This window comes from Lepidochelys kempii, chromosome 17, assembly GCF_965140285.1.
Source record: "Lepidochelys kempii isolate rLepKem1 chromosome 17, rLepKem1.hap1, whole genome shotgun sequence".
In the NCBI taxonomy this organism is placed as follows: domain Eukaryota; kingdom Metazoa; phylum Chordata; order Testudines; family Cheloniidae; genus Lepidochelys; species Lepidochelys kempii.
The window spans coordinates 22,968,246-23,086,597 of record NC_136396.1 but is presented as its reverse complement, the minus strand read 5'-3'; the positions used below and the strand labels follow the sequence as shown (position 1 = coordinate 23,086,597).

Here is a 118,352-nt window from a genome sequence, read left to right as displayed (position 1 = left end):
GAAGTTGCTACATGCAGCATGCAGCATGGACGGGGCATGGCATGAAGGGGGGCGGAGTTTGTTCTTTAGTTTTCTTTGCTAATGGCTGTCTGAGCTGTCTGAGTTCATGTCGGTGTCACAGCAGAAATGGGTCTCGAGAGACATGAATGAGGAGGGGATGGAATCTTGTGGTTCAGCTGTGGGACAGGCGTTCCACGCATAGGGTCAGTGTGAAGAAAGCATGAAGATGTTTGTGTGAACACAGGTGACTGGGGGACCTGAGGTTGGCATCATGGATTGGAGGGTGGGGTGTGAAGTGACAAGAAACAAGGGCCCAATATGCGGCAATTTTGCAGGGGTGGGGGTGTTATGTGCAAAGCTTAAACTCAGTGCTGGGGAGGAAGGGAGGCGAATTCTGAAAAGGGGGAGACAGGGTCAGGGCAAGAGGCAAGAACGGTGATGTCAGCATCAGCACTTGGGATGGAACTGGAGCGGGGCAGTGTGGATGTTAGGGAACTTCCAGTGGTCAGGATGATGAATGAGGGACCTGAGCAAGATTTGTAGTGGAACTAGGGTGACCAGATAGCAAGTGTGAAAAATCGGGACGGGGTGGGGGGTAATAGGAGCCTATATAAGAAAAAGATCAAAAAATCTGGACTGTCCCTATAAAATCGAGACATCTGGTCACCCTAAGTGGAACGGACAGAAAGGAACAGTGGTTCTTTCTCTTAAAAGGTCTGTGGAAGAAGCATGAGGACCTGGACCCTTTTTGGCTATGAGGGGCATGGGCAAATAGCCGATGGAATCTGAAAACACACCTTGGACATCCTCACTCAGAGCCAGTGCCATTGGGGTGCATTTCTACTGGCTCACTCAGGAATGAGCTAGATGCCTTGAGCCTGCACTGGATCCAGCGACTTGTAAATGGATGCAGGAGGTGTCCAGTGATCCCTCTAATTTTTTTCATCCATGTGCACAATGAGTTTTTTTATGTGCACCATATTGATGTAATGTGTGGATCTGCACCACCAGTAGAAACAAAAAACCTAGATACAATATATATTTTTAAAAAGTTACCATAAGGATAGGTTTCAGAGTAACAGCCGTGTTAGTCTGTATTCGCAAAAAGAAAAGGAGGACTTGTGGCACCTTAGAGACTAACCAATTTTTTTGAGCATAAGCTTTCGTGAGCTACAGCTCACTTCATCGGATGCATACTGTGTCTTCTGCAGTTTCCACAGTATGCATCCGATGAAGTGAGCTGTAGCTCACGAAAGCTTATGCTCAAATAAATTGGTTAGTCTCTAAGGTGCCACAAGTACTCCTTTTCTTTTTACCATAAGGATAATTACTCCAGCCAGGACAGGTTAGGCATTTTAGAACTCAGTACTCAAAGTATTAAATGTAAGCGTACAAGAGAAATAAAAATTATGAAATGCATAGACCAATCAAAAAACTAAAACCACACACTTTGAAAGAAATAGCAAGTAATAATAACAACAACAATAATAATATGTTCCACCCACCGCTCCCAAGAGAAGGAGGTGGGTGGTGGTGGTCGGGGACTCTCTCCTCAGGGGGACTGAGTCATCTATCTGCCGCCCTGACCGGGAAAACCGAGAAGTCTGCTGCTTGCCAGGAGCTAGGATTCATGATGTGACAGAGAGACTGTCGAGACTCATCAAGCCCTCGGATCGCTACCCCTTCCTGCTTCTCCACCCTTGGGCACCAAGGATACTGCCAAGAATGACCTTGAGTGGATCACTGCAGACTACGTGGCTCTGGGAAGAAGGATAAAGGAATTTGAGGCGCAAGTGGTGTTCTCGTCCATCCTCCCCGTGGAAGGAAAAGGCCTGGGTAGAGACCGTCAAATCATGGAAGTCAACAAATGGCTACGCAGGTGGTGTCGGAGAGAAGGCTTTGGATTCTTTGACCGTGGGATGGTGTTCCAAGAAGGAGGAGTGCTAGGCAGAGATGGGCTCCACCTAATGAAGAGAGGGAAGAGCATCTTCACAAGCAGGCTGGCTAATCTAGTGAGGAGGGCTTTAAACTAGGTTCACCGGGGGAAGGAGACCAAAGCCCTGAGGTAAGTGGGGAAGTGGGATACTGGAAGGAAGCATGAGCAGGAGAGCGCGAGAGGGGAGGGCTCCTGGCTCATACTGAGAAGGAGGGACGATCAGCAAGTTATCTCAAATGCCTATACACAAATGCAAGAAGCCTGGGAAACAAGCAGGGAGAACTGGAAGTCCTGGCACAGTCAAGGAATTATGATGTGATTGGAATAACAGAGACTTGGTGGGATAACTCACATGACTGGAGTACTGTCATGGATGGATATAAACTTCAGGAAGGACAGGCAGGGCAGAAAAGGTGGGGGAGTTGCATTGTATGTAAGAAAGCAATATGACTGCTCAGAGCTCTAGTATGAAACTGCAGAAAAACCTGAGAGTCTCTGGATTAAGTTTAGAAGTGTGAGCAACAAGGGTGATGTCGTGATGGGAGTCTGCTATAGACCACTGGACCAGGGGGATGAGGTGGACGAGGCTTTCTTCCGGCAACTCACAGAAGTTACTAGATCGCATGCCCTCGTTCTTATGGGAGACTTCAATCACCCTGATATCTGCTGGGAGAGCAATACAGCGGTGCATAGACAATCCAGGAAGTTTTTGGAAAGTGTAGGGGACAATTTCCTGGTGCAAGTGCTGGAGGAACCAACTAGGGGCAGAGCTCTTCTTGACCTCCTGCTCACAAACCGGGAAGAATTAGTAGGGGAAGCAAAAGTGGATGGGAAACTGGGAGGCAGTGACCATGAGATGGTTGAGTTCAGGATCCTGACACAAGGAAGAAAGGAAAGCAGCAGAATACAGACCCGGGACTTCAGAAAAGCAGACTTTGACTCCCTCAGGGAACTGATGGGCAGGATCCCCTGGGAGAATAACATGAGGGGGAAAGGAGTCCAGGAGAGCTGGCTGTATTTTAAAGAATCCTTATTGAGGTTACAGGTACAAACCATCCCGATGTGTAGAAAGAATAGTAAATATGGCAGGTGACCAGCTTGGCTTAACAGTGAAATCCTTGCTGATCTTAAATACAAAAAAGAAGCTTACAAGAAGTGGAAGATTGGACAAATGACCAGGGAAGAGTATAAAAATATTGCTCAGGGATGCAGGAGTGAAATCAGGAAGGCCAAATCACACCTGGAGTTGCAGCTAGCAAGAGATGTTAAGAGTAACAAGAAGGGTTTCTTCAGGTATGTTAGCAACAAGAAGAAAGTCAAGGAAAGTGTGGGCCCCTTACTGAATGAGGGAGGCAACCTAGTGACAGAGGATGTGGAAAAAGCTAATGTACTCAATGCTTTTTTTGCCTCTGTCTTCACGGGAAGGTCAGCTCCCAGACTGCTGCACTGGGCAGCACAGCATGGGGAGGAGGTGACCAGCCCTCTGTGGAGAAAGAAGTGGTTCGGGACTATTTAGAAAAGCTGGACATGCACAAGTCCATGGGGCCGGATGCGTTGCATCCGAGAGTGCTAAAGGAGTTGGTGGATGTGATTGCAGAGCCATTGGCCATTATCTTTGAAAACTCATGGCGATCGGGGGAAGTCCCGGATGACTGGAAAAAGGCTCATGTAGTGCCCATCTTTAAAAAAGGGAAGAAGGAGGATCCTGGGAACTACAGGCCAGTCAGCCTCACCTCAGTCCCTGGAAAAATCATGGAGCAGGTCCTCAAGGAATCAATTTGGAAGCACTTAGAGGAGAGGAAAGTGATCTGGAACAGTCAGCATGGATTCACCAAGGGCAAGTCATGTCTGACTAATCTAATTGCCTTCTATGACGAGATAACTGGCTCTGTGGATGAAGGGAAAGCAGTGGATGTGTTGTTCCTTGACTTTAGCAAAGCTTTTGACACGGTCTCCCACAGTATTCTTGCCAGCAAGTTAAAGAAGTATGGGCTGGATGAATGACTATAAGGTGGATAGAAAGCTGGCTAGATTGTCGGGCTCAATGGGTAGTGATCAATGGCTCCGTGTCTAGTTGGCAGCCGGTATCTAGCGGAGTGTTCCAAGGGTCGGTCCTGGGGCCCGTTTTGTTCAATATCTTCATAAATGATCTGGAGGATGGTGTGGATTGCACCCTCAGCAAGTTTGCAGATGACACTAAACTGAGAGGAGAGGTAGATACGCTGGAGGGTAGGGATAGGATACAGAGGGCCCTAGACAAATTGGAGGATTGGGCCAAAAGAAATCTGATGAGGTTCAACAAGGACAAGTGCAGAGTCCTGCACTTAGGACGGAAGAATCCCATGCACTGCTACAGACTAGGGACCGAATGGCTCGGCAGCAGTTCTTCAGAAAAGGACCTAGGGGTTACAGTGGACGAGAAGCTGGGTATGAGTCAACAATGTGCCCTTGTTGCCAAGAAGGCCAATGGCATTTTGGGATGTATAAGTAGTGGCAGATCCCCAGCAGATCGAGAGACGTGATTGTTCCCCTCTATTCGACACTGGTGAGGTCTCATCTGGAGTACTGTGTCCAGTTTTGGGCCCCACACTACAAGAAGGATATGGAAAAATGGAAAATGTCCAGCGGAGGGCAACAAAAATGATTAGGGGACTGGAACACATGACTTATGAGGAGAGACTGAGGGAACTGGGGATGTTTAGTCTACGGAAGAGAAGAATGAGGGGGGATTTGATAGCTGCTTCAACTACCTGAAAGGGGGTTCCAAAGAGGATGGCTCTCGACTGTTCTCAGTGGTAGCAGATGACAGAACAAGGAGTAATGGTCTCAAGTTGCAGTGGGGGAGATTTAGGTTGGGTATTAGGAAAAACTTTTTCACTAGGAGGGTGGTGAAACACTGGAATGCGTTACCTAGGGAGGTGGTGGAATCTCCTTCCTTAGAAGTCAGGCTTGACAAAGCCCTGGCTGGGATGATTTAATTGCGGATCGGTCCTGCTTTGAGCAGGGGGTTGGACTAGATGACCTCCTGAGGTCCCTTCCAATCCTGATATTCTATGATTCTATGGTTCCTCATCCCTGCCAGCCAGGTCATTTGCATTTACACTGACTGCTTCAGTCTCAGCTGATTGGTTCCCTGGATTCAAATTCAAATCCTCGGCCGTTACAGGAGCGGGTCCTGGATCCTGTCCCATAGAGACACAGTCACCCCGCAACAGGACTTCACAGCCAATATCCTGGAGAACCCCAACGACCCCTACTGGGTCTGCACAGGGATCTGGGCATAGGCAGGGCAAAGGGCTTCATCCCTGGGACCCTCACCCAAGTCACACAGCCCCTCAGCATCTGCTGAGGCTCCACCACCCAGGGCCTGACAACAGTTCTCTCCGTCCCAGGATCTCGCCACCCTAGGAATGTCTCCCTATTGACCATCGCCTTCTGCTCCCACTGGGTGTCCAAGGGGCCTGACAGACATTTTGCTGGGGTTAGGAGTGAGATCCAGTCTGCCACACCACCCATCTGGCTAAACAGCTCTGGCCTTGGGACCCAGGAAGGGAGCTAGACACCAGATCCTTTCCACAGGGCCAGCCTGGTTCCAATAGCCAGCCTTTCCAAAGGCCATGAGACAGGCATCTATATCTCCCCCCTCCTTAACCTGGGGCAGCAATTTAGTGTCGAGGTTCCCTGGGGAATTGGCACCCCTGGGTCCATCCATACTCACTCCTGGATGGGTCCTTCTGCCTCTCAGCTCAGCCATCACCACCTCCTGCAGCCTCTGTCTCTCCTGCTATTCTCCCTCATGCCTTCCCTGTCTCTCCTGGTCCTCTGACTCTTTCGATTGGAGCTCCAATTCCATCCGTCTCAGATCCATCCATGGGGCACCTGGTGGAGACCTCCGGCTGGTCAGGGATACGGATCTCGGGAACGCCCGGCTGCTCCCAGCCTCTCTCACGGCCCCATCTGGGTCAGGTACTGGTGGGGTCCCTTGAGCTGTCTGGCTGCTCCCAGCCTCTCTCGCTGCCCCACCTGGGTCAGGAACCAGCTCCTTAGAGCAATCATTCTCCTCCAACTGAGCAATTAGCTGTGCTTTGGTGAACTTTCCAATGAGCAGCCGTATCCCTCTGCACAGCTCTACAATGTCCTTTTTAAGGACTTATAACCATCTCCACGCTGTTCACAAGTTGTCAGGGACTCACAGGCCTATGTTCTCTCAGCTCCTCATGGTCCCTGGGAGGAATCCCTTCAGTGTGACAGCCCTTCTCAGGGGTCCACTCTCAGGGTTAAGCCGTAGGCTCCTCTGCCTCCTGGAACCGCACCTCTCTAAGCTTTCAGCACACCTGTCTCTCGCTAATCCCCCTTCGTTCTACTGCTCCCCAGTCACTTACTGCAGGATGCTTTGTCCACAGGGTGCAGTTTATCCCACCGTTACCACCAGTTGTCTTGGAGTTACCGGGGTGATGCTCTAGAACTACTCCATATGAGGCCAGTCAGGACTCTGGGGAAGCCTCTTCTCTCTGAGAAGACTGTCACCAGGGCAAGAAGCTTACACAGCTTTGACCTTCCTGGGTTTGACCTCAGAGCATTCAGCATCTCCTTCCACACCGTGTGCTTCCCACAGCGAGTCCGCACAGGCAGGGCTCCTCGGGAAGCCAGAGGGGCCTGCACCCCAACTCTGCAGTCAGCAGTGACTCTCAGCAAGCATAAAATGGAAGGTTTATTAGTTGACAGGAACACAGCATAAAACAGAACTTGTTAGCACAGAAATCTGTGACTTTCAGCCAAGTCTATCTTGGGGGAACCCTGGGCCAGATGCCCTGGACACTCCGCACTTCCAGTCCCCCACAGCAGACTGCCCAGCTTCCAGTGACCCAATCTCAGACACCCCTGTTGCTTCTCCTCCTGGCCTTTGTCTCAGTTTGCGGGCTGGTCGCATCCCCCTCCTGGGTCTCAGATTACGAAAGACACCATCATAGCATATGTGCAGGCAGCTGGAGCAGCCTCACCTGCCCCAGAGTGTCTCAGCAAAAGTCACACACCCTTATTCCCACCAGCTAGGCATTGGTGTAATACACAGGGAAACTTCGCAAAAAGAAAAGGAGTACTTGTGGCACCTTAGAGACTAACCAATTTATTTGAGCATGAGCTTTCGTGAACTACAGCTAACGAAAGCTCATGCTCAAATAAATTGGTTAGTCTCTAAGGTGCCTCAAGTCCTCCTTTTCTTTTTGCGAATACAGACTAACACGGCTGCTACTCTGAAACAGGGAAACTTAGGCACATACAGCATTCATGCAAAACAGTATGACTCACACAGGCTCACATACAACGTAAGATGAATAAAACCCCACTTTATCACAGTGTGTGACAGAGAGACACACCTTTAAGTATGCTGCCCTTCTAAGTAGATTGGCACTCAGTAGTCTGAAGCCTGTTCCTTGCTTGTTCAGACACATCAACAGCTGCCAGCAAGCTCCCTCCATCCTGAGCTCTGTCGTGTTCCCCCTCCCCCCCACACTTTGTGGAGATGGGGTACAGGAGCTGGGTGAGGGGGACATCCTGACATCAGCGTGCCCCTTCCCCCCTGGATCAGAACAGCAAGCAGGAGGCTCCCGGGAGCAGCTGGCCAGGGATCCAGGGCAGAGGCAGGAGCAACGTGGCAGTTGGGGGAGGGGCACCTGAAGTGCGTGGCACTTGTTAGCCTGCTGGGCAGCTGCCTAGCCACACAGCTTAGAGGGAACTTAGGAGGTGTCCCCATCTCTGCTGGTATGGGAGGGTTGGAGAGACACACAGTGCCATCACCAATCCAGAAACAAGCCCCCTGACGCCTCACTCCCCCGACAGCCCAGTCCGGTGCCTTCCCACCACAAGGGAGCCTCTCCCCCTCCAGCACCTCACTCCCTCATGTGCCATCTTATCCATAGAGGTTAAGGCTAGTAGGTACCATTAGATCATCTACGTTGACATCCTGTATAGCATACTTTCTCCCTTTTAACCTCAAAATTGAGCACAATAGCTTTGTTTGACTAAAATGTCTTCCAGAAAGGTGGCCAGTCGAGATTTGAAGACACTCAGAGATGAAGAATCCACCACTTCCCTTGGCAATTTGTTCCAATGATTAATCACCCTCACTGTTAAAATTTGGGCCTAATTTCTAATTTGAATTTGTCTTGTTTCAGCCATTGGTTCTTGTTCTGCCTTTCTCCACTGGATTAAAGAGCCCTTTCACGCCAGGGATTTTCTCCCTGTGAAGGAACTGTAATCAAGTCTTTTTGCTATACAAATGAAGTTCTTTATGTTTCTCACTGTAAGGCATTTTCTCCAGCTCTCACATCATATCTGTAGTTCTTTACTGTACCCTCTCCAATTTTTCGACAACCTTTTAAAAAAGTGGACACCAGAACTAGGCACGGTATTCCAGTGTCAGTCTCTGTGATGCTGTATACAAAGGTAAAATCACCTCTCTGCTCCTACTCACTATTCCCCTCTTTATGTATCCAAGGATCACATTAGCCCTTTCTGCCACAGAATTGCATTGGGTGTTCATGTTGAGTTCTCCACTATAACCCCTAAAACCTTTTTGGAGTCACTGCTTTCCAGGATACACTCACAAGACTGGCCCTACTCGGTCAGACTAATGGTCCATCTAGCTCAGTATCCTGTCTCTGATAGTGGCCAGTGCCACATGGTTCAGAGGGAATGAACAGAACAGGGCAATTTTGAGTGATCACCCCTTGTCGTCCACTCCCAATTTCTGGCATTTAGAGGTTTAGGGACCCCAGACCATTGTGTAGGTCTGGCCTGCACTCCTTGTTCCTAGATGCATGGCCTTGCATTTTTCCATATTAAAAAGCACATTGTTGGAATGGGTCCAGATTACCAAGTATTCCAGGTCCCTCTGTATGACTGCCCTGTCTTCATTGTTATTTGTCACTTTTACAATCTTTGTGTCATTCGCAAATTTTATCAGCAGTGATTTTACATTTCATAGAATCATAGAATATCAGGATTGGAAGGGACCTCAGGAGGTCATCTAGTCCAACCCCCTGCTCAAAGCAGGACCAATCCCCAATTAAATCATCCCATCCAGGGCTTTGTCAAGCCTGACCTTAAAAACTTCTAAGGAAGGAGATTCTACCACCTCCCTAGGTAACGCATTCCAGTGTTTCACCACCCCCTAGTGAAAAAGTTTTTCCTAATATCCAACCTAAACCTCTCCCACTGCAACTTGAGACCATTGCTCCTTGTCTTGTCCTCTTCTACCACTGAGAATAGACTAGAACCATCCTCTCTGGAACCACCTCTCAGGTAGTTGAAAGCAGCTATCAAATCTCCCCTCATTCTTCTCTTCTACAGACTAAACAATCCCAGTTCCCTCAGCCTCTCCTCATAAGTCATGTGTTCCAGACCCCTAATCATTTTTGTTGCCCTTCGCTGGACTCTCTCCAATTTATCCACATCCTTCTTGAAGTGTGGGGCCCAAAACTGGACACAGTACTCCAGATGAGGCCTCACCAATGCTGAATAGAGGGGGATGATCACGTCCCTTGATCTGCTGGCAATGCCCCTACTTATACATCCCAAAATGCCATTGGCTTTCTTGGCAACAAGAGCACACTGCTGACTCATATCCAGCTTCTTGTCCACTGTCACCCCTAGGTCCTTTTCCGCAGAACTGCTGCCCAGCCATTCGGTCCCTAGTCTGTAGCTGTGCATTGGGTTCTTCCGTCCTAAGTGCAGGACCCTGCCCTTATCCTTATTGAACCTCATCAGATTTCTTTTGGCCCAATCCTCCAATTTGTCTAGGTCCCTCTGTATCCTATCCCTGCCCTCCAGCGTATCTACCCCACCTCCCAGTTTAATATCATCCGCAAATTTGCTGAGAGTGCAATCCACACCATCCTCCAGATCATTTATGAAGATATTGAACAAAACCGGCCCCAGGACCGACCCCTGGGGCACTCGACTTGACACCGGCTGCCAACTAGACACGGAGCCATTGATCACTACCCGTTGAGCCCGACAATCTAGCCAACTTTCTACCCACCTTATAGTGCATTCATCCAGCCCATACTTCTTTAACTTGCTGACAAGAATACTATGGGAGACCGTGTCAAAAGCTTTGCTAAAGTCAAGAAACAATACATCCACTGCTTTCCCTTCATCCACAGAACCAGTAATCTCATCATAGAAGGCGATTAGATTAGTTAGGCATGACCTTCCCTTGGTGAATCCATGCTGACTGTTCCTGATCACTTTCCTCTCATGTAAGTGCTTCAGGATTCATTCTTTGAGAACCTGCTCCATGATTTTTCTGGGGACTGAGGTGAGGCTGACTGGCCTGTAGTTCCCAGGATCCTCCTTCTTCCCTTTTTTAAAGATGGGCACTACATTAGCCTTTTTCCAGTCATCCGGGACTTCCCCCGTTCGCCACGAGTTTTCAAAGATAATGGCCAAAGGCTCTGCAATCACATCCACCAACTCCTTTAGCACTCTCGGATGCAACTCATCCGGCCCCATGGACTTGTGCACGTCCAGCTTTTCTAAATAGTCCCTAACCACCTCTTTCTCCACAGAGGGCTGGTCACCTCCTCCCCATGCTGTGCTGACCAGCACAGCAGTCTGGGAGCTGACCTTGTTCGTGAAGACAGAGGCAAAAAGAGCATTGAGTACATTAGCTTTTTCCACATCCTCTGTCACTAGGTTGCCTCCCTCATTCATTAAGGGGCCCGCACTTTCCTTGGCTTTCTTCTTGTTGCCAACATACCCGAAGAAACCCTTCTTGTTACTCTTGACATCTCTTAATAGCTGCAGCTCCAGGTGCGATTTGGCCTTCCTGATTTCATTCCTACATGCCCGAGCAATATTTTATACTCTTCCCTGGTCATATGTCCAACCTTCCACTTCTTGTAAGCTTCTTTTTTATGTTTAAGATCCGCTAAGATTTCACCGTTAAGCCAAGCTGGTCGCCTGCCATATTTACTATTCTTTCGACACATTGGGATGGTTTGTCCCTGTAACCTCAACAGGGATTCCTTGAAATACAGCCAGCTCTCCTGGACTCCTTTCCCCTTCATGTTAGTCCCCCAGGGGATCCTACCCATCAGTTCCCTGAGGGAGTCGAAGTCTGCTTTCCTGAAGTCCAGGATCCGTATCCTGCTGCTTACCTTTCTTCCCTGTGTCAGGATCCTGAACTCAACCAACTCATGGTCACTGCCTCCCAGGTTCCCATCCACTTTTGCTTCCCCTACTAATTCTTCCCGGTTTGTGAGCAGCAGGTCAAGAAAAGCTCCCCCCCTAGTTGGCTACTCCAGCACTTGCACCAGGAAATTGTCCCCTACGTTTTTCAAAAACTTCCTGGATTGTCTGTGCACCGCTGTATTGCTCTCCCAGCAGATATCAGGAAAATTAAAGTCACCCATGAGAACCAGGGCGTGCGATTTAGTAGCTTCTGCGAGTTGCCGGAAGAAAGCCTCGTCCACCTCATCCCCCTGGTCCGGTGGTCTATAGCAGACTCCCACCACTACATCACTCTTGTTGCTCACGCTTCTAAACTTAATCCAGAGACTCTCAGGTTTTTCTGCAGTTTCGTACCAGAGCTCTGAGCAGTCATACTGCTCCTTTACATACAGTGCTACTCCCCCACCTTTTCTGCCCTGCCTGTCCTTCCTGAACAGTTTATAACCATCCATGACAGTACTCCAGTCATGTGAGTTATCCCACCAAGTCTCTGTTATTCCAATTTACTTCTAAATCATTGATGACACAAATTCTCCACCCTGTCAGGGGGTTAGACTAGATCACTCTTACAGGTCCCTCTAAGGCCTTGTCTACACAGTTTTTGTTGACAAAACAGTGCAGATGTACACACTGCAAAGTTCCTCCTGCTGATTTAACTCACCTGCTACGCCACCATAATAAAACCATCTCATTGCGTGGCACAGAGCCTTTTGCACAGAAGTTAGTGATGCAGTGTCAGTGTAGACTCTACGTTTGTTTATGTTGCCCTAAGTGGCCTCCAAGAGGTATCCCACAGTGCCCATCATGACTGCTCTGGTCAGCAGTTTCTACTCCGCTGCCTTGCAGCCTGGTACAGTGGCATGCACCTCTCTCCCTTTAAAGCCCTTGAAATTCCACTTCCTGTTTGCTAGGCATGGACAACGCACATTGCATCTTCCCAGCTGACCATGCCAGCTTTCCGCAGCGAATGGGCTCCCACGTGGAGTACATGAGTTGCTGGACCTGTTGCATTTGTGGGGAGAGGAGGCTGGGGAGTGATAGCTTCAATCCAGCTGTAGGAACTTTGACACCTATAACCAGATTGCTCATGGCATGGATGAGAAGGGGCAAGAAAGGGACATGCAGCAATGCCATGCTAAGATAAGGGAGCTGAGACAGGCATACCAGAAGGCAAGGGAGGCCAACCGTTACTCTGATATGGTGCCGAAAACATGCCCCTTCTACAAGGAGCTGCACACCATCCTCTGTGGCAATCCCACCTCCACTGTCAAGAGCCCTGTGGATATTTCGGGGGAACTGGAGGCATCAGCCAGTGGAGTCAGCTCTGAGGATAAAGTGATGGACAAGGAGGTTGATTTGGAGGAGGATGTGGGACAGGTGACAGGTTCATCTGGTGGTGTGGCGAGCCAGGACCTCTTTTTGACTCTGAAGGGGTCCAGCCAGTCCCAGCAATCCAGGTCTGGCATGCCTGAAGCAGGAGAGGGGAGCTCCGGTAAGTACTCATTTTTCTTTTATAATGCCTGGTTACATGAGATAGAGGTGTCCTTTATTTTGTTACATGGTGCACATGGGAGAAGGGATCAAAATTAATGACACTAGGTACTATTTGCATCTGCTTCATATTCTCCCATGTAGCTACACAGTGGAGGCCCTGTGGAAAAGTTTGTTAATGCACACCAAGATCTCGCAGGAATCCTCCATAGAGATGTCCAGGAAACTTTCCTGCAGATACTCTGCAATCCTCTGCCAAAGGTTCCTCGGCAGAGCTGCTTTGTTTCTTCCCCCATTGTAGGAAACTTTGCCATGCCAATCAGCAATTGTGTCTGCAGGAACCAAATCAGCACACAGGCGAGCAGCATAGGGACCTGCTCTGAAGCCACACACATGCAGGAGATGCATCCTTGCATCTTCGGTGACCCTCTGCAGTGTACTTTCAGCTTCAATCGCCCCCACCTGTGGAAAATGGTGCCAGTGTTCAGAATATGTCTCCAGGCATTTGTCCTGGTCCTCTTCTGAAACCTCCCAGACCCTGTCTCATCTTGCACCACCCCCTCCCCAGGCACATTCTACGGTCATTCTGCACCTGATGAGCCTGTTGTTCAAGCACTCCTTGCTGCTGTCCAGGTTTCCACTGTATGGCTTCATGGCGGAGAGGGGGGAAGGGGAAGGTAAGGGGTAGGCTGGGTCTCCCAGGATCACTGTGGACATTTCCATATCCCCCACTGGAAGATTTTGGTCTGGAAAGAAAGTCCCTGCATAGCTTTCTATACAGGCCAGTGTTCCTGAAGATGTATGCATCTTCCATGACCACCCTGCGTTGACGTCAGTGAAATGACCCTGGTGAGCCATCAACTACCATAGAGAAGTAAACCTTTCTCTTGATGTACTCTGTTGCAAGATGGTCTGGGGACAAAATTGGAATATATGTGCTAGCTATCACCCCACTGCAGTCAGGGAATCACATAGCCACAAAGCCAGCCACTATTTTCCACACATTGCCAGAGTCACAGTCATTTGTAGCAGGAGGCAATTAATGACCCTGCACACTTGCATCACTGCAACCCCCACAGTGAACTTCCCAACTCCAAACTGATTTGAACTGACTGGTATCAGTCTGGAGTTGCCAGCTTCTACACAGCGATTGCCCCTCACTTTCCCACCGTTCGGGCAGCTCTCATTTTGTGCTGCAGGTCAGGGGCAAACTCCGCACACAGTTCAAGGAAGGTTGCTTTGGGAGACAGGCCAGTCCTTGCTTACAGACAGCTCCCTAACCTGAAGCAAATACTCACCAGCAACCACACACCACACAAGAGAACCACTAACCCAGGAACCTATCCTTGCAACAAAGCCCGTTGCCAACTCTGTCCACATATCTATTCAAGGGACACCATCATAGGACCTACCCACACCAGCCACACCATCAGGGGCTCGTTCACTTCCACATCTACCAATGTGATCTATGCCATCATGTGCCAGCAATGCCCCTCTGCCATGTACATTGGTCAAACGGGACAGTCTCTACGTAAAAGAATAAATGGACACAAATCAGACGTCAAGAACTGTAACATTCAAAACCCAGTAGGAGAGCACTTCAATCTCCCTGGACATTCAATAAAGACATGCAGGGCTGGTCACAAAGCCTGTTTGCATGTTACAACAGCTGGGTGTGTCCCTACCTGTGTGTATGCTGATTGAAAGAGCAAGCTGGAGAGCTTAGCAACTTGTCACAGCAGCACAGTGTGAGAAGGGGCCCAAGCTGGTGGGTCAGAGGGCTCAGTGGTACCCCAGTTCCAGGTGGCACCCTGAAGGGAACCCGTCACACCACTGTCATGACAGGGGTGAGGAAGGAGGAGGGGCAGTGAACGGAGTGGGAGCTGGAAGGAGGGCTGGGAGTGGGAGGAGGACGTGGCTGCACTCACAGGTGTGTAGTATGAGCTCAGGAAGACATTTGCTCCACACACAGGCCAGGAAGATGTAGGGAATGTTGTCACCTCTGCCCCATTCCTGCTCCTGTGACACCTCCCTGATGGGGACTCATCTGTGATGTTACTGTTGCCACCCCCATCTTAGCTGTGTTGGGGCAGCGGGCTGGGGCCCTCCCCACACACATACAGAGACGTCGCCCAGCACTTACCATTTCAAAGGCTTTATACAGGCGAAGGGAAGGGCAATAAGGGGAATTGTTACAATGAGACTTTCACTTTCATCTGCACATTTCAAAGTCTTTAATTGTCTTTTCTTTTTATGATTGGCTCGGTCACTGGGAGCCACTGTCGCCTCAAACAACAACCCTGGACCACACTTACCTGCCTACTCTTATGGTAGTAAAGCAAGGGTTTAACCCGTGAATGCTTTGGGGTGGAGACATCCAACCCTGTGTCAATACAGCCCTTGCAGTCCGTGGCAGCTCTCCAGTCCCAGCTAACTGGACAGATCTCCTGGGGCAGACTGGCTCTAGGCACAGCTCCCACTGGTACAGTTTGTCAGACTAAGGAGTGGGTGGTGAATACAAAAGTGCTTCAAGGTCCTAAGACCGAAGCCAGGCTACTCGCTGCACTAACTGGCTTCACCGCCACCTGCTAAACAGCTCCGAAGTCTCTTGATTTTACAGTCACCTCCTTCCTACTCCAGGAGCTGAACTAGTAAATTGTGGTCACCAAGAACCGTCCAGTTAATGCCTGGGCAGCATTGTAACAGCTTCACGGTGTTTCTTCTACAAATGCCCCACTGTGCATTTTCAAACATGAGAACGTTATTCTAACACGGCCTTCAGGGTTGCTCTGCGGCCTACTGGGCTGTACAGCACCCTGTGGGCCACTCTGCTGCCCAGAATAGGCTGGACTGAGGAGCACCTCCCACTCCTTCCCCCAGAGATCCCCTACTCTGAGGGCTGTGCAGGAGGGCAGCATAGGGCTTTTGGCCCCTCCTGCCCTGGGGACATTGCAGGCACTCCATGGTCCTCACACATCACGAGAACAGTGGGGGCCAAAATCCAGCCTGGTTCTTTCAACTGAACACAAGTCCATTTTGTCTCCAAAAGCTTCATCCTGACCCATTGATGTCAGCATGAGTTTTTGCCATTTACTTCAATGGGGGCAGGATTGGGCCATAAGTTTGAACTTTTGCTATTTTGTTGTTACCCCTTTACACACACACACACAGTTGGCAGTTCCTGTTGTACAGGGGTAGGGAAATGCATTTCTTTTACTCTCCTATATGTCAGAAGTGGCTACAGGGATTTTTCTACAGCTTACCAGAAATATTCACCTACAGGCAGAGACTGGGCCTCAAAAGTGTCACCCCCCCCAAAGGGAAATGTTTAGGGAAGTTCTGAACATTATAATGCAAACATTCTGCCTCCTTTAAGTAAATGATCATGAGTGGCACAGTTCATGTGGTAAACAGTTTTCAAAAATAAAGCTGGTTTCATAGAATCATAGACTTTAAGGTCAGAAGGGACCATTATGATCGTCTAGTCTGACCTCCTGCACAACACAGGCCACAGAATCTCATCCACCCACTCCTGTAACAACCCCCTGTTTATTCCAGAATGCTGAGAAGAACCAATTCTCAAAGCTCTTCAAGTTAATCTGAGTACGAAGTGATCAATGGAACAACAATGGTCTCAGGAATGGGTGGATTTACGCTCTGTGAAGCACAAGGGAACTTGCAAGTGAGGCTGGATTTTTTTCTAAAGCTAAACCTCTAGTATGAGTATCAGTGGCTGGGAAAGACACAGTTCCAGTTTTGGCAATCCTCCAGAAACTCTCCCTCCCCACAGTGCACGCATTCTCAATAGTTGCCTGCCCCCTCGGAGGAAGTCGGTTAGCAGTTATAACTGAATATACTGACTGTGGTTTCTCAAGCAGGTTGTTTAAGGTCTTTTGAAAAAAACGGAACAGTGTCGCAATTGTTTTTAACCTTTCCCTAGCAAGGACACTTACTGGAGCTGACCATTCTGCTTTGTTACACTGGAACATCAGGGAATAGGTCTACACCGCAAAAAAACCCCAACAACCCCAAAACCCCACCCTTGCAGTGAGTCTCAAAGACCAAGTCTACAGACTCATGGAACTCACACCATAGTGGACACGTTCCCACTCGGGCCGGAGCTTAGGCTCTGAAACCCAGAGAGAGGTGCTGGGGGGCTCAGAGCCCATGCTCCAGCTTGAATGGGAACAGCCACATTGCTATTTTTAGTGCTGTTGTGTGAGCCTAACCCTAACCCTAGCCTAAGTCTGTAGACCCAGGCTCTGAGACTTGCTGCCACAGAGGGTTTTTTTGCAGTGTAGACGTACCCAAGGTGTCTCAAAAGACCCCTTTAACATAGTGATGTGCATGGTGCGAAGAGCTCTAGACTCTTTCTTTTCACTTAGGTGCTGTTAATAATTCTGTGCCTTGCAGAACTAGCCCTGAACAAAGAATTGATGTTTCAGTTCAGTGGTCGAACAGAAAATCCCCCCAAAGTTGACTGAAATGGAATTGTTTCTGTTTTTCTTGGCAAAATGAAAACATTTAATTCGGGTTGAACAATGACGTTTCAAAACAAATTGCCTCAAATTGCGATGACATTTCTGACATGTTGTTTTAAGGATTTTTTTCCGGCCAAGCCTCTTTGATGAATTTGCGGAAACCTTTCAGTTTGAAATGTCGTTGTTCAGCCAGAATGACCTTTTTTTCATCTTTTTCATTTTGTCAAGAAAAACTAAGAAAAACGAAACCCGTTTAGGTTCAAAACGCCCTGAGTTTTGGGGGGATTTTCTGTCCAATCACTGTACTGAAACATTAATGATTTGTTCAACTCTTGTTGTGCAAAGCATAGAATTATTAACAGCACGCAAGTGAAGAAGAGTCTAGAGCTCCTCGTACCATGCACGTCACTTTGCTAAAGGGATCTTTGGGCTGGCGTAGTGGGTGGCAGTCGCTGTTGCAATCATTGGGCTTATACATTTACCTAACAGTGAGGTCAAGTGCAACAAGTGAGTGAAAATTCATGAAATGTCACAATAACCTATAACAACAAATGCTGATGTAAAAAGGTGCAAAAGGGAGGCAAATTGACTGAATTAGTACAAACAAAAAGGCTTCCTGATATAATTCAAGGTCTGTTTTAAGATTATGCCTGATAAATGAGAACAGCATAAGGTTTTTGGAATAAGGGATTTGAAATCAGTGACCCAAAATTGGTGTGCTGGAAATTATATCTAAATTGGTGACTAGAAGAATGGTCTGTTCCCCCCATCTCTCCCTTTTGGGGTTCTTAAAAAGAACAGCCTTTGGGGCAAAAAGTAGCAGAAAAGAAGCAGTCTGCTAACAACCGCTGCCGTGAGCTTTACTATCCTGTTTGCCACCTCACCACCTCCTGGGGAGATGACATTGCTGGGCTTTTGTGGTCTTCGTCCTGAGAGATGTCATGACCAGACTGGGCCAGAGATAGGGATCCAACTGACATCATCACCTCCACTGGATCTGGCTAAATCCCAGCCACCACATGGAATGTGAGAGAGACTTTGTTACCTTCCCTCCCCACCCGCCTCATGTCCTTTTCCTTCCCTAACTTATTTCTTCTCTTTCATACCCCTCTTTTTTTCCCTTCTGTCTAATAAGAGTCTGGCTTAGCCAGCCAGGACTGTAACAGCACTGCAAGAGTGCTGTCAGACTTTGGCCATAAAGAAGCAGCTAAAAGCAATGTCCTAAAGAGCCTGATGGTCGTACAAGTTTGCCAGGTCTTGGAGTGGCTGACAAGACCTTATGCTGTGCCTCTATTTCTCCAGCAGTGAGGGTGCAAGTGAGTCAGTGCTAGAGACAGAAGATGCATTTTCTTTCTGCTGTTCTTTTCTCGCCCCTCTTGTGCATGTTTCTTGTTCTGTCTTCTAGGAAATGGGATCGGACTCCTCTTGACCTGCTGTTTACAAACAGGGAAAATTGGTGGGGGAAGTAGAAGTGGGTGGCGACCTAGGCAACAGTGACCATGAGATGGTTGAGTTCAGGAGCCTGAAAAAAGGAAGAAAGGAGAAAAGCAAAATACGGACCCTGGACCTTAGAAAAGCAGACTTGGACTCCCTCAGAGAACTGATGGGCAGGATCCCCTGGGAGAATAACATGAGGGGGAAAGGAGTCCAGGAGAGCTGGCTTTATTTTAAAGATGCCTTATTGAGGGTGCAGAAACAAACCATCCCGAAGTGCAGAAAGAATAGCAAATATGGCAGGCGACCAGCTTGGCTTAACAGTGAAATCCTTGCTGATCTTAAACACAAAAAAGAACCTTACAAAAAGTGGAAGATTGGACAAATGACCAGGGAAGAGTATAAAAATATAGCTCGGGCATGCAGGAGTGAAATCAGGAAGGCCAAATCGCACTTGGAGTTGCAGCTAGCAAGAGATGTTAAGAGATACAAGAAGGGTTTCTTCAGGTATGTTAGCAACAAGAAGAAAGTCAAGGAAAGTGTGGGCCCCTTACTGAATGTGGGAGGCAACCTAGTGACAGAGGATATGGAAAAAGCTGAAGTACTCAATGCTTTTTTTGCCTCGGTCTTCACAGACAAGGACAGCTCCCAGACTACAGCACTGGGCAAAACCGTATGGGGAGTAGGTGAGCAGCCCTCAGTGGTGAAAGAACAGGTTAAGGACTATTTAGAAAAGCTGGACATGCACAAGTCCATGGGTCCAGATCTAATGCATCCAAGGGTGCTGAGGGAGTTGGCTGATGTGATTGCAGGGCCATTGGCCATTATCTTTGAAAATTCGTTGTAATCGGAGGAGGTCCCAGACGATTGGAAAAAGGCAAATATGGTCCCCATATTTTAAAAAGGGAAAAAAGAGAACCTGGGGAAGTAAAGACAAAATCATGTCCTCGGCAAAATCATGGAGCAGGTCCTCAAGGAATCCATTTTGAAGCACTTGTAGGAGAGGAAGGTGATCAGGAACAGTCAGCATGGATTCACCAAGGGCAAGTCATGCCTGACCAACCTGATTGCCTTCTATGATGAGATAACTAGCTCTGTGGATATGGGGAAAGCGGTGGACATGACATACCTTGATTTTAGCAAAGCTTTTGATACTGTCTCCCACAGTATTCTTGCCAGCAAGTTAAAGAAATATGGATTGGATGAATGGACTATAAGGTGGATAGAAAGGTGGCTAGGTTGTTGGGCTGAATGGGTAGTGATCAGTAGCTCGATGTCTAGTTGACAGCCAGTATCAAGCGGAGTGCCCCAAGGGTCGGTCCTGGGGCGGGTTTTGTTCAACATCTTTATCAATGATCTGGATGATGATTAATTGCACCCTCAGCAAGTTCGCAGACGACACTGAGCTTTGGGGAGAGGTAGATATGCTGGAGGGTAGGGATAGGGTCCAGAGTGACCTAAACAAATTGGAGGATTGGGCCAAAAGAAATTTGATGAGGTTCAACAAGGACAAGTGCAAAGTTCTGCACTTAGGATGCACTGCTACAGGCTGGGGATCGACTGGCTAAGCAGCCGTTTTGCAGAAAAGGACCTGGGGATTACAGTGGATGAGAAGCTGGATATGAGTCAGCAGTGTGCCCTTGTTGCCAAGAAGGCCAACGGCATATTGGGCTGCATTAGTAGGAGCATTGCCAGCAGATCGAGGGAAGTGATTATTCCCCTCTATTCGGTACTGGTGGGGCCACACCTGGAGTATTGTGTCCAGTTTTGGTCCCCCCACTACAGAAGAGATGTGGACAAATTGGAGAGAGTCCAACAGAGGGCAATGATTAGGGGGCTGGAGCACATGACTTATGAGGAGAGGCTGAGGGAACTGGCCTTGTTTAGTCTGCAGAAGAGAAGAATGAGGGGAGATTTGATAGCTGCTTTCAACTACCTGAAGGGGGGTCCAAAGGGGATGGAGCTCGGCTGTTCTCAGTGGTGGCAGATGACAGAACAAGGAGCAATGGTCTCAAGTTGCAGTGTGGGAGGTCTAGGTTGGATATTAGGAAACAATATTTCACTAGGATGGTGGTGAAGCACTGGAATGCGTTACCTAGGGAGGTGGTGGAATCTCCATCCTTAGAGATTTTTAAGGTCAGGCTTGACAAAGCCCTGGCTGGGATGATTTAGTTGAGGTTGATCCTGCTTTGAGCAGGGGGTTGGACTAGATGACCTCCTGAAGTCCCTTCCAACCCTGATATTCTATGATTTAACAACAGCAGCAGCAACAACAGCTCCATATGTTTCAACTGACTCTTCTCTATCCTGCAAAGAACAGTTACTGCCAGTTTTAATACCATCTAAGAGTTGCAGGGGAAGGGGGGGAGCTTCTAAAAACTCCCGCCAGATAAAGGGATGGTGTGAAAATGAAAATCTTGCTTAATATTTTACATTGCACATACTTTAACTGTTTTTTCTTCTTTTCTGTCTCTTTAATTAAATGTGTGTTTGCAGTGGGATGGAGCAGGCCGAGTTCTCTGTATAGCAAACACCAAATTATGTTTAATGTTGGACAGTTAACACTTTTGACATTTTTGGCACATATATTCCATCTAAATTAATACACCACTCCCATTTGTTTTACCCATGCCACTTCCAGAGACTCCACACTGCCAGATGCTGGGAATGGCTGACAGAGGATGGATCACTCGATAACTGCCCTCTTCTGGTCCTTCCCTCTGAAATGTCTGGCACCAGCCGCTCTCTGAGGACAGGATACTGGGGTAGATGGACCACTGGTCTGACCCAGTGTGACACTGGCAGGCCAAATACCAGCCCTTACCCAGGCTGCAGGCAGTAGCTAAGAACTGACAACCTCATAGCTGGAGACCAGACCAGGTCACCTGGATGTTAGTTTTGCTCAAAATAGGTATTAATCTTATAAGAATGTATTTAGTGTTTAGACTTATGGAACGCTTGCATGTGTTGCTGACTGCATTAATCTCACTTGTAATGTCTATATCCCATGTTATTAGGTAATATTTAAGTGTTTGCTTTGTAACTGTAAACCCCCACAGTCAGGAGAGAAACATAACCAAGTGTGAAATACTAGTTTGCCACAGGAGGCGTTATATCCTGCCCAGCAAAAGAAGGCCCCTAGACACCAAACTAACCATGGTGGAACATCAGAGGACATTGCTCCCCCTCCACCCATGAAGAGGAGATGTGCACATGAACTCATCCCACCATCTTGAACTCTGGAGGAAGGGATAAAAATCCCCGACAAGAAGAGAAACTGCATCTTTTTGGCTGTTTGAACTCTGAAGGGCCAGAGACTCTAAATTGAAGCCAGACATCCCCAGCCTCCTGGGTCTGCCCTGAAAGACACTTGGAATACACTACAACTCTCTCACTCTTAGGGTTTAGATGGTATCTTATTGGTGTGTATACATTTGCTTGCTTGAACCAGTAAATAACTCCCATATTCCTTTTCCCTAGGTAATAAACCTTTAGATAGTTTATTACAAGATTGGCTCCAGGCATTATCTTTGGTGTAGGATCTAGAGTGACCTGGGGTAGATGATTGGTCTTATGGGACTGGAAGCAACCTGAATGTGGTGTAATTTTTGGTGTAAGTTATCATTTTTCACTAAATCCAGTTTGTTTGGGTGGCAAGATAGACTAGGGAGTCTAAAGGGACAGTGTGTGACTCCATCATAAGACTGTTGTAGTGATCCAGGAATTCACATTTATTACTGGTTTTGGTGAAATCTAATTATAAAACATGCCACCAACTTGGGGTGTCTGTCCTGCCCTGAGTTAGCACTCACAGTTGTGAGCCACGCCAGACAGTTTGATACCCAGTATGGCTGTTCTTATGTTCTTATGTTTGGGTTACTGACCTGAGGCCCCCAAGGCAGTGCATGGGCTGGGCTAATAGGCCACTGGGGGTATGTCTATACAACAAAGAAAAACCCATGGTTGGCCCGTGCCGGCCAACTTGGGCTCGGGGCTAATTCCTTGCTGTGTAAAACACACAAACTCATTGCCCACTGGACCATGTCTAGCAGCCTCGGCTGAGAGGCCAAAAAACCTGTGGGACCTCCTAGAAGAATTAAGATGAAGCAGGCTGACATGTCAGTGCGTGTGGGAACCATATTCTGCTGCTGTCCTGTAAGTAAAGAGTAGACTTGATTCATCAGGACTGTTTCACCAGCACTAACCCGTGTTGTTTTAAAGTGAAGTTTATTGTTTTATGCAAATTATTTGGAAATATACAAATTAGATTGAAAAAATTGCATCAAATGTCTGGCATGGTACTGCACAAAACTTGGTGGCTCTGTGTCTGCCTGGAGCTTGTGTAGACTGTAAGCTCCTTGAGGCGGGGAGCATGTCTAAAATGTCCCTTGCATACGATGGGTGCTTAAGAAGCAATAATAAATAATTATGCTTAGGAGAAATCTGTCAGAGCCGAGCGTTATCTGTCTATGGACCAGCACACACTGGCCAGTGGGTTACAGATGGTTGTTGTGCAGTGTTTGTTAGTAAAGAGCAGTTGCAGGACCCTTGCCAGGCTGGACATGATCTGTAGTTTAGTGCCATATTCAAAGTATTGCTCATCTAAATGGTCTGGCAGCCAAACCATGATGGTGAAGAGGCGCAGGCCAGTCCAGCAGCGCTCTCCTCCTCCTCCCAGGCTGGGGATATCTCAGCATGGGTAACCACCTTCACTAAGGGACACACATAGACCCCAAATAGAAACACCATTCTGTTTTTTTCCAGCTGCACTGAGGGTCTGTCTGTATCATTGGGGTGTCTAGAATGTTTAAAGCCTGACGTTCCCATGAGCATCCCTTCAGCTCGTGAGACCAGGGAATCCCCTCGGGGCTAGGCAAGAAGTCTCTGCTCTGGGAGTGTTGCCACGTTTCCTGGTGTCACCTCAGCCTAGGTCAGTAATGATTCCGTTTTGGTGGAAATGGCAACAGCGAGGGCTCTGGGGCTCAAGGTGATGTTTGGCAGACAGGTGCCCCAAAACACAAAGGGAATCTCAGATGCATGCTCCTGCAGAGTGTTGTTCTGTGGGCAGCTCCTGGGAGAAGTCCACAATGAGCATGGACAGGAGCTTTCAAGAGACAAACTCTCCCCCAGAAGATCCAGTTATCGTGAGACCAGGCACTGGTTTTTAGTGGGGTTTAATAAGTTCTTCGACTGCCACATTCACGCTTGGCACAAGGGGGAATCCACCTGGCCACTCCTGCAGCATTAAATTGGCTTTCGAATCTCAAGATGCAGTTACAGCTCCAGGCCATTGCTTTTCAAATGCCATATGAAAGCAGGAGTTCTTCATTGCGTAACACATATATCAGCATAGGCCTGCCAGAACACTTTTCAGTGGCATCTTCTACAGATCGATCATCTTACAAAGGGCAAGTAGTATGAGACCGCAGAGCAAATGCACAGATAACAGCTTGAAGCATCTGCCAGCTCTGCAGGTTTGCATAAGAACGGCCACGGTTGTGTAAGCCAGCTGTGGTAACATATACAGGGAAATTCAGGCTCTATCTTGCCATGAGTTGATTTTACTGTGGATTTTGCTAAGGCACCTGGTCTAACACCGCCTGTGAGAAGACGAAGAATGTTTTAGGCTAGTGCAGGAATAATACACTGTATTAGCAGGAAGACAAGAACCGAAAGCATGGAGCTGAGGAAGGACAGGGCTAGGTCCAGCACAGGAGGAAAGGCACTTAGAACTAGTGGCACAGACTCCCCAGGGACCGGGGCAAGGCAGCTTCAGCACAGAGTCAGGAACAGTAGTGAGGGATTAACAGAACTAATGGGGAAGCAAATGCCAGACAGCCCCTGGGGTCGTCCCAGCCCCTCCACTCTGCCACTAAAACCTCCCTAACATTCAGTCCAGGCTCTCCCTGAGAAAACCGACAGAATCACTGCTTTAGCGCTAGGCTCCCTCCAGCCAGGCATAGGGGTGAGGGGCGGAGCTGCACCTTCAGACTCACTGGTATGCTCTGGTTGTTTTGCCTTCTCTGGTTGCACACAGCAGCCAGGGCGCACCAGTGACATGGCCCCTAAGCCTTGGTCCTTTCAGGATCACGAGTTGGGAGGTGGCAAGAAGTGGGCGGAGCTTTTTCTTGGCCCTGCCCAATTCATGCCAACTGGGCATTTCCCGCAGCCTGGCAGGTCCCGCCCAGCAGGAGCTGCCCCTGCCTTGAGATAAAAGTGCAGGGGTCCAGGCTGCAATGCGCAGAGGAACAGAAGATGGCAGGTGAGATGCTGCAGGTTTAATGCTTGTATGTGCTTGAGCAGAACCGCTGCTAAAATGGCATGGTTGTTAGGAGGGTGTGCAGGGAGCTGCTTGTGGAAAGCTCGGTTAAGTCCCTGCTAGTGCTTTGCACGGTGTGGCAGCCGCCGCGGCATGTGACCTGTGCCAGCGTTGGGCACTGTCTCTGCTGTGTGGCCAGCAGGCTCTGTCTGGTAGTAACGCTTGCCTGCCTAGGGCTGCAGAGTGTTCAGCTGAGCCAGGCACTGTACCAGGGATCTGCTGGGGGGTGATCTTCATTGTGGGGGTCGGGGCAAAGGAAAGCAGCCAGAGATCTGAGTTGTTTGATTATGTTTTCCTTTCATCCACTGTTGTGCTTGTGAGGCTGCCCAGCCCTGTCCCCCCAACCCAGGGCCTGTCCTCTAGGTGTGTTGGAATAGTCTCACCAGTCTGGTGACTATCAGAGGCTCGTTCACCTGCACATCCACCAATGTGATATATGCCATCATGTGCCAGCAATGCCCCTCTGCCATGTACATTGGTCAAACTGGACAGTCTCTACGTAAAAGAATAAATGGACACAAATCAGATGTCAAGAATTATAACATTCATAAACCAGTCGGAGAACACTTCAATCTCTCTGGTCACGCGATCACAGACATGAAGGTCGCTATCTTAAAACAAAAAAACTTCAAATCCAGACTCCAGCGAGAAACTGCTGAATTGGAATTCATTTGCAAATTGGATACTATTAATTTAGGCTTAAATAGAGACTTGGAGTGGCTAAGTCATTATGCAAGGTAGCCTGTTTCCTCTTGTTTTTTCCTACCCCCCCCCCCCCAGATGTTCTGGTTTAACTTGGATTTTAACTTGAAGAGTGGTCAGTTTGGATGAGCTATTACCAGCAGGAGAGTGAGTTTGTGTGTGTATGGGGGTGGGGGGGATGTGAGAACCTGGATTTATGCAGGAAATAGCCCAGCTTGATTGTCATGCACATTGTGTAAAGAGTTGTCACTTTGGATGGGCTATCACCAGCAGGAGAGTGAATTTGTGTGGGGGGGTGGAGGGTGAGAAAACCTGGATTTGTGCTGGAAATCACTTTAGATAAGCTATTACCAGCAGGACAGTGGGGTGGGAATAGGTATTGTTTCATATTCTCTGTGTATATATAAAGCCTGCTGCAGTTTCCACGATATGCATCTGAGGAAGTGAGCTGTAGCTCACGAAAGCTTATGCTCTAATAAATCGGTTAGTCTCTAAGGTGCCACAAGTCCTCCTTTTCTTTTTGCGAATACAGACTAACACGGCTGCTACTCTGAAACCTGTCACCAGTCTGGAGTAGCCACTGCGGGAGAATTAAACACCGTGATGCGGGCTGGGTGGAAAAGGAGCATTTTCAACATTTTGAAATTTTTTCCTGGCCTGATCTGTGACAAAAATCAAAAGCTTGAAAATTTTCCAAAACCAAAAAATAAGAAAAAAAATTGGGTTTGGGTCAACAGAAACATTTTATTTTTATAATTCTGAAACATTTTGTCTTGATTTGGACTCTTTCCTTTATTAAAAAGACCTCTTTTAGTGTAAGTTTATTTAAATTTTAAAATGAAATGTCATTTTGACTCAAAAATCTGAAACTTTCCATTCTGACAATTTCAAGACTTTTTTTAATCTCTTTTTTAAATTTTTTTATTTTTTATTTTTTTAAGCCAGGTGTTTTGTCAGACTTGAAACTGTTTTGCAAACAGTTTCAGTTTCAACAAATCAACATTTCTGAGTGAAAAAAAAATGTTTAATCAAAAAATTCCAGACCCTCTCCAGTTATCACCAATGCTGCCAACCCAGAAGATTCAGGATTCATGTGTCAGGCTTCAGAAATCATGAGATTGGCTTAAAATAATAATATGCCTTTGGCTTCTGATTCTGGAGCTTTATCCTGCACTCTGGTCATGTTTTCAAGCTTTTCTCTACAAGAATTAGTGTAGAAATTTACACTTTTTCTACCTCATATGATAGCTGAGAGTCTCAGATAATCACATGACTCGGGAGCTGGGGGCTAGGAAAAGCAACAAATATCATGAAAGTTGGTAACCCCGTGCCACACACAGTGTTCATCCATAGCTGCGAACATTGCTTGTGTCTGGAACCATCACTGACCTGACTGGGCCGCCGCGGAGAGCCCTGTACACTGGCTCTGCAGGCCTACAGGAAATGCAAAGCCAGGGTATAGCTTGGTGCAAGGAGGGCAGCATGGCCCTGCACCTCTCTTGGCTCAGCCCCAGGCCCAGGGGCCTGCTGGGGGGTGATCTGAGGGAAGGTGGAGGTATGGCCAGAGCACACTGCTCCAGATAGTCTCTGCTGCTGGATGGCTCCATAGGGAGCAGTTGCAGCATAGCATAAATTAGAGCAACCACTGGGGATCTCTCTGGCCCCCAGCCATCTGGGAGGCAAAGTGGTGCTTAGTGACCTTTGATCTCCAGAATCAGGGTCGTCTGGCACTAGCTGGTAGCCAGCAGCTCCTCTGAGGTGGGGTGAACACCACTGCGTGCTCCTGACTAGAACTGGCTCCTGTAACTTTGAGCTGGGGTAAGAACACTAGTCCCCAGCGAGTGGTACCCAGAACAGCAGCTCTGGGAACTCCTGTGGGTTCTGTGAATTCCAGCTTCTATGTTATATTGCTGTAGCAAAACTTGTGAATTAGTCCCACTGTTAAAATCCTGCTCTCCCCATCTCAGCAGTTTTGCACACTCTAAAGTGCTTAATGCCGTTAATAGCACTGGCTGGGAATTATGCATCAGAATGCTTTTCTGACAGAAAATACAGATTCTACAAAAATTGAAATTTTCCTTGCGAAATTTTCAATTTTGCCAAAAAATTCTAATTTTCTATTGGGAAAATCAAATTGTAATATTTCATTGTGGGTCAGTTTAACACAAATCAGAATATCAGAATATCAAGTTGCAGTGGGGGAGGTTTAGATTGGATATTAGGAAAAACTTTTTCACTAGGAGGGTGGTGAAACACTGGAATGCGTTACCTAGGGAGGTGGTAGAATCTCCTTCCTTAGAGGTTTTTAAGGTCAGGCTTGACAAAGCCCTGGCTGGGATGATTTAACTGGGAATTGGTCCTGCTTTGAGCAGGGGGTTGGACTAGATGACCTTCTGGGGTCCCTTCCAACCCTGATATTCTATGATTCTATGATTCTATGATATGTCATTTTATTAACTTGACCTGAAACATTTTGTTTCAGATCAGTTAAAAAAACCCACTAAATTTCATTTTGCTAGTGCATTGCCTTATGGGAGTTGTAGTTTGGGCCCTCATTGTATTCTCTGAGTTGGGGTCCCTGGAGGACGACATCACTCACAAATGTTGGTCAGATGAGTCAACATGGAGACAACGGAGGATAATCAGCTGAGCATGAGCTCCCAGTGCAACATGGTCAAAAGGGCTAATGTAGTGTGGTTCCCCAAACTTTTGATGGTGGTGTCTCTCCTTCCCCTTGTCCATGCCCCACCCCCCGGAGTCAGGGCCAGGAGTGGGGCCATGTCTTGGGGTGGGGGGGCCCACAGTCAGGGGTGAGGGGGAGGAGTCTGGGTCTGCTGCCTAGAGTTTCCAACTTTCTACTCACGCAAAACTGAACACCCTTGCCCTGCCCCCTGTCCTGCCCCTCCTCGGAGGCCCCGCCCCTTCTCTGAGCCCCCCCCCCCGTTGCTCCCTCTCCCCACTCGCTCATTTTCACCGGCTGGAGCAAGGCATTGGGGTTCAGGGGGGGTGAGGGCTCTGGCTGGGGGCATGGGCTGTGGCTGGGGATGAGGGATTTAGGGTGCAGGAGGGTGCTTCGGGCTGGGACTAAAGGGTTTGGAAGGCGGGAGCAGGGATCAGGGGTTGGGTTGTGGGGAGAGGCTCAGGGGTACAGGCTCCAGTTGGCTCTTACCTCAAGCAGCTCCTGGAAGCAGCAGCATGTCCCCCTGTAATGATGCTGGTTCTGGCGGGACCCAACTGAGAGTGCCAATTCAGGATGAATTGCTGAAAGCAGGGCAGTTACAGCCCAAGGCTGGGATTTCTATGCACACCAAGGCAAACCCAACCAGACAGACAGAGAAGACTTTGGTTTTACCCACTGGCTAACCACAAGTCACACAAGCAATTCCCTCAGACACTCCAGTTTCCCAGTATCCCCACCAGTGCCATTCGTTATGGGGACAAACGGTTATGAAAACCAATGTCCCAGTAAAAGAAAAAAGGTTCTCTCAATCCCAAAGGACCAAGCCCCAGATCCAGGTCAATATACAAATCAGATCTTACCCACAAATCACGCTGTTGCAAATCCTTTTGAATCTAAAATCGAAAGGTTTATTCATAAAAGGAAAGAAATAGAGATGAGAGCTAGAATTGGTTCAATGGAATCAATGACATACAGTAACGGCCAAGTTCTTGGTTCAGGCTTGCAGCAGTGATAGAGTAAACTGCAGGTTCAAATCAAGTCTCTGGAGAACATCCACAGCTGGGATGGGTCTTTCAGTCCTTGGTTCAAAGCTTCAGTGCAGCGAAGTCCCTCCAGAGGTAAGAAGCAGGATTGAAGACAAGATGGATGAGCTGCAGCAGCTTTTTATAGTCTCCTACCATGTGGTCTCTTTCTTTGTCCCAAGGACGAGCTGCCCAGCACATGGCCTGGAAAACCCTCAGAGTTCTGTCCTTAGGCAGGTCCCTGCACACCTGGCTGAGTCCCAAGGCATGTCTGCCTTCTCTCAATGGGTCAGTTGTGTCGCTGATGGCATGAGCACTGACACCATGGGTGCTCCGGGGCTGGAGCACCCATGGAGAAAAATTGGTGGGTGCTGTGAACCCACCGACAGCTCCCCGCCCCACCCTAGCTCACCCCCGACTCTGCTCCACCTCCTCCCCCGAGCGCGCTTCTGGGTCCTGCTTCTCCCCCACTCCCTCCCAGCTCTTGCACTGCAAAACAGCTGTTTTGTGTGGCAAGCCAGGGAGGGAGCGGGGAGGAGGGGGAACGTGGTGCGCTCGGGGGAGGAGGCATGGCCAGGGTGGGGATTTGGGGAGGGATCCAATAGGGGCGGGGAGGGGCAGGGGGGCGTGAGCATCCACGGGCGCTGACAAAAGTTGGTGCCTGTGTCTGATGGTCCTTAATGGGCCACCAAGCAGGCTAGGCAGAGCTGACACCAACTTGTCTGGAGTGTTCCCCAGAAGCATAGCACAGGTTTGAAATACAGACAGTACAGAGCCAATATTCATAATTTTAACTACAAAATGATACACATATACAGATATACACATATACAGCATAATCATAACCAGCAAACCATGACCTTGTCTTAGACACCTTGTATGACCCCCTTTATGTAAGATTTGGGCCACTACAGGCCTTTACTTGCAAAAATGATCTATAGGGTCCCAGTTCATGTCACTAACGTCACACCCCACTCCGGCTCCTATGTGGAGACATGGCCAGGAGGCTCTGCACACTGCTCTGTCTTCAGGCGCTGCCTCCGCAGCTCCTATTGGCTGCAGTTCCCGGCCAATGGGAGCTGCTGAACCGGCGCCCCCAGGCTGCCTTTCTGTGTAGGAGCCAGGGGGGGGGGGGCATGCCGCTGCTTCTGGGAGCCACGCAGAGCTACGGGAGGTAGGGAGCCTGCCTTAGCCCTGCTGCACTGCCGACTGGACTTTTAACAGCCCAGTCAGCAGCACTGACTGGAGCCACCAGGGTCCCTTTTTGACCAGGCATTCTGGTAGAAAACCGGACACCTGGCAACCCTACTGCTGCCGGGGGTGGGTCTGGGGCTGTGGCCAGAGCTGCGGCCAGGGACCGAGCCTGGAGGCAGTGGTGAGGCCAGGAACAGAGCTGCAGCCGGGCCACGTTGGGGGCTGGCGGCTGGGCCCCTGGCCAGGTGTGGAGTCACGAAGCTGGGGACGGGTCAGTCGCAGGTCTGGGAGCTGGGGCCATGGCTGGGGGTGGGGCCAGAGCAGAGCTGGTGGCAGGGCAGGGTTGGATAGCGCTCTCTCCCCACTCCTTGTGGGGGCTGGGCTGGCCCCCCGCCCCCTGCGAAGGTTCCTCCATGCCCCCCTAGGGGGCTCACCCCACAGTTCGGGGACCTTTGGGCTAGTGCAATCCTTTGCTGTATAAACAGGGAATCTTGGATAGACTAGAGAAGTTATTCTACTCCTGTATCGGGCACTGGTGCGACTGCTGCTGGACTCCTGTGTTCAGAATGGTGTCCACAATTCAAGAAGGATGTTGAGAAACTGGAGAAAGTTCAAAGAGCCACAAGAATAATTAAAGTCTTGTAAATTATGCCCTGTAGCACAGGTGGGCAAACTATGACCCGCGAGCCATATATGGCCCGCGGGACCTTCCTGCCCGGCCCCTGAGCTCCTGGCCCGGGAGGCTAGTCCCCGGCCCCTCCCCTGCTGTTCCCCCTCCCCCACAGCCTCAGCGCTCTGCACTGCTGGCACAATGCTCTGGGTGGCCAGGCAGCGCAGTTGCAGAGCCGCGGCCTGAGACGGTGCTCTGGGCGGCATGGCTGTAACGCCGCCAGCCACCGGTGCTCCAGGCAGTGTGGTAAGGGGGTAGCGGGGGCTGGGTAGAGGGCAGGGGCGTTCGGGGGTGTGGTCAGGGGTCGGGGTGTGGATGGGGTCGGGGTGGTCAGAGGGCAGGGAACAGGGGGATTGGATGGGGCAGGGGTCCTGGGGGGGCAGTCAGGAATGGGGGGGATTGGATGGGGCGGCAGGGGGTAGTCAGGGGACAGGGAGCAGGGGGTGGTGGATGGGGCAGAAGTCCCGGGGGAGCCATCAGGGGGGCGAGAAGCGGGGGGGTCAGATAGGAGGCGGGGGCTGGGCCACACCTGGCTGTTTGCCCGCCCCTGCCCTATGGTGATAGACTCAAGGAGTTCAATCTATTTAGTTTAACAAAGAGAAGGTTAAGGGGTGACTTGATCACTGACTGTAGGTAACTACATGGGGAAGAAAAATTTGATAAAAGAGTGCTCTTCAGTCTAGCAGAGACAGGTGTAACATGATCCAATGGCTGGAAAGTGAAGCTGGACAAATTCAGACTGGAAATAAGGAATATTTTTAACAGCCGTTGGAACAGTTTACCAGGAGTTGTGGCGGATTCTCCATCACTGACTATTTTTAATCAAGATTGGGGGTTTTTTCTAAAAGATCAGCCCTAGTTCAAACAGGAATTGGTTCTTGGAAGTCCAATGGCCTGTGCTTTAGATGAGATGATCACAATGGCCCCTTAGATTGTATGACTCCATGAGACTCAGCTCCCTGCTGAAGAGAAGGCTAGGTGGAGAAGAAGGGCGGTTTTGTACCGACTAAGACTCAGGGTTCATTTGCTGGAACTGCTCTAGACTCCTGGGGACCTTGGCTGCAACGCCTGATCTCTCTGTGCCCTCTTGTCTGGTTGGTTGTAAAGTCTGTGGACCAAGGCCTGTCTCTCGCTATAGAGAGAGAGAGCCTGGCACGATGGGGCTGATCCCAGCTGAGGCCTGTAGGCCTTGCTGTACTGCTGCTCATTTAGCACCATTCATCTGCTCCTGACAGTCCAAGCTGTAGAGGGCATCCCCATACCAGCGGCATTCCTGGCATAGTTCCTGGATTTAGATGTTACTTGTGCTCCCCACACTAATCCTGACACTTGAGCTCTTTTAAAGGTCTCAGGCATAGATGACTCCTGCCTGCTGATACTGGGGGGGCACAATGTGTTGCCCCTGGGAGGAACTTCCAGCCCCACCTCCCTGGGCCAGGGCAGCCAATCCCGCTGGCTCCTGGGAGGCTGGGACCACAGGAGCAGGGAGAATGTGCCTCTGGGCTTGGGCATCCAGCTCCAGCCTGACTCACAGCACCAGTGTCTCCCTGGAGTGCCCGTGCCCCCGTGGACATCTCAGCAGAGGGAGGGGCATGTGCAATATCCCTACCTCTGGCTGTGCAGAGAGACTCTGCCCCCAGAGCCTTCCCCAGCGACCCCCTACCTTGTGCCCAACTGGGTCCACTGCCCTGTCCGCGCCCCACCAAAGTTACCTTTGGAGCAGGGAGGAGGGTGGCTCAGTCTTTCTCCTGCTACACCTCTCTTGGCCAGTTCTTATTCTAGTTTCTACATTTTCAGAACTGAGCCTTTTACAAGTCCCTCCTGCTCCACAGAAGGGAACTACTGTCCTCACAGCTCCTCAGGGAGCGATGCACGCAGGAGGGGACCACTGCCCTCACAGCTCCTCAGGGAGGGATGCACGCAGGAGGGGACCACTGCCCTCACAGCTCCTCAGGGAGCGATGCACGCAGGAGGGGACCACTGCCCTCACAGCTCCTCAGGGAGGGATGCACGCAGGAGGGGACCACTGCCCTCACAGCTCCTCAGGGAGCGATGCACGCAGGAGGTGCTCCTATGGGACACACCATTGAACACAGTGGAAGTGACTTCACACATCAAAAGGGTGTGATGCAATGAGCTTTTCTGCTGTTGTCACCAGATAATAGCAAGAGGATGTGCCACCTGAGCAGAGGGGCTGAGGTGCAGGTACTCACCTACGGGGCTTCCAGCTCCTTGCCCAGTGGTTTTGTACCAAGGTAAAGCCATTGACTTCGGTGGAGTTATGCCTGACTTGCAGTGGTATGAATGAGCCAAGGATTCGGCTGCCGTGTACCGTGGCAGCGGCTCTCTTCTGGATTGAAAATAACCCCTCACTTCTTGGGAGCTGACTCCATCTGTACCCAAAGGCAGGAGATTTTGGCCTGGAGTTGAACCTTACCGAGGAGAGGGGCAGTCAGAGCTCTGGGCATTGAGCTGTTTTGATGGGTGGGTGAAATCTGTGAATCCTGGACACCCTTCATTGCCACTAACCCAGGTGTATTTGTGTATCTTTCCAGGGATGAAGCCAGCAATCACCCTCTTCGGATTCCTGGTAACGCTGAGCCTGTGCCAGGGATCTGAACCTTCCTTGAAAGGTATTGCCCCTTTCTCCTGCCCCTCCTGCTCTCTATAATAAGTTTGAAAAAGATTTTTTTTAAAAAAGTGGCTTATATTTTTGAGAAGGAAAAAGTGCAAAATTACAATGGCATCAGGAATTAAACATGTCACCTGCACAGAAATCTTCCCTAGAGAAAAGCTGAACCACAAAAGAAATAAACAGCTTGCTCAGGAAAACAAACCAGCAGTTGATAATTTGCCTTTTCAGAATCGCTTAGACCCAAGTGCCCTTTCCCTCTCCTGCACTGGTCATTCTACAGGATGGCGAGTTTCTGACAGCTAGTGTCCTGTTCCTGTTCAGCCATGTCGAACAGAGATGTTATTGGTTTTATTTATATTCGTTCAGTACTCAGAGAGCAAATGCTATAATGTTAGGGAGGATGTGCTGCATGCTGCATGCCCAACAGAGACTGAATCTCCCTCAAAACTCAACCTTAGCTACAGATTTCTCTGCATTTAATTATGGAGGCACCAGTTGTGGCTGCACAGTTCAGATTAATCTGAGTTTTGCTCTTAAAGCAGGGATTCGGACACTTGGTTTAAGTGCAGAACTCAACTCAATCTTAACCACAGAGCCACAAGGCTTCAGACAGATTCTCTTTATCCCTAATTGCTCCCTTGTGAGAGGCATGATATTTGCAGGGGCCCTGTCAGCTTTTCCTCCTCATGGTGCTCAAGAACTTCACTAGTGGCTTTCTTGTGGGCAATAATACCTCTGCTTGGGCTGGTTTATTAATGTCAACAATTCAAACCGTTCTCCAAGTCCTTGAATACAGCCCATCAACACAGCATCTGTACAGCTCCGAGACCTTCCACCAGCCCCAGGGCTCTTCTTAAGTTCTAGTCTGCTTTTTATCCAGGAGCCCCCTAGCTCCTTCTATCTGAAATCCTTCCCTGCTCTGTCCATCAGGAACTCCCTGCGTTCCTATCTGGCATCCTTTCTCCTCCAGGAGATGGTCCAGCACCCTCTCATACTGTCTGTTCTCAGACTTGGACAAGTCATTGGGCTCCCCTGGCCCTCAGCCTTCTTCAGACTTGGACAAGTCCCTTGCTGCTCCCCTGGCCCTCAGCCTTCTTCAGCCCTTTGGCTTTCTTGGCTTGGGGAGGGCAGCAGGCAAGTCTCTCCTGGTCTCCCTCCTTCTCCAACCCCCAGGCTTTTGCTATCCTCTCTTACCCAAATTTCCTTCTGTCTTCCTTGGCCCCAGATGCCACCCCACATTCCTAATCAGGTCCAGCTGCAGACACAAGAAAGCTGGGCCCACTGTCCTTAGAGGGACCATCGAGGCATGAAAAATGCAGCCTGGTCTCCCAAATTTATAGCACTTACTCTTTGAATCTGGAAGGAATTTTCTGAGACTTTACATATAAATCTGCTAATTTGTTTATAAGTTAAAATGAATTTTAAATGGGTTCTTTAAGAAATTTAGCACTCCGTATCAGACCATTTTTTTTCTTAAATGATCTCAGCTCGGACATTGTCTGTCCATACAATAATTGGCAGAGAGGTGAATTTTGAATAGATCTAGCTAAATAACTGTGTACAATAATGTCACGGGTTCCCCCTGGGGTGCCACCTGGAACTGGGTACCACTGAGCCTCCCAGACCCACCAGCCTGGGTTCCCTCTCACACTGTGCTGCTGTGACAAGTTGCTAAGCTCTCCAAGCTTGCTCTTTCGATCAGCATACACACAGGTAGGGACACACACCTGTTGTAACATGCAAACAGGCTTTCTGATCAGCCCCTGCATGGGAAGGCTATACAACTAGGGTACTTACCAGCTTCTCAGGCACACCACACCTCTGGAGGGTAAACCCAAAATTATACAGTCTTGTGCTGCACAGAGAACTGCACAGAGAACTGTAAGCTCATGAAGTTCGCCCTCTCCCTCAACATGGAGAGAGATGCAAAAGTTTTCTGCCCCAAGTTATAATGTCCACACGCTGGTTTTAGACAAAACAAAAACAAGTTTATTAATTACATAAGATAGATTTTAAGTGATTATAAGAGATAGCAAACAGATCAAAGCAGATTACCTTGCAACTAAACAAAAATGCAATCTAAGCTTAATATACTAAAGAAATTGGATATCGGTAGCAAATTCTCACCCTAAGTGTTGATTTAGGCAGTTTGCAGAGTCTTGAGAGCAAGCTGCACTTTCTTGCAACTTAAAACCCGTTATTCCTTTCACAGGCTAGAAACCCCTCTAGCTTGGGTCCAGCCCTTCTCCCCAGTTCCAGTCCTTGTTCCTCAGATGTTTCCAGCAGTCTCTCTTGGGCGGGGAGTCCAAGAAGCACCCCAATGATGTCACTCCCCTGCCTTAAATAGTTTTTGCAAATGGCGGAAACCCTTTGTCGCCAACTTTGTCGCCAACCCATGCCTTTCAATGAAAAAACACTGGTATTCTATGATGGAGTCCAGTACCAAGTGACTTGGCCACATGTCTCTGTAAGGCCACAGCAGCCATGAATCAGATGCTGTTTGTAGCGTCCTCAGAAAGGCTCCCCCGTCGGAGATTAGCATCTTCTCAGACCTATTGTTTTCCCTAATGGCCCTTCCCAGCCAGCCATCTAGACTGATTGCATTCTATCTAGTGGGTGTTCCCCAGGTGTAAGCACATTTCAATATATCTAACTTCAGATACCAGAATGATACATACATACAAATAGGATAATCATATTCAGTAAATCATAACCTCTTCAATGATATCTCACATGCTTTATCTTGTACCAAATATATCATAATTATGCCATACTCATATCATAATAATAATACCATGAAGAATATGGGGCGTAATGCCACAAATAATTTTTAGCATAAATTGTGAATTCTTCATTTTTCTTCATAACTGAAAGTTTCTTTTTTGGCAGAGGCTGAAGAATAATAATTTTTTTCAGAGAAACTCACTATGAATTTCCCTTTTGCAAAAGGTCTGTCTTCTCTCATTGTTCTTCCAGACTTTCAGTGATGAAGAGTAATGGGAAAGACAATTAGCTCTGTACCTTTCATTTCAGAAACTACCCATTGCACCAGACCTATTCGGGGGAGCGGGGAGGAGGGGAGCATGTGTAGTGGTACACAGGGGATAGCAGGAGGGAGGTGGAAACCAGAATGTGTCTTCAGGGGAATGTGGACAGGAAAGAGGGAGGAAAAAGTGTATTCCAACTGCTTTGCTATACTGTGGAGATGCAAAGCAGCTGTAAACCCAACTTCCATGGCCAGTACTTGCTGCTTTGTGCTGCTTCCAAGGGGCAGAAAAACGTTAGCCTGAACCAGTAGATCTGGCCATAAAAATGAAAAGCAAATTATTATTTTTTTAAAATCAAGACGATTCTCAGACAAAAGCTACATTAAAGTGAAATCAAGTTTCAGAGTACATATCAGTAGTTTAGGATAACAAACATAACAGGGATGTTGTAACTATCCCATAAACAATTGTTATGAACCCAAGAAATTCAGAGTAAAGACTAAACTTAAAAGAAATCCAAACCTGTTCTGCTCTATAAATGTCTGTTTCAGCTAGAGAGACAAGGTGGATGAGATAATGTCTTTTACTGGAGCAGTGTCTATTGGTAAAAGAGACAAGCTTTCAAGCTACACAGAGCTCTTCAGTTCAGCTTGGGCACATAGAAGCAACTAGGCAGAACCTGCCCCAGTGGGTACCATGTGGAGAAATAATAGTGCAAAGAGAACAGGGCAATTCTCAGACAAAAGCTACATGAAACTGGAGTCAAGTTTCAAAGCACATGTCAGTAATTTTGGGTAGAATTTGATGCAACATGTACTATATGGGAGAGCTAATAGTAAAAAGGAAACCTAACCTTTGAATGCCCAAGCGCTGTGGCTATTGAATAGCTGTAAGAGTGAGTCTACGATCTGAGGAGAGCGGGACAGGGGCCAGATGGTGAGCCTCAGGGAAGATTCCACTTGCGATGGGCAGAGACTTGCTCCAATATATACAGCAAATCCTGATTTGTGGAGTGAACTTGTGGGAAGGAGGTATCCTCATGTCATGCTCCTTCTTCTCTTTGGACTAGATATCTCAGGGATGCTGTCGGCTCCGTCCCTTCTGAGCAGTGTTGATGAAGCCAAGCAGCTGGTGGATGCAGCATATAAGTACACCCGGAACCGGTGAGTTCCCTGTTTACAGAGGGTCAGCCTGTCATACCCTTCTGCATGGTGAATAGCTCCCTGCTCCATGAGTAGGTAGCTCCATTGATTTCAGTGTCACTATTTGCAGAGTAAGGTGCAACTCATCCTGAGCACAGGTGTCAAAATCTGGCCCACAGTAATTCTCCATATGTAATATGCTGCAGTCCAATATCTGACCCTAGTCCAAGGCACTCTTCTACTCCAGGTTGCAAGTAGGACAATGCCTGAGCCCTAATCTGTGATTGGTGACATTCTCGAGCAGGGCTACAAAAGGGGTGTCAATAAGGTGGTATTTAACTGTCCTTAGTAGAAAATGACAGTAAAAGAGATGGAGGGACAGAGACAGTCTGTCCCCATGGGCCTCTCGTATATGCACGACCTGCCTGTGAGCCTCATGGTTACCTGTGCTCTGACATAATTGTTATGGAATTGAGAGCAGCTATTCCATAGTTAAGGTTGGGTTCAGTTTTTCATCTAAGAATACAGTGCATCTTCCTCAATTTACAACACTTAATCATAGAATCATAGAATATCAGGGTTGGAAGGGACCCCAGAAGGTCATCTAGTCCAACCCCCTGCTCAAAGCACGACCAATTCCCAGTTAAATCATCCCAGCCAGGGCTTTGTCAAGCCTGACCTTAAAAACCTCTAAGGAAGGAGATTCTACCACCTCCCTAGGTAACGCATTCCAGTGTTTCACCACCCTCCTAGTGAAAAAGTTTTTCCTAATATCCAATCTAAACCTCCCCCACTGCAACTTGAGACCATTACTCCTCGTTCTGTCATCTGCTACCATTGAGAACAGTCTAGAGCCATCCTCTTTGGAACCCCCTTTCAGGTAGTTGAAAGCAGCTATCAAATCCCCCCTCATTCTTCTCTTCTGTAGACTAAACAATCCCAGCTCCCTCAGCCTCTCCTCATAAGTCATGTGTTCTAGACCCCTAATCATTTTTGTTGCCCTTCGCTGGACTCTCTCCAATTTATCCACATCCTTCTTCTAGTGTGGGGCCCAAAACTGGACACAGTACTCCAGATGAGGCCTCACCAATGTCGAATAGAGGGGAACGATCACGTCCCTCGATCTGCTCGCTATGCCCCTACTTATACATCCCAAAATGCCATTGGCCTTCTTGGCAACAAGAGCACACTGTTGACTCATATCCAGCTTCTCATCCACTGTCACCCCTAGGTCCTTTTCCGCAGAACTGCTGCCTAGCCATTTGGCCCCTAGTCTGTAGCGGTGCATTGGATTTTTCCGTCCTAAGTGCAGGACCCTGCACTTATCCTTATTGAACCTCATCAGATTTCTTTTGGCCCAATCCTCCAATTTGTCTAGGTCCTTCTGTATCCTATCCCTCCCCTCCAGCGTATCTACCACTCCTCCCAGTTTAGTATCATCCACAAATTTGCTGAGAGTGCAATCCACACCATCCTCCAGATCATTTATGAAGATATTGAACAAAACCGGCCCCAGGACTGACCCTTGGGGCACTCCACTTGATACCGGCTGCCAACTAGACGTGGAGCCATTGATCACTACCCGTTGAGCCCGACAATCTAGCCAGCTTTCTACCCACCTTGTAGTGCATTCATCCAGCCCATACTTCCTTAACTTGCTGACAAGAATACTGTGGGAGACCGTGTCAAAAGCTTTGCTAAAGTCAAGATACAATACATCCACTGCTTTCCCTTCATCCACAGAACCAGTAATCTCATCATAAAAGGCGATTAGATTAGTCAGGCATGACCTTCCCTTGGTGAATCCATGCTGGCTGTTCCTGATCACTTTCCTCTCATGCAAGTGCTTCAGGATTGATTCTTTGAGGACCTGCTCCATGATTTTTCCAGGGACTGAGGTGAGGCTGACTGGCCTGTAGTTCCCAGGATCCTCCTTCTTCCCTTTTTTAAAGATTGGCTCTACATTAGCCTTTTTCCAGTCATCCGGGACTTCCCCCGTTCGCCACCAGTTTTCAAAGATAATGGCCAATGGCTCTGCAATCACAGCCGCCAATTCCTTCAGCACTCTCGGATGCAACTCGTCCGGCCCCATGGACTTGTACACGTCCAGCTTTTCTAAATAGTCCCTAACCACCTCTATCTCCACAGAGGGCTGGCCATCTCTTCCCCATTTTGTGATGCCCAGCGCAGCAGTCTGGGAGCTGACCTTGTTAGTGAAGACAGAGGCAAAAAAAGCATTGAGTACATTAGCTTTTTCCACATCCTCTGTCACTAGGTTGCCTCCCTCATTCAGTAAGGGGCCCACACTTTCCTTGGCTTTCTTCTTGTTGCCAACATACCTGAAGAAACCCTTCTTGTTACTCTTAACATCTCTTGCTAGCTGCAATCTGGGAGCAAAGGCTGAATCTTCTGAGGGTTTTCAGCTAAATGTTAACAAATCACTTTTTTTTGAGTCACAGGTATTCCTGGGCCCCATCTAGCTTCCAGACACCTTATTCAACCCTGCAAACTTTCCACATAATTAACACACATTGAAAAACCTGGGGACTCAGCACAGCTGAACAAATCAGGTCATAATGAAAGTTCTTCTTTGAGTGATTGTTCATGTCCATTCTAATTAGGTGTGCGCGCGCTGCGTGCATGGACGTTGGAAACTTTCCCCCTTAGCCGCTCCCATCAGGACGGCAGGGGAACTCCCTAGAGTGGTGCCCTCATGGCAGGGGATATATTGCCCTGCCAGTCCGACCCCCCCTTCTGTTCCTTCTTATTGTCCGTGGCGGTGTTGGAATATTTTCTCTCTCTCTCGCTTGCGAGAGATCCCTTAGCCTTTCAGTCTTGTTCTTAGATAGTTGCCAGTTCGTTAGAACTCCATTGTTTCAGGTGTCTGGAAGCTAGTTCCAGCACCAGTCTGGGGCTGTGGGGCATGCTGCAAGCCCAGGTTTTCAAAGCTTATGCCATGTACTGCAAGTCTATGCCTAACAGCGACCCCCACGATTCCTGTCTCCGGCGTCTGGGAGCGTCTCATCAGGCAGATCGCTGCAAAATCTGCAAGGCCTTTAAGCTGCACACCAAGAAAGAAAGAGACTTTCACCTTAAGCAGTTGCTCATGGAGGCTGCATTACAACCACCGGCCTCTGACCGAGCGGCACTGGCCCCAGCTTCCTCGGTGCAAAGTGCCCTGGCATCCGTGCGCGACCCGGCACCACCCAGGCACCGTAAATCACCAGCACTGAGATGGGACGACCAACTTCTGCATTGGTCAACCTCTCCGGCACCAACTAAGCAGCACAAGCAAGGGGAAAGAGGGCGCTCTCCCAAAGAGCTACTAAACCGCTCAAAGATGCTCCTGACACGCAAAGACACATTTCGAGCCTGAACCAAGAACCAGCACCATCGACTCCGGCACCACAGGCCCTGTTGATTCTGGTACCCAGCTGATTCAGTGTCGACGAAGGCCTGGAGGAGGTCCTTGAACACCCCTCCACACCCGACACTTTTGAGACAGAAAAAGACCTCATTGAGTTGTCGGTGCCAAACCCCCTCCCGTGCAGGAAGAAGCCTCTGGCACCACCTAAAAGGGGGTGGTCCAGAGGGAAGCCGGCAATGGTGCGCCGCTTGAGGTCACCATCTCAGCACCACTCCCATTCGAGCTCGGCGTCTTACTATTCCTTGGTGCCCACAACCCAGAGTGAAGTTATGGCACCAGAGTCGAACCAGCCAGCGGCACCCGCGGCGACTGCACGCCAGTCCCCAACACCATTGGTCGCCCGGCACCGGACCTCACCGGCGCCGAGTGCAAGACACTGATCTCGGTCCCGAGACTCCCAGTACCGTTCATGGTCCTGGTCAGCCAGGCACCCCTCCCCAGCTCCCCGGCACCCTGCGACCGCTCAACGTTCGGCACCACCCTGGTCCTCTCCATCAGTATCCTCCAGCTCTGAGGTCGACTCTGGCCCTCTAGCTATAGCAGACATCGAGCAATAGCCAGCAGAGAATCCCAACCAGCTTGGCAGCCACAATGGCCTCCTCCGGGTCAGTGGCCTTTCTGGACCCCATGGGCCTACCACCAGCAACAGGGCATCTCCTCCAGAGCCTCTGGGTCCGGACAATCTATGTGACACCATTCCAGGTCGCCACGCAGGCACCCATCAAGGACAAGGGAGGCCACTCTCTCTAGGCCACCCCCAGACCCACAAGAGCAACCGCGCCTCCAGGCCTAGTACCTGAGGCGGTGCCAAGTTCTGCGACACCTCGAGAGGTGTCAAAGCCCTGCAGGGCCCTGAAGTGACCCAGGCATATGAGGACACACAGGAGGGTCTAGATAAGGGCAACCTACAGCACCTCACTTCCTCCTCTTCCCCAGATGAGGCAGTGGCAAGCACATCAGTCTCAGGACCACCACTGATTGACCACATGGCTCACCAGGAGCTACTCTGTGGGATCACCCTCAATATGGGCTTCCAGGCAGAAGAAATGGTTGAGCAGGAGGATCCGATGGTGGATAGCCTGATGCCCGAGGGCCCCTCCAGAGTTGCGCTCCCTCTCATAAAGACCATACAAATGAATTACAAAACAATATGGTTTCAGAGTAGCAGCCATGTTAGTCTATATTCTCAAAAAGAAAAGGAGGACTTGTGGCACCTTAGAGACTAAGAAATTTATTTGAGCATGAGCTTTCGTGAGCTACAGCTCACTTCATCGGATGCATTCAATGAAGTGAGCTGTAGCTCATGAAAGCTTATGCCCAAATAAATTTGTTAGTCTCTAAGGTACCACAAGTACTCCTTTTCTTAAAACAATATGGCAGACCCCGGCCTCGAGGGGCGTAGAATGGAAATACTTTGCTCCCTCCAATGGCTATGAGTTCCAGTTCTGCCATCCGGCTCCCTGTTCCCTAGTCATTTCAGCAGTCAACGAAAAGGAATGACAGGGCCAAAAAGCCTTGGCCCCAAAGGCCAAGGAAGCCCAATGTTTGGACCTCTTCGATAGGAAGGCCTACTCTTCCGGAAGCCTCCAGTTACGTATAGCCAATCAGCAGACAGTCCTTAATAGTCATAATTTCAACTCTTGGATGGCCATGTCCAAGTTTAAGGATCGCCTGCCCCAGAACTCACACTCTGAGTTTGCGGCTTTAATTGAGGAAGGGAAGGCGGTGGCTAAAACTTCATTACAAGCCTCCCTCGATTCAGCGGACTCTGCGGCCAGAACCACTGCCTCAGGGATAGTTAGGTGATGCTCAGCATGGCTCCAAGCATCGGGCCTCCCTCCTGAGTTCCAGAATACCCTCCTTTTGAGGGTTCAGGCCTTTTCTCGGAGCAAACAGACTCCAGGCTGCATCGCCTTAAGGATTCTCGGGCCACCCTGAAGTCACTAGGGATCCATACTCTGGCAACCCAGAGAAAGCCCTTCAGGCCTCTGCAGAGGCAGTATCAACCCCACCCCAGACAGGAGCCGTATTGCTGGCAGGGCAGAAATAACAGGCACGGACAGAACAATGTGCCTAACTAGGGCCAGAATAAGCCCCAACTGGGAAACAAGCAAGGGTTTTGAAGGCATGCCCGAGGACAGTGTACCAACCCAGCTCCTGGATCCATCCCCAGAGTTTTTAAACTGTGTATCCCACTTCTACCATGCGTGGTCCCATATAACATCGGACCTATACATGGTACAGGTTGGATACTCTCTCCAGTTCTCCTCCTCCCCTACCTCCCACCCACCTTCCCCATCCTTCTTCAGGGACCCCTCTCACGAGCAACTCCTTCTTCAGGAGGTTCGTTTGCTCCTCGAGATAGGTGCAGTGGAGGAGGTTCCGCAGGAGCTAAGGGGAAAAGGGTTTTACTCCTGTTACTTCCTAATCCCCAAGGCAAAGGAGGGTCTTCGACACATTTTAGACCTTCGCGGACTCAACAAATTTATGGTCAAGCTCCGGTTCCGCATGGTCTCCCTGAGCACTATCATTCCATCACTGGATCCGGGGATTGGTACGCTGCCCTCGACATGAAAGACGCATACTTCCATATTGCTATTCATTCGGCGCTCTGACGCTTCCTCTGGTTTGCCATAAACCAACATCACTACCAGTTCACGGTTCTCCCATTCGGCCTGTCCACAGCCCCCCGAGTGTTCATGAAATGCAAGGCGGTGGTGGCAGCCTTCCTGTGGAAAAAGCAGGTTCGAGTGTACCTATACCTGGCTTCTCACAGGTCTTCCAAGGATGAGGTCCAGTCCCATGTGATGGTAGTCATGGACACATTTCACAGACTGGGGATCCTCCTCATGTGCCCAAATCTTCTCTCATACCCACCCAAAGGTTAGAGTTTATAGGGACAGTCCTGGACTCAGTACAGGCAAAAGTGAACCGTCCAGAGCCCAGATTCCAAGCCATAGAGCAGATTGTAAAATCAATGCTTCGGTATCCCACTACCACAGTCAGGTGTTGCGTACAGCTAATAGGGCATATGGCAGCTTGCCAGTACGTGATCAGCCATGCCCGACTGAGACTCAGACCCTTGCAAGCGTGGTTCGCACTGTCTTATCGTCTGTACAGAGACCCCCTGGACCTCGTGGTGATGATCCTGGAACAGGTTCTAAAATCCCTGTGCTGGTGGCTGGACCAATCAGTGGTCTGTTCAGGGGTCCCCTTCGCCAAGCCCCAACCTTCTCTGATGTTAGTAACAGAGGCATCACATCTGGGCTGGGGCATACACTTATGGGACTTGAGGACACAAGGCTTGTGGTTGAGGGACAAGATACTTCTCCATATCAACCTGAAGGAGCTCAGGGCAGTTCATCTCACCTGCCAGACCTTTCACGCCACATTGCAAGGTCACAGCATGACAGTCCTGACAGACAACACGACCACCATGTTCTATATAAACAAACAAGGCAGAGCCCGCTCCTCACCTCTCTGCCATGAAGCTCTTCTTCTCTGGGACTTCTGTATAGCCTCATCCATTCAGCTCAAAGCATCCTACCTTCCAGGAGTGTGGAACGAGCTTGCTGATCGCCACAGCAGGTCATACCACATGCACGAGTGGTCAATCAGATTGGACAACATACAGTCACTCTGCCAGGAGTGGGGTGATCCCCAAGTAGACCTCTTCGCCACCAAGAGCAACAGACAGTGCCCTCAGTTCTGCTCATTCCAAAACCACAGTCCAGGCTCGATTGCTGATGTGCTCTTAATACCATGGGACAAGGGTCTGAAGTATGCCTTCCCTCCTATCCCACTTGTCCATCGGGTCCGCCTCAAAATTCGCAGACATAGGGTGATGGTGATCATTATCAGCCCCTCTTGGCCCTGACAGCATTGGTATACAACCCTACTAGAGCTATCTGTAGATGCCCTGATTGCCCCGACCACGGGTGCCTCCTTCACCCAAACCTGCAGTCTCTGCATCTCATGGCTTGGAAACTCCGTGGCTAAATCCCATGGAGAGCCAGTGCTCTCAGTTGGTGAGACAAATTCTCCTCGGCAGTAGGAAACCTTCTGCTGGGGCTACCTACCTGGTGAAATGGATAAGGTGTGAACCCAAGCGCCTTCAACTACTCCAGGGTACCATCACAGTTATTTTAAAATACCTCCTACACCTTAAGCATCAGGGTCTATCCCCTTCCTCCATCAGAGAAAACCTGGTGGCCATTTAAGCTTTCCATCCAGGGGAGTCTGGGCACTCGGTATTTTCTAATCCCATTGTATGGCGATTCCTCAAAGGTCTGGAGAGGGTGTTCCTGTATTCTCGACCACCAGTCCCAACCTGGAACCTGAACCTGGTCCTCTCCAAACTCATGAGCCCACCATCTGAGCCCCTGGCCACTTGTTCCCTCCTCTATCTTTCTTGGAAGGTGCGTTCCTGGTGGCCATTACATCAGCAAGAAGGATGTCCAAGCTGAGAGCCCTCACCTCTAAACCACCGCACACGGTGTTTCATAAGGACAAGGTGCAGCTTAGACCACATCCTAAATTTCTCCCCAAGGTGATCTCCCAATTCCACGTGGGTCAGGACATTTGCTTACTAGTGTTCTTTCCAAAACCCCACATGAGCCCGAGACACCGTAGCCTACACACGCTGGATGTCTGGAGAACCCTGGCTTTCTACATAGGGTGTATGAAACCTTTCCACAAGTCGACCCAATTGTTCATCACCATAGCTGACAAAATGAAAGGTCTTCCTGTCTCTGCACAGTGCATATCGTTCTGGATCACAGACTGCATTCGCACATGCTATGAGTTGGCCAAGGTCCCAGCCCCAGCAATTTCGGCCCATTTAACCAGAGCACAGGCATCTTCGACAGCCTTTCTGGCTCAGGTCCCTATCCAGGAGATCTGTAAAGCAGCCACCTGGTCTTCAGTGAACACGTTTACAGTCCACTATGCTGTTAACCAACAGGCCAGAGATGATGCAGCAGTCGGCAGAGCTGTTCTTCAATCAATCGTTCCATGGCTCCTACCCTCCTCCAATAGTAAGCTTGGAAGTCATCTAATTGGAATGGACTTGAACAATCACTCGAAGAAGAAAAGACGGTTACCTACCTCTAGTAACTGTTGTTCTTCGAGATGTGTTGTTCATGTCCATTACAATACCCACCCCCTTTCCCCTCTGTCGGAGTGAACAGCAAGAAGAAACTGAAGGGGGGTCGGGCTGGCAGGGTAATATATACTCTGCCATGAGGGCGCCACTCTAGGGGGCTTCCCTGCCGTCCTGATGGGAGCTGCTAAGGGAAAAAGTTTCCAACGTCCGTGCATGTGGTGTGCACACACCTAATTGTAACGGACGTGAACAACACTTCTCGAAGAACAACAGTTACAAGAGGTAGGTAACCGTCTTTTACTAACCGTTGTAGTTTAAATATAGTTAAGATAGAGAATATGTAACCACATTTTAGGGGAAAGAACATTTCAGGGCTGTTGTGAGTCTATATCTAACATTCCAAACCTGGGAAATTCAGAGTTAAAGTTATGCTTAAAAGAAATCCAAACGTGGTAAGGTTTGGGGAGTGGCGAGTAGTGAGGCCAGGCAATAACCACACAACTCCAGATTCTGGATTGTGATTAAGACATTTCATGTTTGTGGTTCCAGATTGGAGGACATGGACTTTTTAAGGAACCGTTAAGGGGGTTTTATTTTTCCCTTCACAAGAGCAGTACAAAGCAGCCAAAGCACAGTGGTAAATCTGTCCCTTCATTTGCAGTGGCTTTATTGATCGGTGTTAGCGAGACTGGTGCGACAGGAAGGGAGGCTGGGAGAGACAAGTTGCTGAGTCCCAATAATTCTAGCCTGTGCTCCTGCCTCACTTCCTCTGGCAGTGCGGCCTCTCTGTGTGCAGGGGAGCCAACGGGAAACTTTCAAGCACCAATGACCAAGCCAGCATGGGGCTACGGGACCTTTAAAAGGAGTGGCAGTTGTGCTGTGTAATCTACCAATGAGAACTTTTGACATATCCCATCTCCTTCATACCTGTCTTATTACCACCAATAGAATTGTTGCACACGAATGAGCTGTAGAAGAAGGATGAGGATTAGTTAAGCTACCTCTGATGTCACATTGGTAGGACTTAGAGTTACTTGAGATGTTGCCCTGATCTTATCTGGACCCAGTACAACCATAACAATTTATGCAACAATCACTAATACTTTAATTAATTACAATCATATTTCTTCAGATATAGACTATGAACAAGATGCCAAATATCGTAACTGTGGAAATTTGATAAGTGTGTGTTATTCCATTATTTTGGGATAAAGAAAAGACTGACTTAGATGGTAAATTTCTTAAAGGATCCAATTTTTAATTAATTTTAACTCATAAGCTAATTCTCAGGTTTACTTGTAAATTCTCAGAAAATTCATTCTGAACTCAAAGAGTGATTGGTGTAAATTTAGGGAGGTGTAAATTTGTCTTCACAGATAACCAAGAGATTGAACCCCTATTTTAAGTGCAAAACAGAACTCAGCCTAAACTATCGAGCTGCAACCGGCACCTCCATAAATACAGGCAAGGACAGTTCAAACAGCATAGATCATTTTTGTGGCATCAGAGATGACTCAACCAACCATCACAATCCCTTGACAGGTGATTTGCATGCTGCAATTCCAATGAGTGAAATGAGTCAGTGGAGTAAGGGGCGGGGCTGTACACGTGCCCAGGAAGTTCTCATTATGGAGATACGGTTTGGGACTCCACAGTTGTGTGGAGATTGCAGTTAACACAGGAATTCAGCATTTTGTTTTGTATGAACCATCCTGCGTATCCTCCCCATATCCTCCCCAAACTGACAGCACTTAGTCTTTGAGAATAAAATGAATTTTCTGAGCATATACAAGAAAATCTATTAATTAAACAGCATTACAATTAATACAAAAATAAATAATTACAGTTTTTTTGTTCCAATCTAATCTCATTAATGAAATAATGAAGACTCTTCAAACTTTCCATATCATTAACCTTACTGAATTTGTATCCATAGGCTACTTTTCAAAAATTTTTGTTTAGGATTCATGGTAATTTTTTGCCATTATTCTTCCTAACTGAAAGTTTTTCCTTCAGCAGTGGCTGAAGAAAAATGTTCTACTTCAGAGAATTCTATGAACAACTGCCCTCTCAAAATGGCTGCCATCTCTTACTCTTCTGAGTCCCATAGCAAAGATGGACGCCACCTCCTTTCACCTGCTCCTCTCCACTCCTTTATAGCATGGGGAACTACTGTCTTCCCTGGAGGCAACTTGGAGTCACTCTCAGTGGGAACCAGAAGTGGTGGCCATTTTGGATGAGAGCAGCCTGCGTGGTACGAGCAAAGAGACACCAGACTGCAAGGGTGGGATTCACAAGGCGGACATAGGCACCTAACTGCCACTTTAAGTTCCTCAGTCTAACGTTAGGTGCCACTGGCATTCACAACCCCTCTGTCAGCTTCTGTGTAACCATGTAGGTGCCTAAAGTCCATAGATAGGCACCCATATTTCTGCCAGTAAAGTCCACAAGGTACCAACATTTTGGCAGCTGAGCACCTCCCCACACTGCCATGCAGCTCAACACCTAACACTCGATGGGATTCACAAATGAGGGATTCCCCTGCCTATCTTGCCTTGTGGGATTGGTCTGGTAGATGCCCTCTATACACATCTAAACTGACAGAAAATGGTGAGCAGAGGGGCTGTGATGCCCAGGGGGAAGGCTAGATGATCTGCTGGTCCCATCTGGCCTTACACTTGTGACTCTCTCTGGCCCGACGATGAGTTTGTTTTGTTATCTGTAGTATTTGTTCAGTGCCTTATAGTCATATCCATCACACACTGAGAGAATCTGTCCTGCCCTTTGCTTCTTTTCCTTCCCCACCCACCTTCCCATTTCTCTCCCTATCCTGTCTGTGATTCTTCTGTACTTTCTCTGCATTGCCTTCCCTGCAGCCAGATCCAATTTCTTCCCTGTGGGCTTCACTCCCTCCCCATGCTCCCCATCCAACCACTAAATGGTCAGCAGTTAAACAGTTATTGTTGACATGGACATGTCATCGCTGGTATTTAAAGTGGACATCTCAGTGAGAGGAACAGGGGAGATCACCTCTCGGAGCCATGGTGTCAGGCTCTGGGCAGACTTAGGCAGGCATCACTGCCTTGGCTACTCTTAAGTCACTTTGGGAAGGTTATGTCTGCACTGCAGCCATGACTGATAGACACTTAACTGGTTTTCTAAATGAAAGCTGAGATTCTGGAGAACCCAACTGTATCATATAGGCCACAATACATCCTGCCGGTCAGCTCTGGCCTGCACACATATGTTTGCTAGCCCCACACCGCACACACGTGCCAGGATAGTAACTACTGTAACTGTGGAATGAGCTGCGATGGACCAAAGGCAGAAGGGGTCCCTTGCAACTTGTAGGATTGTTTCTGCTCCAGAGCTACAGTGGGACTTTTTTTCTTTCAGTTTAAAGGAGAAACTGAGGAACGAAGCCTTCACCCCTGCAGATATCCTGGGACATATCAAGCAGCCAGTGGGAGGAACCAGGGCCATGATCCGAGCTGCTGATTACATGGAAACCACCCTGAGCCTGCTGAAGGAGAAGTTGCAGTGGACTGTGAAGAGGAAGTTTAATGTCACAGGTACAGGGGTGCAAGTCAGTCTGGCTTCCTCTCCTTGAGCCCTTTCTCTGCCCAGTGTCTTGGGGCTCAGTTGTCCTCCCACTGACTTCAGTCCTGCAATACTGGGCCCTTAATTAGATACACCTGTAAAGCTAGAAGATGAGTGGCTGCAAGGTACATGCAAGGGTCTGTTGCCAGGCAGTGGCCAGCTATGAAACATGGCAGCTTTCTGTCTGTCTGTCAGGTCATGCACGTCAGAGCTAGCATCTCCCCATTCGTCACTCAGATAGCTTCCTCGGTGACACAAACCCCTGGGGAGACTAGAAGCAGGGGGAGGCGTTGTAGTTCAAGAGGCTCCTTTGTGTGAAGGGGAAAGTCAACTTTCCCGCCCTCCCCCAACACTTTCTTCTAGAATTTGGGTCAAGTATAACCACTGTCCAACTGTGGGATGGAATGGGAAGGGGACTCTTCCCTGGTACCGCCTTCTTTCCCTTCACTCTGGCATCTCCCTCCCCGCTCTGCAGAGGTGAGGCTTCAAAGTCAGCCGGTGATGTCTGTGTGAACATGCCCAGCTGCTTCACACTCTGTTCTACTGTGAGTCCAGACAGCAACTCTGCGACCAGAGCAGGCTGCATCCTGGTGAGGGCAGCAGTGAGCTGGGGAAGTGATTTGACAGAGTGCAGAAGTGGCCTCCAAGAATTCTTTGCCTCGCCCCATTTCTGGGGCACCAGTCCCAGCACACCAAGTTGCTGAACCGCCTTTGCATTCTCTTGCAGACATGCTGACCCCAGCTCAGCTGGAATTGATTTCCAAGGCTACTGGATGTGCCCAACAAAATATGAATATACCATGTGACGAAGCAAACCCTTACCGAACAATCACTGGTGAATGCAACAACAGGTGATGCTAGCTGTCAAGGAGAGCATGGCAGGTCCTCCCTACACTAGAGTAACTTCCTATCTATACGTTCCTATCTAATCCCAACTATACAGATACAATGATGGGGTCTAAATTAGCTGTTACCACTCAAGAAAGAGATCTTGGAGTCATTGTTGATAGTTCTCTGAAAACAGCCACTCAATGTGCAGTGGCAAAAAGGCAAACTGAATCTTGGGAATCATTAAGAAAGGGATAGATAATAAGACAGAAAATATCATATTGCCTCTATATAAATCCATGGTACGCCCACATCTTGAATATTGCTTGCAGATGTAGTTGCCCCATCTCAAAAAAGATATATTGGAACTGGAAAAGGTTCAGAAAAGGGCAACAAAAATGATTAGGGGCATGGAACACCTTCCATATGAGGAGAGATTAATAAAACTGGGACTTTTCAGCTTGGAAAAGAGACGACTAAAGGGGGATATGATAGAGGTCTATAAAATTATGATTAGTGTGGAGAAAGTAAATAAGGAAGTGTTATTTACTCCCTCTCATAACACAAGAACTAGGGGTCACCAAATGAAATTAATAGGCAACAGGTTTAAAACAAACAAAAGGGAGTATTTTTTCACACAACGCACAGTCAACATGTGGAACTCCTTTCCAGAGGACGTTGTGAAGGCCAAGACTATAACAGGGTTCAAAAAAGAACTAGATAAGTTCATGGAGGATAGGTCCATCAATGGCTATTAGCCAGGATGGGCAGGGATGGTGTCCCTCACCTATGTTTGCCAGAAGCTGGGAATGGGCGAGAGCAGATGGATCACTCAATGATTGCCTGTTCTGTTCATTCCCTCTGAAGTTCCTGGCATTAGCCACTGTCAGAAGACATGATACTTGACTAGATGGACCTTTGCTTTGACCCAGTATGGCCGTTCTTATGCTTTTATGTTCCTAACTCACTAGCCAGGCCTGTTCCGGTGAAATCTCACAGGGTACACAGGGGAAAATCCCCACCAGGAGTGGTGAGCCTGATCATGCATTTGGTGTCTACACACTCTTGTTAATGCAGCTCACTGAAGAGTCCTTTACACTGCTGGCTCTGTGCCCAGCTCTGGCTCAATAGCCAGCATTTCCTCCTCATGTGTTCCTGGCTGGCTCAAGCCTCACAATCAGGCTGGTTTCTAGAAAACCCCTAGAGTGAAAGTCACACCCATGCCAAAACAGAGGTCAGATTTCAGCTCATAGTCTCGTCTGTCCCCAGGATGCTGTGTGTCAGGGTGTCACTGAAACATTTGCAATGGTTTTGCTCAGTGTTTTACATACTATCGACTCCTGCCTTCATCTGTCATCTATGCCCTCCTTCACTGCCTCTCATGACTTTCTCATACAAGCTTTGTGCTTTGCCCCACACTGCCCCTTACCCATGGCAGGAGCTCCCAAAAGCATTAGCAATGCCACCTCATTTCCTCCTTCCAGTTCCTCCGTAACACACCCCTGTGCAGTGACGCCTACTAAAAAGTCAGCAGTGGTTAGGCAGCTGGTGTGCTGAGGCCCCTGCTTGTCATGCTGACCCAGATTGTTTCCTTGTGCTCCTCCACTGGCCTGTTCGTGTCCACTTGGTGTCTCTTGTCTGATTCTTAGACTGTCATCTTCTTGGAGCAGGAACTGTCTTTTTGTTCTGTCTGTACAGTGCCTAGCACAATGTTCTGGCCTGTGACTGAGGCTCCTAGGCTCTATGATGATGTTGATGGCATAATTTGCTGTATTGTAAATACAGATTCTTTCATTCCATCTCCCAGGAGAAGCCCTACCTTAGGGGCTTCAAACAGAGCCTATAGCCGATGGCTGCCTCAAGAGTATGAAGATGGTGTTTCAATCCCTCGTGGCTGGACAGAAGGAATCTGTTATTCTGGATTTTCTCTCCCATTGGTAAGGACTGTCAATTCAATTCTTTGAATTAAAATAGTAGGAAGGGAGCTCAGAGTTTTGCCAGAGGTAGGATAGCTCAGGGGCCCCATGGCACACGTCCTCCACAATCAGTAACCCTTTTGCCATCTCTAAGCTGAGCACATAATGACCAAAGTGAAAAATGAAAGAAACAGCAGGCCATTAGGTCTGCACTTCCGCCTGGAGGAGTAATTCTCAGTGCGTGGCAAAGTACTAGGGCTAGATCTGATCGAGCTAGTATGCTAAAAAGAGATGTAGCAGGCAGAGGCGCAGGCAGAAGCTAGCTGCCCAGTAGGTAGGGTAGGTACTCAGTGCAGCTAGCTACTCACGCTGTGATGGCCTACTATGTTTTTAGCACGTTGGCTCAATCAGAGCTGGGAATCACCCTTAGCTCAAAGTGTTGCTGTACCCTAAAATGGCTGTCTGAAGCCTGAGTGGAAAGCAGAATAATCTGCCTCCATCTTTTCCCCCTAGACCCACTTAACCCAGTATTGCTGACTCACACGATTTTATCAGGAGAGTCATCATACTGGGTGGTTTCTCTAAATCCCCAGCTCTTGAAGTCATGAAAATCTCTGCTTTCATTTTTTTAAAAAGAGTTTCTAGCGTGTATGCTGGCAGGAAGAGCTAAGAACCCTGAACCCTAATGGCCCAACCCCCAGAAGGCAAAAGAAAAAGGCCCCAAAGTCACTATTTTAAAAATTCTTGTGATTTCACAGCCAGTCTCATGAGTTTTGAGGCCCTGACTCATAATTTTTGAACTCCTGAGTTTGAGACTCTTAACCCTGCCAAAAAGCAGAGCGCAAAGTTCTAAAGGACAAAACCCCGAAGAAAAATATTTTAAAATACCCAGCAAGGAAGCGTATGTGTCTGTATGTCCACGTGTGCTCCTCAGGGTGGGTGGGGAGCCTTTAGCTGCTCCACTGGGATGTAACGACAGCAGCGCTCAGAAAGGCAGGAATTCGGGGTAGCTGGGGATTTCAGCTGAAATGCTCATTCCACTTTCCAAAATCCACCTTGTGCATTTGGTGCAAGCAGCTCCTCACCCTCGGAGACAGAGCATGGGCTGTTGAGACCAGGATGGCTGAATGGGAGGAGTGAAGGGAGACAAAGGTGCGTAGATGAGACTTTCCTGGGCACAGTACAGTGGGTCCCACCCCCAGTCTGACAGCCTCTGTGCTGTTGAGGAGGATGAAAGTCTCGGGGGTGGAGAACATCAGCTGGGATAGAGGGAAACAATCCTTTAGTTGGGATCCTCCTTCCAGATGATGTTGTGGTGTCCTCTGGCACTGAGGATACCCTTCTGGGGGAGGGGACAACAGTTATTAGGAAGAGAAAGATAATAGTTATGGGGATTCAGTTATTAGAAATATAGATAGTTGGGTTTGTGATGACCGAGAGAACCGCATGGTGAATTGCCTCCTGAGTGCTACGGTTGCAGACCTCTTGAGACATCTAGACGGACTTATGTGCAGTGCTGGGTAGGAAGCGATGGTCATGGTACATGTGGGTACCAGTGACGTAGGGAAAGAGAGGAGAGAGGTTCTGGGGTAGGTAAGAGATTAAAGTTCAGGACCTCCATGGTGGCATTCTTTTAAATGCTTCCAGTTCCGTGCGTGGGCCAGTTAGACAGGCAGAACTGCAGGGTCTCAATGTGCAGATGAGACAATGGTGTTGGGAGGAGAGATTTAGGTTTATTTGGAACTGGGGAACATTTTGGGAAAGGAGGAGCCTACACAGGAAGGAGGGGCTCCACCTACACCAAAATGGAACCAGATTGTTGGCATATAAAATTAAAAACTTCATATGGGATTTTTTAAACTAAGGGCTGGGGGGAAAGCTGACAGGTGCGGAGGAGCACACGGTGCAAATAGAGACATCCCTTAGGGAAGGATTTATTAATGGGGATATCCTAGTAAAGAGGAGAAGATAGAAGTTGATAAAGTTGATAAAACATTCAAGTGAAATAGAATCTCATTCAGTTATACCACATGAATGCAGACAACTAAATATTGACAAATTTTACAAGTGCTTCTACTGCAATGGAAGAACTCTAAACACTACAGTGGGGGTGTGACGAGGTCCCCAGGGTGCAGCCTGGACTGTGAACCGCTGAGCTCTCAAACCCACCAGCCTGGCTGTCTCTCACACAGTGACGCTAATGTCAAGCTACAAGCCTCGGACAGGTACTGCACTTACACAGCCATCCACAGGCAGGGACACACCCACCTGAGTTACTTGAACAAGTTCCCAGCCACTCATGAATAGGCTCCTACCAAATTTGCGGTCATGAAAAATGCACCATGGACCATGAAATCTGGTCTCCCTCTGTGAAATCTGGTCTTTTGTGTGCTTTTACCCTATACTATACAGATTTCACGGGGGAGACCAGCATTTCTTACATTGCAGGTCCTGACCCGAAAGGGAGTTTCAGGGGGGTCACAAAGTTATTTTAGGGTGGTGGGTCATGGTATTGCCCCCCTTACTTCTGCACTGCCTTCAGAGCTGGGTGGCTGGAGAGCGAGGGCCCAACTCTGAAGGCGGCGCCCTGCCAGCAGCAAGGCAAAAGTAAGGTGGTAAAGCCATCCCATCCCATCCCGTCCGTACTTCTGCACTGCTGCTGCTGGCGGCGGCTCGGCCTTCAGCGCTGGGCTCCCGGCCAGCAGCCGCCGCTCTCCGGCCGCCCAGCTCTGAAGGCAGCGCCGCCGCCCTCGGCAGCAGTGCAGAAGTAAGGGTAGCAGTACCACAACCCCCCCACCAATAACCTTATGACCCCTCCAACTTCTTTTGGGTCAGGACCCCGACAGTTACAACACTGAAATTTCCGATTTAAATAGCTGAAATCATGAAATTTGCTATTTTAAAAATCCTATGAACATGAAATTGACCAAAATGGGCTGTGACTTTGATAGGGCCCTACTCATGAACCATCAGTAGAAAGGCTCCAGCCAATTCCCCCCAGCTCCAGCCCTACACCCCAGAACTATTTCCATTTTGCACTGGTCAGAAGCCTGACTGGTGTAAGCTCATTAATTAGTTCGCCAGTCCTACAAAAGTGTAGTGGGCATGCAACAGCCCTTGTTCACCTGAGCGGAAATTTCCCAAGGACTTCCACCAAAACCACACTGGTTTAGATAAAATATAAAACCGATTTAGTAACTGCAGAAAGATCAATTTTAAGTGAAATAAAAAGAGAAACGCAGTCTAAATTCTAGCTTAAACAGACTAAACAAGATTTGAATCAAACGGTTTCTCACCCTAACAGATTTACAGATTAACAGATTTACACCCTAACGTTTACAGTTCCTCAATACACAGACTGAAATCCTTCCAATCTGGGACCAATCTCCCTAGTTCAAAGTCTTTGTCCTCCAGATGATATTCCAGGTGTTGAATTGGGGGCGGGGTGAAGGAGAGTCCAAGTGATGATGTCACTCTCCCTCTTTTATACCTTCTTCCAGCTGCTAGAAAGATCCCTGATGTGATGGGGGGGGGGGGGTTAGGCAGTCCCCATTGGTCAAGCAGTCCTCATTGCATAGATGTCTTTTCTAAGGAATCTCTGGGATAGGGGACTCTTTTTTGATGGGCCATTAATGCTGTCTGGGCCCTTCTTTGTTGCAGCTGAAAGGGTGGCGGTGTGTGTTCCCAACCTCACAACATATTCCAGTAACACAGGTAGCAATACGTCATAACTTCCCATACAATGATCGCACATACATTCCAACAGGATATTAATGTTCAGCAGATCAAGACTTTTAAAATGATACCTCACAAGGTATAGTTTGTACAAAACATATCATAATCCTATCACAGTGGTGAATATGGGGGTTCCAGGATGCTACTTTGAGGTACAGAGTGCCCGGTATTAAATGAGGATATTGGTATAATAGGCATCGCAGAGTAGGTTGCACTGGAAGAGGAGTGGCACTATACATGAAAAAAGCATAGAGTGAAATGTAGTAAAAATCTGAAATGAGTCAAACAGCACCATAGAATCTCTATGGATAGAAATTCCATGCTTGAATAATAAGAGTATAGCAGTAGGGATATACTACCAACCACCTGACCAGTATAGTGATGATGACTGTGAAATGCTCGTGGTGATTATTGAGGCTACAAAAACAGAAAACCCAATAATAATGGGGGATTTCAACTACCCCATATTGACATGTCACCTCACGCCGGGATGTAGACATTAAATTTTCTGCACACCATTAATGACTTCTTTTTGGAGCAGCTAGTTCTGAAACCCACAAGGGAGAGTCCTAAGTGGTGCACAGGAGCTGACCCAAGTGGTGAATATATCTGAACCATTTGGTAATAGCTAGGGCCCTACCAAATTCGCGGCCATCAAAATTAATCATGGACCATGAAAGCTGGTTTCCTCCCATGAAATCTGGTCTTTTGTGTACTTTTACCCTATACCAGAGTTTCTCAAACTGGGGTCCCCGAAGGTACTCCATGGGCTCCGTAAGCCCTGCTAATCAACTCTTCCCCCTCCCTCCCTCAACTCCTCCCCCTCCCTGAGTGGTGCTAAAAGTCCGCCACGCAGCGGGGCTAAGACAGGCTCCCTGCCTGCCCTGGCTCCGTGCCACTCCCGGAAGTGGTTGGCATGTCCCTGCGGCCCCTAGCGGGGGAAGCAGGGGGTCACTGCATGTTGCTCCTGTCCTGAGTGCCGACTCCGCAGCTCCCATTGGCCGGGAACTGCAACCAATGGGAGCTGTGGGGGCAGTGCCTGTGGGCCTAGGAACTGCTGTCAGAGGGCTGTGCCAGTCACTTTCAGGAGCTGCCTGAGGTAAGCGCCACCTGGCCAGAGCCCACACCCCTCACCCTCTCCTGCACCAACCCCCTACCCCAACTCTGAGCCCCTTCTCCCAGAGCCTGCACCCCTCAGCCCCCTCCTGCACCCAAACTGCCTCCCAGAGCCTGAACCCTTCCCCCTCCTGTACCCCAACTGCCTGCCCCAGCCCTGAGCCCCCTCCCACACCCAAACTCTCTCCCAGAGCCTGAACCCTTCGCCCCTCCTGTACCCAAACTCCCTCCCAGAGCCTGAACCCTTCGCCCCTCCTGTACCCCAACCGCCTGCCCCAGCCCTGAGGCCCCTCCCACACCCAAACTCTCTCCCAGAGCCTGCACCCCTCATCCCCCTCCTGCACCCAAACTCCCTTCCAGAGCCTGCACCCCAACTCCCTGCCCCAGCCTGGTGAAAGTAAGTGATGGAGGGAGGGGGGATGGAGTGAGCGGGCGGCAGGAAGAGGCAGGATCTTGGGGGAAGGGGTGGAGTGAGGGAGAGTCCTGGGGCTGAGTGGGAAGGCTTGGGGGTCCCCAACTATTTTAAATCAAAATGGGGGTCCTCGGGTTGCTAAAGTTTGAGAACCACTGCTCTATATTATACAGATTTCATGGGGGAGACCAGCATTGGGGGTCCTGACCCAAAAGGGCATTGCAGGGGGTCACAGGGTTATTTTTTTGGGGGGGGGGTCGCAGTATTGCAACCCTTCTGCGCTGCCTTCAGAGCTGAGCGGCCAGGAGCGGTGGCTGTTGGCCAGGCATCAAGTTCTGAAGGCAGCGCCCCGCCAGCAGCAGCGCAGAAGGAAGGGTGGTGATCCCAGACCAGGCCCTCCTTACGTCTGCGCTGCTGCTGCTGGCGGCGGCTCGGCCTTCAGAGCTGGGCTCCCGGCCAGCAGCCGCCGCTGCTCTCCAGCCGCCCAGCTCTGAAGGCAGCGCCGCCGCCAGCAGCTGCACAGAAGTCAGGGGAGCAGTACCACAACCCCCCCACAGTAATCCTGTGGACCCCCCCCCCGGTTTTGGGCTCGGAACCCTACAATTACAACACTGTGAAATTTCAGATTTAAATAGCTGAAATCATGAATTTTACGATTTTTAAAATCCTATGACAGTGAAATTGACCAAAACGGACCGTGAATTTGGTAGGGTCCTAGTAATAGCATCTATAATATAATAAAATTTAACTTCTTTGTAGGGGGAAAATACCAAAGAAACCCATCACAGAAGCATTTAACTTCAAAAGAGGAACTACCCAAAAATGAGGAGGCCAGTTAAACAGAAATTTAAAGGAACAGTCACTAAAGTGAAATGCCTCCAATCTGCATGAAAACTTTTTGAAACACCACAGCAGAGGCTCAAACTATATGTATACCCCAAATACAAAAAATAAACAATAATAGGACCAAAACAATGCCACCATGGCTAAATAACAAAGTAAAAGAGGAGATTACAGTCAAAAAGACATCTTTTAAAAATCGGAAGTCAGATCCTTCTGAGGAAAATAGAAAGGTACATCAGAAGAGGGAAGCCTGGCAAAGAGTCAGTGAGGCCACTGAATGATGGAGGTGCTAAAGGATTCTTTGCATCAGTGTTCACTGCAGAGACGGTGAGGGAGATTCCCACCCCTGTAACATTATTTTAGGTGACAAACCCGAGGAACTGTCCCAGATGGAAGCGTCATTAGAGGAGGTTTGGGAAGAAATTGATAAATTGAATAGTAATAAGTCACCAGGACCAGATGGTTTTTGCCCAAGAGTTCTGAAATAACTCAAATATGAAATTGCAGGACTACTAACAGGGGTATGTAAACTATTGCTTACGTTAGCTAAAATGACGGGATCTAAGTGAGCTGTTACCACTCAAGAAAGAGATCTTGGAGTCATTGTGGATAGTTCCCTGAAAACATCCACTCAATGTGCAGTAGCAGTCGAAAAAGCTAACACTATGTTAGGAACCATTAGGAAATGGATAAATAATAAAATAGAGAATATCATAATGCTACTATATAAATTCATGATACACCTTGAGTACCGCCTGCAGTTCTGGTAATCCCCACCTCAAAAAAGATGTATTAGATTTGGAAAAGGTAGAGACATGGGCAACAGAAATGATGAGGGGTATGGAACCGCTTCTGTGTGAGGAGAGACTGACAAGACTGGGACTGTGCAGATTAGGAAAGAGACGACTGAGCGGGGAGATGACAGAGGTCTATACAATCATGGCTGGTGCAGAGACAGTGAACAGGGAAGTGTTATTTTCCCCTTCACATAACAGAAGAACCAGGGATCACCAACTGAATTAATAAGCAGCAGGTTTAAAACAAACAAAGGAAGCACTTCTTCACACAATGCATAGTGGAATTCCCTGTGGAATTCCCTGTGGAATTCGTTGCCGGGGATGTGATAGAGGCCAAAAGTATAACTGGGTTCAGAATAGAATTAGATCAGTTCCTGCAGGACAGGCCCATCAATGGCTATTAGCCAAGATGGTCAGGGATGCAACCCCATGCCCTGGGTGTCCCTAAACCTCTGACTGCCAGAAACTGGGGTGGACAACAATGGATGGATCACTGGATAATTGCCCTGTTCTGTTCATTCCCTCTGTAGCATCTGGCTTTGGTCACTGTCAGAAGACAGGATAGATGGACCATTGGTCTGACCTAGTCTGGCACTTCCTATGTTCCAAAAATCTGTGACAGATTCATAAAAGTGCAGGCTCAGAACAACATATCACCAGCTAACTAATAATAGGGAGGGAAGTGAATAAGTTTATGGGAGATGTCCCTAAACAAGCCCTTACTTGTATAAAGAGGCTTTTCTATGAAAAAGGAAGTAAATGTGATAACTCGATGCTTAAAAGCTCAAAGGATTAAAGAGCAATACACTATCCCCCCAGTTAAAAATGCTCAGCAAAAGATAGTTACACACTGCTACGAAGTATGTGCTGCTTTTGCTGTTATTAGAATAACCTCTATACTTCAGATACTTCAAGTTTTATTTTTTTATCAAAAATATCTGGAAGTAACGGGCAGTGGGAAGTAGCTGCCAAAGACACAGGAGACTGACAGAGAAATTTTAGGAGAAGAAATAACAGAGGAAATTTAAAAAGTGGAAAACTCCAAGGCCTTGTAAATTTCCAGCAGAATTTTATAAAGCTATTAAGGAGATATCAGTTGATCCTTTAATGCTGCTGTGTTAGGGGAGGAACTTCCAAAATCTATGAAAGAAGCTGCTATTTTAGGTCTCCCTAACATGGGAAAAAGGGAAGCCCTTCCCTCATGCAGATCTGATAGGCCCAGATTCACACCAAACTGTTCTTTATTTGAAGAACTGAAGGGGATTTATATACATTCAGATCAAACTGGATTAATTAACGACTTTACAAAGGTCAAGTAATATTTGTATAGTATTTGGAGTAATTCATAGTGCCAGAGCTAAAGGGGACGTGCTTCTCTTGTTATCTCCAGATGAGGAAAAGGGTTTTACAGGACAGAGTGGCATTTTTTATTCAGAACTTTGTCCCATATGAACATTGGCACTGGCCTCCATTGCCTTAAATGAATCATTGTTCCCTCTCCCAGAACAAAAGCAGCAGTGAAAGCCAATGGAGCCTAGGTTCTCCAGTCTGAGATGTGTGAAGGCAGCAAACAGAGATGCAATATTGTTTGTATCTAACCCAGATATTTACTATAAACTATTATCAAAAAAAAATCCATTATTTTATGCATTCATGGTGTATAAAAGGAGGAACACTATCCTTGCCCAATGGATAATGTCTCTCTTGGCAAAAGCAGGTCCACTTTTGTATTTGTAAATAGAGTATTTTTGGTACTTGCTTGGTAATGATTTGTAAGATTTCGTATACGTCCTAGATAAAGTTACTAAAAGAAAGGTTCTTAGGGATTGAAAATTACATGTTCTAACGTTCTAAAAGTCTAGTGTAGATAAGGTAGTTTATCACTGAAAACGTGTTACATTGGCTTCCCTCCCCATCCCCGTGGTAAAGGCTGTGTGAGCCATGTCTACATTAGGCTTTTAAAATGTATTAATTGGAACATATTATCTAACAGGTGCTAACATCACACCTTAAATCCTGGACTAGACAAGGCACTCAGCTAATTTAATATGTAGTGAACATGTGCATCTTCTAAAGTGCACATTAAATAAGGCAAGGGCTTCAGTGAAGTCTTGTCTCATTCAATGTGTGCTTTGCAGCACAGGGCAGGCCAGCAGAGGCCTGGGAGCTGGCCAGATAGGTCCAGATTATGGAATTCCTTTTAAAACAAAACCTAAGAAATTCCATTAAAAGACTAAGAGGGTAGTTCTTCCGCTGCCTGGCCTTCATACTTTCCTCCTTTACACAGACTTATGTAGGTAGGTAGGCAGGCCTGACTCTCTCGTCCACATGGGAAGGAACTAACATTGCCTCTCTTTCACAGAAATGGTAACGGAAACCAAAGGGGTGAAGGTCAGTGTTTTCAAATGTCTGTGCCGAAATTGAGGCACCTGACTCTCAAAGGTTTTCAATAGGTACTCATTTCTGACACCCCCATTTCAAAACAGTGACTTCAATCTTTGTTTTCTTCAGTTCCCAGTCTGTGAAGGGTTGATAAAGTTTGACCATCTTTGTGAGGCTCAGTGCATAATTGTGCAAGGGCTTGCCAGGGCTGAGCCCCGGCACCTCTGGGCTTGGCAGTTCACAGCCCCAGCACCTCTGGGCCTGGCAGTTCACAGCCCCGGCACCTCTGGGCTTGGCAGTTCACAGCCCCAGCACCTCTGGGCCTGGCAGTTCACAGCCCTGGCACCTCTGGGCTTGCCATGTCAGTTATGAAATTAAAACAATTGCTTGAGCCCCAGCACCTCTTTCATTACAAATTAAGCACTGGTGAGGCTCTTTGAGCTCCATGAATGAAGGAGCATTATGTGTGGAGTATTGTAGTGTGTGTTCAGAGCTGAACAGACTTGAACAGAGATGGCAAATGAAGAGTTAGAGCCCTCTAGTAAGGGAGTCCAGAACGGTGCCGGCAGGAAAATTAAACAAAGAATTCACCGTTTAAACTTTTGTGTTTTTAAAAAGGAAATTGGAGCAGCTTCCATCTCACTTAGACACCTGTTGATGGCATGGGAAATTGACCTCCCACTCCCCAATCTTGTCTACAGAACACATGTTCCTAGCCCATCTTATTATACACACACACTCTCTGCTTTAATCCCTCCAGGTGCGAGAAGTTTCAAACAAGATTGTATGCTTTCCCACTGAGCAGCTCGTATCGGATCAGAACAGAGCACTCATCTTCATGCAGTGGGGCCAGTTTATTGACCATGACATGGACTTTGGCCCTGCGACTCCAGCAACAGTCACTTTCAGCAGCAGAACGGACTGTCAGACCAGCTGTGCCAAAAAACCACCTTGCTTCCCCATCAAGGTACTGCCAGGATTTCTCCTGGAGGGAACAGACGAGTGAGGGGGCACCTCGCCTTAGAATAATAGAATCATAGATGATTAAGGTTGGAAAAGACCTCAGGAGGTCACTTAGTCCAACCCCCTGCTCAAAGCAGTACCAACCCCAGCTAAATCATCCCAGTCAGGGTTTTGTCAAGCCAGGCCTTAAAAACCTCTAAGAATGGAGATCCCACCATCTCCCTAGGTAACCCATTCCAGTGTTTCACCACCCTCCTAGTGAAATAGTTTTTCCTAATATCCAACCTAGACGTCCCCCACTGCAACTTGAGACCATTGCTCCTTGTTCTGTCATCGGCCACCACTGAGAACAGCCAAGCTCCATCCTCTTTGGAACCCCCCTTCAGGTAGTTGAAAGCAACTATCAAATCCCGCCTCATTCTTCTCTTCTGCAGACTAAACAATCCCAGTTCCCTCAGCCTCTCCTCATACGTCATGTGCCCCAGCCCCCTGATCATTTTCATTGCCCTCCACTGGACTCTCTCCAATTTGTCCACATCCTTTCTGTAGTGGGGGGGGCCCAAAACTGGATGCAGTACTCCAGATGTGGCCTCACCAGTGCCGAATAGAAGGGAATAATCACGTCCCTCGATCTGCTGGCAATGCTCCTACTAATGCAGCCCAATATGCCTTTAGCCTTCTTGTAGCAAGGGCACACTGTTGACTCATATCCAGCTTCTCGTCCACTGTCACCCCTAGGTCCTTTTCTGCAGAACTGCTGCCGAGCCATTCGGTCCCTAGTCTGTAGCGCGGTGCATGGGATTCTTCCGTCTTAAGTGCAGGACTCTGCACTTGTCCTTGTTGAACCTCATCAGATTTCATTTGGCCCAATCCTCCAATTTGTCTAGGTCACCCTGGACCCTATCCCGACCTTCCATTGTATCTACCTCTCCCCCCAGCTTCGTGTCATCCACGAACTTGCTGAGGGTGCAATCCATCCCATCATCCAGATCATTACCCTTGATCAATTTCTCCTAGGGACTGGGTTTGTCAGAGTTTCTCCCTGCCCTTTTCCATGGGCAGATACCTGCAAGTGAGTCTCCCTCCCAAAGGGCATGTTGGTATGACTAAGAGGAGAGTGGGAGTGTTGTTTCTTAGATTTTAAGGCCAGAAGGGAACATTATAATCATCTAGCCTGCCCTCCTGTATAACACAGGCCAGAGAACTTCTGCTTCCAGTCACTAGATCTCATTGTGCTTTGTCTGCTAGATTAAAGTGCCCCTGCTCTCAGACATCTTCTCCTCATATGAGTTCTTATAAACTGTAATCAAGTCACCTCTTAACCTTCTCTTCTCTCCTTTAAACTCTTCTTGCGAGGCAGCTCCCAGAGGTCAAATAATTCTTCTCTGAATCCTCTCCAATCTGACAATTTCCTTTTTTAATGTATGAACACCAAAACTGCACACAGTATTCAGTAATGGTCTCAATAATGCTGTACACAGTGGTAACACCTCTCTAATTGATATTGTCCTGCTCAGATATGTCGCATTAGCCCTCTCAGACAGAACATTGCACTGGGAGCTCATGGACAGCTGGTCTCCACCAGGAGCCCTAACTCTTTTCCACTGTCATTTTATTTCCAGAGCTCAGTCTCACCTTGTAATTATGCCCTATACTCTTTGTTCCTAGATGTACGACCTGGCATTAGGCTAATAATAGTTTATGATCACATAGGCAGAGACTGTGTCATATAAATTCAAATGGGCATAGTCTCCCTTAAATTTGGAATTTCCCAACTTTTGAGTGATTCACTTTACAATATTAATTTTGTCTTAATTTTTGGTCTGGAATGTCATAATCCCCTTGTAGGCTTGTGCTAACTCATACATTATATTTATTTATTTATTTGTTTGTTTGGATGTTTTACCAACTACAATAACGAGTGCTGGTCTGATACTCTGGGAACCCTTGAAAATCTTTAAAAATAACCTGATAAATAAACACCCTAATAGAGGCTCAAATTAAACGTATACCCCAAATTAAAAAACACAGTAAGAGGACCAACAAAGTGCCACCGTGGCTAAACAACAAAGTAAAAGAAGCGGTTAGAGGCAAAAGGCATCCTTTAAAAATTGAAAGTCAAATCCTACTGAGGAAAACAGAAAGGAGCATAAACTCTGGCAAGTCAAGTGTCCAAGTATAATTAGGCAGGGCAAAAAAGAATTTGAAGAGCAATTAGCAAAAGACTCACAAACTAATAGCAATATTTTAAAGTCCATCAGAAGCAGGAAGCTGCTAAACAATCAGAGGGGCCACTGAACGATTGAGGTTCTAAAGGAGCATTCAAGGAAGATAAGGTCACTGCGGAGAAGCTAAATGAATTCTTTGCATTAGTCTTCTTCGCAGAGGATGTCAGGGAGATTCCCATACCTGAGCCATTCATTTTGGGTGACAAATCTGAGGAATTGTTCCAGGTTGAGGAGTCAGTAGAGGAGTTTTTGGAACAAATCAAAAAATATTACATAGTAATAAGTCACCAGGAACAGATGGCATTCACCCAAGAGTTCTGAAGGAACTCAAATGTGAAATTGCAGAACTATTAACTGTGGTATGTAATCTATTGAATCAGCCTCAGTACCAGATGACTGGAGGATAGTAATATGACACCAATTTTTTAAAAAGGCTCCAGAGGCAATTACAATGGCAATTACAGGCCAGTAAGCCTAACTTCAGTATCAGGCAAGTTGGTTGAAACTATAGTAAAGAACAGAATGATCAGACACATAGATGAACACAGTTTGTTGGGGAAGAGTCAACCCAGCTTTTGTAAAGGGAAATCATGCCTCACCAATCTACTAGAATTCTTTGATGGGGGACAACAAACATGTGGAAAAGGGTAATCCAGTGGATATAGTGTACTTGGACTTTCAGAAAGCCTTTGACAAGGTCCATCACCAAAGGCTCTTAAGCAAAATAAGCAGTCTAGGAATAAGAGGGAAGGTCCTCTTATGGATCAGTAACTGGTTAAAAGACAGGTTTCAGAGTAGCAGCCATGTTAGTCTGTATTCGCAAAAAGAAAAGGAGTACTTGTGGCACCTTAGAGACTAACCAATGTCTCTAAGGTGCCACACGTACTCCTTTTCTTTTTGGTTAAAAGACGGGAAACAAAGCGTAGGAATAAATGGTCAGTTTTCAGAATGGAGAGAAAGAAATAGTGGTGTCCCCCAGGGGTCTGTACTGGGACCAGTGCTGTTCAACACATTCATAAATTATCTGGAAAAAGGGATAAACAGAGAGGTGGAAAAAGGCTAATGTAGTGCCCATCTTTAAAAAAGGGAAGAAGGAGGATCCTGGGAACTACAGGCCAGTCAGCCTCACCTCAGTCCCTGGAAAAATCATGGAACAGGTCCTCAAGGAATCAATTCTGAAGCACTTAGAGGAGAGGAAAGTGATCTGGAACAGTCAGCATGGATTCACCAAGGGCAAGTCATGCCTGACTAATCTAATTGCCTTCTATGACGAGATAACTGGCTCTGTGGATGAGGGGAAAGCAGCGGATGTGGTGTTCCTTGGCTTTAGCAAACTTTTTGACACGGTCTCCCACAGTAATCTTGCCAGCAAGTTAAAGAAGTATGGGCTGGATGAATGGACTCTAAGGTGGATAGAAAGCTGGCTAGATTGTCGGGCTCAACGGGTAGGGATCAATGGCTCCATGTCTAGTTGGCAGCCGGTATCAAGTGGAGTGCCCCAAGGGTCGGTCCTGGGGCCGGTTTTGTTCAATATCTTCATAAATGATCTGGAGGATGGTGTGGACTGCACCCTCAGCAAGTTTGCAGATGACACTAAACTGGGAGGAGAGGTAGATATGCTGGAGGGTAGGGATAGGATACAGAGGGCCCTAGACAAATGAGAGGATTGGGCCAAAAGAAATCTGATGAGGTTCAACAAGGACAAGTGCAGAGTACTGCACTTAGGATGGAAGAATCCCATGCACTGCTACAGACTAGGGACTGAATGGCTTGGCAGCAGTTCTGCAGAAAAGGACCTAGGGGTTACAGTGGACGAGAAGCTGGATATGAGTCAACAGTGTGCCCTTGTTGCCAAGAAGGCCAATGGCATTTTGGGATGTATACGTAGGGGCATTGCCAGCAGATCGAGAGAGGTGATTGTTCCCCTCTATTCGACATTGGTGAGGCCTCATCTAGAGTACTGTGTCCAGTTTTGGGCCCCACACTACAAGAAGGATGTGGAAAAATTGGAAAGAGTCCAGCGGAGGGCAACAAAAATGATTAGCAAAAAGAAAAGGAGTACTTGTGGCACCTTAGAGACTAACCAATTTATTTGAGCATAAGCTTTTGTGAGCTACAGCTTACTTCATCGGATGCATCCGATTAAGTGAGCTGTAGCTCACAAAAGCTTAGGCTCAAATAAATTGGTTAGTCTCTAAGGTGCCACAAGTACTCCTTTTCTTTTTGCGAATACAGACCAACACGGCTGTTACTCTGAAAAATGATTAGGGGACTGGAACACATGAGGAGAGGCTTATGAGGGAACTGGGATTGTTTAGTCTGCAGAAGAGAAGAATGAGGGGGGATTTATAGCTGCTTTCAACTACCTGAAAGGGGATTCCAAAGAGGATGGCTCTAGACTGTTCTCAGTGGTAGCTGATGACAGAACGAGGAGTAATGGTCTCAAGTTGCAGTGGGAGAGGTTTAGTTTGGATATTAGGAAAAACTTTTTTACTAGGAGGGTGGTGAAACACTGGAATGCGTTACCTGGGGGGGGGGGGGAATCTCCTTCCTAAGATATTTTTAAGGTCAGGCTTGACAAAGCCCTGGCTGGGATGATTTAGTTGGGGATTGGTCCAGCTTTGAGCAGGGGTTTGGACTAAATGACCTCCTGAGGTCCCTTCCAACCCTGGTATTCTATGATTCTATGATTCTAGGTGGGAAGTTGAAGACGATACAAGATTACTCAAGATCATTAAGTCCAAAGCAGACTGTGAGGAGTTACAAAGAGACTCACTAAATTGGGTGATTGGGCAACAAAATGGCAGATGAAATGCAAAATGTAGATAAATGCAAAGTAATGCACCTTGGAAAACATAATTCCATACAAAGTGATTAGATCTAAATGGTCTGTTACCAGTCAAAAAAGAGATCTTGGAGTTATTGTGGATAGTTCTCTGAAAACATCCATTCAATGTGCAGCGGTAGTCAAAAAAGCAAACAGAATGTTAGGGACCATTAGGAAAGGAATAGATAAGACACTAAATATCATAATGCCATGGCATACACACATCTTGATTACTGTGTGCAATTCTGGTCACCCCATCTCAAAAAAGATATATTAGAATTGGAAAAGGTACAGAGAAGGGCAACAAAAACTATGAGGAGTATGGAACAGCTTCCATTGAGGAGAGATTAATAAGACTGGTACTTTTCAGCTTGGAAAAGAGACGACTAATGGGAGATATGATAGAACTCTGTAAAATCATGAAAGGTGTGGAGACAGTGAATAAGGAAGTGTTATTTATTCCTTCACATAAAACAAGAATCAGGGGTCACCCAATGAAATTAATAGCCAGCAAGTTTAAAACAACCAAAAGAATTATTTCTTCATACAACGCACAGTCAACCTGTGGAACTTGTTGCCAGATGTTGTGAAGGCATAAATTGGTTCAACAAAGAATTAGAGAAGTTCATGGAGCACAAGTCCATGAATGGCAATTAGCCAAGATGGCCAGGGATGCAACCCCATGCTCTGGGTGTTCCTGAAGCTTTGGCTACCAGAATCTGGGACTGGATAACAGAGGATGATCACTCAATAGTTGCCCTGTTCTGTTCATTCCCTCTGGGGCACCTGGCACTGGCTACTGCCGGAAGACAGGATACTGGGCTAGATGGACCATTGGTCTGACCCAGTATGGCTGCTCTGATGTTCTTAAAAAGACCTGTCAATTACTCCCAATCAAATCATGTGTCCCTGCGACACCATAATGGAAAGAGAAGTAAAACACCTCCTCACACAGTGCCCTAAGGGAGAACACTCAGACACCTCTCTCTGTTATACTGATCACTCTTCAACTCAGAAGCCTCCGCTGACCAGGGGAACTGTGTCGGGGGAGGGAGAGATCTTGATGTAACCCTTCTGCCAGGTGTTGTTAACAGCAATAAGGGCCGGGTATAATTTCCTGGGGTTCCTCTTAGAATTACAAAACAAAACCATCTTAAGCCCCCAGTCAGAAACCCTGAAAAACTATGTATCTCCCCTGGGCACCCCTAAGAGGCAATACTTCCCCAGTCACAGGCACTGAATCTGTGTACAGCACAAATAAATCTTCTATTAAGATGAGAGGAAAACCAGCATTAATTAGGGGAAAATAGGAACAATGATTTGATAGTCTGCAAACAATAAATAAAACACGTGCTCCGCAGTGTCTTGGGCATTGTCCTTTGCCTCAGTTTCCCACTTTGTGGGGTGAAAGTCCCATGAACAAGTGTCCCGTGACAGCATGCCACTCCCTCTTCCACTCTGCTGCACCCCATGCAGGGCTGTTGGCTGAGGGCAGCAAAGGGCCAGAATCCAGGGGTGCAGCAGGAGGGTTCATCGACAGCCCTTGGAGTGCATGTCTTGCTTTGCTGCTGCTGCCATCTTTCACCCCTGCCCCTCTGTCGCCGCTCTGCTGCTGTTGCATCTCTCACCCCACGAGCCCCACCTAGCCCAGCTAGGAGTAATCACAGCCCTCAGCCTGCTGGCAGGGGCCCCTTTTACACTGCACCCCTCCGCCCCACAGCCTGCAGCCGCACTGCCGCCTTCGCAGCTTCCACCAGGCAGCCCAGCTCTTCGTGATTTCACCAGGTAATGGGGAACTTCACTGCTGCTGCCTCCTCTGCATTGTCTTTCCCCACAACCCTGCCCCACACTGGCTCTCAGCGCAGCCCCACAGGCCAGCCGGTCAACGATTTCAGCTCTAGTGATCACTGGGATGAGACACAGACTCTCTCCTCAGCTCTCTCTTTACATACCGGAAAGTGAGGATCCAGTGGCATCTAAGATCCTTAAACAGAGTCCTCACCACCAGGTAGGAACACTGTCCCTGCCCCCTCTCTCTTTTACTTGGATTTGGCATCATTCCCCCATATTTAGTGAGGCAGGTTCAAGTTATGGAGATCCTTCAATCAGGGCAGGCTAAGTACAGTCATAGAATAAGGAAACCCCCATTTCATTACCCCTGCATCCCAGACTGCAGTGAACGAGGCCCTCCTATGGGCAGTGAGTGCCCTCAGCACCCCCAGACGCAGGCTCTTGATGAAGAGTGGGAATGATCCTTGATGGAGGCCTTCATTATGCTCCCTGTTTGGCTGTTGGATGGTCACACAAGAGCAGTGACGAGCAAGATGTTTTTCTTTCTGCACCTGCCCATAAGATTGTGACCATTTCTCTGCTTGTTGCAGTGACCCAGGCCTTTGTCACCTTGAGACTGGATTAACAAAGCACTCTATGTGTAGCCATAGCTTAAATCTAACAAGAAACTGAGGCTGTTTCAGTATGGGGCAGGGCAGGAAATGCTGCTCCGGGACGGAGAATGGCTTCTGGACTCAGTGGTAATTAATCCCGTTCATCTCTTGCTGTAGATTCCACCCAACGATCCACGAATTAAAAACCAAAGTGACTGCATTCCATTCACCCGCTCAGCCCCTGCATGCACCATGGGCAGAGCCATTCGAAACCAGATCAATGCACTCACATCCTTCCTTGATGGCAGCATGGTGTACGGCAGTGAAGTACCTTTGGCTAACAGTCTAAGGAATAATACCAACCAGCTGGGCTTGATGGCTGTTAACCAGCAATTTACTGATGAGGGATTGGAATTACTGCCATTCAGAAATATGGAGAAAGACATCTGTGTTCTCACCAACAAAACAGCTCAAATCCGATGTTTTTTTGCAGGTAAGTCGGGTATCTGCAGCACCTGCCATTCTCTGATAGTGAGACCCAGAGTGAATGAGTCTATGGTTTCTATTTTGTATCTTGATTTTTTTAAAAAATCCAAACAATTACATCAGTGGAAAAAGGGGCAGAGCAGAACTCTCTAAAGATCAGGTCAGGTTGTAATAGACAAGGGTCTAGAGATGAGAAGAAACTCTCTCTCTAAAGGTGAGAAGAAGCAATCTCTCTCTTTCTCTCTCTCTTTCTTTGATACGGTACCTCCTGAACAATAACCCCAACCCAGCACTGGAATGAGGACTGCAGAGCTGTGCTCACACGAGCTCAAACAGGCCAGCGGACGCTCTACAATACTGAGGGAGTGAGGGCTTGAAGTGATACATTCCAGTAGTACTAAAGGCCGAGCACCAGAGCACAGCCAAGCTAGTGCAGCAGGCTCAACCCCAAGCCGTTAGGCTTGAAGACACCTCAGTGGGCATATTGAAAATGTCACTGCTGCTGGAGCTAGTGCAGACTTGTCTGCGTCAGCCTGGTTCACTGCTAATAAAGAGCTCACCTCTGTCACTGCCCCGCGTTCTCCGACCTGCACCACGATTTGGAGAACGGTGGCAGAAAAGGCCATAAACAAGAGACACAGCCAGTGCAGCAGGATCCCCTTAAAGAACGGCCCCCGTGAGCGAGGGAGGATGGGTCAGGGGACTCTTTTCTCTGACTCGGTGGCTATTTAGTGGTGTTGCATTCAGCCCCTGGCGCGTGCTCTCCACATCTGTAGGATGGGAAAGCAGCAGTCTGGATTACTCTGGCTTGTTCTCTTCATTCTACAAGGAAGCTGTTTCCATTGTTGGCACACGCTTGTGTCACTGCAGGTATAATATTGAGCTAGTGTGAAGTTTTGGGTTCACCCAGACCACAGAGGGGTTCTGTCACTGCCTGCCCTGTAGCTTTGGTGGCCTTTGTGCTGTGCAGCTCTGGTTCGGTTCCCTGACACCGGTAGCCAGCTCACCCTGGCTCTTACCAGTCCAGTTACTCTTTGAATGGTGACACCAATAGTCCTTCCAGTCCAAAGGTGGGAAAGCAGCTGTCCCAGTTATTGGGTCCCTTGGGCACAACACCACCCCCCCCCAGGTTGCACACTAGAGACCAGCTTGGGAGAGAAATCAATAAAAAGTTTATTTCAAAGAAAAGCGCCAGATTGAGAGATGAACTGGTAAGTGGAAAGCGAACAGACAGAAAAGACACATAAAGACAACCTAAGGCTTTACACTTTCATACTGGATAAAATCCCTTTTCTAATCAGAGTTACTTCTCGCCTTCAAACAGTTTCCCAGCATAGCCCCTAGCTATAGGAGGGATCCAGCACTCATGGGCAGCCTTCCACCTTGAGACCATCTCCCAAGTTCTGGATGAACTTTAGTACAAACTCCTTCCATTTTAAAAGAGTTTGTAGGATTTTTCTTCAGTTACTAGGGGAAAACTCCCTCTTTTCTTGGGTTCCAAAGACTGGGATTTTCTTTTCTGTTTCATGCTGTTCCCATTTCCTTTGATGGTTCCACGTGGTTTTTTCCTGAACTGGAGAATGGCTTGGTCTGGTCTGGTTGTGGGGGTGGCTCCTTTGTGCCTGATGGCTCCTCACCCTATTGTGAGGCGATGCTGAAAGTTGCACCACAGTTACAATTACAATGTTCTATAGATACAGTACGTCCATTCATAACCATAAGCTGCATTCATAGCTCGTAATTACTAGTAAGTTCAATGCATTGCAACCTTTCATAAAAGACTTTACCCAATATACTCTTACAGTAAAATAACATTGGATGCAATCAGTTGGTTTAACTGCTTATTTTGGGGGGTGGGGTTTAAACCTTCTTTTCTGGGGTTGTCAGATCCTGATTGTCCCAGCTCATCTTCAGACTTCGAAAGAAAGAAAGAAAGAAAGAAAGAAAGAAAGAAAGAAAGAAAGAAAGAAAGAAAGAAAGAAAGGAGGGGCAAAGAGCCTGTTTAGGGGCACCTATTTGTAGCACATGGGTCCCACAAGCCTCCCATCCTGGGGTCCTTCTGGAGCTCTGAAAGCCTATGTGTCAGCCACACCTGCAGGGAAGTGCAAGGTGTCAGATCATGTTCCGGAGAACCCACTCTTTTCTAATGCCCCCTTCATGGTTTCTTGCTGTGACCCCCAATTGCCTGTGGGATTGGGATCTGGCATCAGGGGAGTTTGAAAACCTTACGGGATCATAAAGCTTCCATCTCAGTTACCCCAAATTGGCTGAAATACTTCACTCCTCTCACCATGTCCCTGCCCTCGTTTCTCTACCGTTCATATCTCAGGCCTTACGTTCCACTGCCATCCCTGCAGATGATATATCTTTCTGCAAACAAGGTGGCCAATCCTGATGGGATCTAACCAGACCAGTGAGAGCAAAATACACTCTGGTGTATCACACATAGTCTGATTACCATGATGTTTAGGCACAAACCAGTATCCTATTAGCTCTCTTCCATGTCATCCTGGCATCAAGCACAGGCAAAATATTGCCGCAGTTCCTATGAGACACAATTAATAAAGATTTAAAGGACACTAATATAATTAATGCCAATCATCAAGGGCTTATGGAAAATAGGTCCTATCAAATTGATTTGAGCTCTTTTTTTTATGAGTCTACCAGTTTGCTTGATAAAGATAACAGAGGCAATGTAATATATTTCTACTTCTGTAAGGCATTTGATTGGTGCCTGGTGACATTTTGATTAAAAAACTAGACTGATAACAAAATGTGCCATTAAATGGATTAAAACCTGGCTATCTGACAGGTCTCAAATGTAATTGTAAATGAGGAATCATCATTGAGTGGGTCAGTTTCTAGTGCGATTCCGCAGGCACCAGTTCTTGGCCCTACATTATTTAACATTTTAAAATAACATTTAACATTTTTATCAATGATCTGGAAGAAAACATAAAATCATCACTGATAAAGTTTGTAGATGACACAAAAATTGGGGCAGTGGTATATAATGAAGAGGAGAGGTCATTGATATAGAGCAATCCAGACTGCATTTTAGTATGTATTTTATTATGGCTGAATATAAAGTTATACATCAAGGAACAAATGTAGGCCATACATACACAATGAGGGGCTCTATCCTGGGAAGCAGTGACTCTGAAAAGGACTTTGGGGTCGTGGTGGATAATCAGCTGAACTTGAGCTCCCAGTGCTGTGCCATGGCCAAAAGGGCTAATGTGATCCTGGGTTGTATAAAGAGAGAAATCTCAAGTAGGAACAGAGGTTAGCAGAGTGGAGAGTCCTGTCGGTGTGAGTTAGCAGTAGGCTGTGAGCAGCACTAGGGCACCTCCCCATGCTAGGCCAATGCATTGCATTAGCTCTGAAGAGCACAGATTGCATTACTGTGTTGAGTAAATTAGGCCGAGACATTTATGACATGTTAGGAATTAGCCTCTTCGCTTTGTGGAAGTCAGAAAATGTGAATTCTGCATAAAATAACGGGGAGGGTAAGAGTAGCTGGGTGGTGAATGAGAGTCTGGGGTGAAAGGGTTACTTATGGAGTTCTTGGGAGGGAGCATGGACCTACTCAGTGGGAGGAGCAGTAGGGGGTTGAGGGGAAGGAGATGTGATTACAAGGGGAACAAGGCTGGGAGACTGAATTAGTGGTTTTGATTTCCACAGGTGACACTCGAGCCAATGAAATGCCAGAGCTGACATCTTTGCACACACTTTTTCTCCGGGAGCACAATCGCTTGGCCAGAGAGCTGAGGAGATTAAATCCACAGTGGGATGGAGAGAAGCTCTACCAGGAGGCCCGGAAGATCATAGGTGCCATGATCCAGGTACCAGTTGTAATGACTGGTTTCCTGCAGCCATGCTGCCTTGGGCTGTGAGCTTATAGGCGAAGCATGGTCAGGTTTCATCAGTACTTGAAAATGGGACCATCAAGGGAAATCTGTGTTCCTACAGGAAGAGGCAAAAGGGGTCAGGGAGGTGGTGCTTTTCCTTCTGAGTCAGTTCTGAACCAATGCCCAGTGTGTTGCTGGGGAACTGTGGTACTGGAGATGCTGTCTGAAACCAAGCTATGACCTCATCAGGTCAATAGATAGTCCTCAGCACTGTTCAGAGGGGAGTAGGTGTTGGGCTTTGCCAAATTCCAATTTGACATCCCTAAATTCCTCTGGATATAATAGATATAAAGTAGCTATATGTTCTATGCAAGTGGTGTCTGCATTTCCGTGGTGGGTGGAAAGATACTGTATATCTGGTTTGAAGTATTTGGGATAGCAGATGTCACATGGATGTAAGATATGGCAGTAGCTGAGGGATGCTGAGAAGGGTGTTCCTCTTTAACACCCTCTCATCAGCTGCTGAGAACTTCTGGAAAATGTTCCTCTCTGGCTAAGCAATCAGATGCCTGATGCCAGCCCCTCAGAGACTCCCTGTCTGAAAGCAAGAGCACACAATGGCCACTGCCGAGTTACGCAGGTGGGGGAAATCACTTTTCACTGTGGGGAGTGGGGAGTCTTGTCTGTCTTGTCAGACTTCCTGCCTAGACCTCTCTGAGGAATATGGGGACAAAGAAAGTAGGAGGGAGCAACATTGTGTAAATGCTGTGGGTTTAAATTTTAAAATGCTGGATGGGCATTGAATTAACATTGCTCTGACTGTTAGACTGTGCCCTGAGGAAGGGGCTGCTCAGTGAAGGTTCGCACTGGGGATGCACACAAGGAGTCACAATTTTTCTGGTGGTCCCCTGTTGTGATGTGGAAGAAAAACTCCTACAGCCCTTAGCAGCACACAGCATATCCCCCTCCTCTTCACTCTGCATCAACAGCACATCCAGCCAATTCCACTATCTGCTGGGCTGTATTAGGCTAGGGAATACCATGTTGGGGAAACCAGTATTTTTCTTATGCTCCACTTGTTCAGATTCTCCCTTTAATATTAGAAAAGGGTCTTTAGCGATAGCTGGTTTGGAGTTTTCGGCTGGGATGATTTTCTGATGGAAATTGCCGTTTCAGCATTTGAGTTTACTAAGTCTTTTGACACAGTCCCACATGACATTCCTGTAAGCAAACTAGAGAAACATGGCCTAGATTAAATTAATATAAAATGGGTGCTTAACTGGTTGAAAGACAACACTCAAGGAGTGGTTACCAATGGTCTGTTGTCAAACTGGGAGGATGTTATGTAGCGGTGCCTCACGGGGGTCTGTCCTGGGCCTGGTACTATTTGCTATTTTCATTAATGATTTCGATAATAGAGTGGAGAGTGTGCTTTTAAAATTTGGAAATGACAACAAGCTGGGAGGACACTTTGGAGGAGAGGATTAGAATTCAGAACAACCGTGACAAATTGGAGAATTGGTCTGAATTCAACAAGATGGAATTCAGAAAAGACAAGTGCAAAGTACTTTGCCTAGGAAGGAGACATCACATGCACAACTACAAAATGGGAAATAACATGCTCGATAGTAGTACAACTGAACAGGATTTTGGGATTACCATGGATCACAAATTGAATGTGAGTCAACAATGTGATGCAGCTGCGAAAAAGGCTAATATTATTCTGGGGCATATGAATAAGAGTGTCATATGTGAGACAGTGGAGGTAATTGTTTTGCTCTACTCAGCACTTGTGAGGCCTCAGCTGGAGTACTGTGTCCAGTTCTGGGTTCCACTAGGAAAGATTGGAATAAATTGGAAAGAGTCCAGAGGAGAATTACAAAAATGATCAAAGGTTTAGAAAACCTGACCTATGAGGACATAAACTGGGCATGTTTAGTCGTAAGAAAAAAAGACTGAGGGAGGTGGAGAACTGATAACAGTCTTCAAATATGTGAAGGGCTGTTATAGAGGACAGTGGTCAGTTGTTCTCTACATCCACTGAAGGTAGGATAAGAAGTAATGGGCTTAATCTGCAGCAAGGGAAATTTACTTTAGATATTAGGAAAAACTTTCTAACTCAGAGGATAGTGAAGTACTGGAACAGGTTACTAAGGGAGATTGTGGAATCCTCATCCCTGGCAGTTTTAAGAACAGGTTGGACAAACACCTGTCAGGGATGGTCCAGGTTTACGTGGTTCTGGCCTAGCACAGGGGAATGGACTAGATGACCTTTCAAGGTCCCTTCCAGCCCAACAAATCTATGATTTTGGCATTTCCTAAACAAAATATTTTGGACTATTTTGTTCTGCAAACATTGTTGAAATTTCAACTTTTCATTCTGACTAGGGTCGGATATAAATGTTGAAATATTGCAATTTCCCACAGGATGGAAATTCTGACTTTTGCTCAGCCCTAACTCCAGCCTTTATAGTTGTAGAGAAAACCTTGAAAATGTGAAATAAGTGTGATGCCTGCCTGAATCGTCAGAGGGCTTGAAACAATAGCTCTGAGATGCATGGGCTGCCCCTGTCAAGGTTCCTTCCCCACTCTGAACTCCAGGGTACAGATGTGGGGACCTGCATGAAAACCTCCTAAGCTTACTTTTACCAGCTTAGGTTAAGACTTCCCCAAGATACAAACTATTTTACCCCTTGCCCTTGGTTTTCCACTGCCACCACCAAACATTTCTCTGGGTTCCTGAGAAAATGTTGTTTGGAAATGTCTTTCCCCCCCAAAATCCTCCCAACCCTTGCACCCTACTTCTTGGGGAAGGTTTGGTAAAAATCCTCACCAATTTGCATAGGTGACCACAGACCCAAGCCCTTGGATCTTAGAACAATGAAAAAAAGCATTCAGTTCTTGAAAAGAAACATTTTAATAGAAGAAACAGTAAAAAGAAAAGGATCACCTCTGTAAGATCAGGATGGTAAATACTTTACAGGGTAATTAGATTCAAAACATAGAGAATCCCTCTAGGCAAAACCTTAAGTTACAAAAAAGACACACAGACAGGAATATTCATTCTATTCAGCCCAACTATTTTCTCAGCCATTTAAAGAAATCATAATCTAACACATACCTAGCTAGATTACTTACTAAGTTCTAAGACTCCATTCCTGTTCTGTCCCTGGGAAAAGCATCACACGAACAGACACAGACCCTTTGTTTTTCTCCCTCCTCCCAGCTTTTGAAAGTATCTTGTCTCCTCATTGGTCATTTTGGTCAGGTGCCAGCGAGGTTACCTTTAGCTTCTTAACCCTTTACAGGTGAAAGGATTTTTCCTCTGGCCAGAAGGGTTTTTAGATGGGGTAAGATCCAAGTTACCCGGGAAAGAATTTTCTGTAGTATCTGGCTGATGAATCTTGCCCATATGCTCAGGGTTTAGCTGATCGCCATATTTGGGGTCGGGAAGGAATTTTCCTCCAGGGCAGATTGGAAGGCCCTGGAGGTTTTTCGCCTTCCTCTGTAGCATGGGGCACGGGTCACTTGCTGGAGGATTCTCTGCTCCTTGAGGTCTTCAAACTACAATTTGAGGACTTCAATAGCACAGATATAGGTGTGAGGTCTTTTTTAGGAGTGGTGGGTGAAATTCTGTGGCCTGCATTGTGCAGGAGGTCAGACTAGATGATCATAATGGTCCCTTCTGACCTAAATATCTATGAATCTATGAATCTATGAAGGGATTTTAAAGGTGATTACCCTTCCCTTTATATTTATTACAGCCCCATTCATTGCTTTGGGGTCTTGAGTGCAGATAAGAACATAAGAATGGCTATACTGGGTCAGACCAAAGGTCCATCCAGCCCAGTATCCTGTCTACTGACAGTGGCCAATGCCAGGTGCCCCAGAAGGAGTGAACCTAACAGGTAATGATCAAGTAATCTCGCTCCTGCCATCCATCTCCACCCTCTGACAAACAGAGGCTAGGCACAGCATTCCTTACCCATCCTGGCTAATAGCCATTAATGGTCTTAACCTCCATGAATTTATCCAGTTCTCTTTTAAACCCTGTTATAGTCCTAGCCTTCACAACCTCCTCAGGCAAGGAGTTCCAGAGGTTGGCTGTGCACTGAGTGAAGAAGAACTTCCTTTTATTTGTTTTAAACTTGCTACCCATTAATTTCATTTGGTGGCCCCTAGTTCTTATATTATGGGAACAAGTAAATAACTTTTCCTTATTCACTTTCTCCACACCACTCATGGTTTTATATACCTCTATCATATCCCCCCTTAGTCTCCTCTTTTCCAAGCTGAAAAAGCCTAGCCTCTTTAATCTCTCCTCATATGGGACCCATTCCAAACCCCTAATCATTTTAGTTGCTCTTCTCTGAACCTTTTCTAATGCCAATATATCTTTTTTGAGATGAGGGGACCACATCTGTATGCAGTATTCAAGATGTGGGTGTACCATGGACTTATATAAGGGCAATAAGATATTCTCCGTCTTATTCTCTATCCCTTTTTTAATTATTCCTAACATCCCGTTTGCTTTTTTTGACTGCCGCTGCACACTGCATGGATGTCTTCGGAGAACTATCCACGATGACTCCAAGATCTTTCTCCTGATTAGTTGTAGCTAAATTAGCCCCCATCGTATTGTATGTATATTTGGGGTTATGCTCAATAATGGTGATAATTTAAATGTCAGCACTATTAACTCTTCTGGAAATTGGTTATAGTATGCAAGAAAGGATGGACGGGATTTCACAGATCTGCACAGGCTGCTGGAAACAGCATCTCCCTTTGGAGCCACAAGTGGATGGTGTTTGGGAGACACTGCCACTTTCAGCCCTCATCTGACTTGTGGAGCCGAAAGGTCAGAAGGGAGGGGCAGAGCCCCCCCAAGAGGGAGGCCAGTGCCTGAGCTCTTGGCTGGGGAAGCTTCCCTGAGAATTTTTACTCCCCCAGCAGCGCTCTGGCCCTTCGGCAGCACTGCCGAAGACCCAGAGTGACCGAGGGAACCAGTTCTTCAGCTTCTGGCAGCTCATCACTGGTTAGAAGGGACTGCAAGGGTCATCTACTTTAACCCACTGCCAAGGATTTCTTGTGTCAAAACCAGATTTCTCAAACTGGGGTCTGCAGACCCCTGAGGGTACCTGAGGGGCTCTGCTGATCTCCCCATCCCTCCATCAACTCCTGCCCCTCCCTCCCAGCGCTTCCTGCATGCCAAAAGTCTGTGGGGCTAAGTGGGGCTAAGGCGGGCTTCCTACCTGCTCTGACTCCGTGCCGCTCCCGGAAGTGGCCGACATGTCCCTGCAACCCTTGGGGGGGGGATGTCCACACGTTGCCCCCGCCCCAAGTGCTGAGTCCGCAGTTCCCATTGGCCATGAACTGCAGCCAATGGGAGCTGCAGGGGTGGTGTCTGTGGGCAGGGGCAGCGTGCAGAGACCCCCTGGCCACGCAGCCTAGGAGCTGCTGTCAGAGGGATGTGCCAGTCACTTTCGGGAGCTGCCCGAGGTAAGCACTGCCCAGCTGGAGCCTGCACCCGTCACCCCCTCCTGCATCCCAACCCATTGCCCCAGCCCAGAGCCCGCTCCCACACCCAAACTCCCTTCCAGAGCCTGCACCCCACACCCCCTTCTGCACCCAAACTCCCTCCCAGTGCCTGCACCCTACTCCCTCTCCTGCACCCCAACCCTCTGCTCCAGCCTGGTGAAAGTGAGTGAGCATGGGGGAAAGCGAGCAACAGAGGGAGGGGGGATGGAGTGAGCAGGGATGGGGCCTTGGAGAAGGGGTGGGGCATGGCCTCAGGGAAGGGGGCAGGGCCAGGGCTAAGTGGAGGGCCTTGGGTGTCCCCGAAAAATTTTAAATCAAGGGTGTCCTCGGGTTGCTAAAGTTTGAAAACCACTGTCTTAACCATACAAGACAGCCTGCTATCCTGCCTCCTTTGGAAAACCTCCAGTGTGGGAGTTTCCATGACCTCCAGAGGCCTCTGTTCCATTGCCCTACTGCTCTTACAGTTCGGAAGTTTTTCCTGAGATTTAATCTAAATCTGCTATGCTGTAGTTTTTACCGATTTCCTCTTGTACTGTCCTCTATGGCAAGAGAGAACAACTTTTCTCCATCTTTTTTATGGCAGTCTTTTAAGTATTTGAAGATCATATTATCTCCTCCTTTAATCTCCTCTTTTCCAAACTAAACATATCCGGTTCCTTCAGCCTTTGCTTATATGGCTTGTGTTCCATTCCTTTGATCATCTTTGTCCCTCACCTCTGGATCCTTTCCAGTTTCTCTTCATCCTTTCTACACATTGGTGACCCAAACTGGACACTGTACTCCAGCTGAGGCCTAACCAGCTTTAGGTTAATACAGCCTAAAATTGCATTTGCTTTTTTTGCAACAGCATCACATTGCTGACTCATGTTGAAGCTGTGATCCACCACAACCCCCACAGCCTTCTCAGCAGAGCTGCTGCCAAGCCAGTTTTCCCCCATTCTGTATTTGTGCATTTGGTTTTTCTTCCCTAAGTGTAGCACCTCACATTTGTCTTTGTTGAAATTCATTTTGTTGTCTAGCCCAGTTCTCCAGTTTATCAAGATCCCTCTGAATTTTAGCTCTACCCTCCAAAGTGTTGGCAACCACCCCCAGCTTTGTGTCATCTGCAAACTTGATCAGTGTGCTCTCTATACCTACATCCAGGTCATTAATAACAATGTTAAACAACACTGGGCCCAGAACAGATTCCAGTGGAACTCCACCCAAGACCTCCTTCCAATCTGACATCATTCCATTAATAGTTACTCTTTGTTTGTGGTTGTTTAACATATCATGTATTCACTTAATGGTAGTTCCACTGAGCCTGCATTTCTCCCACTTACTTATTAGAATGTCTTGTGGGACTGTGTCAAAAGACTTGCTAAAGTCAGGGTATTTATGTTCACCGCATTTCCCCCATCCACTAAACGAATTACCTTGTCAAAGAAGGAAATCAAGGTGGTTTGACATGATTTGTTCTTGATAAATCCATGTTGGCTGCTTGTGATCACCCTTCAGCCTCCAGGTATTCGCAAATTAACTGTTTTGTACATTGCTCTAGTAGCTTCCCAGGGATGGAGGTCAGGCTGACTGGTCTGTAGTTTCCTGGCTCCTCCTTTTTCCTCTTTTTAAAGATGAGCCCCAGATTTGCCCTTCTCCAGTCTTCCGGGACCTCTCCTGTCATCCATGAGTTTGCAAATATTATTGCCAGTGGCTTTGAGATTTCTTCAGCTAATTTCTTCAGCACCCTGGGATAAATAACATCAGGCCCCACTGACTTGAATTCATTCAGATTAGTCAGAAGATCTCTGATGTGTTCTTTACTTATCCCGATCTGCATCCCTTCCCCTTTATTGTCTATGGTAACTTCGCTAGTCGTCCAGTCACGTGTTATTTGGTGCGTGAAAACTGAAGCAAAGTAGACATTGAGCAGCTCTTCTTTCCTATCATCTTCCATTACCAGTTCACCTTCTCCATTGAACAGTGGACCCTCAGCATCCCTGATCTTCCCTTTTTTGTCTGACATATTTGCAGATCCCCTTCTTGTCTCTAACATTCCTTGCCAGCTGTAACTTATTCTTTGCCTTGGCTCTCCTGATTCTGTCCCTACACACTCACGCTATCCCATGTATCCTTCCTTGGTGCCATGCCCCTCCTTCCATTTCTTTTATGGATCCCTTTTGGTTTGTAGATAGCTATGAAGATCCTCATGAAGCCACATTGGCCTCTTGTGGCTTTTCTTTTCTTTTCTCTGCACTGGAATAGCTTGATATTGAGCATCTAGGATTACATCTTTTAGGAACCACCAGCCCCCTTTGACTGGCAAGGTCAAAGAAATGTGCCTTGCACCTGGAGTGGAAAGCAAGGAGATATGGGATGGTCCTTGATTCTTGGGGGAGTTCATTGCACTGTGTCAGACTAAACCCGGAAAAAGTCTTGTCTCTTACACCGATGATCTTTACTCTGATTGTTGAGAGTTCCATTGTGCCAGAGGAGCAGAGTTGTCGATCACAGGTTTCATCCGGGAGCTTTAGCTAGTCTTTTAGATACCCTGGGACTGAGACCTTGAACTTAATGTGAAATTCTATGGTAAGCAAGCGTAGGAAGTAGAGGACAGGTCTGATGTGCTCACAGTAGCCTGCTGGGGCGTGTTTTAATTCTTTTCTGAGCAAACATGAAGGGTGGAAACTTTGTTATTTGTAACGAAAGCTGAGATTCTGAAACAATTGCATGGCTGGGGAAGCCGCAGCCATATGCAGAGGACTTTTGTGCTGACACCCAAATCTGGCCTGCCGAAGGATGCATCACTGACCATGTGATAAAATGGCCAGCTGTAGAAAGGACCATGAGTCTGTGCCACAAAGTTAGGAAGTAAGTTACAATCTGGTACCTGGGACTAAAGTGTGTTTGGGTGAAAAGAGTGTCTGGCCAAGTCAACAGACAGATTGTTGGGTAGCCCCTGTCCTGTGCACTTTCTCTGCTCCCATTTTGTACAAGCACTTGCCCTTTTATTGCGTGTTCCCAGACAGGTGGTTTTGAAACAGTTACATAGAATAACTCTTGGGAGATGAGCATAGCCCTCTCTGCACTCCCAGGGAGCTGATGGTTGGTGCCATGAGTGGATCATCCTCTCCTTGTTTTCCCCAGATTATAACCTTCAGAGACTACTTGCCCCGCGTGCTGGGAAATAACTTCAGGAAAGCTATTCCTTTCTACAAGGGGTACAATGACTCTGTGGATCCCCGAATATCCAGCATCTTCACCATCGCTTTCCGCTTTGCTCACGCTTCGATTCAGCCCTTTGTGTTCCGCTTGGATGATCGCTACCAGCCTGTAGGCCCCCCAACTCTCCTCAGCAAAGAATTCTTTGCTACGTGGAAAATTGTGACACAAGGTAAAACCCTTCCTGCAGTCCTACTCTCCGCTGCCCCACACCCATTCTGGTCAGACACTTCCCGTCTGCCACTATGGCCAGACTTCACAACAGGATACATCAACATAGGGGTCGTTGTCTCAAAATCAGCCAGTGAATCCTGCCAGTCACCAGTGGCCAAAGCATCTTGCCATCCCAGCACAGTTCCTCTGAGTGGTCAAAGTAGAAACCGTCCTCTTGGGGTAGCTCACACGTGGTTGGTTAAATGTTTATAGTTGTTAATAAAATCACTGAAGATAAACATTTTCCTGAGAGGGGAGGAAAAAAGACCTGAATGCAGGAAGTTTGGAGTTATGTGAGGTATTTACATGGTCCCCATCACCATATGGTCTGGGTCTCTCACAATCTTTAAGGTTTCAGAGTAGCGGCCGTGTTAGTCTGTATCTGCAAAAAGAAAAGGAGGACTTGTGGCACCTTAGAGACTAACCAATTTATTTGAGCATAAGCTTTCGTGAGCTACAGCTCACCAATGAAGTGAGCTGTAGCTCACAAAATCTTTAAGGTATTTATCCTCACAACACCCCTGTGAGATAGGGCAGACATCTGGCATCAGCCACTGTCAGAGACAGGACACTGGGCTAGATGGACCACTGCTCTGAGCCAGGATAGCCGTTCTGATATTCTTACTGTCCCCAGTTGCAGATGGGGAACTGAGGCCCAGAGAGAATACAGGAGAGATTCACAAAATCCCTGTTTAGGCACCACTGTAAGTCACAAAACCCCCACTCAGCTGCCATTTAACCCTTTAGGTGCCTAAATGCATTTGCTGCAAATGCTCCTTTGGGGTCTATGGTTCTACCCTGACCATGTTCCTCCACCTATCTTCCTGCAGGACCCAGTCCAATGGGTGTGCTCAGAACATGCCTAATGCTACACAGAACAGTCAGGCAAGGAGGGAGGAAGAGGAAGAGCTGGCCTCCCTTATAGCCTTTAATCCAGTGGCTAGGGTACTCACCCAGGAAGGGGGAGGCCCCAGTTTAATTCCATCCTCTTCCTGATGAGGCGAAAAAGTTTGAAGAGGGCTTTCCCACCTCTTAGGTGAGTGCCTTAAACACTGGACTATAGGGAGATTCTCATGCTTTCTCTGGCCCAATTAATATTTAGTTACAGTAGAACAGCTTTCACAAGAGAGACTGACAGCACTGCTACCAGAATATCCCATAGTTCAGTCATTAGGGTGTTCATATGAGCAGGGGAAGAGCCTTGGTCAAATCCCTTCTACATATCAGGCAGAGGACGGAATTGAACTTGGTCTCCCATGTCCTGGGTGAGTGCCCAAACCAGTGCACTGAAGGTTATACAGGAGGCAGCTTCCTCAGTGTTGTGGGAAGCTAGGCAGCCATCTAAACCTCCTGACTCCAGCAGAGGGGTTCCTGGCTGTGGATTGCTAGCAGAGATAGGCGTCTTCCTGCAGCCTGGATTTGGGTGCTGAACTCTGCGAGGGGGTGGGGCTTAGAACACTGCCCTCTGATCTGCCTCCCCCGTTGGCTAGTTGGGATGGCTCCCCACCGAGCTTTGGTGGAGCCTTTCCTCGGGTGCCTCTCTCCCCCACCCCCCTATGCACTGATGCCTACCTCAGGCTTTGTGGGTCCCCTGATTTTCCAGGCACCGAGAAGTGAATCTTTACAATGGCCATGCACCTTTTTTGGATTGGGGCCTGAGTATCTTGCCCAAGGCCTCCTAGGAAGTTTGTGATGGTGCAGGGAATTCAACCTAAGTCTCCTGAGTCCCAGGTCAGCATGTTAACTGCTGGACCACCCTCCTTTTCTGAAGGAGCACTTTTCCAGATATCAGGAAATTCAAAGCTTAGGTTCCCAAGTCATCTACTATACCAGTAGATGTATGAACAAAAGCCCAGGTAGGGCCTCTGTTTCAAATGCGGTGTCCATCCCTAATGTTGTTGGATGTGGAAGGCCATTTACTAGTACCTGTTTAATTCCTGCAGGTGGCATTGACCCTATTCTTCGTGGCTTGATGGCTAATCAGGCCAAACTGATGACACAGAGGCAAATGGTTGTGGATGAAGTCCGGGATCGGCTGTTTGAACAGGTCATGAGGACTGGACTGGATTTAGCGGCACTTAACATGCAGCGGGGCAGAGATAAAGGTCTCCCAGGTGAGGATCCCAGCTGGCTCCATCTCAGAAACAAAACTCCAGAGGAAATGGAAAAACCAAAATGCCAAACCCCACAGGAATGAATGTAAATTGCAGTATATTCTAGAAACGTAGGGGGAAAACCAGACAGTCCCATAATGGAATACAGAGAAATGTAGTCAACCTTAAGCCATCCACATACCCTGCGACAAAAAGTCTGACATGGAGAATAAATATTGACAGCACAGTGTTGGCTTGGATCTTGCCGGAATCTCTTCTGGGTCCTGTCTGCTTTACTGTGCCACAGTAAACCAATAGGTAGGAAAGTGGATGAAGGGAAAGCAGTGGACGTGTTGTTCCTTGACTTTAGCAAAGCTTTTGACACGGTCTCCCACAGTATTCTTGCCAGCAAGTTAAAGAAGTATGGGCTGGATGAATGCACTATAAGGTGGATAGAAAGATGGCTAGATTGTCGGGCTCAATGGGTAGTGATCAATGGCTCCATGTCTAGTTGGAAGCCGGTGTCAAGTGGAGTGCCCCAAGGGTCGGTCCTGGGGCTGGTTTTGTTCAATATCTTCATAAATGATCTGGAGGATGGCGTGGATTGCACCCTCAGCAAGTTTGCAGATGACACTAAACTGGGAGGAGAGGTAGATACGCTGGAGGGTAGGGATAGGCTACAGAGGGACCTAGACAAATTGGAGGATTGGGCCAAAAGAAATCTGATGAGGTTCAACAAGGACAAGTGCAGAGTCCTGCACTTAGGACGGAAGAATCCCATGCACCGTTACAGACTAGGGACCGAATGGCTCGGCAGCAGTTCTTCAGAAAAGGACCTAGGGGTTACAGTGGACGAGAAGCTGGATATGAGTCAACAGTGTGCCCTTGTTGCCAAGAAGGCCAATGGCATTTTGGGATGTATAAGTAGGGGCATTGCCAGCAGATGGAGGGACATGATCGTTCCCCTCTATTCGACACTGGTGAGGCCTCATCTGGAGTACTGTGTCCAGTTTTGGGCCCCACACTAGAAGAAGGATGTGGAAAAATTGGAAAGAGTCCAGCGGAGGGCAACAAAAGTGATTAGGGGACTGGAACACATGACTTATGAGGAGAGGCTGAGGGAACTGGGGATGTTTAGTCTACGGAAGAGAAGAATGAGGGGGGATTTGATAGCTGCTTTCAACTACCTGAAAGGGGGTTCCAAAGAGGATGGCTCTAGACTGTTCTCAGTGGTAGCAGATGACAGAACAAGGAGTAATGGTCTCAAGTTTCAGTGGGGGAGATTTAGGTTGGATATTAGGAAAAACTTTTTCACTAGGTGGGTGGTGAAACACTGGAATGCGTTACCTAGGGAGGTGGTGGAATCTCCTTCCTTAGAAGTTTTTAAGGTCAGGCTTGACAAAGCCCTGGCTGGGATGATTTAATTGGGGATTGGTCCTGCTTTGAGCAGGGGGTTGGACTAGATGACCTCCTGAGGTCCCTTCCAACCCTGATATTCTATGATTCTATGAAAGTTAGCCACTGACTTAGCAGCCAGTGTGGAGCTAAGAGCTGACTGGAGTTAGATGCTTAGTGGCATAATCCTTTACGTTCACATCACATTGCACAGAACATTGCAAACAGTCACTGATGAACTCTTCTCTTTGTGTCACAACAAACATATTATCTTCAGTTGATAAATGGCAAAACTGGCATGGAAGCTAATGACTTGTCTGCAAGAATCATTGCCAAGCCCGGACTAGAATTCAGGAATTTCTGCATTCTAACTCTGCCCAGCTCCTGAACCACGCTGCCTCTTTGATTCAACAAATCGCATCTTCTCACATGTCCTGTCTGTGGCTCATAGAATCATAGAAGATCAGGGTTGGAAGGGACCCCAAGAGGCCATCTAGTCCAACCCCCTGCTCAAAGCAGGACCAATCCTCAACTGAATCATCCCAGCCAGGGCTTTGTCAAGCCTGACCTTAAAAACCTCTAAGGAGGGAGATTCCACCACCTCCCTAGGGAACCCATTCCAGTGCTTCACCATCCTCCTAGTGAAAAATTTTTTCCTAATATCCAACCTAGACCTCCCCCACTGCAACTTGCGACCATTGATCCTTGTTCTGTCATCTGCTATCACTACTTATTGTGTGGCAGATGTGCCCCTGCTGTGAGCAGGTCAGTGTCCTCAGGAGCCAACCGTAACACCTCACAGCTAAGATTGCAGAAGTGGAGGAGTCGTAAAGAAAAGTAGCAGGTAGAAAAATGATAGTGGATGCCTTTAACTCCCCTACGATTCACTAGACCATGGTGAGTAGGAGTAAGGAGGTGATTTTACCTCTGTGTACGGCATTGGTGGGACCAGTCTTGGAATGTTGCGTCTATTTCTGGTGTCTCCAATGAAAAAAAATGATGACAAACTGAAGATGGTACAGAGAAGTGCCACTAAAAAGATTTGAGGGCTGGAGAAACTTACAGTGAGAGACTTAAAAAACTCCACCTGACTAGCTGATCAGAAAGATGATATAGAGGTGACTGGACTATACTGTTTCAGTACCATCATGGGGAGAAAAGCCTGGGTGCTAAAGGGCTCTTTAATGCAGAGGAGACAGGCAGAACAAGAGCCAATGGCTAGAAGCTGAGGCCAGACAAATTCAAATGGGAAACATGGCACAGATTTTTAATAGAGGGTGATTAGCCATTGGAACAAGCTGCCAAGGAAAGTGGTCGATTCTCACCTCCTTAAGTCTTCAGAGCAAGACTGGAGCCTTTCTAGAAGAGAAAAGGAGGACTTGTGGCACCTTAGAGACTAACAAATCCGATGAAGTGAGCTGCTCATGAAAGCTTATGCTCAAATAAATTTGTTAGTCTCTAAGGTGCCACAAGTCCTCCTTTTCTTTTTGCGGCTACAGACTAACACGGCTGCTACTCTGAAACGTTTCTAGAAGAGATGCTTTACTCAGACACATTTAGTTGGGCTCAGCACAGGAGAAGCTAAAATTTCTGGCCTGTGTTACTCAGGAGCTCAGACTAGATGATCTAATAGTTCCTTCTGGCCTTACACTCTATGAATCTGGGAATGGTTTGGAATATCAGTTTGGTACCAGAATGATACCTTTTTATATCAGCCTGTTGAGGTGCCTACAGAAGAAGCAATTCTCAATTCAGATGTGGTCTACACCAGGAAATTAGGTCAGTATCACTACATCGCTCAGGGGAGTGAATAATCCACACCCCTGAGTGACACAGTTAAACCAACCTGACCCCTGGTACAGACCTAGTTCCGCCTCTTGGGGAAGTGGAGTACCCATGTTGACAGGAGGTGTAGATAGCGTCTTCATTGAAGCACTGCAGTGGGGCAGCTGCAGCGTTTTCAGTGTAGACAAGCCCTTAGTCTTGAGTAATAGACAGGAGTTAATAAAATTAAAATGGAGCATAGAAGCTTCCTGGGCTAACAGTGATCACTGCCCAATTAGGCTGATATTGTAACTAGGATAGCATTGTGGTGGGAAACTTAATAAGGCAGACTTCAAAACTATGAGGAATGGTGATAAATTCACAGTTTTCAAGGCCAGAAGTAACCTCTAGGATCTAATCTGACCGGCATAACACAGACCATATAACATCAGCCTGTCATTCCTGCAGTGGAGGGAATAATTCTTCCCTGCTTTTTAAGGCAACACAACTGGGTCTACTACCAGGTGTCTGAACTAGAACAGAACATTTACAAAGATACCCAAATTGATTAAAACCCTCTAAATGAGGATAATTTACTCCCTCCCTTGCTAATCTGTTCCAATGCTTCATTACACTCACTGTTAAAAAGCTGCAATTTATTTCTCATTTGAATTTGTCTAACTTCAGCTTCCAGCCATGGGATCTTATTCTGCCTTTATCTGCTAGAGCAAAGAGCTCCCTAATACCTGGTGCCTTCTCTAGATAGGCAATTATTGACAGGATTAAAGAGTCTCTTAATCTTTGTTTTGATAAGTGAAATACATTGAGCTCATTAAATCTCTTAGTGTAAATTGTACTTTCCAGATTTCAAATGATTCCTTAGCTCTTCTCTGAACGCTGCCCAGGTTTTCAATATTATTTTTAAAGTGTGGAGACCAGAATGGGATGTAGTGTTCCAACAGTGATGTATTCAGAGATGACAGAATCTCACTAGTTCTACTCAACATTCCCCTCTTTATACATCCAAAGATCATTTTGGTTAATAGCAGGTGGAAGAATATGTTAGAATCTTAAACTGTAAATGGAGCCTGAAAGTAACTTAAGACTCCATAGAGAGACACAATTATTCATGTGCCTCTGACACCAAAACAAACAAAGAGTAAAAGCTGCCGGGTAGGAAAGGGTTATGTCTAAAACAGCATGATCTAAAGAATAGACATCCTGCCTGAACTATACCGATCGTGCCAGGTAAGGTACTAATTGGAACTAAAGTTGACACAAAGAGTTGACACAAAGAACAGAAAATCAGAGACAATAAGGGGAGAGCTTTAGAAAAGACTTCAAATACACTAGAAACAAATATGTGACTGCGTCACCCAAGGAAGAGGAACAACTTGCTAGCACAGATGGGAGGGAGATGGTGGTATTGACTGCTCTGCTCTGGTTCTGCAGGGTATAACGCCTGGAGGCAATTCTGTGGGCTTTCACAGCTTCGCAACTTTACTGATCTCTCTGAAGAGCTGAGAAATGATAAGCTAGCCAAGAAGTTCATGAACCTGTACGGGACACCAGACAATATCGACATCTGGATTGGGGCACTCGCGGAGCCATTTGTTCCCAATGGCAGAGTTGGGCCCACCATGGCTTGCCTCATTGGATCTCAGTTCAGAAAACTGCGAGATGGGGACAGGTAAGAGATCATACAAAGATAGGAATCCCAGTTGATATCTACTTATTCTTCTTCGAGTAGTGTCCCTGTGGGTGCTCCACTGTAGGTATTCTGAATACAGAAAAGGGGATCCCCATTCATAGAAAGCCACTGGAATTTAAGCCTGTAGTGGTCCCTCACTCTGAAGTGGGAGAGGGAGGCTACTCTGCCTCACTACAGGCAGACTTCAGGCAGACCCTCACTACAGGCAGACTTCAGGCAGACCTCACTACAGGCAGACTACAGTAATAGTCTTATAGGGAAGAGCTCCAGCCCCTTTTGGGGGGGGGGGGGGCAGAAACACAAACAGTCTTTAGCCTGCAGCCACCTGGCTGGGCAGACAGCTACAAACCGTCTGTAGAGGGGCTCTGGCTCCCTCTGGGCGGAGCAGAGTCACAATTAGGGCTCTTGCAGGGGTGAGTGCCAAAGCAGTCTGGGGGCTCAGGCGGGGCAGAGCGGGAGCTGAGCACCAAAGCAGACAAGAGGCTCAGGCGGGGGGGGGGGAGAAGGGGGGTGTGAACGCCAACACAGGCCTCTTTGCCTATGGTGGGGAGGCTGCCATCCAGGGGTGGGGTATCAGGGGGACGCAGGCCCACCCAACTCCACTGCATCCCAGCCCAGGCCCCTGAAAGTGGCAAGGTGATCTGCCACTGGGTCAGCGGGGATTCCAGCCGCAACATGCTGACTCACACTCTGGCAGCAGGACCGGACTAGAGTCTGGTCTCCCTGGGGCCCCCCCACCACAGTCTGGATGTAGGGTCCCAAACAGGGCCGGCTCCAGGCACCAGCGAACCAAGCAGGTGCCTTGGGCGGCCAATGTAAAGGGGCGGCAGGACGTCGGGCTCTGGGGCGGCAATCCGCCCTCGGCGGCGGCGGGATGTGACTCTTCTACAGTCACCGGCGGCAATTCGGCGGCCACACCATCACTCCGCTTCCGTGTTCAGCCACATGTTTTTGGGGTTTTTTTGCGGCTTGGGGCGGCAAAAACATTGGAGCCAGCCCTGGTCCCAAAGGTCCCCTCTCTGCTCGGGGTACTTGGCCACGGGTAGCTCCGGCAGCTCCTCGGGGTCCTCGTCTGCCTCCCATGATGGCAAAGTGTCGGTCCACTTGGGCTGGACCAGGCTCTTGCAGGAACGTCTGCTCCCCTGAAGAGACATCCGGTCTCTCCTGTGGCTCAGTAACAGAGGAGCTCCTGGTACTTCCAGTGAAAGGGGTGGGGCGGGCTTGGCTTCGCCCACCCAGGGGAGCATAGAATCAGAGAATCCCAGGGTTGGAAGAGAATTCAGGGGGTCATCTAGTCCAACCCCCTGCTCTAAGCTGGGCCAGCACTAGCTAGGTCATCCCAGCCAGGGCTTTGTCTATCTGGGCCTTAAAAACCTCTAAGGAAGGAGATTCCACCGCCTCCCTAGGTAACCCATTCCAGTGCTTCACCACCCACCTAGTGAAATAGTGTTTCCTAATATCCAACCTAGACCCCACCCCGCGGCAACTTTAGACCATTGCTCCTTGTTCTGTCATCTGCTACCACTGAGAACAGCCGAGCTCCATCCTCTTTGGAACCCCCCTTCAGGTAGTTGAAGGCTGCTATCAAATCCCTCCTCATTCTTCTCTTCTGCAGATTAAATAACCCTAGTTCCCTCAGCCTCTCCTCATAAGTCATGACTTCGTAATCATTTTCATTGCCCTCCGCTGGACTCTTTCCAATTTGTCCACATCCCTTCTGTAGTGGGGGGACCAAAACTGGACACAATACTCCAGGTGTGGCCCACCAGTGCCCCGAGTAGAGGGGAATAATCACTTCCCTCGATCTGCTGGCAGTGCTCCTAGTAATAAAGCCCAATATGCTGTTGGCCTTGTTGGCAACAAGGGCACACTGTTGACTCACATCCAGCTTCTTGTACACTGTAACCCCTAGGTCCTTTTCTGCGGAACTGCTGCTTAGCCAGTCAGTCCCCAGCCTGTGGCGGTGAATGGGATTCTTCCTTCCTAAGTGCAGGACTCTGCCCTTGTCCTTGTTGAACCTCATCAGATTTCTTTTGGCCCAATCTTCCAATTTGTCTAGGTCACTCTGGACCTACCCTACCCTCCAGCATATCTACCTCTCCCCCGAGCTTAGTGTCATCTGCGAACTTGCTGAGGGTGCAATTAATCGCATCATCCGGACCATTAATGAAGATATTGAACAAAACTGGCCCCAGGACCAACCCCTGGGGCACTCTGCTTGATACCGGCTGCCAACTAGACATGGAGCCATTGATCACTACCCGTTGAGCCCAACAATCTAGCCAGCTTTCTATCCATTTTATAGTCCATTAATCCAATACATACTTTTTTAACTTGCTGGCAAAAATACTGTGGGAGACCATAACAAAAATGTAGTGGTCCCTCACATTCCACTTCAGAGCGAGTCCGCTCAGCCTCATCACAAAGCCCCATTCATTACAAAGCTCACAAAGAGAAAGATTTCAGAGTAGCAGCCGTGTTCGTCTGTATCTGCAAAAACAAAAGGAGGACTTGTGGCACCTTAGAGACAAACAAATTTATTTGAGCATGAGCTTGCGTGAGCTTCAGCTCACTTCATCGGATGCATGCAGTAGAAAACTGATGAAGTGAGCTGTAGCTCACGAAAGCTTATGCTCAAATAAATTTATTAGTCTCTAAGAAGTGGTTCGGGACTATTTAGAAAAGTTGGACGTGCACAAGTCCATGGGGCCGGATGCATTGCATCCGAGAGTGCTAAAGGAGTTGGCGGATGTGATTGCAGAGCCATTGGCCATTATCTTTGAAAACTCATGGCGATCGGGGGAAGTCCCAGACGACTGGAAAAAGGCTAATGTAGTGCCCATCTTTAAAGAAGGGAAGAAGGAGGATCCTGGGAACTACAGGCCAGTCAGCCTCACCTCAGTCCCTGGAAAAATCATGGAGCAGGTCCTCAAGGAATCAATTCTGAAGCACTTAGAGGAGAGGAAAGTGATCAGGAACAGTCAGCATGGATTCACCAAGGGCAAGTCATGCCTGACTAATCTAATTGCCTTCTATGATGAGATAACTGGTTCCGTGGAAGAAGGAAAAGCAGTGGACGTGTTATTCCATGACTTTAGCAAAGCTTTTGGCATTGTCTCCCACAGTATTCTTGCCAGCAAATTAAAGAAGTATGGGCTGGATGAATGGACTATGAGGTGGATAGAAAGCTGGCTAGATTGTCGGGCTCAACGGGTAGTGATCAATGGCTCCATGTCTAGTTGGCAGCTGGTATCAAGTGGAGTGCCCCAAGGGTCCGTCCTGGGGCCGGTTTTGTTCAATATCTTCATAAATGATCTGGAGGATGGTGTGGATTGCCCTCAGCAAGTTTGCAGATGACACTAAACTGGGAGGAGAGGTAGATATGCTGGAGGGTAGGGATAGGATACAGAGGGACCTAGACAAATTGGAGGATTGGGCCAAAAGAAATCTGATGAGGGTCAGCAAGGACAAGTGCAGAGTCCTGCACTTAGGACGGAAGAACCCCATGCACCGCTACAGACTAGGGACCGAATGGTTAGGCAGCAGTTCTTCAGAAAAGGACCTAGGGGTTACAGTGGACGAGAAGCTGGATATGAGTCAACAGTGTGCCCTTGTTGCCAAGAAGGCCAATGGCATTTTGGGATATATAAGTAGGGGCATTGCCAGCAGATGGAGGGACATGATCGTTCCCCTCTATTCGACACTAGTGAGGTCAGGCTTGACAAAGCCCTGGCTGGGATGATTTAGTTGGGGATCGGTCCTGCTTTGAGCAGGGGGTTGGACTAGATGACCTCCTGAGGTCCCTTCCAACCCTGATATTCTATTATTCTCTTATTCTAAGGTGCCACAAGTCCTCCTGTTCTTTTTAAAGAGAAAAATGTTGCTTGTGTTCATGTTTCATTGGAAATGACATGCCAGCTGTCCCGAGTCTATCAAAACCCACAGGATAAAATCTGTTGCTGCTCTTTTCCTGTTTTGGGCAGATTCTGGTGGGAGAATATCGGGATTTTCACTCCCCAGCAGCGAAGCGCCCTGAGACGGATCAGCTTGCCACGTATAATCTGTGATAACACCCACATTACTGAGGTTCCCAGGCGTATTTTCTATGCCAATACTTACCCCAGAGACTTTGTGAACTGCAATCGGATACAGAAGCTGGACCTCTCAGCTTGGAGATCAACGCATGCTGGGGAAGGTAGGTATGGAGAGAACTGGCTGGCTTGCACTCAGCGTAACATGGGGAACTCAATTTTCAAAGTAGGATACGCAAAGGTGCATGTTTGCATCTGCATTTATGGGCCTAGATATATACTTATGGGGCATATTTTCAAAGGTTTTAGTTGTTTAAAGATGCAAATAGGGGCCTAGTGAGATTTTCAAAAGCACCTAAACTGATTAAGATACTTTAGCTCCCTTGAAAATCAGTGCGAGTTCGGCATGTAATTCCCTGAAGTGCTTTTGAAAATCCCACTGGGTGCCTATCTACATATTGAGGTGCCTAAATAGCTTTGTAAAGCTGGTTCTTAGGTCCAGAAACTGGTATATAGATGCCTAATGCAGATTTAGACGCCTCCATTTAGGCACACAGGCTTGAAAATTGGGCCCGTTATGAGTAAGCTCATGGGCATGCAGTCCCTCAGCATGGCTGGTCAAAGGTAAAGCTAACCTGGGCTGCCAGGGATGACTTTATATAAATGTTTAGCTTGTTACCTCTTCAGGACAGGGTCTTCCTGTCACATCGAAATTACCATAGTGGGTCAGAGCAGCAATCCCTCCAGCCATCTGTCCTTGTTGTCTTGTTCTGAGCACATTGTCAGTGCTTAGCAAATAATTGCTGAGGGATCAGGAGTGGCTCCCAAGATAAGGCTGAGTTGAGAGTTATTCCTGCTTAGGGCCCCCAGTGGGCTAGCACCACCTCTGCCAGTGGGCAATGCAGGGAGCACAGGGGGCTGTGGGATGGACGTGAGGAGCAGTTCCGTGCTGCAGAAGGAGAATGTTTCACTATGGCTTGCCAAGAGGAGTCCTGGTTCAGGGAGCTGGAAGAGGTCAGCTGCAGTGGGTCACTCCCCTGCAGAGGCTAGCAGATCCCCTTCTCACACAACAGCCATCCTGGTAACCAGGGAATACCTGGTGGCTGCATCCTGGGAGTGTCAACTGATGGTATCTGAGGAAACATGAGAGGTGAGGTCTGGCACGAGGAGATCTCTCTACTGCAGTGCAAGCTCAGGCTTGCAGCCCCGGGCTTCCCGCAGCAGGCTAGAGCAGGGCTGGTAGGTGCTTCCCTGCCTTTTCCTTTTGCAGAACTCAGCTGCTCCTCAGCCCTTTCTGATCCTTCAGGTTCTCAACTGAGCAGGGCCGGCTCGAGCTTTTTTGCCTCCCCAAGCCAAAAAAATAAGGCAAACAGAGAGCTGCCAAAGAGCCGCCCCAATATTGGCCAAAATGCCGCCACTCCACAGGGGCCGCCCCAGGCACGTGCTTCCTTAGCTGGTGCCTGGAGCCTGCCCTGCAACTGAGATACGTAGCTCCCCTTCTTCAGCAGCTAAGTAACCAACTAATATCCAACAGATAAAACATTGAAATTTCTTGCCCAAGCTACATTTGAAAAAATTAGAAATTAACTTATTAATGACTGTTTATCTAATTATTACAATTTTAGACTAAATGAGGTCACCTGTTCAAGAGGACCCATTGTGATATACAACCAACTGCCACCCTTCCTGTCCAGTAGATTTGCACGCTCTGGTTCAAGTGGTAAAAATGCCAGGGGCGTGAGGGACACTGTACACAAAGTGTCATGAGTTCTCATTGGTAGATGTCTTAGACTTAAAAGTCGTACTTCTAAAATGTTCTTTGGCCATCTGTTGGCTCCTGTGCCTAGTCAGATGGGAATCCTGCTTTGCTGTACTGGACTAGGGTAATTAGAGAAGGACTCCAGCTGGGCAAGGTGAACATCTCCCACAGAGCCTGAGGGCATCGATTGGTGGATATATTGCCTCTCTCCCCTTTGTCCTCCTGTTCCTGCTTAACCCATAGAGATAAAACAAAATCCCAGCCTCCCAGGGGCCTTCACTGCTTTATTAACACCTTGCCCATTTCACCCCACAGAAGAAGCATCCGGTGACTACTAGTGATGGAAGCTGAAATTCCCCTGGAGGGCTGGATTCAGGATGCTGCCCACAAGGATTCTTTACCACATTCAGTCCAATGATTTTACTGCCTGGAATACACGGCATAAGTGCTAGCGTTTGGCTTGATTTTGTTTTGCATGAGGCCTCTTCAGTGAGATGCAACCAAATTAAAGTGAGCATTGTTAAAAGACATTCCAGTGCAATATATGAAATGTTCTAAACATGACATTACAGAGCAGAGAACGGCACTAGAATGAGTTTTCAAAACGACAACAGAATATTTGACAATCAGCCAGGAAGCTGCCTTCTTACGAAATTCACACAAATTTGGCCTAAATCAGCTTTTTCTTAAGAGCCATTTCTTTTTGTCTGATTTTCCATAATCATATGGGTCTCTGTTGGGAGATGGTGTTGTAGGACAAAGTAGGTCCAACGGATGCACTAGAATTTCTCTGCAATGAACTCTCAACGTACCTCTTATTTACTAAAACTCTGTTGTGCTCTCTGAGTTAGTATAACAAATCCTAGAATTTTTCCTTTAAGAGAAACAAAGTTTGCAGATTTTCCAGGGGTGCATTTGAACGAGACAGTAATGATTGTCAGCCATGTGATGCCACTTAATTATTGTTCTTTGGTTTCTAGCATAAAAAAGCTTCTCTTTCTGATTTTCCTGGAATGGTGAGTCAGCAAAGCGTCTCTATTGAAGAAATGAGACATTAACTCATTAATTCCTAATCTTTTTGCAGACTTTGGAAAAGTCATAGAATCTCAGGGTTGGAAGGGACCTCAGGAGGTCATCTCGTCCAATCCCCCGCTCAAAGCCAGACCAATTTCCAATTTCCGGCCCAGATCCCTAAATGGCCCCCTTGAGGATAGAACTCACAGCCCTGGGTTTAGCAGGCCAATGCTCAAACCACTGCGCTATCTCCCCCCAAGCTATTCCATGGTAGTCACAAAAGAATAAGGACGTGCTATTAGTGTTAGCACCACATATGAAAGGAAATTGGCGCAACAGCCTCAGTTCTCTGGGCTGGGGAAGAAGCACTTGGCATGAGTCTTTGCATCCTAAACCTGGGTGATGGGACCAGTCCTGGCGCTAAGTAGAGCAGCTGGAAGATGAAAACCAAATGGGTGCAGGGATGCCTTAACTATGCTTCCTTTTCCCCTGGCTCCATCCCCATCTGGCAGCTGAGGTGCAGGAGAAATTACACAAGCTCTGTGCCACCTTAGGATTCCCTTAGGCAGGGGGAATCCACCAGCAATTGATGCAGTGATAATTGTTTAGCTCTCTGGAACGGGGTCCACTAGCATTAGAATTGCTTTGCCCAGCTGAAGTGGCTAGAATTGTGCAAAGTAGCCCTATGTTTGGGTGATTTGGTGCCTAGCTATCCAGTCTCATAGGCTGTATAAATTTGGAAAGCCAGTGTGTTCATTTGTGTGGTTCCTCTAGCATTTTAATTTAATCCTCAATTAATTTAATTAACTCAGGCATCAGTGCAAAGAATCTTCTGCTGAGTGAAGGCTGAGAGTTTGGGATGTGAATAGTAATTGCTAGTGACAGTCACAAAGCCACAGTGTGATCTTCAGCATTACACAACAAGGGACTCCTCTGATTTTCAGGTCTGCTCAGAACATGAAGTCCTCTCTCAGTTAATGTACATGCCCCTGTGTCATGTTAGGACTAGAATAAGCAAAGCTGGAGAAGAAAATCATTCTCTGTTAGAACTCTTCTGTCCTCAAAATTGTTTGAGTCTGGGTCTAAGCAGCAGAATCAGGATTGCATCCGCAGGGAGGCAGGAAGTGTGTTTATTACACCCATGCCGATTTATGTGGGAAGCTGGGCACAATACAGATGGCAGTGACTCTTTCTTGAGCCTTTGTCTGTAAATAAGCTTTCTTTCACTTAATTAATTATAAGGCTAGAGGGGCCTATAGTGATCATCTACTCTAACTTTCTGTATAACACAGGCCACAGAACTTCCCTGAATTAATTCCTGTTTGTTCTAGAGCAGATCTAGTTCAAATAGTCTCATTCCACACATATCCCACCATTCCTCAAGTGAGGGGCAAACCAACTTCTCCTTCGCTCCTGTAATGGGCCTTGAGTTGCTATGCCTGCTGTATAACCACTCTCTGTGTAACGCATCGCCCAATAAAATGCTTTTTGGAACCGAGGCTGACTTTCCTTTCCCTTGTGCATCGCGATGAGTGCAGTAAGTCGTGAAGGGAGGTGGGTGAGGACAGGTATTGTGCAGGGACTCGGCAGGTACGTGCTCAAATCCAGAGGCACGAGCCAAAGTAGAGAATGCTGAAAAGCAATTGCCCTGCCGAGTCCCTGTGCAGCAGAGGCATGGCTTAGCTTCCTGGGACATGGGATACCGTGACAGAAAACTGAGGAGGAGAACGGCAGCGGGCATGGTACAAATCAACAACTGCCTCTCAGAGAAACAGCTGATAATGAAACCCCCAGCCCTCCCACAGAGCGGACAAGACATCCCCGCTGAGCCCTCAAAGTAAGTACGGGGGATTGCAGGGACCGGTGCCCATGAGGCTGAAATTGCTTCCTTACTGCCAGTGCCTTACTCAGAGGGCAAAATTATTTAAAATATATCCATGTAAGATTATTTTTTTTAGAAATTTCATCAAATTAATGTGACTGAATGTGATAAAAATGTAAATGAGCAATTATTTAATTATTAATTAAATAATCAAAGAAGGAGTTGGGTTTTGACTGGCTGTGCCTGACAAAATGTCTGACCCAGCCCCATGACCATCAGCTTTGGGGCACAAGCCACTCCCCACCCCAAAGCTGCCCCATCTCCCCCCGCACCACATCCATATGGTCAATGGTGCTTGAGTGGAACTGGGTTTACAGAAAATGCATCTTTGGTCACACCACATAACAAGTCCCAGCTGGGACATGCCACTCCCTGACCTGACATTGTGGTCTTGAGAAATATCCTGTGTGATGTCACACCCCCCACTTCCATTTTGTACAGGGATTTTGAAGAAGGAACTGGGTTTTGACTGGCTGTACATGACAAAATAAGCATCGGGGAGGGATAGCTCAGTGGTTTGAGCCTTGGCCTGCTAAACCCAGGGTTATGAGTTCAATCCTTGAGGATTTAGGGGTCTAGGGGTCCTGGCCATTTAGGGGTCTGGGGTAAAAATTGGGGATTGGTCCTTCTTTGAGCAGGGGGTTGGACTAGATGACTTCCTGAGGGCCCTTCCAACCCTGATATTCTATGATTCTATTCTATGATCAGGTCACCCCAAGTGACATGTCTGACCTTTCGACTGTGCTGAAGTAGCTGGAACATGCTACTTGCTGACCTGAAGCTTCCTTCTTAAGCAACTTGCTGGCATATGTCACCCCTCCACCCCACTTCCATTGTGGAAATGATGCTTGAATAAGAGCTGGGTTTTGACTATCTTTGTCTCTGCTGGCCCCACATGACACGTTTCTGTGGCTGTTTGACAGTGCTGAGGGAGCAGGGACACGCCACACACCTACCCCAAACTTTGCTTCTGTGCAATATGCCACGAGACATCACACCTCCACCCACTTTCATTGTGTAAATGGCTTGAATAAGTAGCTGGGTTTTTACAGATTGTATGCAAAAAAATGGCATTGTGGGTCAGCCCAAGCGACACATCCCTGCAACTGTGCGACAGTTCTGAAGAAGTCGGGATAGGCCGCTCCCTAACCTGATGCTTTGCTCTTGAGCAGTGTGTTGTGAGATGTCATGCCCCAGCCCACTTCCATTCTGTTTGTGGAGCTTGAATAAGAAAATGGGGTGTGACTGGCTGTATGTCACAAACTACATGTTGGGTCACCCCAAGTGACATGTCCCTGCAAGCGTTAGACTGTTTTAATGGAGGTGAGACATGGAACTCCCTGAGCTGAGACATTTTCTTTGTGAAAAATTGTGGCCTATGTCACCAGCCTCCTTCCCTTCCTCTCCAAACACTTTAGCAGGTAACAAGAGCAGCAGACGGGGAGCTTCTGAGCTGTGAATCCTGTTGTTGCCGGCACCCAGTGCCAAGAGGCTAAACAACAGCTGAAGTTGGTTCGTTACCCGGTATGCTACACCCAATAATCACAACGGGGTGGAGAAGCAGAAAAGTTTATTTGAAGCTTCAAATAGGTACAGGGAGATTTGAATCTCAAATCCTGTACACAGAGCAGGAAGTTACACAGGCTTTTATACATCCTTTTTCCCAGCATACTTATCCAATAGCAAGCTGCCCCAAGTATCCATATAGCCAGCCAATCCAGTTCCCAGCTAGTTCCCTGGTTCTCTGTATCATTTATTAAACTGTACATAAAACTGCTTTATTCAGCATTGTTCTTCCATATCTGCCCTGTGTGGCCTTGCTTAGTTTCAGGCAGTCTGACTCTGCAACATATTGTTGCAGATTCTCAGCATAACTGCTGTGTGTGCCTCCAGGCGGGGGGGCCAAGGACACTTGGGCCTAGTGCGAGGGGGCTTCATCGACACTCGTGGTCTTCCATCCCCTCGAGTTACCTAGCGGCCATGCCCCAGTGTCCCCAACACTGTGCTTGCAGGAAGAAGGATTCAGTGCTTGTTGTGTTTCTGCATGAGGGTTGTGTGGCTGGGCTGTGGCCCCCACAGTGGCTGGGTTGGGGGGACTGTAGGCCTTGCAGGAGCTCAAGATATCACTAGCAGTGTAAACCAAAGGCTGCGGCCTTGGCAGAATAGTAACACACTAGGTGTCAGCTAACCAGATAACTACATTCCTGACCAGAGATGATGGTACAAAAACACACAAATCTCTCAAATAACTGTGTAAACACATCCCTAAGAGACGGCACAGGAACACACTGACCCGTCATAAAAATAAGGAGGCGATGACAGGACAATGGATAAGGATGTTCTGGTAAAGTCAGTAGGTCCACGGAGAAGGGTGGTTCGGAGTGTAATACGTAACGTGTCTGTATCAACGTATAAAAGGAGAAGCCATAGGAGGGGCATCTTGGTGCCTGTCTAGGGGACAGGATTGTGGTGTCCTGTTTGAGGTGGTACCATTGTCGTGAGCATACACGTGTTAGTGTACCTGTAACCACAGAGCCAGGGCACTAGGACCATGTTTTGCAAATAATAAACCCGGCCAAGCGCCTTCGCCACCGAATTGAACCCGTGGCCTTTCTTTATGAGTAACACCGAGGTCCGCTGAATCGGTGACCTGCATTCCCTGCTCACGCAGCTGACATTGCAGTGCCCGCAACAACAGCACTTAGCAGCCTTAGCGATGCTGCAGCCTCAACACCACTCTGCAGCACTAACAACAAGGGTGTGTGGCGGGAGGCCTAGGGGCATTGTCCAGAACCAGGCTCCGGGTGGCTATTTGAGCGAGCTGAGCAGTGAGGCAGTATGATGGTTGCAGGCTAACAGAGGCAGACAACCAGATGAGTTCTAGTGTGACTGCAGAGAAGGAGTGTGAGCTCTATTTGAGGTATGACTCTCCAACAGGTAGCAGATATGGATGATGAGGGAACCGTTGCTGTGACCTGCCTTAGATGTGCTGCTTTCCTTTCTGTCAGATGATAAAATAGAATTCTGATGAATGAAATGCAAGCTGGTGGCCTTACTAGAGGAGAAGATGTATAGTCTGGAAGCATAAGTTGCAACATTATGCAGCATTTGAGAAAACAAAAGCTTCTTGAATCAGCCGATTCAGAAATCTTTGTGACAAACACCACAAGGGAAAAGATCAGTGGTAAGGGAATTGAAGAGAGTAGAAAGCAAAGAAGTGAACAGGAGATTTGTGACCAAGAGGGGAAAGAAAACTTGTAGTCATTCAACCTGACTAGTAGTATCAAAAAGTTTTCAGACACTCAGCAAGCCAACCATGGAAGAACCAGTCTCTGAAGGAATGGAACAGAAAACTGCAGGGGACACACCTGATATGATATGAAGTAAGCAGCTACCAAGAGAGGTTCTTCAATCATCCTGAGAATACAAACAATCATCATCAGCAAGTCCATATTAAGAGGAGTGGATAGAAAATTCAGCAAGGGACATGAGGAGAATAGGCTGGTGTGCTGTCTCCCAGGAGTGAAAGTATGAGATGTCATTGTAGGATTAGACAGGATTATTATGAAGTTGTCTGGCAAGTCTCCACTGACAATGATACCCACTGGAACCAAAGACAAAGCATCACATGGAACCACACAAATGATAGAAAATCTCAGTCATCTTGGAAGGGAGTAGAAAAAGAGGACAGTCCAAGTGATCTCCTTAGCGATCCTACCAACCTAATGAGCAAGAGAAGGCAAAAAATAGGTTTTGGATTTGTGGATCATTGGGCCACATTCCAGTTGGCCAAGGGGCTGTACAAACAGGATAGCCTGAATTTCACAAGTAGGGGGCTAGTCTTCTAGGCTGAAGACTAGCTGAAACAGCGAGGAGGGCATTTAACCATCAACGCAAAAGAAGAATGCTAAGGAGGCAAATGTGGTACAAAACTCAAACATCATGCACAAATTGAACTGATGTGACAAATAAAATGAAGAGAAGAAATTTTTAAGTTGCTTATACATTAGAATCATAGAATCATAGAATCATAGAATATCAGGGTTGGAAGGGACCCCACAAGGTCATCTAGTCCAACCCCCTGCTCGAAGCAGGACCAATTCCCAGTTAAATCATCCCAGCCAGGGCTTTGTCAAGCCTGACCTTAAAAACCTCTAAGGAAGGAGATTCTACCACCTCCCTAGGTAACGCATTCCAGTGTTTCACCACCCTCTTAGTGAAAAAGTTTTTCCTAATATCCAATCTAAACCTCCCCCACTGCAACTTGAGACCATTACTCCTCGTTCTGTCATCTGCTACCATTGAGAACAGTCTAGAGCCATCCTCTTTGGAACCCCCTTTCAGGTAGTTGAAAGCAGTTATCAAATCCCCCCTCATTCTTCTCTTCTGCAGGCTAAACAATCCCAGCTCCCTCAGCCTCTCCTCATAACTCATGTGTTCTAGACCCCTAATCATTTTTGTTGCCCTTTGCTGGACTCTCTCCAATTTATCCACATCCTTCTTGTCGTGTGGGGCCCAAAACTGGACACAGTACTCCAGATGAGGCCTCACCAATGTCGAATAGAGGGGAACGATCACGTCCCTCGATCTGCTCGCTATGCCCCTACTTATACATCCCAAAATGCCATTAATGCTAGGAGTCTGGGTACCAAATAAGAGGAATTAGAAATGCTCATTCATGGATAAAAAATGGATATAACTGGCATTACTGAACGCTTGTGGGACAAGGCTATAACCTGCTTAGGAAGGCTAGATTGGATAAAAGAGGTGGAGGGGAGGTGGCAGTCTACATTAAAGACCCTGTTACCTGTTTTAGAGTTATTGATAACTCAGAACCACAGAGGATCTCAAATGCAGATGGATCAATGTGCTACCTAACAAAGCCCAGGACAGGGTACTGGTGGCGGGGTCTGTTACAGGTCACTAAATTGGACCATAGAACATATCTACCTGTTATGTGTTGACAGAAGTGGTGTTGTTATGGGGCCGTTTAATTTAGGAGACATATGCTGAAGATCTCTTGCAGCCAGTAATAAAACATAATTCCAATTTCCAAAAATTATAGATAATAATTATCTAATACAAAAGCTAACACAAATTGGACCCATGAGATAACTCTGGTTTGGAACTCATTATGACAGCTAAAGGTGAGTTTATCACTGGACTGAAGGTTGGTGGTTGCCTCAGGATCAGTGATCATAACATGAGTACATCATTATGGACAAACAGAAGAAAGTCCCAACAGAGATAGATAAACTTGTTGCTTCAAGAGGGCTAATCTCTCAAAGCTGAGGAAAATTCTGTGGGAAATTGATTGGAAAAAATATTTAGAAAGAAAAATGTGAATAAAAATTGGGTGTTCTTTAAAAATGTACTAGATATTCAAAAAGCCATACTTCCACCATCAAGAAAGAGGACAATTTTGATTAAAAGTCCATCATGGTTCAGTCATGTGGTGGACGCAGCAATAAATAAAATAAAGAAATAAAAAAAACAATATATGACATTGAAATAAAAGGAAATAGATAGAAATCAGTATAGATTAGTAGTTATGAAGTGTAGAATATTGATAAGGGAGGCTAAAGACATCAGGAAAAAATCTAAGGCTGGTAGGGCTATGCATAAGAAGGAGTTTTAAAAGAATATTAGGATCTAAAAAAATTTTAAAAATGGTATGGTAATGGCATATTACTAGGTTGAAATAGTAAAATAATTAATGATGATACAGAAAGTGTTCAATAAATATTTCTGTTCTGTATTTGAAAAGACGCAGGCTGATGTATTTGTGTCACATGAGGTTGATGCACTGTGTTTCAGCCCTGCCAGCAGGCCTAAATAACTTGCACCAAGGAGTCCTAAAAGAGTTATCTGGAGTAGATCAGTGGCCCACCAATGTTAATTTGTAATACATTTTTAAATACCAGCAAAATTCCAAAAGACTGGAAGTGTACTAATGCTGTGTCAATAGTCAAAAAGTGCAAGTGGTATGACCTGGGTAACTATAAATCAGTCAGTCTGACCTCAGTCCTGGGCAAAATAATGGAAAGTTGATATGGGATTCAAATGTTAAAGAGTTAAAGAATAAGACGATATAATTAGTGTCTGCCAGTATGGTTTTACGGAAAATGGCTCTTGCCAAATAAACCTGATTTTAGTCTTTGATGAGATTACAAAGACTAAAATGATGCAATCGCCTTTGGGTGAACGTACACTTCCCCAGTTAGTCAGGTAGGTCCACTCATCAGTGCCTACCCCCAGCCTTTCTGTCCCCAACCCTCACCTCTGCTCCTCCTATGGTTCTTCACGTCCATCTTCCTGGCCTAGGGGTCTGCAGTGGGGTCCCTTCTCCCCCTTCCCAGGCTGGGTGGAAGTGGCTCCAGGGAGTCTTCACCTCCCCTTTTCCCCTTCCCAGGCCAGGTGCTCCAGTGGAGAGGGAGAGGAGCAGCAATTGTTTGGTGCAATCTCACAGAAGGGGAGGAGGGAGCAGAGCCATGCCAGACTGCTGGGCTCTTTGCTGTCCCCTCCAACCGTCAAAGCAGGTAGTGGAGGGGAGAGACTCTTCCAGCTTCAGCGTCACCAGACAAGCTCCAGCCCCCTCTGAAATCCTGCCTCTGTGAAAAATATTGGAGAGATGGCAACTCTGTTATAATAATAATACTGTTTGTTTTGGGGAGGGAGGGAGCAACTCAGAGCTGCCTTCTGAGGACCCTGCTCCTTGCCTCCCTTCTCCACTGGCACAGAGCCTCATGGGAGCAGTCTTCTCAATGTTTCCAGACTGCATGAGATTCTCTGCATTTGGCTGTTTTACCTCCAAAGTAAGTCAATGTTCTGAAGACATGAGACTCCACCACAGTGTTCCCTTTGGCTTCAGGGAAGACCTAGTAGCCAGGAGGATGTAGGTTCTACATATGCCTCTCCCTCACTGAGGGAAACTTGTGTTCGTAGGTGCTTCACAACATCTACTGTTCAGCATCCCTGCCCTAAGAGGGAAGCAAGTGGTTTCCTTCCATTATTTTTCAAATGAAGTTACACAGGATCTTTCTTGACAGCACTAGTAACCAAAATCAGGTCTTTAGTATGACAGACTCAAGGCTTAGCTGCACTTCCTATTGTTGCCCAATCTTTAGATTATGTATTGACTACTTAAGACTCCCCAGTTATTACTTTGAGGGTTGACAAGATCAGGCTCAGTATTATTTAAATTATCATATAGTTGGGAAACCCAATGTGCACCATTGCAACATCTACACTATAGGAACTCTTTTATATTTACAACTACAGATTATTAATAGTCACAAACACCCCAACTCAGTAAGGCAGATAGAGAGACTACAGAACGTACATCTGCACATGCATATATTCACACATCTCCTGTAGAACAACCGGAAATATTAGCCATCATCTTGCTCATCACGTTCCCCATCATCACCAGTGCCCATCATTCTGGTACCTCCCAAGGACTACATCTCTCTCCCCTACTGCCCCTAGGCTGGGATGCCACTTTTATAATATGTTATGCTGACACTGTTGTGTTCGATGCGTATTCAGTAGGGGATTTCCCCCTCTTTTCCTTATTTGTATTTCCTCACTTTACTAACACTGGAGTGTCTTTTCCCATCGATTAGTATATCAATGATCTCAGCGTATTATCATATATGTCAATTTGTTACCATGGCCCTTTTGTGGTTAGGTATCACATTTGTTATTTCTGTCCAAACTGGTTATTTCAGTTCTTTCTAAGTTCCAAGATGTGAGGTACCTGTTAAGTTTAAAAGGGTATTTACTTAGGAAGCCCCAATGCCAACCTACTTCAATGCATCCTCTATGTTAAAGGTCGCAGCCATATATGGACCTTATGTTTTAGCTCATCATAGAATCATAGATTATCAGGGTTGGAAGGGACCTCTGGAGGTCATCTAGTCCAACCCCCTGCTCAAAGCAGGACCAATCCCCCAATTTTTGCCCCAGATCCCTAAATGGCCCCCTCAAGAATTGAACTCACAACCCTGGGTTTAGCAGGCCAATGCTCAAACCACTGAGCTATCCCTCCCCCGTCCCATCACCCTATCACTAGGTGAAAGGTCCCAAATATATGTATGCAAACTATGCATTAACTCAACATACAGGATGTGCCCAGTACATCCCTTGTGTTACAGTCAAAATATACTTTAATATAAACCTATAAACCCATAATAAAACAAATAATCAAATCCATAAGAAAATAAAAAACATATAAGAAAAGATATACAAGCAAGCAAGCAGGCTAGCTTAGATGTGTCTTATGTACCTATTATGTACATCTGTTCATTGCCAGGACACTTCTGTGGTGGACTCACGTACCTGTGGTCAGAACTTCCCTTTAAACTCTATTTTCAGCTCCCCAAATGCTTGAGGTTTTCCGTTGGGCCATTTTTTGTGCAAAGTTTATCTGTTCAAAGTTCATAGGCCTCAAGCCTTATGCTAACTTGCTGAAGCATTTCATATATGATACAGGCCTGTAGGTTTCTTGCATTACTGCTAAATATAATGCAAAGCAGAATATAATGCAAAACAGTGAATATAATAAAGGCAAACTAGCCCACTGGACTACAATATCATGCAGGACATCCCAAACCTGTGTACTGGTAACCACTGCTCTATCCACAAGAACACATTCCCTTTCCAAAGCCAGGACTAAATTCAGGGAGCTAGATTCCCAATATTGTACAGCTCGCTAGCTACTAGCTGTGTAGCCCATTAGCAAAGTAGAATCACTTCCCATCTCCCACTTCTGGCTGCCCAACGCAAAAGGGATAGCTTTTAAAGGGTATTTAAGTCCCTAAATATTCTTTTAGTCACCTTGTGGGATTTTCAAGATGCCTAAACAAACCTTTTGGCACTTAACTGTCTTTAAAAATCTGTCGAGAGTGGCTTTCCAATACCAGGGCCTTGTAGGATTGTTCCAATTAGCAGGAGAAATTGATGCCCCAAGAGATGAAGGGGTGCAATATGATAGAGGTCTATATAATCATGAATAATGCAGAAAAAATGAATAGGGAAGTGCTATTTACCCTTTCACCTAACACAAGAACTAGGGATCACCCAATGAAATTGGGCAGCAGGTTTAAAACAAACAGAAGGAAGGACTTCTTCATACCACACACAATGTATGGAATTCTTTGCTGGGGGATATTGTGGAGGACAAAAGTATAACTGGCTTCAAAAAAGAACTTGAGAAGTTCCTGGAGGACAGGTCCATCAATGGCTATTATCTAAGATGGTCAGGGATGCAACCCCGTGCTCTGGGAGTCCCTAAACCTCTGACTGCCAGAAGCTGGGACTGGACAACAGGCGGTGGCTCACTCCATGATTGCCTGTTCTGTTCATCGCTTCTGAAACTTCTGGCATTGGCCACGGTCAGTAGACAGGATACTGGGCTAGATGAACCATTGGTCTAACCCAGTATGGCAGTTCTTATGTCAGGTATTTGTTTGGTGCAATCCTGTTTATTTACAAAGAATGTACAGTCTTGTTCCTCTGAACACAGTAAGAACCAACATTTGTAGGCAGTTTCCTTGGTCAGAAATCCAACCCAGCGTTTCCAGCCAGTCTTATGTCCCAAGGAGCGATGTCTCTGTGTTCTCTCTGGGCCATGATCTCCATGGCTTCTCTCACTGTCTTTTGGCTTTCTTTTTGCCTTCTGTCTGCTTTCTGCTTCTGACACACAGAGATACACATAGCTGCAATCGATCAATGCTCCAGTCTCTGTGTTTGAAATCAATCACCGGGGAAACCCCTTGGCCCACATAGTTGGCTTCTGATTAGCCTTGAATATGGTCTAGTGCTTTGGACAGTGGCTTCCATTGTCTCCAGCTATTATATTCCATAAAAGAGCTTAACTGCTGAAGGGTGGCTAGCATTCCCATCAGCTGAGAGGAGGTCTGTGATTGCTTGTAGATAAAAGACATGCTTTAGTGCAGCTGTCATAACCATACAGCTAAGGGTAGCCTAGAATTCCTCCTTTCCTGTAAGGGGTTAAGAAGAAGGGGTCAAATAGCCTGGTTGGCACCTGACCTACAGGACCAATGGGGAAAGAAGGTACTTTCAGATCTTGGGAGGGGAGGAGGGTTTTGTTTGTGCTCTTTGTTTTGTGTGGGGGGTTCTCTCTTGTGACTGAGAGGGGCCAGACAGAAATCCATCTTCTCCAACCCATTCCAATCCAAGTCTCCAATATTGCAACCAGGATACGTAAGCCAGGCTAGGAGGATTAGTTTATCTTTTGTTTTACTTGTGAAATTTCCCTGTGCTAGGAGGGAGATTTATTCCTGTTTTCTGCAACTTGAATTTTCCCTGTGCTAAGATGGAGGTTTATTCCTGTTTTCTCAAAAAGAAAAGGAGGACTTGTGACACCTTAGAGACAAAAACATTTATTTGAGCATAAGCTTTCGTGAGCTACAGCTCACTTCCTCGGAGGTTTTGCACATGAATGCATCCGACGAAGTAAGCTGTAGCTCACGGAAGCTTATGCTCAAATAAATTGGTTAGTCTCTAAGGTGCCACAAATCCTCCTTTTCTTTTTGCGGATACAGACTAACATGGCTGCTACTCTGAAACCTGTTTTCTGTAACTTTAAGGTTTTGCCCAGATGGGAATCCTCTGTGTTTTGACTCTGAATACCCTGTATAGTATTTTCCATCCTGATTTTAAAGAGAGGATTTTTACCTTTTTTTTTTTTAAATAAAATCCTTCTTTTAAGAACCTGACTGATTTTTCCATTGTTCCAAGACCCAGGGGTTTGGGTCTTTGATCATTTTGTAAGCAATTGGTTAGGATATTATTCTCAGGGGGGCTTAAGGGCTTGGGAGGATTGCTGGGGGAAGGGGAACTCCAAGTGGTCCTTTCCCCTGGTTCTTTGTTAAATCACTTGGTGGTGGCAGCTTTACTTAAACCTAAGATACAAGGGAGAATTTGTGTCTGGGGAGTTTTTAACTAAGCTGGTAGAAATAAGCTTGGGGGGGGTCTTTCATGCGGGTCCCCATGTCTGTACCCTAGAGTTCAGAGTGGGGAGGGAACCCTGACAGCAGCCATTAACACCTTGCACCATAACAATCACTTTACAAAGTGGCCCTTACTTCTTTGGCTCAAGTGATAGACATTTGGGCTAGGGATCTGGAGAAACCAGGATTCCTGCTGGTGATTCATTTTAGGAGTTCTCGTGGTTGTATGTGGTGGAATTTCTAGTTTTTTAGTTTTGTTTGTAAACAAGTGCTTTGTTGAATTCACCCAGTGAGAAAGATCCTTAAACCTGCTTTATGGTTAAGGCTCCATGTTTGTCATGGAGGTCTCGAAGTCACAGATTCCGTGACTTTCCGTGACCTCTGTGACTTGTGCAGCAGCCCCTTGTGCCTGACCCAGGAGCCATCTGAGCTGCTGGGGCAGCCCCAGGTCTGTCGCTGGGGCAGTTTCGGGGGCCTCTCACTCCCCAGCAGCAGAAGTTTGGGTGTGGGGGGTCTTGGGGCTTTGGTTTGGGGTCACTGCTTATGTGGGGGGCTCCTCTCCCTCAGCTCCCAGAGCTCCCCATACTGCCTCGGCCAGCAGCCAGGCACAGCCCCTGCAGCTCCCGTTGGCCGGGGTTCCCAGCCAATGGGAGCTGCAGAACCAGGGCTTGGGACGGAGTGGAGGCAGCACATGGAGCTAGGGAGCTGGGGTTGCCACTTCCCAGGAGCTGGGTAGGAAGCCTGCCCCAGCCCTCTCAAGCTCCACCCCTCAGCACCTGCGCCCTCCCCGACCACAACTCCCCCAGCACCCTGAGCCCCCCCCCCGCACCCGCAGTGCTTCCCTGGGCCATGGCTCCCTCCCCAGCACCAGTGGTGCCCCCCCAGGCCGTGACTCACCCCCAGAGCACCTGTGTCCCCCTCCCCGGCACCCGCAGCACCCCCTGGGCTGCGCCCCCAAGTCCCCCCCAGTTTTAGTCAGGGATATTTTTAGTAAAAGTCATGGACAGGTCATGGGCTGTGAATTTTTGTTTACTGCCTCTCACCTGTCCATGACATTTACTACAAATATCCGTGACTAAAACTTAGCCTTATTTATGGTTAATTATTATTATGATGTCAGTTATAGGGTGACACAAAACAAAACACAGGCGTTTCACATTTTGGCTTTTTGTCACATTTGCGTTCGTCAGTTGCACACTGTGGGGGTGGGAGGCTGAGACGCATGACCGGGAGGGGGAGCTGCAGCCCTGCCAGCATAATGCCTGGTGGGAGTGTTGGCTTGGCCCCGAGAACTGGAGAATGGATGCTGTGTACCGCCCATACTGAATGTATTGGATGAGTTACATACAGGGCCCTCCCCAGCAGGAGGGGTGAGTCTTGGGCAGGGTCCCCAGGGCAAGGTGGGTGAATTATGTGAAGACACTAACATACAGGCTTCCATACACCTTGATTTCCAGCCCAAGCTCCTTTAGGTACCAGGTTCACACCCTTCCTGGAACTCCATACAGCACCAAGACACATGTAATGTTTATGTCACATAACTGCAAGTAAGCATATCATATTGCTTTCTTCCGAATTTTAATTAACTAAAAGACTAGATTGAAATGTATCCTGGTGTCAACTGCAAGGAATATTCTGCCTGCTGCTATTGCTAGTTTTGTTAATCCTAGGGAACACAGGCACATGTGTATCACTCAGATTTCCATAGTTGGATCATATGCTGCAGAGATACTGCGCCTCCAGTGAAAGTTCTGCTAAATGCCATTGTATCTCTCTTTAGCTTTCCCACCAGCACATTGAACAGGTTAAACACTGGCCATGTAGGATACATTTTTTTCTCCAGTGTGGGAACTATTCTTATTTGTCTACTAAGAATCAAATGAGCTGGGCTGAACTGAGAGGATAAAGGCAGAGTTGCTCTGTAAGTTGATACAGTTAAGAAGAGATGTAGGATTTCCTCAGTTATCTTCACCACCTCCTTTCAACTTATCCATTCTCTTCAGAAACATTCATTGACTTTTAAGGCCAGAAGGAACCACTGTGATTGCTAGATATGATATGCTAGATAACCTCACCTAGTGAAAACTGTGTCAAGTCCATAGTTCCTGGATTAAAGTATTTTTTAGAAAGACACATCTAATCTTGATTAAAAGACTGAGAGTGATGAAGAATCCACCACACCTGTAGATAATTTGTTCCAAGGATGAATTACTCTCATTATTAAAATTTTGTGCCTTATTTCTGTTTTGAATGTATCTAGCTTCAGCTTCCAGACATTGGGTTTTTTTGCATTTTTCTGGTAAAGAGCCCTCTAGTATCCGAAATCTTCTCCCCATATAGGTACTTACAGGTTGTAATCAAGTAATCTCTTAACCTGTCTCTCACTATAAGGTAGGTTTTTCTAGACATTGAATTTTTCATGTAGCACTTTTCAGAACAATTTATAGTTTTCAACATCTTTTTTGAAGTGTGGCCCCCAGAACTGGACACAGTATCCAGCAATGGTTTTGCTAACGGATTGTATAGAGATAATACCATCTTGATATCTTCCCTACTTGATATACCCCTGCTTACACATCAAAGGCTCACATTAGTGCTCTTAACACTAGGAGCTCATGTCCTGCTGATTTTCCACCAGGACACCTAAATGCCTTTCAGAGTCACTTTCCCAAAATACAGATCTCCATTGAACAAGTGTGCCTAAAAGGCTTATTGTTCAAGTGAGCCCACCTTACCAAGTATCAGGGGGTAGCTGTGTTAGTCTGTATCCACAAAAACAACAAGGAGAACGGTGGCACCTTAAAGACTAATCTTACCAAGAAGTATCAGAGTCAGCGACCAGGCTGTATTTAGCTCTTGGCCAAGCAAGTAAGGCCTAACACTCAACTTGACAGTATTTCTTTACTTGACAGTCTGTTTGTAACGTGCTAACTTCTGAAGACTATGTCCAAACAATACTAAAATGTCAGGATGCATTCTAGCCATCAATGGGATTTCAGTGATGATTGGAAAACCGGAACAATGGAAAAGCCTGATTGCCACATAGGGCCCATTGTTGCTTCAGGCAAATTAGCATTGTGACAAAAGAGGTAACTCAGCCAGTCATACCTTACTCACTCTGGTTCATTTGCTTACTTCGAATCTGTTCGTTGAAATGAGTCAGCATGTTAAATTGTAGGTGAGCACTGAGGTGCTTTGACACAGCTGGGGGCGTGGGGTTGAGGGCTGAAATAGCAGGGGCAGCTTCTGTCCAGGCACTGGACATTTGCCCTGTGGCTCCTGGGACACTATGCTGGACTCAGGCAAGTTCATTTATCTTTGCCCAGTCAAAACAGTTTCAGTTAATCTAAACATTCCCATTTGGTGCTGCAGTCAGACAGATCCCGCCCCCCCTCTCCCTCCCCCCCCGGAAGCACCTAATGGGCACTGTCAAAGGGCGAGATAATCAAAGCATTGGCAGGGTTAGGGATAGTGGCAGGGTTAGGGGAAATGATTAGGGGGCTGGGGCACATGACTTACGAGGCGAGGCTGAGGGAACTGGGGTTATTTAGCCTACAGAAGAGAAGAGTGAGGTGGGATTTGATAGCAGCCTTCAATTACCTGAAAGGGGGTTCCAAAGAGGATGGTTCCAAAGAGGATGTTCTCAGTGGTAGCAGATGACAGAACAAGGAGCAATGGTCTCAAGTTGCAGTGGGGGAAGTCTGGGTTGGATATTAGGAAACACTATTTCACTAGAAGGGTGGTGAAACACTGGAATGGGTTACCTAGGGAGGTGATGGAATCTCCTTCCTTAGAGGTTTTTAAGGTCTGGCTTGACAAAGCCCTGGCTGGGATGATTTAGTTGGGGTTGGTCCTGCTTTGAGCAGGGGGTTGGACTAAATGACCTCCTGAGGTCCCTTCCAACCCTGATCTTCTATGATTCTATGATTGTGTGTGTGTCCCCACTAAACGCATTAAAGCGGCGGAGTGTGTCCACAGTACCGAGGCTCGCATCGACTTTCGGAGCATTGCACTGTGCGTAACTATCCCACAGTTCCCGCAGCCTCCGCCGCCCACTGGAATTCTCGGTTGAGTTCCTAATGCCTGATGGGGCACAAACATTGTCGTGGGTGCCTTTGGGTACATGTTGTCAGTCGCCCCTCCCTCCATGAAAGCAATGGCAGACAATCATTTCGCACGCTTTTTCCGTGCGGGCGCCATACTGCTTTCAACAGACAGTGCAGTGGGGCTGCAAACCATTCTCATCAAACGACCTCTTCCGCTGCCATTCTGCTCTCCTGGTGCTATGAATCCACCTCGCAGGTGCTCTGTATGACTGTCATCATTCGCTGCTTCCACTGCAACTCTGCTCAGCTACTTTTATCTCCCCATACCATGGCAAGCGTGCAGCTCGCTCAGCTGTTGTGTCCTGGCAGCAGACAGTGCAGTAGGTCTGCAAAATTGGTCATCCAATCACCTTTTCCCCTGCAACTCTGGTCTCCTGCAGGTGCCATGCCATGGCAAGCATGGAGCCTGCTCAGATCACCGCGGCAGTTATGAGCATTGTAAACACCTTGCGCATTATCATGCAGTACATGCAAAACCAGAAGCTGCAAAAGCAGGCGAGGAGGTGACGGCAGTGTGGTGGCGAGAGTGATGAGTACATGGACACAGACTTCTCTCAAAGCACGGGCCCCGGCAATTTGGCCATCCTGGTGGCAATGGGGCAGGCTCATGCCATGGAATGCTTATTCTGGGCCCGGGAAACAAGCACAGACTGGTGGGACCGCATAGTGTTGCAGGTCTGGGATGATTCCCAGTGGCTGCAAAACTTTCGCATGCATAAGGGCACTTTCATGGAACTTTGTGACTTGCTTTCCCCTGCCCTGAAATGACAGCATACCAAGAGGAGAGCAGCCCTCACAGTTTACAAGAGAGTGGCGACAGCCCTCTGGAAGCTTGCAATGCAAGACAGCTACTGGTCAGTATGCAGTGGGCAAATCTACTGTGGGGGTGTCAAGGTTCCTTCCCCAATCTGAACTTTAGGATACAGATGTGGGGACATGCATGAAAGACCCCACTAAGCTTATTTTTACCAGCTTAGGTTAAAAACTTCCCCAAGGTACAACAATTTTTTGTTCTTGAACTGTATGTTGCCACCACCAAGCGCTTTAAACAAAGAACAGGGAAAGAGCCCACTTGGAGATGTTTTTCCCCAATATATCCCCTAAAGTCCTACACCCCTTTCCTGGGGAAGGCTTGATAAGAATTCTTACCAATTTGTACAGGTGAACACAGACCCAAACCCTTGGATCTTAAGAACAATGAAAAATTAATCAGGTTTTTAAAAGAAGAATTTTAATTAAAGAAATGGTAAAAGAATCACCTCTGTAAAATCAGGATGGTAAATACCTTACAGGGTAATCAGATTTAAAACATAGACAATCTCTCTAGGCAGAACCTTAAGTTACAAAAAGACACAAAAACAGGAATATACATTCCATCCAGCACCACTTATTTTACCAGCCATTAAACAAAAGGAAATTTAATGCATTTCTAGCTAGATTAATTACTAACTTAACAGGAGTTGTGAGGCTGCATTCCTAATCTGTTTCTTGCAAAAGCATCACACAGACAGACAAACCCTTTGTTTCCCCCCCTCCAGATTTGAAAGTTTTTTGTCCCCTTATTGGTTATTTTGGGTCAGGTGCCAGCGAGGTTATCTTAGCTTTTTAACCCTTTCCAGATGAAAGGGTTTTGCATCTGGCCAGGAGGGATTTTATAGCACTGTATACAGAAAGGTGGTTGCCCTTCCCGTTATTTTTATGACAGGGGACTACAGTGATCCAAGTAGCCAACGCAATCGCTGAGCTGCTGCTATCAAACGTAGTGACTCTGGGAAATGTGCAGGTCACAGTGGATGGCTTTGCTGCAATGGGATTCCCTAACTGTGGTGGGGCAATAGGCGGAAACCCCCCCCCGCCCCCCAGTGTTCTTGGGCGTCTGGGTGAGGAGGCTATGGAACTTGGGGAGGAGGGCAGTTGATTTCACAGGGGCTGCAGCAGCGGTCTGTGCCTTTCCTGCACCTCAACCATATGCTGGAGCATATCAGTTTGATCCTCCAGTAGCCTCAGCATTGTATCCTGCCTCCTCTCATCATGCTGCCATCACCTTTCCTCTTGATCCTGCCACCTCTCCTGTTGCTCCCGCCTCCTGTCCTCACATTCATTTTGTGCTGTCCTGGACTCTGCCATTGTCTGCCTCCACACATTCTGCTGGGCTCTTTCAGTTTGGGTGGACTGCATGAGCTCAGAGAACATTTCATCGTGAGTGCATTTTTTTCACCTTCTTATCTGCGCTAGCCTCTGGGACGGAAATGCTAGTCGCAGCGTTGAAACATTTGCAGCTGCGGGAGGAAAAAAAGGGAGATTAAAATTGAAAAAGACACATTGGCCGTTTAAAAGGAGGGGTTGATGTTTTCAGGTTAAACTGCAGCACAAACCCAACTAACCCCCCCTCCCCACACCCAATTCTCTGGGATGATCGCTTCACCCCTCCCCTCACCGCATGGCTAACAGCGGGGATGATTTCTTTTCAGCCACAGGCAAACAGCCCATCAGGAACGGCCACCTCTGAATGTCCCCTTAATAAAATTCCCCTATTTTAACCAGGTGATAAGGAATGATATCACTGTCCTGAGGATAACACAGAGAGATAAAGAACAGATGTTGCTTGAATGCCAGCAAACACCGGGACCACACACTGCCATGCTTTCTTATGCAAGGTTTCCAGACTACGTGCTACTGGCCTGGCGTGGTAAAGTGTCCTACCATGGAGGACACAATAAGGCTGCCCTCCCCAGAAATCTTTTGCAAAGGCTTTGGGAGTACCTCCAGGACAGCTTCACTGAGATGTCCCTGGAGGATTTCCACCCCATTCCAAGACATGTTTACAGATTTTTCCAGTAGCTGTACTGGCCGCGAATGCATCCCAAGTCTTCAGCGCAAATTAATCATTAAACACGCTTGCTTTTAAACCGTGTATTATATTTACAAAGGTACACTCACCAGAGGTGCCTTCTCTGCCTTCAAGGTCCGCGAGCCTGGGTTGGGAGGGTACTGTCTCCAGGGTGATAAACAGTTCATGGCTGTCAGGGAGAAGGGTTTCTCTGCTCGTCTGGTGTGCGCTATCTTCAGCCTTCCCCTCCTCATCATCTTCCTTGTCCCCAAAATCCTCATCCCTGTTGCGTGAGACTCCCTTGCAGGGAGTCCATGTACAGGTGTGGGTAGTTGTAGGGGCACCCCTAGAATTGAATGCGGCTCATCATAGAAGCGGCATGTCTAGGGCTCTGACCCCGAGCGGCCGTTTGCCTCTTTAGTTTTTTGGTAGGTTTGCCTGAGCTCCTTAAGTTTCGCGCAGCACTGCTGTGGGTCCCTGTGATAGCCTCTGTCCTTCATGCCCTTGGAGATCTTTTCAAATATTTTGGCATTTCGTCTTTTGGAACGGAGTTCTGATAGCATAGATTCAACTCCCCATACAGCAATCAGATCCATGACCTCCCATTCGGTCCATGCTGGAGCTCTTTTGCGATTCTGGGATTCCATGGTCACCTCTGCTGATGAGATCTGCAAGGTCACCTGTGCTGATCAGCTTATCAATGCTGGCCAAACAGGAAATGAAATTCAAAAGTTTGTGGGGCTTTTCCTGTCTACCTGGCCAGTGCATCCTGATTGAGAGCGCTGTCCAGAGTGGACACAATGGAGCACTGTGGGATAGCTCCCAGAGGTCAATACCGTCGAATTGCATCCACACTAACCCAAATTCGACCTGGCGATGTCGATTTCAGTGCTAATCTCCTCGTCAGGGAGGAGTGCAGAAATCGATTTTAAGAGCCCATTAAGTCAACAAAACTGGCTTTGTCGTGTGGACGGGTGCAGGGTTAAATCAATCTAACTTGTAGTGGAGACCAG

General features: G+C 47.4%; 1 protein-coding gene across 1 annotated transcript; it reads left to right on the top strand.

Annotated features, from left to right (window-relative positions):
- The first annotated feature begins 24,778 nt into the window (after positions 1-24,778).
- MPO (myeloperoxidase) lies at positions 24,779-97,231 on the top strand. The gene is made up of 14 exons (XM_073315135.2): positions 24,779-24,838; positions 33,719-33,796; positions 37,855-37,948; positions 49,855-50,030; positions 50,786-50,909; positions 52,694-52,823; positions 62,848-63,054; positions 70,667-70,982; positions 74,660-74,820; positions 83,491-83,737; positions 85,722-85,892; positions 90,483-90,720; positions 94,725-94,936; positions 96,847-97,231. Exons 1-14 carry the CDS (start codon positions 24,832-24,834, stop codon positions 96,867-96,869), a joined length of 2,184 nt encoding a protein of 727 aa, XP_073171236.2. The 5' UTR covers positions 24,779-24,831; the 3' UTR covers positions 96,870-97,231.
- Positions 97,232-118,352: the final 21,121 nt, after the last annotated feature.

What these genes read in the sequence shown, in the direction of transcription:
- MPO (XM_073315135.2), top strand. An exon ending in GAGGAAGTTTAATGTCACAG is followed by an intron (nt 50,031 to 50,785) that starts GTACAGGGGTGC and finishes ATTCTCTTGCAG; the next exon opens with ACATGCTGACCCCAGCTCAG. An exon ending in ACTGGTGAATGCAACAACAG is followed by an intron (nt 50,910 to 52,693) that starts GTGATGCTAGCT and finishes TCCATCTCCCAG; the next exon opens with GAGAAGCCCTACCTTAGGGG.